Source organism: Chanodichthys erythropterus, chromosome 24 (assembly GCF_024489055.1).
Source record: "Chanodichthys erythropterus isolate Z2021 chromosome 24, ASM2448905v1, whole genome shotgun sequence".
Classification (NCBI taxonomy): Eukaryota; Metazoa; Chordata; class Actinopteri; order Cypriniformes; family Xenocyprididae; genus Chanodichthys; species Chanodichthys erythropterus.
This window is the reverse complement of record NC_090244.1, coordinates 30,247,952-30,362,050: the sequence shown is the minus strand read 5'-3', so window position 1 is coordinate 30,362,050 and position 114,099 is coordinate 30,247,952. Positions and strand designations below refer to the sequence as shown.

General features: G+C 43.0%; 7 protein-coding genes across 12 annotated transcripts; 3 read left to right on the top strand and 4 right to left on the bottom strand.

Moving 5' to 3' along the window:
* Positions 1 to 3,559: 3,559 nt before the first annotated feature.
* LOC137014873 (zinc finger C3H1 domain-containing protein) lies at positions 3,560 to 25,703 on the bottom strand. The gene is made up of 36 exons (XM_067379386.1): positions 25,172 to 25,703; positions 23,542 to 23,901; positions 23,382 to 23,458; positions 20,658 to 20,705; positions 20,157 to 20,445; positions 19,874 to 20,085; positions 19,671 to 19,791; positions 19,535 to 19,587; positions 19,242 to 19,439; positions 19,008 to 19,169; positions 18,788 to 18,925; positions 18,456 to 18,571; positions 18,108 to 18,233; positions 17,852 to 18,026; positions 17,589 to 17,699; positions 16,943 to 17,509; positions 16,759 to 16,868; positions 15,558 to 15,689; positions 15,369 to 15,490; positions 15,186 to 15,287; positions 14,983 to 15,105; positions 14,717 to 14,894; positions 14,306 to 14,492; positions 13,257 to 13,445; positions 12,209 to 12,428; positions 11,988 to 12,093; positions 11,718 to 11,916; positions 11,540 to 11,634; positions 10,773 to 10,880; positions 10,586 to 10,690; positions 8,922 to 9,087; positions 8,676 to 8,776; positions 8,283 to 8,384; positions 4,951 to 4,990; positions 4,610 to 4,672; positions 3,560 to 4,512 (listed from the first exon to the last, which is right to left on the bottom strand). The coding sequence occupies exons 1-36, from the start codon at positions 25,557 to 25,559 to the stop codon at positions 4,387 to 4,389; spliced, it is 5,715 nt and encodes a 1,904-aa protein (XP_067235487.1). The 5' UTR covers positions 25,560 to 25,703; the 3' UTR covers positions 3,560 to 4,386.
* A 495-nt stretch (positions 25,704 to 26,198) lies between these two features.
* On the top strand, positions 26,199 to 35,020 carry znf276 (zinc finger protein 276). 2 transcript variants are annotated; one of them, XM_067379392.1, is made up of 11 exons: positions 26,199 to 26,463; positions 28,572 to 28,842; positions 29,144 to 29,190; positions 29,265 to 29,528; positions 30,883 to 30,958; positions 31,034 to 31,117; positions 31,263 to 31,358; positions 31,472 to 31,547; positions 31,620 to 31,737; positions 31,900 to 31,999; positions 32,075 to 35,020. In XM_067379392.1, the coding sequence occupies exons 1-11, from the start codon at positions 26,385 to 26,387 to the stop codon at positions 32,340 to 32,342; spliced, it is 1,479 nt and encodes a 492-aa protein (XP_067235493.1). In that variant the 5' UTR covers positions 26,199 to 26,384; the 3' UTR covers positions 32,343 to 35,020. The 2 variants fall into 2 exon arrangements, with proteins under 2 accessions (XP_067235493.1, XP_067235492.1); XM_067379391.1 differs by having other exon boundaries at positions 26,200 to 26,463; positions 29,265 to 29,567; positions 32,075 to 35,019.
* LOC137014874 (Fanconi anemia group A protein) lies at positions 33,349 to 69,092 on the bottom strand. 4 transcript variants are annotated; one of them, XM_067379390.1, is made up of 42 exons: positions 68,751 to 69,092; positions 67,071 to 67,180; positions 66,921 to 67,002; positions 66,705 to 66,841; positions 66,527 to 66,622; positions 66,373 to 66,440; positions 66,177 to 66,283; positions 65,833 to 65,925; positions 65,643 to 65,697; positions 63,024 to 63,136; positions 62,781 to 62,857; positions 60,658 to 60,799; positions 60,454 to 60,587; positions 60,257 to 60,367; positions 60,080 to 60,175; positions 59,931 to 59,990; positions 59,674 to 59,756; positions 59,535 to 59,595; positions 59,304 to 59,353; positions 59,124 to 59,200; positions 57,412 to 57,507; positions 57,169 to 57,287; positions 56,507 to 56,577; positions 55,631 to 55,730; positions 55,374 to 55,558; positions 51,620 to 51,713; positions 51,356 to 51,529; positions 51,204 to 51,277; positions 50,588 to 50,716; positions 50,451 to 50,520; positions 49,954 to 50,111; positions 49,782 to 49,881; positions 49,633 to 49,692; positions 49,381 to 49,485; positions 38,664 to 38,779; positions 37,224 to 37,362; positions 37,089 to 37,151; positions 36,917 to 37,019; positions 36,733 to 36,808; positions 36,535 to 36,658; positions 36,375 to 36,458; positions 33,349 to 33,484 (listed from the first exon to the last, which is right to left on the bottom strand). In XM_067379390.1, the coding sequence occupies exons 1-42, from the start codon at positions 68,812 to 68,814 to the stop codon at positions 33,431 to 33,433; spliced, it is 4,110 nt and encodes a 1,369-aa protein (XP_067235491.1). In that variant the 5' UTR covers positions 68,815 to 69,092; the 3' UTR covers positions 33,349 to 33,430. The 4 variants fall into 4 exon arrangements, with proteins under 4 accessions (XP_067235491.1, XP_067235490.1, XP_067235488.1 ...); XM_067379389.1 differs by having other exon boundaries at positions 67,071 to 67,183; positions 68,751 to 69,091; XM_067379387.1 differs by having other exon boundaries at positions 36,917 to 37,151; positions 67,071 to 67,183; positions 68,751 to 69,090.
* A 3,617-nt stretch (positions 69,093 to 72,709) lies between these two features.
* On the bottom strand, positions 72,710 to 74,859 carry slc10a3 (solute carrier family 10 member 3). The gene has a single exon (XM_067379372.1). It carries the CDS (start codon positions 74,527 to 74,529, stop codon positions 73,153 to 73,155), a length of 1,377 nt encoding a protein of 458 aa, XP_067235473.1. The 5' UTR covers positions 74,530 to 74,859; the 3' UTR covers positions 72,710 to 73,152.
* Positions 74,860 to 78,024: 3,165 nt separating this feature from the next.
* chmp1a (charged multivesicular body protein 1A) lies at positions 78,025 to 82,036 on the bottom strand. The gene is made up of 7 exons (XM_067379229.1): positions 81,897 to 82,036; positions 81,675 to 81,694; positions 81,505 to 81,582; positions 81,217 to 81,363; positions 80,994 to 81,122; positions 80,732 to 80,925; positions 78,025 to 78,122 (listed from the first exon to the last, which is right to left on the bottom strand). The coding sequence occupies exons 1-7, from the start codon at positions 81,901 to 81,903 to the stop codon at positions 78,101 to 78,103; spliced, it is 597 nt and encodes a 198-aa protein (XP_067235330.1). The 5' UTR covers positions 81,904 to 82,036; the 3' UTR covers positions 78,025 to 78,100.
* Positions 82,037 to 83,025: 989 nt separating this feature from the next.
* pdhx (pyruvate dehydrogenase complex component X) lies at positions 83,026 to 92,675 on the top strand. Of its 2 annotated transcripts, none has more exons than XM_067379227.1 (11): positions 83,026 to 83,252; positions 84,149 to 84,235; positions 84,356 to 84,456; positions 84,568 to 84,734; positions 85,213 to 85,311; positions 87,480 to 87,642; positions 88,000 to 88,147; positions 88,453 to 88,511; positions 89,374 to 89,532; positions 90,116 to 90,180; positions 91,664 to 92,675. In XM_067379227.1, the coding sequence occupies exons 1-11, from the start codon at positions 83,081 to 83,083 to the stop codon at positions 91,911 to 91,913; spliced, it is 1,470 nt and encodes a 489-aa protein (XP_067235328.1). In that variant the 5' UTR covers positions 83,026 to 83,080; the 3' UTR covers positions 91,914 to 92,675. The 2 variants fall into 2 exon arrangements, with proteins under 2 accessions (XP_067235328.1, XP_067235329.1); XM_067379228.1 differs by having other exon boundaries at positions 84,152 to 84,235; positions 91,664 to 92,351.
* Positions 92,676 to 97,228: 4,553 nt separating this feature from the next.
* On the top strand, positions 97,229 to 111,857 carry LOC137015029 (CD44 antigen-like). The gene is made up of 8 exons (XM_067379675.1): positions 97,229 to 97,425; positions 103,105 to 103,273; positions 103,363 to 103,499; positions 103,581 to 103,661; positions 104,233 to 104,511; positions 109,918 to 109,977; positions 110,681 to 110,759; positions 111,352 to 111,857. Exons 1-8 carry the CDS (start codon positions 97,359 to 97,361, stop codon positions 111,533 to 111,535), a joined length of 1,056 nt encoding a protein of 351 aa, XP_067235776.1. The 5' UTR covers positions 97,229 to 97,358; the 3' UTR covers positions 111,536 to 111,857.
* Positions 111,858 to 114,099: the final 2,242 nt, after the last annotated feature.

Genomic DNA, 114,099 nt, shown 5'->3' with positions numbered 1-114,099 from the left:
CATCTTCAGCACATTCCTATACAAATGTACAGTCTAAAAAATGCTGGCTTAAAAACTAGATTTAGGTTGAACATGGACAAACCCAGCGATTGGGTTAAATGTTTGCCCAACCTGCTGGGTAGTTTTATTTAACTCAACTATTGTTTAAAATGATTGTACTGATGGCTTAAAATGAACCCAAAATAGGTTGGAAATGAACATTTATTAATTAATATATACATGTTTAATATGAATAATAATTAAACAATAAACATTTATTAAATTGCTTATTAATAAATGTTCACCTTTTGATTAATATTGTTGCCTCTAGTAATTATGTCTCTGATTTCTCTTCATCTGATCTCTTTATGGGGTTCATTTCAAGCCAACTTAGTTCGTTTTTAACCCAGCATTTTTTAAAGTGTATGTTTACAGTCAGTTTACAGCCTGATGATTCCTGCAGAACAAGGTACAAAATCACTTTCCAGAAAAATAATTTATTTTTTTATTTTATTGCATTTTCTGCTAAAATTCTCATTGCCGCAATACACCCACCTATGTCTGATTGCATGTTATGTTGTAATTTAAACAGCAGTACCATCAAAACGGCTACCAAGTAAGCAAATCTCTTTGTTTTTCTCCAGTTAAAAGTTACAGATTCTCTTGTTGACTGTGTAAATGACAGTATTGATTATCATCATTACCGATACAGGTAGTTTTTCACAATTATACAAAAACATTCAAGTTAAAAGTTTCTATGAAAATACACTTCATTCTTGTCAAATTATATATGCACATTGCTTAAAACTCACTAGTCATCATGGCATCTTCTCTATTATTATTACTACATCCCTCGTCCTCCACAACAGCGTTCTCACTTACCGCTACAGTTTAAGACAGAACTATTGCTTCAGTAATGAAAATTTAGTCATACAGACTATTGTGTTGAGCTAATAATTTAACTATTACCATTCCTTACTGCTAATATTTAGCTTTATTTCCTGTTTCACTGTAGAAAGTCAGCAAGTGACAAAGATATCTAGCGAAGGCAAGGTTGACAATATACTGAGAGAAAAAAAAACAGGTAAAATGGTAAAATCGAGAACACTCAATATTGTACAAAGAAGCAACATGAAAAGGAGATAAAACAGTGGTGGGGAAACTCAAAATGATATTACAGAAGAAAAAAAACAGCTTTATTGGAAAATACACCAACAGGTGAGGAAGGCGACGCACTTCAACATGTTCAAGAAGCAAATCAAGTTATTGAAAATCTTCAAGGAGAGCAAGAGAACAGCCATTCTCACCTCAGCAGGGAAATGACCCTCCCATCGACTCAAGTCCTCAAAGACACTACAGGACCAATGAAGACGTCACCCCAGAAACGAAGAACACTGCCAGAACTGAGCTCAAAGTTAAGCTACACAGAAGAGAAGCTTCACAACCTGAAGAAAAGACTGAGATGGTCATGGAGAGAAGAAGGTTATTGTCAACATGGAAGACTGGAAAGAGTTGTGATCAGAGAACATCAACCCTTATCTCCACTGAAATAATGGGAAATCTGGAGAAATTAAAAATATTCTTGCAAATCATCATTGCCTGAGAATCTCATGCACAAACCTTCCACTTCTGTAAACTTAAGCCATTTTGGATTGGCCAGCAAAGAGTGAACCAGCTTTGGGTCACAGAAACTTCATTCAATGACTGTCCTGCATTTCACACTTTATAAAGTTAGAGTTACTCCATGTAATCTGATTACATAATGCACCTTTCTTGTAACGAGTTACCCCCAATACTGGTCCTAATCCTGCCCCTAAAATCAGATGGAAATTATGATTTGAGGAGACCAAGCAACCCTACGAATAGAGTGACTAATATGTGAGTGATTGATAGGACCAGCATGGATTCATGTCCTAGAGATCACACAGTTTTCATTCTTTGGCTAAAGAAGAGAGAGACGAGACTGAAGTCTAGTGTGACTCCACCTGGAGCTGTAAAACACATCTACCATAGAGGAAGCTACACCCGCCACAGGAAGACATGGAGCGTAACCTCCTGCCGTGCTGCTCCCGCCGTCTCTACAAACAAGACCCAGAGTACCTGAGCTCAAGAAACAAAATAAATATCTGCAAGAACCGGTTTATAGTGCATTGCGTAAGGTTACGTTCTGAAGCGGCCAATCCAGTGAAATCAAACAGATCCAACACAAAACACTTGCTGGTTGCATAACTCTATTGTTCTGAGACTGTTCTCCTAACATCTCTCCTCAGGAGACGTGTCATCAAACTCTTCCTCTGGACTCTCACTCATGTCCATGTACGGCATTTCATCCTCGGATAGGAAACTCTTCCCACGCCGCAATCACCGATTTCCTGCTTCACTGCAGCGATGAGGCCTTGACAGCACCAGTCTGATGGTCACAAACCCAGCAGAAACTGAATCTGTGTGAATAATCACTTCCGTGCTGTCTTGCACCATAACATCTTTAAATGTGGAGTTTTTTTTGTGGATTTTGATGGATGTGAGATTTACCTCCAGTTGCCTGTATATACATTTTAATTCTATAATACATTTACTACATCTACACATATTATTGTTTTACTTATTTTTAAATACTTTATAAAAAGAACAAAGAACAAACTGCAATGCCAAGAATGGAGCAGCAGAAATCATTTCTGGAAGGACACAGCATCCGGAGTCAGGAAAACACTGCTGCGCGAACACCCGTCCCTTCCTTTATTAATCAGACACCAGATCCCCAAGGAACCATCTGAAGGTGTTGCGAGTTTCTCTGGACTTAAAAGAGTCTGTATAGAAATAACATCAGGGGCCAGTTGTTCAAAAAGTTTAATCTGGATCAGAATGATCTGCATTTGGAAATCCTGTATTTTGCTATTCAGGATCAGGTAATCAATCTTACTTTTGTACATGTTTTTCAAAGCAAAATTGTATTGGACCACACCTAATAAATGTGTATGTATATTACATGATTAAAATGTTTTTTTTTTTTTTTTTTTTTACCAGTTTTAAAGTTTTATTACATTTTTGTTCATGAATTCCACCCTTCTGATGGGATCAATATAATCCAGATTTTTTGGATCAAAAGGTATCCCAATCTTACTAACGTGTTTTGAACACCACAAACTGATGATTTGATCTAGATCAAAACCAAGATTGGATTTTGTGACCCAATCTGATTTTAGAATGCCTTTGAACAACCATTTTCAAGATTTAATCCAATCAGATCAGATTACTTTTGAACAACTGGCCCCAGATGTTCGGCATGCAATGTTTTGTTTGTTTTGGAGACAGAAATATGCCTCATTCAATCTGATAAAATAATTGTAGTTTTTGCCAGTATTTTAAAAAGGCAGCTATTTGGCTCAAATGTGATTGCTGAAAATAAATACTGGTAAATGGAGTAAATGAGCTTAAAAAGCTATTCTACATGCATTACATACACTTTTCCATTTGCTGTAAAGGTATACATTTCATCTTTGTTCATATGTAAAACACTGCTTGTATGAAAAGGCTTTATGCCGGAGCCACAATAAACACACAACACTGTATTTCTGTACAAAATAATTTAATAGAAACATTGTTCAATTATAAATTGAAAGAAAAAAACAGGTGTAAGATAATCATTCCTGCAGAATACGTTAATCAACGTGCGTGTGTGTGTGCATATACACGCACACACACACGCACAAACACATACAAACATGGATTTTTTTAATTTATGAAGAAACAGTATTACATGAACAGTTGAATGAGGTCTTTTGGCGCAGTCCATGACTACAGACATGGTGAGTGTCGGCGAGTTTTGGCAGTCTGTGGAGAAGTTTCCATCAATACACCGACACTGGTGAGCCAAACAGAATACTTCCAATAACAGCCATTTAATCCATGGTTGGAGGAGGAGTAGAAAAAAAAAAAAAAAATCAAAACAAAAGGAGGGAAAAAAAAAAAAAAAAAAAACACTTGGTGCTGAGCCCTTAAACTCTCCAACGGAGTTCATATTCACGAGACATGGTTGAGACACCATGAGAAAAAACCCAAACTGAAGTATTTTTAGAGGAAGGAGGCAAGCCACCTTTAAAAACAGTCACAGTCCGTCAACAACCATGACGCAACGTTAAAGAAAAATAAAAATCAAATTAAAAGTGTTAGTGTACAAATGGAACACGCAAATCAAAAACAACAGGTATCGTCAACAAATTTATACTTACGTACATGATGACAAAAGAGGCCCACATACTGGATTACTGGTAGCTCAGTGTCTCGACTGGACTCCTGCTCTTAATACTGAATACGAGTCTAATATATGAACCTGTGTCTGCGTATCTGTGGAAGTTTGGCTGGTCTAATGGAAGCATGTACTCTTGCTCTGGGAATGTGGTGTTCGTGTCACTCGGTTTGGCTCGGCTCTAACCCTAGCGGCTCATTTAGACTCACTCCCACCTCTTGGCACTTGTCAATTATTTTTTTCAGTGTGTCAGTTTTACCTCCTTCAGCCGCCTCAAAGAGCAAACACTGCAAAGACAGAGAGAGAAGAGCACATGTGAGCCAAACGTCCACAGCAAGAGAGACGCAAGCGAATGAGGTGTGGTGATTTGAGGCGGCTGTTTACATCTTTCCAGAGAGCAGCGGACAGGGGCAGTTTCTGGAGCGCTTGCTGATAGAGCCGCCGGACCTGCGGACGTGCGAATAAGAGCACAAACACACCAGAGCGGGAACACACGGTCAGTTCGGTCGGACACATGCACAGTGACAACAAACATTCAGACTGCTCAGACACAAAAGCACACTCCATTTGTCTTCATCACAGGTATGCCATTTAAACTCTTACATATTCGTGCACTGAGCATACCCTGCAGAAAGAACAATAGATTCAACAGAATGAAGCCATCAAAACTCCACAGACATTGGTCACTGTATGAGGAATGACCTGACCTCTGACCTCTCACTCACCTCTGCTCTTTGCCTTTGCTCCTTCTCAACCGCAATAGCTCTGGCAAGAAATATATCGACAGAGGACGTCAAACACTTCACCTCATTTCTGCTTCCAAATGAATGGACATCAAATTCACCATATCTCACTACAGAACTGAAGAACTGCATGCAGATGTATTTCAGCCTTGAGCAGAACTGTGTGCCTTTCTTTGGGCCTCAAGACTACAATCTTTGCATGTTCTGGATAAGACTGCTCTTAAAGAATTGCTCAAGTCAGTTCTGGCTGAGACTGTTCGTTGCAATGTAACCTCAGAGACTCTTGCTGCTCTATTACATACTCCATATGTACAGGGAAATACCCTTAAGCCGTGTTTCAACTGCAGGAACCAGGGTCTAAATAAAGTTCCAGGTAAAAATTCTCCCCTCAGAAAGTCCCTGCTCACGAGGTAGTACGTTTTTATGAGTTCATGAACTTTCGGGGGTGGGACTTGGGTGCTGAACATGCTGATTGGTTGACTCCATGCAGAATTTTATTTCAACCACCATTTTTAAAAGTCTGAGAAGTTGCTGGGAAAAAAGTTCCTGGGACAAATTGTTCCGGGTAATTTCAATTGTTAACGAGGCTTAAGACAATGTGATGAAGCACAGTGGGATACAGCATGAACGGAGCAAATGCCAAGACTATTACTGCACATTCCTAACTCCAGAAGCTGCGCGAAAACATGCTAGCTGTTAACCTGTTGGATTTAGGCTCGGCCTACATGGAGGAACAGCAGGCCATAGAATCAGTTAGTGCCGAGTTGTGCTTAGCACCAACCCCTCCGAAAAAGAATGAAGGTCTGTTCAGCAACATTTAACCCTGCTCCTGGAGGGCTGGAGTGCAGCTCCAACACACCTGAAGCAGCTCATCAAGATCTTCAGGATTACTGGGCTGCGCTCCAAATGGGATAAATCCGTCTCTGAAGGGCACTTCAGACTGAGAACAGTCATGGCGGTCATATATAAGGGTCATTCCAAAATGAAGTGCTCAACACTAGCCACTTCAAAAGGCCCTTCTGAATGAAGGACTGTGATGAGGGGAAACAGATGGACGCTTCACTCCCATGGTTCTTTGTGCAGGCAAGCAGCATAATAAACTGTGCAATGACAACGGCTTCCTTAATTGGCTTGGCAGTTTTTTTTTGTCCCCTACACCCTTCATCTCTTCGAAGCTCTCACTCTGGAGTATAAGCCCTTCGAAGGGATTAGGGCATAGGGGTGAGCCCTTCAGAATGGAATGCAGGGCTAGATCATAACAGACAGGATGTTAGAGCAGGACTGGAACTAAAGTCTGGAGCAGGAGCAGGGGTGGAGATTTAACCAATAAAAGGTAACGACCCCTCCAGCCGACTTGGTTGTGGTAGGGGTTAACTGCATGTGGCTTTACTGCATTTACTGAGGGAAATGTTTGGATGAGATTCATTAGAAGCTCACAGGCCACAAATTCTGCCTCAACAAATACATATTTTAAAGTTGAAAGCCATTAACTTGACTCCCTTTGATACAATTAAATTGTCTGAAAATTGCCTAGTGATAAACCTGTGGCAGCCATGCAAATCTCCTTCAGAGAGACCCCTTGACAAGTCAACATAGTAAGAGTATGAAAGTTGCAAACCAGTCTTCTGGTTTACAGCTAGCCCTCCACACCATTGAAACTGTAAACATCTTGTGTTTCAGGGCGTGAGGGCACTTGTTTCAGTCCCCTGAATTCCAGTAATGGGTGTAGGCAGGAGTTAAAATAGGATTTTGGAGGTGGGGGGACCCTAAAAACGGTCAAACCCCATCCATGTATGCAACTTAAACCATGCAAAATTGCTTCTGCACATCACCAGATTCAAATCAGAAACCAGCGAGAGGAGGAGAGTGTGATGTGAAAGTGTTTAGTCAGCAACTGCCTAAACAGAACCATAATTCTTAAAGGGATATATAGACAAGTTCTGAACCAATACCGGTACCGTTATTTGTTCAGTAAGCCTGAAGGCCTGTTCATACCAACACACATGTTTGGCATGAAAACCCTGTCCGATTTGTTTAGAATACATAAATAAAAAAATAAATAAAAGAAACAGCAGATGGGCTGAATGAAAATGCAAATTCACTCTCACAGCTGGTGCCACTTACAGAAAAGCAGAAATATCCTGTTTATTTTGGGACAAAGTGCTATGCAACTTTCTGTTTCTGACACTCCCTTCTGAAGAAGAGGAAAGTCAAACAGTATTTACATATTTTCAAACAACCGTTCAGAAAACCGTTTTTCAAAAAAAAAAAAAAAGTTATGTTTACAACACCAAAAACAAGCGAGCTGGTTCTGGTTGTTTAACGATATAGTCTGTTTGTGAGCGCCACAAAGTCATGGCTTTATGTAACAGCAGCAGCAGCTTTGGTTTTCTTCGTAGTGTGATGGAAAAGAGATTAGAACACCTCTCTGTAAATAAACCTGTTCCATGAAAGGTATGCGAATGTTCGTGACGATCTGAACAGATGCATTAACAGCCGTTTCTCACACCAAACATTTACGTTGTTTTGAACAGGTCTTTTCAGTCATAGCAGAAATGACCTAAGGTGGAATGTGAAGGGGGAACGCTCACAATAAGCAAAGAGGAGGACCCATGAGCTCCTGGTCCAAGAACTCATCAAGCTGAGGCCTATGGTCACCGGGAACAGCTCATAGTAGCCTTTGAGTCTCTAACTATATAAATTGACAGAAGTCTACTGGACCCAGGCCTCTTCCAAATGGCTGTGGGTGCAGGCTGAGCAAACAGGGCCAGAATGAGGCCTGATGAATGATTAAACCAGGAGTCGGGATTCTCAGGCACTGTGACATCAGAGCATTTGCTGCTCTGCCGATAACCTCGCTTAGCCATCTCAGCATGTCGGGCATGGTCAGTTGGGGTGTGTGAACCCATCAAACACATCTTCTGTTGGCAATGCAACAAATGCAACAAGAATGGCCACCTGAGAGACAGCGAAGACTAAGCTAACAGCAAGGGTGTGATTCAAAACACCACTGGGGTCCCGATCTTACGCTATTAGGAAGCCAGCCATGTGTGAATGTTTACACTCATGGGAACAGGTGGTGTGTCTTAAGGAGAATTCACATCATGTGACCTCATTGGTCTTTACCTGTACATATGGAATATATAATGTTGAAGGAAAGTCTCAATTTGATAGAAAACAGAACATTTGTCAAATTACTTTATCAAAACAAGCTATGCTAAAGAGGTGGAGAGCAACAGCAAAAACTTTAGAAAATCATCTCATTTGGACACAGAAGCATTTAAGCCAGATGTATTTGGAGCTCATGAACTTACATTTTCCAGATGGCCAGACAGGTTGGGACGCTACTGCACAACATTCTGCTTTGCAATTTAAAATGTTCAACATTGCCATCCTGCCATTCCTGATGCAGCAACCTACACAACGACAATTAACACTAAACTCGAGGACATTAAAGAAGCTGTGACTTGCATCCAGTGCCGCCTATTTACCAAGTTACAGAATAAAACAGTTCCCTAACATAGAGAGGACAGAGTTTAAAACTTTAGTAACCCTAACATAAGAAATATTTACACCGTACAGATGATAAAACAATAAGAAATGGTATCTGAGGAAAAGATCCTCATATATAATGGGAAATACTGGGACTTTTCACAAGCTTCAGGTCAGAAACCATCAGAATAAACCTAAGCAAGACTTATGATTACCTTATGGCCAATTCAGTATTGGTTGGCATGATATGCTGAAGTCTTTCCAGGACAAGGGAATGTTGGGATTGAGGGAAACATTCCAAACAGAAGGATATTACCTGCAATGCACACGGCACAAAACACAAACACACTACATCTACACTGTTCGTAATCAATAAAAAAAACAGAAAAATCCAAAAGAAACAGACTGATTTACAAGCTAAGAAAGATGAAGGACTAGTTTAAAGCTTCTCAATGACATACCTTGTTGTGGAAACTGAAGCTGCTCCAGTATTGTGAGGAGCTGAAGGGCAGGGTGAGTCTGGTTGGCACAGTCTCCAGACAGCGGTGCACCAGACCTGTGAACATCTTCAGCTCACGAACACTCGGCTGCAGCCCCAACATCTTACTGCTGGAGAAGGACAGATAGCTGGGGAGAAAGGACAAAGTGTTACGAGAGAAAAAAAACACCACGACTATCTGCACGCAGTGAGAATGAACACTCTGAAAAGGGTTTAATGTAGGGATGCACCGATATGGAAACTTTGGCCAAAACATAACCAATAATTCTTAATATTTGGAAGCCGATATATGCACTGATATTGAAATTTGGCAAATGCCGATAATTCTTTATATCTGGAAGCTGATAACTGATATATTGGCCGATAAATACAACAATATGGAAATTTGGCCGATACAGCTAACAGATTCTTCTTTATGTTTGGAAGCTGAAAACTGATATATTAAGCGATAAATGAACCGATATGGACATTTGGCCGATACAGCTAACCGATTATTCTTTATATTCGGGAGCCGATAACTGATATATTGGCCGATAAATGCAACAATATGGAATTTTGGCCGATACAGCTAACCGATTATTTGTTTATATTTGGAAGCTGAAAACCGATATATTAAGCGATAAATGAACCGATATGGACATTTGGCCGATACAGCTAACCGATAATTCTTTATATTCGGAAGCTGAAAACTGATATATTAAGCGATAAATGAACCGATATGGACATTTGGCCGATACAGCTAACCAATAATTCTTTATATTTGGGAGCCGATAACTGATATATTGGCCGATAAATGCAACAATATGGAAATTTGGCCGATACAGCTAAACGATTCTTCTTTATGTTTGGAAGCTGAAAACTGATATATTAAGCGATAAATGAACCGATATGGACATTTGGCCGATACAGCTAACCGATTATTCTTTATATTTGGGAGCCGATAACTGATATATTGGCCGATAAATGCAACAATATGGAAATTTGGCCGATACAGCTAACCGATTATTTGTTTATATTTGGAAGCTGAAAACTGATATATTAAGCGATAAATGAACCGATATGGACATTTGGCCGATACAGCTAACCGATTATTCTTTATATTTGGGAGCCGATAACTGATATATTGGCCGATAAATGCAACAATATGGAAATTTGGCCGATACAGCTAACCGATTATTTGTTTATATTTGGAAGCTGAAAACCGATATATTAAGCGATAAATGAACCGATATGGACATTTGGCTGATACAGCTAACCGATAATTCTTTATATTTGGGAGCCGATATACTGACAGATAAATCTGCAACCTGATAAACATTTTATTCATCTGCTTACAAAAAAGAAATACAGTAGGGACAACTACTTTCATTTTAAAACCTTAACTGCAGAAAACAAGTTCTTTTCTGAAAACCATTTACTAAATTGTTGCCTACATTGAACCAGTTAAAATTTCCTTAACTTTTAAAAATCAATTTTACATTCTAATGGCAAACAGCACAATTCTAATGTGAAAAACTTCCGCACCGCTGACATTATGTCTTCTCTCTAGCATAAACTGTTCTAAAGTGCACATGATCTGCTGATGCGTCACCGATACACGTCTAACAAACTATATACTTTACTTACTCCAGCCAGAGTGTGTGAATTAACTCCAACTTTGTAATAGTTCCCAAAGCTTTCTCAAACGCATCGATGGCCTCTCTCACACTGCCAAAGGTAGACTGCCAGAAACTGTTCAAAATCAAGAATCAGGGTTAGAAGAGGGTAAGTGTGGAGAGCAGAGCAGACAGACGCGGGCGGCAGCCGGACGCACCAGTGAAGGAAGTGCAGGTATGGCAGCTGATCAACCATCTCATGCTGAAGATGATCTTTGAGGGTTGGAGCTTTCAGCAAGTCTTGAGTTTGAACACCAAGAACATGGCTGAAATCAGAGACATCAGATCTTGAAACAAATACTGCATGTAAGAATGACACATGTCTGGTCACATGCCCTCGCACAGGACCAGAATGACCTGTTAGAGAAAATAGTGAAACTTATCCGAAGAACCGGATTTTGTACGTTTCTTCTGAATTTCCATGGTTTCTCCAGTCACTTGTAACTACTGGATAAGCATGTTTATAAATCATGTCATAGGCCGTACTCACAAAGAGCTGAACTGATTTAAAAACATAATTCTTGCCAAATTAAACATTTAAGAGAGTTAAACCATGAAAACAAGGTGAAAGAGAGCTGGATTTGGTACTCGCATGCCGTTTTCTGTGTGCATCGAGTTCTCTTTCAAGTCTTATTACGCTTTAATGCTTTAGAATCGCTTGAGTGTTTAAAGTGGCAAGACTTTTCATGGAAATGATAAACTTTCGTGACAGTGCAGCTTTGGCCCGATCGACCCATTGACAATTCCATCGACTGTCCCGAGCGTCTTTCAAACAGGCCCCGGGGCATCAGACAGTCCTTACTGTCGAGCCTTGGAGAAAAACTAGAAGAACCTGTTGACTGTCCCAGATGTGGAAAGCACAATTTAAATAAACCCTGCTCATGCTAGCACACATTGCAGACTGTGGTGTCAGTGAGAACATTACCGTAGTACATCTAGAGACTTCAGCTGATCTGGCACAGAATCACAGAAAGAGCGCATGAACTTGTCAAAGAGCTCTTCCAGAACACTGCATTTCCCCTGCACAAGACACAAACTCAGAAATGAGCATTAGGCCACCGTCACTGCGTTTCTGCACTGATCACAGGACGCTGTAGCCTCACCTGAGCGTGCAAACACCTGCTGAGCTGGTAGAATATACGAGCGCTGCTGGCGCTGTCAGAATGAGCGCGTGTCCACAGGGCCTCAGCTTTATCTGCCTGTCCCGAGGACACATGCACTTCACCGGTGATCTCCAGCAGGGGGCAGTAGAGCGGGCACACTGCCAGCAGACGCTCACACAGCGCAACAGCCTCCTGACATCTGAAAGCATGGCACTCACATGAGCAAAAGCACAGCACTTCAGAAAGCCTCATGATCGGAGCCGCATGTACCTGTCCAGCCGCCTGTAGAGATGAATGAGGTTTGAGTGAAGGGGGAAACAGGCCTGGATCTGCTCACTGGAGGGCAAGCGCTCATCTGTGCAGCGGCTCACAGCATCTACAGGAAACACACACATCACTGGCGTCAAACTCGCATGAACAATGAAAATGCTGAAATGAGACCTTTCATTATAGAAAGAGTCACCCATGATATGTAATATAACGGGGTTCACCTGTGAAGAGGCTGATGATGGTGTCAGCGGGCGTGCGGATGGCCGTTCTCCAGGGAATGAGGAACGCATCTGTGCACACCATTCTGGACGGGCTGGAGCTGGCAGGGTCATACAGAGAGGGCGGGAGACGGCAGAACTCAGTCAGGTAGATGTACGACAGCCACATCAGACAACGGTCCGCCACGGTCAAATGATCCGCAACACTTGAACCCAGAGCACTCTACAGAAACACAGAACAACCTCATTTAAACAATGGAGACCATCAGAAACCACTTGAATCTGTCTGTGATCAGAATCCGGTCGCATAAACTGCTTAGACTAGTCTTACAAGCCATCCAAAACCTTTTTTAATCCATTACATAAAAACTTAGATCTAATTTCAGTCTGAAAAGTAAGACTGATTAACTCTTTACTAACCACTAGATGGACAAACTAGTTTTTAAGACGGTCTTAACATAACATTAATATTTTGAATTTGATTTGATTTTTTACAATTTCAGTTTTCATTTTAACTTGAGTAATCTAGTAATGTTATGTGCTAATGTCATTTTTATTAGTTTTTAAGATATTTCTAAAATTATTTCTAATTTTTTTTTAAGTTTAAATTGAGTAAATTTAAGTTAACTAACATTTTATTTAAACTTTCAATTATCAACTTAATTTTTATATTTTGAATAGTTTTAGCTTGAGTTAACAATAACACTTTCATTTGTTAACATTAGTTTGAAGGCGTGTTCAGTAACTACATCAGTTAACATGAACAAACAATGAACGATTGTTTTTTTTATTAACAAACATCATCATTAATAAAGATTGTAAAATACATATTGTTCACAGTTAGCTCATAACTAATGTTAACAAATGAGATCTTATTGTAAAGTGGTACAGAGTGAACAACAACACTGGATCAGATATAATTCAGTCATTAAATAAACTAGAAATCAGCATTTATTTCACACAAATAGAGTGACCTTTATTTTGAAGTGCTAAACTGAAAGAGTGAAACCGTAGACTAGAAACTGAAAGTGAATCTCTGGCTGACGGAGACCTTGAGTATGTTGAGAGCGTTGTGCTGCCGCCCGGTGTGAACGCTGAGCTGAACCCTGAACAGCAGCGACTCCAGCAGCTGGAAGGAGCGCACGTCTGGCCTGAGGTCATGTGACGCCTCCAGCAGGTGAGAGATCAGACGGCCGCACACGAAATCTTTGCCCTCGAAGGCACTCTCCACGCTCATGTACTGAAAAAGACAAAACACAGCTCAAGCCTGTGGAAAACACCTGACCCGTGTTCATTCTGTCAGATATTTTTTTAAACAGTCTTTAGTTTTTCACATTTCCATCATCCTGAACAATGGTAGATATGATAATCATGATTATTTTGCTCAAAATTATTGTCATTTGAGGAATTTATTTGTATGTTTCATCAGAATAATTGCACTTTCATCCATAAGCACAAATCAAGAGAATGTCGACTCATATGCATGGTTTATTTGACCTCATCTAGTTTCCTGATTTATTATAGGCTGTTTATCATATAAATTTACACTCTACATCATTAATGAAACTGGTAAAACAAGAAACTTCTCTCAAATTAAAACTGGGCAATTCCTAACAGTAATTCCCATAATTGCAATTATAATATAATTGCAATTTTTCTATTAAATCAGCAGCATTTAGTAAGTGCATTTATTCAGTAACTAGAAGTCGCAGTAAACGGCTCGTGAAACAGACTGAATGATTGTGACTAAACCTAACCTACACTTTCATTTGAGCAGAATATCTCAAATGGAGGTCGCTGAACTCCAGCTAAAATCTTCATATTTTCAGATGTTTTTCTGCAGGGTAAAGAAAGCACTTGCACATGGTCACCAGACTGAGAAGATTAGGTAAACTGAGAAAAGCTCCAACTGGGGGATTTAAACTCTTGACATCTGGCAACCGCACACATGAAAGCTCATAGTAGAGGCTTGTACAACAGCAAAAAGTAAAAGTTTTTATTTTTTAAACTTCATACTACTTCATGGTCATGGAAAAAAAGGTTGATGAAGATTTTTTTCGTCATATGGTTTATTAAGGAAATGAGCACGAGTCGACTCACAGTCCACCAGACGTCGTAGTGTGGCGCGTGCTCCACGGCCATCTCGCACATCTCCTGGAGCTCCTCCCTGCTGCCCCGGCGCGAGAACAGCGTCAGGTAGTGACACCACACCTCGGCCTGCTCGCGGTTGTCCTCCAGCGCGCGGGACAGCGTGTTCAACGCCGCGTCCAGACACTCCGACACAGAGCTACGGACACACAGACAGGAGATGATGCTGCTGACAGAACTTATGCCTTCAGATCATACAACCACATTTACCTGAACTTCCTCTAAGAGCCACCGAAACAAAGACAGAAATACACCAGCTGCACAAGAACCTTAACTAAACGGTTATTTCATTGGGCTTATCTATATATATCCTGATACTATATATTCCCAATATAGTGTCCCAGTGTAAGCGTCAGCACTCACGTGTCCTTCTGATTGAGGTATTTGAAGGCCAGTTTGATCCACAGCTGCACGTCGTTGGGACTCTCCAGCACGCTGGTCTCCAGGTTACTGATGTCATCCGTCTCGCTGTCGAAGTACCGCTTGTCATCCTGCGTCACGCAGACATCGGCCCACGACCAGCGCTCCTGCACGCGCCCATCTGTCAGAGCGGATCAGACGTTACGCATTCACACCAGCCCTGAATTACAGCACAGTCATGTGATCATACGGCGTCAGGTGACTCTGACCGTGTCGGACAGGAACGGTGACGTCCACGCTGGTGTGATCTTCATCGTCCTGACTGGCAGTCTTTACTCTCTGAGCTTCAGGTCTCCACTTCCTCTGAGATTTACATGTGGTGAAGGGGGGAACTGACAGAAACACTCGACCATCAGTCGCAGAGCAAACTAAACCAACAAACACAGACGCCACATCAAATAAGAGCACTCACTGTGTTTCAGTCTCTCGTTGACTTTGCTCACGAGCAGAACGGCCTTCTGGTCCGTCCCCATCCGGTCCTTATTGGCCCCAAACAGCTTCTTGATGTATTTTTCTGTGAACAGGAGGGTCAGAGCTCATGATCTGCTGCTCTGTGCTGATCGTCCAGAGACGTCACGTGATGCGAGGCGGTTACCTGTGGCGCTGCTGATGTCACTGGTGCTGCTGGAGTCCGCGCAGCCAATCAGAGGCAGGCAGTAGGACAGGATGTCCTGAAACAGCTGGCTCTCTGTGAGGGTGCAGTTCCTCATGTGCTGCCTGAAACACACAGACGCTTCAGCCAAAGAGTCAAAACACAGTCAAAGCTTAAGCGGCGATGACGTACCACGCGCAGTCGTCGTCGTTACACGTGCCGGTGAGGTCGAAGCGGCAGAAACACTTCTTGGGCTCGATCACGTTGCTGTAGGAGAGCGAGCGGAGGGAGAGCTTCTCTTTGGTCCGGTAATACGGGCTGAACCTGAACGAGTGACAGGATTCAACTGTGTGAACGACCCACAGACTGACAGCTGGAAATACTACCAATGAGAGCGAAGACCAAAGTATGCTTCAGTTCTGATGCGAGCGCTTATCGTATGTGTACAGATGAACGCGCAGCCTCTCAAAGTATGTGAACAGGGTTCTGCAGGGTTTTTAAAATCAAATTTAAGACATTTTTTTAAAACCTGCACAATGGGCGGAGTAGAGAAACATCTATGGCAGTGGTTCCCAAACCTGTCCTGAAGGACCCCAGCATGTTGCCCTTATCTGACACTTCAGGTCTTGCAGTCTCTACTAATGAGCTGATGAGTTGAATCAGGTGTGAAAGATGAGAGAGACATCCAAAATGTGCAGTGCTGGGGGTCCACTATGGTAACATCTGTGGTAACATCCAAACCATAAAATGACGATTTAAAACAACTTTACGCTATATATCCGAATTGTTTAGATTTTTTGAATGCACATTAGCTTCCTGTCAATCCACCAGTTAACAATTATAAGACTACATGCATTCTGCGTAAAAATATGGGATGATTTTTTGCCATTGGTCTAAACAAAAAAAGAAATAATTTTATCTAACAATTCTAACTTTATCCCCTCGCAATTGCAACTTTTTTTTTTTTTTTTTTTTTTTACAATTGTGAGTTATAAAGACAAATGTGAGTTTTAGTCAGAATTGTTTGATATAAAGTCAGAATTGCGAGTTATAAAGTCAGAATTGAGAGATATAAAGTCAGAATTGTGAGATATAAAGTCAGAATTGAGAGATATAAAGTCAGAATTACCTTATTTTATTTTTTTATTTAGTGGCGGAAACAAGCTTCCATACTTAATACATTGCTATGCTATTGACAAAAAAAATTGTCAGCAAAAATTTGCCTATATTTTGCTCATTTGACCACACCTCACATTTATTTTTAAAAACATGTACTAGTTGGATGTGCACGTACTATGCTGATGAAGACGACATCTACGTCACACGTACCATACGCTCACCCTAGCGCATGCGTGAAAACCGAAGCATACTTTGAGCTGAAAGCGAGCCAAACCTGTATGATTTAAAGACTAGTAAAGGACTGTGATACGGTCCGAACGGTTCTGGTTTAGCCTCCACTCGGCTCTGATGAGCTGCCATCAGATCGAAGTCCACCTGCACGACCTGCACGAGACACACAATCAAAAAAAGAGAAAGAAACACTTTGGACTTGATTAAAACTAGCTTTGAGACAGTACCTTCGCAGGAGACTCGGCGTGGTCCGCGGTGTAGCGGAGCGAGTGCGTCTCTTCCTGCAGGAGCTCGGAGAGGCCGGCGCACTGCGTGTACCTCTGACGCAGGTCCTCCGCGTTCAGCCCCAGTAGCAGCTCTGGCAGACCGGCTGCGCCGCTAGACGCCGCTTTAGCGAGTTTGACTGGCATGGGTGAAGCAGCGGGCGTCTCCGGATGGCACAGTTTAGGTTTGGTGAAGGAGCCGGACTCTCGGAAGGAGCGGCGGCGGGTAGTAGGCGTCACCGCGGCAGGAATCTGCTGCTGCGGCTCGTCCTCCTCAGCCTCCACGTCCTCATTGGACAGGGTGAGTTTGTCCTGTGTCAGGTCGTGCAGCGAGGGCTGTGGTAACGGGTAGAGCGTGCCGGGCGTCTGCGGGGCGGCGGGTCGCGGCTCGGCTTGCCGTAACGCCTGGGCCTCTTTGAGCTTCTGAATCTTGAGGGCGTATTCAGACTCCAGCTGCTGCAGGCGCTTCTTCTGAGCGATGAGCTCCGCGTAATGAATGTCCAAGTGATCCACGCGCCGCACCTTCACTGGCTGCCGACAGAAACACAGACGTTACACACACACACTCGTTCACTGAATCAATAGTGCGCGTGAATTCTGCGGGTCTTACCGAGTAGATGGCGGCAGATGAACTGCGCTTCTGTGTGGCCTGAACCAGATCTCTCTTCAGCTTCACAGACTGCTGCTTCTTCAGGGCCACGCGGTGCTGAACTCTCTGAACCTGCGCGACAACAGCTGACGTTACGGCCAGAGGTCGATTTGGACTAGTGTGTGTGTGAATGTGAAGTCCATCATTATTCAGTAATAATAAACATAACAGGAAGTGGATTGTCCTGGGCCCTGTGAAGTTTGGCGAAGCAGGGTTCTACTCACCTGCTCCTGTAGTTTCTTCAGCAGGACTCTGTTGGCGCTCACAATCTTCTCTGACGCCAGCAGCTGCTCTTTGAGTTTCGTCACTTTGCCCTCGGCTACTTTCAGAGACTCTTTCTTCTTGATTTCCTGTTGCTGGAGCTGCTTCAGCAGAGCCTCGTCTTTACACAGCTGCGCTCTGCAGGGAAACATCAGCATGAGTGCGTCCTCACGTGTCAAACATGCAGAGATGGACTGGTGCGTGTGTGTGGATGCTCACCTGTGCTGACTGAACTTCTCCTGCAGATCCGCCACCCTTCCCATGATTTCCAGCTCCGAGTCTGAGCCCGCAGGAGACGGGACGCCCACCACGAACTCCAGCCGGCCCGATCTCTGCTTCTCCAGACTGCAGCACAGCACATGAGTGGTTAAAGAGGCCATATCATGCTCTTTTACAATGTCTTGATGTTGTTTTTGGGCTCTACTAGAACATGTTCTCATGATTGAATGTTCAAAAAACACATTTTATTTAAGATGAACATGGACAAAAAGAATAAAAGGTCCGTCAATGTGACCTGTAGAGTTAAAAGCTTCTGAATGCATGAAGAAACACATGTGACTGCAGCACCTGGCCATGTCGTCTCTGAGCAGCCGATACTCCATCTTCTTAACATCAGGAAGAGCTTCTGCACTCTTCACTGGGTTGTTCTCCTTCTCGGACACTGAATGTTTCGGCTTGGCTGCCTGAAAGCAAAATATGATTAAAAACTGGCCTAATTGACAAAACCCACGGTGCTGATGGGCTAATCTCTCAATCCGGTTTCAACTACAGGAAAACCTCATCTAACGTCACTGTAATCCTGCCTCTACAATAAAGGTCCTGCTTGCGACACACCGGCCAAACAGACATGACGATAATTAAAAACATCAAATATTGGATGAACATTAGTCTTCACGCACCTCTACGGTCCTCCGCGCTTCTTTAATCATGGACTCCAGGCCTCCGAACACACTCTGCTCGGGGCTGCAGCTCTCGCCGTCGGAGTCGCTGTCGTCAGACGCGTTCAGACGCACCACCACAGACTTGTGTCGAGGCAGCTGTAACCAACAGAAGGGAATAAGCTCAGAAAAGCCTGGATTCAAGCACTCTTTCCCTCTTCATCACAGCCGCGTCACTCACCACAAACGGGGCTTTGGGCGCGGGATGTCCCCGTACGAACTTGAGCGTTCGCGGGTGCGAGACGACCGTGTTGAGGCTGACGGCCGCGAGGTTGTTCCTGGGGCTGGGCTGAACCACGGCTCTGAGCGCAGGAGAGGGCGGCCCGCTGCTACTGGACGCGTCCTGTGGAGAGACGACAGCTCCGTCACACCTGACATCACACTCACCGCACGACGGAAACTCGACGCTGCGTACCTCTGCCTTCACGGCCCGCTTGTTGGCCAGCGATTTGAGCAGCTCTTCTCTCAGCAGCATCTCCTCTTCCTCTTCCTCATCAGCAAACGGCGGTTTCGGCGGCTGCTCCACTTCGTCGGGGGGCGGCAGTGGGGGCAGAGGTGGAGGAGGAGCCAGTCGCATGAACTCCATCTGCTGCAGATAATGCTGCGCCACACCCTGAGTCACAGGAAATCAGAGGACATTTACACTACAGGAATAAAGAAATTATGTGTCTGAAAAGAGGCGATGCCACCAGTAAGGGTTGAACATACCTGTCTGTGAGGTGTGGACTCCAGAGGAAACGCATCATGCGAAGGTGACATAGCTGTGAACAAACATTTACACTCATGGTTAGTCAGAATCGTGTTTCAGTGAATTCAGCTCGTGTCGCAGCACCGGAGCACGTACCTGGAGAGCTGGGCTCACTGTCCGTCTCCATCGCCACCTCGTCGTAGTTGTCATACTGGTAGAGGTTTCCTGACGTGTCCAGACTCTGCTTGGCCAGTTTTCGCTGATCTCCGTCTGAAGACTGTAAGAAAGCACAGGTCACATGAGCGTTAGACTCTGCAGAGCCCCGGATGACGGTGTCGTCGCGTGCGTGACCTTCTGACCTTGCTGCGCGAGCGATGTTTGGAGCCCACCAGCTTCATGAAGCGGTTGTACTGCTCGTCCTGATTGGACAGGTCTCTGATCTTGCGGATCTCGTCCTCCCTCTTCCGCCGCTCCTCCTCTTCCTCCTGCTTGTGCCTCTGCTCCTCCTGCTGCCGCTGCTGCTGCTGCAGTTTCCAGGTGCGCAGCTGCTGCTTCCTCCACGCCTGCTTGGCTGCAAACACACACACACACATCAAGCACTGCACCCTGACAGATGAGGAGTTCAGTGTGAAAGCGTCTTACTCAGGTGGGCCGGTTTCTTCGCTCTGGCCGCGGCGGCTTTGCTCTTGTCCGGAGTGGCTTTGGCAGCTCTCGCTCCCTCCTGCGATCTGCACAGGGCGTTTCCTCTGCCGCTCAGCTTGTTCCTGTCAGCCGGACCCTCGCTCTTGTCCTGGGACACTTTGACGGCTTTGGTGATCTTGTCCTTGCTCTCCTTCAGCACCTGCTGCTCCTTCTGCTGCCACTTCCTGCTGGCCGACTGCAGAGCCAAGAGACGCAGCTGCAGCTCCGACAGGTCGTCCTCGTCCTCCCTCTGCATCACCAGGGAAGACAAACGTCATTCTCTCCATTCTCAATGCGGCTCTGACTATTCGACCCTGTTACTCCAAATTATGTGAAACATTTTGAACCTCTGTTTGAGGCTCCGAACTTGTTTTTCTCCGCTCAATTTAATATTCATGTGTCTGTATATTGAGTGTGCTGCAGCTCTGTGTTTTATTAAGCTACAAATGTGGGAAAACACACCTTTTCTCTCCGTTCTGTCCTTCTGCTCACGCTGAGATGCGTTTTTGTCTGGTGTAAAATTGGATACAAATTGAAAAATGTGAAAACAAGCTGTAGTGTAGACTGTGAAAACGACGACGCATGTTTAGTCATGTGACGAATATCTATATTTATGTGCTATTCACAGTCACAGTGTTGCGTCAAAACATGAAGGCGGTTGTGTTTTAGACACATGGAGTGGCAGCCTGAGCGCAACAGTGAGTCGTGAGATATGTTGATTATATAATGTCAGAAGAATAGCGTGAGCCTCATTTATCAATCTAACGTAGAAACGAGTGCAGAAATCATCTAACGACAGGGTTCACGTGATTTATTAAAACATACATATGCTTGCAATCCTATTGTATGAATGATCGAACGTTGATAAATGTGGCGGCTGAAAACCATTGTCATTTAAATATCACGCCCCTAAAAATTCACGGTTTAGAAGCCTAGTTTACAACACGAAGAAACGTAACCTGGCCAGGAAGGGGAAGTAATCTCATGAAAGAGAAATTCATTTTACACCAACTAACCTGCAAAGAATTAAATTCATTTTTATGTATATTTAATGCCAGTATATAAAACAAAACATTCATAGGTCTATTGTAGTTCCCTTCACAACAAATCCTTTAAGTTTAACGGTATTCAGAACAGAACAAGAATGAAAAGAAGTTATAAAATTATATTAAACTATAAAATAAAACGTAAATTAGATAGTTATAGTGGCATTCATTAGCTGTAAACAACATCAGTCAAGTCAAGCTGACTTTTTTAGGCTAAAGCGAAACTGATGAGCTCACCTCTCTCATTTGGCAAGAATCCAAATATGTTTCTATATTTGCATGTAACATTTTGGTTGCTAAATAATTATTCAATATGTAAACAAGGCTTTGTACTTCACTAGTGTTCCAGTATCCACTTAAAACATCATCTTTATCATGCGCAAAAAATGTGTGCGGTTGAGCGCTGGGCATGCTGATTTACAGCGGACCATTTCATTTGAGCAGAGAAACTAATGTTTGTCTGACTGCATTTTAGTTTGATGATGAATAACTGTAAAATCAAGTTATAAATGCTTGAACTGATGTGTGACTGAGGTGCCTGCGCGATCACTTGCATTTAATAAAATAAAGATAAAGAAAGTTAGAGTGTCACAAAAACGAGCACCACAGTTTTCTCCTCTTTTGTTAATCTGTTAATTTAAGTGAAAAATATTTTGTGTAGTCCTATTTAGCTATTTTATTCCTTTTACATAGTTCATTTTGTTCAGTGTTTCTCGGTTGACATGAGCGCTGCACGGGTGTGTGTCATGTGACGATGTGTGAATCCTCATGTTCTGTTGTTTATGCTGCTATTTGCGAATGTGAAGCTAAACCCCCGAAAAAACAAAAACAAAAAACTTTGTGTTATTTTTAATGGATCACAAACACCCATCTATTTAAATTTAATTTTTTACGCTAACTTAAAAACTTGCGTACACAAGCGGAGACCTGACGTGAGATTTGATCGTAGCCACCACCCACGTCCAGATTGATAAATGCCAAGTTTTGCGTGGAAACGTCTCTATGCACCGTTTTCTGTCATACATTTGTTTCATAAATTATGCCCAGTGAGCTTTTATTCCCTTTTACACATGTGCAGTAAGATGATTTTAGCATTTTCTGATGTTTCAGTTGACGTGAAACTGTTGGAAAACATCTGTGTGGACTGATTTTAAATGCAAACACCATTTTCAAAAGCGTATTAAAGTTAATGACACATATTTATTACTTCTAAGAGTTTTGAAGGGTCACAAAACATTTCTAACAGATGTGTACAGGTAGCACATCAATGAAAACAACTATAGCACTCGTTATATTTATTATTCGGAGAAAAGTTGATATTTTTTTATTTTTCAGAGACATTCTGTTCTTCCCGTTAAAAAGCCAAGTTAGTTTTAACCTTTTCTCTGCATTATTCATGAGAATGCGCTCTTTTAATCCAATGACTGTGCTGTGTTATGCATGTGATCGCATTACAGCGCAGAATTCAAATGTCACGCTTCAGCGATGTTTGCATCCGGACCGGAGTTAGCCTGTTTCAGGTCTTTATCAACATATTTCACAAACTCTCCTGCTCCAAACAGAAACCAGCGCTGCATATTTCATCACGTCTTCTTCTGGGGAAATATATTTGTGCGAATAAGAACAATGATTCAGCTGATCATGAATATGACACACACAAGTCAATGATGTAGACCGGAAACAGAAGAACGGACAGAAAACTATGCCTTTTATTCTTCCTGTTAATCTGACGTATTGTTTGTTCAGAGACTACAGTGCTCGCAAACGTAACATAATATTATTAGACCTTGTAACTGCTCTTCCTCATCTTTTTCCTTCCTCATTTCAGTCGTTCATGACAGTTGCTTGTCGTTTGTAATGATGAAATCTGATATATTTTCCGAACTTGTTTTTCTCCGCTCATAATGTAATATTCATGTGTCTGTATACTGAGTGTGCTGCAGCTCTGTGTTTTATTAGTTTTCTTCCTACACTCCCACTTTTTTAATATTCGGTCGAGAATCCAGAAGAATATGGATCACATTAGTTGAGTTTGTTCAGTAAACAGACGTCAGTAACCTGCTCTCTGTCTGTGGTGTTGTCAGTGTGTGTTTGTGCACAGCAGTGTCACTTCTAGACAGTTTCAGCTCCTGTTTTGTACCTTGACTGGGCCGATCGGAGTCTCGTCACTCACAGCGGAGATGTTGAGGTCCGATTCACACTCCTCCTCCTTAACAGCTGAGAGGAAGCACAAGAAAAGGAGCTTCAATATAATATTCAGCAGAGGAACTGAGCTGTGAAATCATCAGGACAGCTGATACCATGATCTGGACTGGCGTCCCTCTCCGTCCCGTCCCCGTCTGGAGTCTGTGCGGGTCTGGTGTTGAGAGCGTCTCTTTCCGCGGGCGTCAGCAGCTTCTGCCGGAGCGGCTTGAGGTTGAACGCCTGAAACGCTTTCTTCTCCTCCTCCCTCGCGGCAGAGACGGGCTCCTCCGGCACGGCCGGCGCCGGCGGCTCCTCGTCCTCCTTCAGCGCCATCTGCTCCTCCTTCCGGATGCACTCCAGCTCCAGCTGGATCTGCTTGTACTTCAGGAGCAGGACCTCGAAGCTCTCGTCCGTGGCCTCGGCTTTCGGGACGCTGTTCATCGGCCTCCTCACCTGACATCTGCCGCCCGCTTTCTCTGAGGAGCAGCGGTTAAGAAGCACTCGCACCGCAGTGAGGTTAACCAATCACAGAAGAGCACATTTGCATATGGAAGTCTTAAAAACACAGTAGCAGAATCGACTGGCTGGACATAAGGAGATTGTTTAGACCAGTGGTTCCCAAACTTTTTAGCGTGGAGAACCCCCCGAGGGGATCACCATCCTTCTGCGTACCCCCTCTCTTCCACTTCCACTGCAGTCACACCTTTACCATTAAGGGACAATATTTGCCCCCTAAATTGATTTTCCAGTGCATATTTTTACCTTTATGAATAACTTTATAAAATAAATAATGTTTAAAAAATGCAATGATGGTAAAACTAAGTAAAACTTTTAAATATTAAACTAAAACCACCAGCAGGTGGCAGCAAGTCACTGTTTTTATGAGTGAGTCATCGAGTCATTCATTCAGTAACGAAGCAAGTGGCTGTGAATGAATCATTGAGTCACGATTCATTCAAAGCCACAGAATTTGTGTGTTGTAGTTCGGCTGTGGTTTTCGTTAAAACTATTATTTCATTGCAAAATAGAGTAAATACTTACAGTACTGTGTTTAAAATTTACGTTTTATTTTTTGACCTGTTGTATAATAATGTCACGTTTGCAGTCATGTGGATATTTGGGAACAATTGCATTCTTGCTCGTTATCGTCATTAACTACTCACACAAGGCATTTTTTTGTATCGGAGAAAGTTTGAGTCTTAAATCAAAATGAATACAATATCTGTGTCTATATTTGTTCATGCGAGTAAGTTTTAAATCCCCACTTTAAATAAGGTGCATTGTCGAGAACGACGGTAATTTAGCACAATTTAAGGCAGCAGATTCTGCACGCAATCTATCATATGCATGCTGCTTGTGTGGATACAGTCATTTTGACTGCAAATGATGAGGTAATTTGATTAAATGTACAGGATTTATGACATTTTGGCAGTAGAATTAAATGAACTACTCAGCATTTTGTTCGCGTACCCCCTTTTGTCACCTTTGGGAACCACTGGTTTAGACTAACAGCAGGAATATTAAAATTAAACAAAAGTGTAAACAATGAATGCATTTACAGTAGTCAAATGTTTATATCTTCATATCATGACAGCACATTATTGTGATACCGTGGTATGATGATTTCAGACTATTTCATAACACGGTATACCGTACCGCGATATTCCCAGTTTCATTACTATAGTACTTCACTTTCACTGCGGTAAAGCTCGCTATTCTCATGTGTTGTGGCTGATGTAAGGATACGTTTCCTGCCGGGCGAGTCGTTTCTACAGCTGTGGTTCTCCGGGAACCGCTCCGTCCAGTCTCGCGTCCAGTCTGGCGGTCGGTGCGCACGGTATCTGAAGCGGCCCAGCGCGCCGTGACTGCGCTCCCAGAAGCCGGAGCGCGGCGCCGAATCGAACGCCTGCCGGAGGCCGGAGGGGAAGGGCGGGTGAACGACTCTCAGCGGCACCGGGAGGTTGTTATTAAGTCCTGGTCCCGGTAAACGCGCTCTCTTGTTCATCGCGGGCCGGTTGGGTCGGGCGCGTCGCGGAGGCCGCGCGTTCTGCCTCTGCGGCTCGTCGTCGAAGATTTCCCCGTCCTCCAGCTCGCCCTCCTCTTTAGGAGACGCACAGCTCGCGTTGACCTCCATTACTGATCCTTCCGGAGGTTTCCACGCGTTTATTTATGATTCATGCTGATAACTAGGGTTCGGTTCGTCGCATCGCGTTAAAGGAAGCGTCAAACGCTCGACTAAGCAGCTTTCACCGGAACATCTCACTCACCCTGCTGCTCCACTTCCGAGTCTCGCGAGAGTTCACGCACTTCCCGCGGATGTGGGAGATTTCTCAGAAGTGTGGCAGTTTTGAGGTTTGTGAGGGCAAAGTGACGATAACGTGTTTGTTTTGGCAGTGAGACGCTGGAAAACATTGACTGGATTTATAATAGATCCTTCGTGTTTAGACAATGTTTTGCTAATATCCCCTCAAATAAAGAATACTACATTATTATTATTTATTTTTCATTATTCTTGAAAAATAAGGTTAGATAAAACTAACAAACATGACAACAACACACAATTTCTAAAACTAAAATCTAAAAGTTAATTTAAATGATTGATATTTGTATTAATAATAACAATAATAATAATTAATAAATATACATTAAATAATTCTGAATATCAGTTAAATAACGGTGCTGCAGTTCTCTTGGCGGCCGCGAGCGGTGCTGTGGCGCTGTTCCTGCACGGAGACGTCACATCCGCCTCTCCTGTTGACAGACAGCAGCAGAGCGCTTCCGGTCGTGTCATGCTCCGTCGTGTTTTCATGAAACATTGGATCATATCATGTGTGCGCGTTCATAAATGATATTTATTGAGGGCGAATCTTCATAACTCCCGCTTGCAGAGCGCGCGCCGCGAGCCGCCGATGAGATGATTGACGTGTGCCACTCATAACCAGAGCAAATACTGAAGAAGATGATGAAGAGGAGGAGCAGAGCGAGTAAACGCGCGAGGACTGATGCACGCGCAGCGGACTCACGTGACGCGGACACCGGTGAGATGATGATGTTATGACTGCGGTTTATCATTCACATGTTTCAGCAGCATTAATGGACATCTACACAACTGGACATCTAAATATATCATGTTAACTGATTGGAGGATGCAGTTTTGTCTCATTCTCACATCTGTGTGACAAAAATAGCATGACCCTCTCCTCATATCAAAACACATTACAGTCGCTGTTATTCTCAACTTCGACAGAATTTCATGGTACTAATTAATATTTTTGCCATAATTATAATCAATTTTTTCCCATTGAAAATACGATTCTAATTTTCTAGTTTATTAACTATTGTTTTCTTCTTTACTCTTCAATTAAAGCAGTATTTCATGTTAAAATAGAGACCATGCCTTTAAAATCAAGTTTTTTGAAGGTAGATTAGCGCCATCTGGTGGGAGTAAAAAAAGAAAAACATCTGTAATGACATGGTGTAACCACTAGATGTCTGTATAGACAAAGAGTTAGACGTTTTCTAGTGTTTTTAGGCATATACTTATGTTTTTAAGTAAAAGACTACTTTTTGTCAAGATTTACATTTTTATTAGTTTGAAATGTTAATTTGAAGTGTCAGTTTTTGCATTAATTTGACTACAGTCAAACCTGAACACGGAGATTTTGACATTAGAGCTGCACGATTCTGGATATAATGAGAATCACGATTTGTTGTTCGTTTCAAATAGAGATCATGATTCTCCCACGAATCTGAACAGACAACTAACATTATATATTAGAGGACAAAATATTAATTGCTGCAGTCTATTAAAAATATTTCATTTAATTATAAAAATGATTTTGAGTGAATGATTCAATGACTCACTCATAGCTACTTCACTGGATGAATCAGTGTTTGTGAACGAATCATTCAATGTCAAGTACATTTCTAACAGTCACTTGTCGCCACCTAGTGGCGCAACGATGTAATCAATAAAACAGTTATTTGAAGTGCCAAATTAGTTTTAAAAGGCGTTTTGATTGCTAACGTAGTGACTTCAGTGTTTATATCCGAACTATAAACCTTTATCTCAGTACTTCAGTGATCATCAGTGTATTTGTAACACAGAAATAACAATATTGTCTGGTTCACTATTACTTTCATCCGAAATCGATGTCATTAGAAATGAGATCACGTGGGTGTTTGAATCGAGATCGAGATCTTTTCACGATTAATCATGCAGCTCGACATCAAAATACAAGGTTTATGCTCATGCTCCACGTCTTATTTGCTGTTTTAAGTCTATCTCTGTGGCAGAATTACAGCGCCACATAATGGTCTGGCACGTATACTACATCGTTTTGAGTCGTTTCAGTGCTTTCGTGTGGACACATATTTTTTGCGACGAGGAAAAAAAAAAGATCGGTTTAGGGTAACCTCCTGCCTCTGTGTGAAAACTGGATTTGGCAACCCATCTGCTACTAGCAGTTTCTCTGTCGGTTAATCCATCAACTGTTTATTGATTGGTCAATTAACCTAACGATAAAACAAAGATAAATCTATCCAGTCTGATTCGTTTATTAACCCTGTGTTTAACTATTAAATATAAATAACCATAACTTATACTGTTTTTTTTTTTTTTTCTTTTTTTTTCCTTTCAATGTTTTATTCAAACATTTTCTCATTAAAAAATACCTGCTAAAAAACACCATAAATTAAACGACATTTATCAGCAATACAAATGTCTAAATCCAGTATATTGCTGATTATAATTGATAATTAATATTTCAGGTGTCAGTATTTCGTAAGGAAAAATCTCTATCAAATATACAAACTATACAAGAACCCTGTTACAAACACTGAAATGAACAGAAGATCCCCAAAGATTTCTAATACTTCAGATATAAAACAGTCAAATAAAGTTGAGACAAACATTTAAAAGCACATTTTCATAAAAACTTGATTTTTATTCAAATATACACACATAATTGACAGGTTAAGACTATTATTCGTTGCTCATTTAAAGTAATATTCTCCACCTGGTCGCATTTTTATTTAGTTTCAGTTGATTTAATTTCAAGTTGACCTCCAACAAGAACTATTTGATGAAGCTGAAAGTGTGTCTGGTTTGATGACGCTGACCTCTGACCTCTCTGTCCTCCCACAGGCCGGATGAGCACGGGCTTCTGTCGGCTGTGTCACGGGAAGTTCTCCACGCGGCGGCTGCGGCAGGCGTTCGCGCAGCTGCAGGACGAGTCGTGCGGCGTCTATCCGCTCTTCTGCTCCGACTTCCAGCAGCTCCTCGGGGTCCCTATGGAGCGAGATCCCGCCCTATCCCAGTTCATCTGCAACAGCTGCCACGCCCAGTTCTACAAGTGCCACAGCATCCTGCTGGACTTCAGGAACAGGGTCAACCTGACGCCCCTCGCCAGAGACAGGTGACTGCACTCACCAACGACCTAACGGGACAGTTCACCTAAAAATGCTCATTCTGTCATCATTTATGAAGAAGAAATTTAAAGAATGTCGGAAAACAAACAGTTGATGGACCCAAATACACAAAAATACTGTTGAAGTGAAAGGGTCACATCAACTGTTAATTCATTTTTGGGTGAACTATGCCTCAAAAAAACATCAAGATGTTTTGAATTGTGAAATTGTTCCCTATTATTTTCATATTCAAATTTTCATCACAATTTCGATGTCATGGTGACGGAACGATCCTGTGGTCTCCTTCAGGAGCAGCACCGAGCGCCCGTCCTCTCAGGAAGACATGGCTTTATTCCGTAAGTGTGTGTTCACAGACGTGTGCGAGTCGTTGCCGTGTGTCCTGTCGTCTCACTGCTCTTGTGTTGGCCAGGCTCACACATCACGTCAGACAGAAGCTGTCTGCACAGTCTGGTGTCGTGGACGCACAGTCACGCGGAGGGCTGCCGTTCCTGCCCCGACCTGCAGGAGGTGCTGGAGGGCCAGTGCAGAGGCGCTCTGAAGCTGGTGTGGGCATGTGTGGACGGTCACAGTTACGTGATGGACACCAGACCAACGGCCGAGACTCAACGTGACGACACGGCTAAAGCGAACAGCGAGCAGTGGAGAAGTAACAGCGTGCACACAGCGAGATCAGGTGAAGCCGCTGCGCCTCACAATCACAGCGGGACGCCAGGTGAGGCGCCGAAACACCTGTTCATAAAACAAACCGTTTAGTCTGAACAAAAGATTCAGATGAGCTGACTCTTCAAATGAGCGCAAAGACTCATGAAATGGTTATTGATTAATTTTTGGGTTTGTTTTTTGGGTGAAAAATATAAATTTCTTGATTTTAATCAATTCTCATTTTTACGAACCGATATTGATTCTTAAATCCCAAGAATCGATTAGTCTAGTCTGTTTTCAGTGGATGAATGAGCAGAATATGTAGCTCCTCCCCTCCAATAAATCACAATAATCTTTGTTACTTTTGATATGAAGCAAAGTCGCAGATTTCAAATGACGTCCATCTTATTATGAGATTCAAAGAATAAATACCATTTTGGGGCTGTTTAATGTGGCGTGACGGATCGCTTTAGCGCCTCAGTTAAAGAGAAGCATGTGATCATCCTCTCCTCCGCTTTAATACCAGTTACAGCGAAATAAACATGAACATCTGAAGGTATGTTAAAATATACAGTACAACTTACTGAAATCCGTATCATGTCTCGTGTAATCGCTCAATCAGTGCTTCAACCTCAATAAAACAGCTTCAATGTCACGTGACGTCACATTTACCTCAGAAAAACACATTCAGTGACCATAAACTCATTAGTCAGCTAGAAAGCAACGTTCTGATTAATATAGTTATGCACCGTTACATTTTCATTATCATTTTTAATGTTCTTTAATATTTAATGCATGTTTGAAGAAATCAGGTGTGATTTAAATGTTTATATATTAAAAAAAATGAATTGGAGTAGAAATATGATTATGTAATTCTAAACTTTATTTATTATAAAAACATCATTGAGTGTAATTTAAGTGTTTGTATATAAATAAGTTAATTTAACCTTCAATAATATTACAGTAGCACCAGCTGACTCTGTGTAGTTTACAGCATTAGTTGAGAGATTTTTTTTCCTCTAGAAAATTTGCCATGTACTGAAACTGAAATACTACATCCAAAATAAGCTGAATCGAAAGCATGTGAATAATAATCAAATCGAATAGTGAAAATTGTGTCAATACCCAGCCCTACTATCTGTCCAATTTGATAACTTTAACAATGAAAATAAACTCCATGCCTCTTTTGTATTAGTAAACTTTTACAGGAAGAACAGCAGCGGACCCAACATCGAGCCCTGTGGCACACCATATCTAACTTTAAATATATGACACTTTTACATTTACATAACTTGTTACTGGTCAAATAAATAAGTGCCTTTGAGGCTGCATAGGATCATGTGTTCAAAAAGACACAAAAATGCAGTATTTTCTGCATGTTTCAGACGCGCGGTCCTGTGAGGAGACGGCCGCTCCGCTGCTCATGGACGGAGACGATGCGGACAGTGACCTCTCAGACAGGTAAACGCAGATGCTCCTCAACAGCCCAAGAACACCCATGAGATCTGTTAGTGAAGCATGGGATTGTGTTTTCAGGAACATGTTGAGTGACGAGGAGTGTGAGGACAGGAGGAAGAGCGGCTCATCTGAAGACAGCTCCGATTTGAACCCTGACAAACGGTAAAACTTACACCAGCTCAGAGTTCAGCTGCTAAAACCCTCAAATGATCATGTGAGGTGAAGCACTCGCTCACTAGTGTGCACTGAATAAAGACCGATTAAAACAGGCAGAACTGAAATATCTCACACTCTTTCATTGTGTCAGTTCTTCAAAGAGGAAAGAGACCAAGACTCTGGAGCCCAAAGCCAGGAGGAAACCTGGACCAAAGCCTGGCTGGAAGAACAGCATCAAGGCAGAGCGGTAAAACGACGCTTAATATTGTTTCATTACACTGCGCTCTGGGATCCTTGATTGTGATTGGTCAGTTGGCACATTTTGTGTACAGATTCACACTGTAAATGTTTTTATCATAGAGAGGAGCTGCCCACCATCTACAAGTGTCCTCATCAGGGCTGCACGGCCGTGTACAGAGGAGCCGACGGCATGAAGGTACGGACGCTCACCTGAAGCACATGTCCACTGACCTTATGAGCTGATCTCACTGAATGTGTCCCGCTGCAGAAACACATCAAGGAGCATCACGAGGAGGTGCGGGAGAGACCCTGTCCACATCCCGGCTGCAACAAGGTCTTCATGATCGACAGATACCTGCAGAGACACGTCAAGCTCATTCACACAGGTAACAGCGCGCCATTCTGCCAGTGACAAAATCAGTAACAGGATGTTTGTGAAGAGCTGAAGGGATGTCATCGATAAATGCCATTGAAGTGTCACAGAAAAGAATATGATTTCCATCTTTTTTGTATATGAAGTTGTCTGTGTTTATGGCTCCCGTCCCCAGAGGTGAGGAACTACATCTGTGACCAGTGCGGCCAGACGTTCAAGCAGAGGAAACATCTGTCCGTTCATCAGATGCGTCACTCCGGAGCCAAACCGCTGCAGTGAGTATCAGCCGCTCAGAGGCTCTCCGCTGCATCACGTGTCATTCACCGTCGCCGTCTGTCTGTGTGTTTCAGGTGCGAGGTGTGTGGCTTCCAGTGCCGGCAGCGGGCGTCCCTCAAGTACCACATGACCAAGCACAAGGCCGAGGCCGACCTGGAGTTCGCCTGCGTGATATGCAGCAAGCGCTTCGAGAAGGCGCACAATCTGAACGTGCACATGTCTATGGTTCATCCTCTCATGCAGGGCGGCAGTGTTCCCGCGCCGCAGGATCCGGCTCAGACGGACCCGCGCCCACCTGACATCAGCTGTGTGCTGGACGGCCTGACGGACCACCCCGTATAGAGCGGATCCGGACACGACCTCTCTTCAGATGAGCGCGTGATCAGAGACGCATCCAGAAACGCTGGAACAGGCCTGTGAATGATCTCGAGCTCGTCACATGTGTGTAAATGTCCCGTCAGCACCTGCTCAGGGCTCTCTTCCAAACCACACTGAGCTGCTTTGTTAGGGTACCTTTTAAGTTAACAGGTTTGCTCACATCTGGCACAGATATAATGTTGTTTTTAAACACAAGATCTGATTTTTCCATATCCGTTCTGAGCCACTTCCAAATGTGGCTTTAAATCTGATACATATCCAATATCTGGACATCTGACCAACATCTAAACGCATGCATCCCATTCCCGTTGGAGTTACAAGCCTCTGCAAGGCGAGGGAAATGCATTTACCCACCAAGATGGCTCAATCAGATCTGGTGTGCCGTCAAAGAACCAGCTGACGTGAATGACATAAATCATTGCATATGCAGCTGTTTAGCGTGTCAGCTGAGAGCGACGGCCAGTGGAATCACTCTAGTTTGAGCAGGGATTCATGTAAACTGAAGAACACTGAGCCAAAGCCACACATGCAGCAAAACCTGTGGCAGGAAGTGAGCAGGTTTAGTGTTGGCCGGTTCACAGCGCTCACTATAAACGCTCCGTAATCTCAGGGTTTGATCCAGAGTTTGTGATTCACTTCTCTGCTGAACATGAGGAGACTATGCTCCTTAATTTTAAGAAGCTTTACATATTCTAAAATTTGATTTATATACATATTTTATTATATTAAAAAGTTGAATATTAACTTACAATATAATTGCTTGTGTGTAGCGCATTAAGGATATGAAATACATCTAGACAACTAGCAGCAAAAGCCGGGTGATGTCCGTCACTGTGAGCTGCTGTGGTCTGGAGCGGGAGGTGTGGTGGGCGTGGCTTCACTGCGTCACTGGCAGCTGATTGGTGGGTCTCTCTGCAGCAGCAGCTCACTGGAGTTTGGAGCAGAGCTCAGGACAGACAGCAGTGAGAGCTCATCATGGTTTATTGTTACTCTCAGTCAAACACAGTCCCGTCATAACATGAAGAATCCCATCCGGCACCGGTCGTCGTTTCTCATGTGAGCGCCGCTGATATCTCTGCGTCCAGCTGCTCGTATTCTGAGCACAGCTGTGGGAGAAACACACACATCAGGAACAAACACTCAGATCTGCACTGATTCATCATTAACCGTCACGTATGAAGCGGCTTGTTATAGGGTTTGTGTTTTAATGTGTCCATAATAAACAAATACATTCAGTTGTACGTGTTCAAAGGTTTCCAGCCACCTATCTTTATGAAAAATGTTTAATATGCACTGATTGCAAACACTTTGCTGGTTTTCTGCAGTTTTGCATGTCAAAGATATCAGAAATGATTTCTCCAGAAAGTCCCTTTCAAAGTTAATTCAAACACTTCCAAATGAGAGATGTTGGGCTAATGCATTACAAGTAACGCGAGTTACTTAATCAGATTACTTTTTTTCAAGTAACTAGTAAAGCAACACATTACTTTTAAATTTGCACCAAAATATCTGAGTTACTTTTTTAAATAAGTAATGCAATGTACTTTATTTACCCATGTACTGACTGGCAGCTCTCCTGTGCCCATGCTGAGAAATCGAGAGTAAGTGCAGAGGCGCTGTGTGAACATGATGGTTATTCTAGACTAAATGTGAGCGTACATTTACTCATTTGCTTCTTCTCCTGTGTCCTATTCTTCTGCAGTCCAGAATGGCAGCACAGCTGAAAGGTTTGTTTGAGCTGCATCCTCTACTGTACAGACGTGAATTTGCATTTCCTTCATTTCACTCTGGGTTTGAAAGGGCCTTTGCATTTACCAAAAATAACACTTTTTTTCTTATAAAAACAAATGGAAAAGTAACCAAGTAACGCAATTAGTAACATTTTTAATGACTCAAAAGTAACGCAACATTTCCATAAAAAGTAACTAAGTAATGCAATTACATTTTTAGGGAGTAACGCAATGTTGTAATGCATTACTTTGAAAAGTAACTGCGCCCCAAGCAAGCATCTAACAGCAGCTGTGGTGACTTTACCAACCAGCTCTTTCATTATCCGCCATATTGCAGTTTCTAAATTGCGCTGGTCAGTCCCAATACACACACACACATGCTCTTTGCACAACATATATCCAAAGTGTGCAAATGCCACAAGTGTCTAGAACCGTTCACCTGATGGGACACACTTAAAACAGTGTCGTACAAGTGCTTACAGAGCTTTATTTACACATTTAGATCTTCAATACTGCAAAACAATCTTCTAAAGGTCTGTTCAGTAATCAATGTTACTGGATGAAAATTTAAAGGGGTCCTTGATTATGATTTTGACTTTTAAACTTTAGTTAGTGTGTAATGTTGCTGTTTGATCATAAACATCTGTAAAGTTACGACGCTCAAAGTTCAATGCAAAGGAGATGTTATCTTTTACAGAAATCTCTGTTTAGGGACTACAACAAATGGCTGGTAGAAACTACAACAAGCTTCTTCCTGGGTTAGTGACATCACAAACCCCAAAATTTACAACAAAGGGGGCGGGGCCATGTTGGGCCGCTTTAGAGAAGAGGAAGAGTTGTTGTAGTAGAGTGTTGCTGACATGCCGTCATTTTACGCTGGACTGCTTCACAAACGAGGGTCAATTCAATGCTGAATTTGCACAAAAGATTAAAGGGATAGTTCACCCAAAAATGAAAATGTGATGTTTATCTGTTTACCCCCAGGGCATCCAAGATGTAGGTGACTTTGTTTCTTCAGTCGAACACAAATGATGATTTTTAACTCCAACCGTTGCCGTCTGTCAGTCATATAATGCATGTCAATGGGAACTTCATCTATAAGAGTCAAAAAACACGCACAGACAAATCCAAATGAAACCCTGCGGCTCGTGACGACACATTGATGTCCTAAGACACGAAACCGAGCAGTATATCATTTTTCACCTCTAATACACCACTATGTCCAACTGCCCTCCACATCTGGTGTGTGACGTCTGAAAACACGCTCTGATGACGGCAGTGATGTCTCGCGCTTTGCTTCAATGAGTGCGAGAGATCACCATCATCAGAGCGTGTTTTCAGACCTCACACACCAGATGTGGAGGGCAGTTGGACATAGTGGTGTATTAGAGGTGAAAAATGATATAAATACTGTTGGGTTTCTCACACAAACAAATCGTTTCGTGTCTTAGGACATCAGTGTGTCGTCATGAGCCGCAGGGTTTCATTTGGATTTGTCTGTGTGTGTTTTTTGACTCTTATAGATGAAGTTCCCATTGACATGCATTATACGACTGACAGACGGCAACGGTTGCAGTTAAAAATCATCATTTGTGTTCGACTGAAGAAACAAAGTCACCTACATCTTGGATGCCCTGGGGGTAAACAGATAAACATCACATTTTCATTTTTGGGTGAACTATCCCTTGAACATGACGGCACATGCTAGTGGATGAGTTGAATCAACTCCACAGCAACTACATCAATTTATCCACTAACCAGTCAGAAACGTCTAAAAGTTGTAACTTCTTCCTGAGTCTCTCCATCAGTGTCGACTCCGGTTTGAACAATGTAAGGCTGAACACTTTCCTCATTTTGGCTGCGTGAGATTCTCCAGCTTTGCTATTGTTGAGCTGTTAAAGCCCCGCCCTCTTCTGGAGCAGCAGCTCATTTGCATTTAAAGGGACACAAGTTGGCTCAAGTGGCCAAGACCATGAGTGTGGGCATTGAGACGGTCCCATAGTATTAAGAGTGAACCGACAGCTTCTCAATAACTAACCCAAGAAGAAGTGTTTTACCTGCAGGAATATGGACACTGGTGGTGTTTATGATGTGAGCTGCAGTACTTTATCTAGACACCTCCTGCCAACTAATAAAATAGTGTATAACTGCTCCATTACTGTAAATACTACTGTCTCTGAAACAAGATCGTCCAGCCAGGGTGAGTGACCTCAAGCATGAAGGAAAATCTTCAGTGGAATTATCAGAAGTGTGTGTGTGTGTGTACCTGTTTTCTCTGGCTGAGCGTCAGACAGTTGCGTGAGCTCAGAGAGATGCTGCTCATCAGAAGTCGCCGGGCCTCCAGCAGGACCTGAGACACACAGGACACACGTGAGACGTACAGACGACTGAACCTGTGAAGAGACGTCACAGGACGCTGGTCTGACCTGCTGCTGCGAGCCGTTCATGAAGAGCCGATTGAGATCCCTGTAGCAGACGGCAGCACTGTAGAGGAAGCCAGGAGACCGGATCGCTCGCTTCAGGACCTCTGACTCCACCGCAGTGAGAATGCTGGGAAATGAGCACAGAAAGCCGTCAGCAGATGCACACGAGCGTTAGACTGAAACATGAGCGCTTCCTCTCACCTGTAGAAGGCAAACGGCATCAGTCTGAGTATCTGAGGAGACGCCACATGTGACGTGAAATGAGACAGTCTGTGATCTATGAGAGAAGAAACCAACCAATCACAACAGACAAACAGCGTCAAGCTGTCTCATATTTGATTGTTATTTATTACTGTTTATTAAGGCTGACAGGACTTGTTCACACCTGATCCAGACTGATCAAACAGCCACAGCCAATCAGAGTCGTGCACGAGGTGAGTGAGGAGACAGACGCTCACGTCTCTGACACGCTTGACACACGCCACGGCCTGGAAACACACATCATCAGTGACGGTCCTGTTCCTGCTGAGGGCATGTGCCTGGGTTGTGTGAGATACCTGTTCGTTCAGGTGAGCAGAGATGAGCTCTATGACGCTGTAGAGAAACAGGAAAAGCGAAACCTACAGAAGACAAGAACAGCATCAGAACAGGAAGCTCTCTGTAGACCCGTGAGATCATGTGACTGAACTGACCTGTCTGTCTGTCTCGTCCAGCTGTCTGAGAACCCGTTTCAGAATCTCACTGTCTGATCCCCTCAGAGAACTGTGCAGAGATGCGGCCAGCAGCCATGATGGAGCCGGTGGTGCAGCGGACACCAGTCCCTGAACCAGCCTATACAAACACAAAGACGAATCAGAGCGGATCTTAAATCACATTTAAGGGTTTTTAAGACTCTTTTAAGCTCTTTAGCTAGTATGTACTATATAAAATAATAGCTGGGTACAATGTAAGTTTGTTGTGTTGATGTTGTGGTGGATCCATGCCGATAGTTGTTCTGGGTTGTGTATGTTGCTAGAGCTATTATGGAGAGGCTGGATTGGCTAAGAAGGGTCCTCTGTCATCATGCAGTACAAGAGCGGCCTCTAGAGGCAGAATCACTGATGCCTTGTGAGGCTGAGCGCTGTACGGAGAGCGCTGACACTTCAGAGGTGCATTTAAAACAGTGAAACGGTATGAATACAGAGCAGTACATTAGCCAGCGAAGATGCATATTTTAAGCTAGTGATGTGAGAAAGCAAACTGTTCATGCAGCCGATTAAATCATGTAAACAAATCAGAAACGCATCGGATTTCAGTTCTTTCTTATCAGCACTGCGGTACATATTTAGTTATTTTGATTAGATAATCATCAAGTGTTCTAAAATGAGAGACTATACATGTAATATACATTTATGTCATTTCAGTGCTCTCGCCTTTGCATAGATATTATTGTTCATTGTTAGTTTCTTAATTTCAACATTTACTAATACATCTTTAAAGTGTTACTTTTTGCTTCATTTTGAATGCATGTTTTTATTTACTTCATTATTTATTAATATAATTAATATGTAAATATTCATTTAATTTAGCACATTTTCATGGTCCTGTACTGTTATTTGTAATAAAGTTCAGCACTGTTTTACTTGGAGTGTTATGTTTGTTTTTATCCAGTATCCATTTAAAAAAAATTATCCGTGAATAATCAGTTATCAGCGAGTACGGTTCAACCTAGTTATCACTATCGGTAAAGTCCACTTTCGGTCGACCTCTAACTATAAAATGACTAAAAATTATGATTTAAACAACCATAGTTTCAGAAAGCTTCTTTTTGATCCACTGGTTGAATGAAGATGCAATAGATGGCACTTATGAAACAATAGAAATATAGCGGTTACCCTGGTTAGCTCTGTATACAACGCAGCTACACCGTTTAGAAATGCTACAAGTTCGCAGGTTTGATATAAACGGCGTCATAATTCATCAACAATAGATCATAAAAAATCGTCTGGCATAAATGTGCACTATTTATTGATTGTGAGCTACTCTGAAACGGTGAGTCAGTTGAATGCGTACTTTCACTTTGAAAAAGCTTTTGGAAGTTTATTAAAGACTCTCTGATTGGACACAGTAAGTTACGCAGATGTGTGTTTCACCGTGAGCTCCAGCTGTGACTGTCGTCCAGCATCTGCAGCTGTTGAGGCAGTGTGTCTCGTCTGGTCAAACGCTTCCACTGTGAGCTCAGTGCCGCAGACAGATGCCTCCACCAACGCTGCACAACACAGACACACACAGAGTCACGCTCAGACATCCAGACGCCTCACAGTCACGCACAGACATCCAGACGCCTCACAGACACACAGTCACGCTCAGACATCCAGACGCCTCACAGACACACAGTCACGCACAGACATCCAGACGCCTCACAGACACACAGTCACGCTCAGACATCCAGACGCCTCACAGACACACAGTCACGCTCAGACGTCCAGACGCCTCACAGACACACAGTCACGCTCAGACATCCAGACGCCTCACAGACACACAGTCACGCTCAGACATCCAGACGCCTCACAGACACACAGTCACGCTCAGACATCCAGACGCCTCACAGACACACAGTCACGCTCAGACATCCAGACGCCTCACAGACACACAGTCACGCTCAGACATCCAGATGCCTCACAGACACACAGTCACGCTCAGACATCCAGACGCCTCACAGACACACAGTCACGCTCAGACATCCAGACGCCTCACAGACACACAGTCACGCTCAGACATCCAGATGCCTCACAGACACAGTCACGCTCAGACGTCCAGACGCCTCACAGACACACAGTCACGCTCAGACATCCAGATGCCTCACAGACACAGTCACGCACAGACATCCAGACGCCTCACAGACACACAGTCACGCTCAGACATCCAGATGCCTCACAGACACAGTCACGCACAGACATCCAGACGCCTCACAGACACACAGTCACGCTCAGACATCCAGATGCCTCACAGACACAGTCACGCTCAGACATCCAGACGCCTCACAGACACACAGTCACGCTCAGACATCCAGACGCCTCACAGACACACAGTCACAGACGCCTCACAGACACACAGTCACGCTCAGACATCCAGACGCCTCACAGACACACAGTCACGCTCAGACATCCAGATGCCTCACAGACACACAGTCACGCTCAGACGTCCAGACACCTCACAGACACACAGTCACGCTCAGACATCCAGACGCCTCACAGACACACAGTCACGCTCAGACATCCAGACGCCTCACAGACACACAGTCACGCTCAGACATCCAGACGCCTCAGAGACACACAGTCACGCTCAGACGTCCAGACGCCTCACAGACACACAGTCACGCTCAGACGTCCAGACGCCTCACAGACACAGTCACGCTCAGACATCCAGACGCCTCACAGACACACAGTCACGCTCAGACATCCAGACGCCTCACAGACACACAGTCACGCTCAGACATCCAGATGCCTCACAGACACACAGTCACGCTCAGACATCCAGACGCCTCACAGACACACAGTCACGCTCAGACATCCAGACGCCTCACAGACACACAGTCACAGACGCCTCACAGACACACAGTCACGCTCAGACATCCAGACGCCTCACAGACACACAGTCACGCTCAGACATCCAGATGCCTCACAGACACACAGTCACGCTCAGACGTCCAGACGCCTCACAGACACACAGTCACGCTCAGACGTCCAGACGCCTCACAGACACACAGTCACGCTCAGACATCCAGACGCCTCACAGACACACAGTCACGCTCAGACATCCAGACGCCTCACAGACACACAGTCACGCTCAGACATCCAGACGCCTCACAGACACACAGTCACGCTCAGACATCCAGACGCCTCACAGACACACAGTCACGCTCAGACATCCAGACGCCTCACAGACACACAGTCACGCTCAGACATCCAGACGCCTCACAGACACACAGTCACGCTCAGACATCCAGACGCCTCACAGACACACAGTCACGCTCAGACATCCAGACGCCTCACAGACACACAGTCACGCTCAGACATCCAGAGGCCTCACAGACACACAGTCACGCTCAGACATCCAGACGCCTCACAGACACACAGTCACGCTCAGACATCCAGACGCCTCACAGACACACAGTCACGCTCAGACATCCAGACGCCTCACAGACACACAGTCACGCTCAGACATCCAGATGCCTCACAGACACACAGTCACGCTCAGACATCCAGACGCCTCACAGACACACAGTCACGCTCAGACATCCAGACGCCTCACAGACACACAGTCACGCTCAGACATCCAGACGCCTCACAGACACACAGTCACGCTCAGACATCCAGACGCCTCACAGACACACAGTCACGCTCAGACATCCAGACGCCTCACAGACACACAGTCACGCTCAGACATCCAGACGCCTCACAGACACACAGTCACGCTCAGACATCCAGACGCCTCACAGACACACAGTCACGCTCAGACATCCAGACGCCTCACAGACACACAGTCACGCACAGACATCCAGACGCCTCACAGACACACAGTCACGCTCAGACATCCAGACGCCTCACAGACACACAGTCACGCTCAGACATCCAGACGCCTCACAGACACACAGTCACGCTCAGACATCCAGATGCCTCACAGACACACAGTCACGCTCAGACATCCAGATGCCTCACAGACACACAGTCACGCACAGACATCCAGACGCCTCACAGACACACAGTCACGCTCAGACATCCAGACGCCTCACAGACACACAGTCACGCTCAGACATCCAGACGCCTCACAGACACACAGTCACGCTCAGACATCCAGACGCCTCACAGACACACAGTCACGCTCAGACATCCAGACGCCTCACAGACACACAGTCACGCTCAGACATCCAGACGCCTCACAGACACACAGTCACGCTCAGACGTCCAGACGCCTCACAGACACACAGTCACGCTCAGACATCCAGACGCCTCACAGACACACAGTCACGCTCAGACATCCAGACGCCTCACAGACACACAGTCACGCTCAGACATCCAGACGCCTCACAGACACACAGTCACGCTCAGACATCCAGACGCCTCACAGACACACAGTCACGCTCAGACATCCAGACGCCTCACAGACACACAGTCACGCTCAGACATCCAGACGCCTCACAGACACACAGTCACGCTCAGACATCCAGACGCCTCACAGACACACAGTCACGCTCAGACATCCAGACGCCTCACAGACACACAGTCACGCTCAGACATCCAGACGCCTCACAGACACACAGTCACGCTCAGACATCCAGACGCCTCACAGACACACAGTCACAGACGCCTCACAGACACAGTCACGCTCAGACATCCAGACGCCTCACAGACACACAGTCACAGACGCCTCACAGACACACAGTCACGCTCAGACATCCAGACGCCTCACAGACACACAGTCACGCTCAGACATCCAGACGCCTCACAGACACACAGTCACGCACAGACATCCAGACGCCTCACAGACACACAGTCACGCTCAGACATCCAGACGCCTCACAGACACACAGTCACGCTCAGACATCCAGATGCCTCACAGACACACAGTCACGCTCAGACATCCAGATGCCTCACAGACACACAGTCACGCACAGACATCCAGACGCCTCACAGACACACAGTCACGCTCAGACATCCAGACGCCTCACAGACACACAGTCACGCACAGACATCCAGATGCCTCACAGACACACAGTCACGCTCAGACATCCAGATGCCTCACAGACACACAGTCACGCACAGACATCCAGACGCCTCACAGACACACAGTCACGCTCAGACATCCAGACGCCTCACAGACACACAGTCACGCTCAGACATCCAGATGCCTCACAGACACACAGTCACGCTCAGACATCCAGACGCCTCACAGACACACAGTCACGCTCAGACATCCAGACGCCTCACAGACACACAGTCACGCTCAGACATCCAGACGCCTCACAGACACACAGTCACGCTCAGACATCCAGACGCCTCACAGACACACAGTCACGCACAGACATCCAGACGCCTCACAGACACACAGTCACGCACAGACATCCAGACGCCTCACAGACACACAGTCACGCTCAGACATCCAGACGCCTCACAGACACACAGTCACGCTCAGACATCCAGACGCCTCACAGACACACAGTCACGCTCAGACATCCAGACACCTCACAGACACACAGTCACGCTCAGACATCCAGACGCCTCACAGACACACAGTCACGCTCAGACATCCAGACGCCTCACAGACACACAGTCACGCACAGACATCCAGATGCCTCACAGACACACAGTCACGCTCAGACATCCAGACGCCTCACAGACACACAGTCACGCTCAGACATCCAGACGCCTCACAGACACACAGTCACGCTCAGACATCCAGACGCCTCACAGACACACAGTCACGCTCAGACATCCAGACGCCTCACAGACACACAGTCACGCTCAGACATCCAGACGCCTCACAGACACACAGTCACGCTCAGACATCCAGACGCCTCACAGACACACAGTCACGCTCAGACATCCAGACGCCTCACAGACACACAGTCACGCTCAGACATCCAGACGCCTCACAGACACACAGTCACGCTCAGACATCCAGACGCCTCACAGACACACAGTCACGCTCAGACATCCAGACGCCTCACAGACACACAGTCACGCTCAGACATCCAGACGCCTCACAGACACACAGTCACGCTCAGACATCCAGACGCCTCACAGACACACAGTCACGCTCAGACGTCCAGACGCCTCACAGACACACAGTCACGCTCAGACATCCAGACGCCTCACAGACACACAGTCACGCTCAGACATCCAGACGCCTCACAGACACACAGTCACGCTCAGACATCCAGACGCCTCACAGACACACAGTCACGCTCAGACATCCAGACGCCTCACAGACACACAGTCACGCTCAGACATCCAGACGCCTCACAGACACACAGTCACGCTCAGACATCCAGACGCCTCACAGACACACAGTCACGCTCAGACATCCAGACGCCTCACAGACACACAGTCACGCTCAGACATCCAGACGCCTCACAGACACACAGTCACGCTCAGACATCCAGACGCCTCACAGACACACAGTCACGCACAGACATCCAGACGCCTCACAGACACACAGTCACGCTCAGACATCCAGACGCCTCACAGACACACAGTCACGCACAGACATCCAGATGCCTCACAGACACACAGTCACGCTCAGACATCCAGACGCCTCACAGACACACAGTCACGCTCAGACATCCAGACGCCTCACAGACACACAGTCACGCTCAGACGTCCAGACGCCTCACAGACACACAGTCACGCTCAGACGTCCAGACGCCTCACAGACACACAGTCACGCACAGACATCCAGATGCCTAACAGACACACAGTCACGCACAGACATCCAGACGCCTCACAGACACACAGACGCCTCACAGACACACAGTCACGCTCAGACGTCCAGACGCCTCACAGACACACAGTCACGCACAGACATCCAGATGCCTCACAGACACACAGTCACGCTCAGACATCCAGACGCCTCAGAGACACACAGTCATGCTCAGACATCCAGACGCCTCACAGACACACAGTCACGCACAGACATCCAGATGCCTCACAGACACACAGTCACGCTCAGACATCCAGACGCCTCAGAGACACACAGTCATGCTCAGACATCCAGACACCTCACAGACACACAGTCACGCTCAGACGTCCAGACGCCTCACAGACACACAGTCACGCTCAGACGTCCAGACGCCTCACAGACACACAGTCACGCACAGACATCCAGATGCCTCACAGACACACAGTCACGCTCAGACATCCAGACGCCTCACAGACACACAGTCACGCTCAGACATCCAGACGCCTCACAGACACACAGTCACGCTCAGACGTCCAGACGCCTCACAGACACACAGTCACGCTCAGACGTCCAGACGCCTCACAGACAAACAGTCACGCACAGACATCCAGATGCCTAACAGACACACAGTCACGCACAGACATCCAGACGCCTCACAGACACACAGACGCCTCACAGACACACAGTCACGCTCAGACGTCCAGACGCCTCACAGACACACAGTCACGCACAGACATCCAGATGCCTCACAGACACACAGTCACGCTCAGACATCCAGACGCCTCAGAGACACACAGTCATGCTCAGACATCCAGACGCCTCACAGACACACAGTCACGCTCAGACATCCAGACGCCTCACAGACACACAGTCACGCTCAGACATCCAGATGCCTCACAGACACACAGTCACGCTCAGACGTCCAGACGCCTCAGAGACACACAGTCACGCTCAGACGTCCAGACGCCTCACAGACACACAGTCACGCACAGACATCCAGATGCCTCACAGACACACAGTCACGCTCAGACATCCAGACACCTCACAGACACACAGTCACGCTCAGACGTCCAGACGCCTCAGAGACACACAGTCACGCTCAGACGTCCAGATGCCTCACAGACACACAGTCACGCTCAGACATCCAGATGCCTCACAGACACACAGTCACGCTCAGACATCCAGATGCCTCACAGACACACAGTCACGCACAGACATCCAGACGCCTCACAGACACACAGTCACGCTCAGACATCCAGACGCCTCACAGACACACAGTCACGCACAGACATCCAGATGCCTCACAGACACACAGTCACGCTCAGACATCCAGACGCCTCACAGACACACAGTCACGCTCAGACATCCAGACGCCTCACAGACACACAGTCATGCTCAGACGTCCAGACGCCTCACAGACACACAGTCACGCTCAGACATCCAGATGCCTCACAGACACACAGTCACGCACAGACGTCCAGACGCCTCACAGACACACAGTCATGCTCAGACGTCCAGACGCCTCACAGACACACAGTCACTCTCAGACATCGAGATGCCTCACAGACACACAGTCACGCTCAGACATCCAGACGCCTCACAGACACACAGTCACGCTCAGACATCCAGACGCCTCACAGACACACAGTCACGCTCAGACATCCAGACGCCTCACAGACACACAGTCACGCACAGACATCCAGACGCCTCACAGACACACAGTCACGCTCAGACATCCAGACGCCTCACAGACACACAGTCACGCTCAGACATCCAGACGCCTCACAGACACAGTCACGCTCAGACATCCAGATGCCTCACAGACACACAGTCACGCTCAGACATCCAGATGCCTCACAGACACACAGTCACGCACAGACATCCAGACACCTCACAGACACACAGTCACGCTCAGACATCCAGACGCCTCACAGACACACAGTCACGCACAGACATCCAGATGCCTCACAGACACACAGTCACGCTCAGACATCCAGATGCCTCACAGACACACAGTCACGCACAGACATCCAGACGCCTCACAGACACACAGTCACGCTCAGACATCCAGATGCCTCACAGACACACAGTCACGCTCAGACATCCAGATGCCTCACAGACACACAGTCACGCACAGACATCCAGACGCCTCACAGACACACAGTCACGCTCAGACATCCAGACGCCTCACAGACACACAGTCACGCTCAGACGTCCAGACGCCTCACAGACACACAGTCACGCTCAGACATCCAGACGCCTCACAGACACACAGTCACGCTCAGACATCCAGACGCCTCACAGACACACAGTCACGCTCAGACGTCCAGACGCCTCACAGACACACAGTCACGCTCACACGTCCAGACGCCTCACAGACACACAGTCACGCACAGACATCCAGATGCCTCACAGACACACAGTCACGCACAGACATCCAGATGCCTCACAGACACACAGTCACGCTCAGACATCCAGACACCTCACAGACACACAGTCACGCTCAGACATCCAGACGCCTCAGAGACACACAGTCATGCTCAGACATCCAGACACCTCACAGACACACAGTCACGCTCAGACGTCCAGACGCCTCAGAGACACACAGTCACGCTCAGACATCCAGACGCCTCACAGACACACAGTCACGCACAGACATCCAGATGCCTCACAGACACACAGTCACGCTCAGACATCCAGACGCCTCACAGACACACAGTCACGCTCAGACATCCAGACGCCTCACAGACACACAGTCACGCTCAGACGTCCAGACGCCTCACAGACACACAGTCACGCACAGACATCCAGATGCCTCACAGACACACAGTCACGCACAGACATCCAGATGCCTCACAGACACACAGTCACGCTCAGACATCCAGACACCTCACAGACACACAGTCACGCTCAGACATCCAGACGCCTCAGAGACACACAGTCATGCTCAGACATCCAGACACCTCACAGACACACAGTCACGCTCAGACGTCCAGACGCCTCAGAGACACACAGTCACGCTCAGACGTCCAGACGCCTCACAGACACACAGTCACGCTCAGACATCCAGATGCCTCACAGACACACAGTCACGCTCAGACATCCAGATGCCTCACAGACACACAGTCACGCACAGACATCCAGATGCCTCACAGACACACAGTCACGCTCAGACATCCAGACACCTCACAGACACACAGTCACGCTCAGACGTCCAGACGCCTCAGAGACACACAGTCACGCTCAGACGTCCAGACGCCTCACAGACACACAGTCACGCTCAGACATCCAGACGCCTCACAGACACACAGTCACGCTCAGACGTCCAGACGCCTCACAGACACACAGTCACGCTCAGACATCCAGATGCCTCACAGACACACAGTCACGCTCAGACATCCAGACGCCTCACAGTCACGCTCAGACATCCAGACGCCTCACAGACACACAGTCACGCACAGACATCCAGACGCCTCACAGACACACAGTCACGCTCAGACATCCAGACGCCTCACAGACACACAGTCACGCACAGACATCCAGACGCCTCACAGACACACAGTCACGCTCAGACATCCAGACGCCTCACAGACACACAGTCACGCTCAGACGTCCAGACGCCTCACAGACACACAGTCACGCTCAGACATCCAGACGCCTCACAGACACACAGTCACGCTCAGACATCCAGACGCCTCACAGACACACAGTCACGCTCAGACATCCAGACGCCTCACAGACACACAGTCACGCTCAGACATCCAGACGCCTCACAGACACACAGTCACGCTCAGACATCCAGATGCCTCACAGACACACAGTCACGCTCAGACATCCAGACGCCTCACAGACACACAGTCACGCTCAGACATCCAGACGCCTCACAGACACACAGTCACGCTCAGACATCCAGATGCCTCACAGACACACAGTCACGCTCAGACATCCAGACGCCTCACAGACACAGTCACGCTCAGACATCCAGACGCCTCACAGACACACAGTCACGCTCAGACGTCCAGACGCCTCACAGACACACAGTCACGCTCAGACATCCAGATGCCTCACAGACACACAGTCACGCTCAGACATCCAGACGCCTCACAGACACACAGTCACAGACGCCTCACAGACACACAGTCACGCTCAGACATCCAGACGCCTCACAGACACACAGTCACAGACGCCTCACAGACACACAGTCACGCTCAGACATCCAGACGCCTCACAGACACACAGTCACGCTCAGACATCCAGACGCCTCACAGACACACAGTCACGCTCAGACATCTAGATGCCTCACAGACACACAGTCATGCTCAGACGTCCAGACGCCTCACAGACACACAGTCACGCTCAGACGTCCAGACGCCTCAGAGACACACAGTCACGCTCAGACGTCCAGACGCCTCAGAGACACACAGTCACGCTCAGACGTCCAGACGCCTCACAGACACACAGTCACGCACAGACATCCAGATGCCTCACAGACACACAGTCACGCTCAGACGTCCAGACGCCTCAGAGACACACAGTCACGCTCAGACGTCCAGACGCCTCACAGACACACAGTCACGCTCAGACATCCAGATGCCTCACAGACACACAGTCACGCTCAGACATCCAGACGCCTCACAGACACACAGTCACGCTCAGACGTCCAGACGCCTCACAGACACACAGTCACGCTCAGACGTCCAGACGCCTCAGAGACACACAGTCACGCTCAGACGTCCAGACGCCTCACAGACACACAGTCACGCACAGACATCCAGATGCCTCACAGACACACAGTCACGCTCAGACGTCCAGACGCCTCAGAGACACACAGTCACGCTCAGACGTCCAGACGCCTCACAGACACACAGTCACGCACAGACATCCAGATGCCTCACAGACACACAGTCACGCTCAGACGTCCAGACGCCTCAGAGACACACAGTCACGCTCAGACGTCCAGACGCCTCACAGACACACAGTCACGCTCAGACATCCAGATGCCTCACAGACACACAGTCACGCTCAGACATCCAGACGCCTCACAGACACACAGTCACGCTCAGACGTCCAGACGCCTCACAGACACACAGTCACGCTCAGACATCCAGACGCCTCACAGACACACAGTCACGCTCAGACATCCAGATGCCTCACAGACACACAGTCATGCTCAGACGTCCAGACGCCTCACAGACACACAGTCACGCTCAGACGTCCAGACACCTCACAGACACACAGTCACGCTCAGACATCCAGACGCCTCACAGACACACAGTCATGCTCAGACGTCCAGACGCCTCACAGACACACAGTCACGCTCAGACGTCCAGACACCTCACAGACACACAGTCACGCTCAGACGTCCAGATGCCTCACAGACAGAAGTGCTCTAAAGGACAGATGCTTTACCGCAGCAGACACCAGCAGAAGTGGACACTGAGCGCTGAACTCAGACAGACACGCGTTCACTGCGTCTGCAGGACCAGCACAGCTCACGCTGCCACTCATGACCGCCTGAAACACAACACACATCAGGGCCGAGATACGTTTTCACATCAATCTAGGCATAGCCTTATATTGCAAATATTTAGATTTGAATCATTTCAACGTGGTGCACAAGAAATTATGTAAGTGATGCCGTTTGTCCATAGAGTTACTTACTTTGAGGAAGTGAGTCGTGAGATTGAAAGACAGCAGACCAGCAGAACAACACGCCCTCCTCTGAGAGACAAACACAAATCACACATAACTCACACGCCTCAACATCACATCACATATCATGAGTGTTACGCTGAGGTGATGCTGGAGACCTGAACATGACTGATGTGTTCGATCATCCGATGGCAGTCCAGGGTTTTCCGGTCTGTTCTGACGCTCACCAGCAGGACAGCAGGAAGCAGCACAAGAACCCTGACAGACATGAACATCACCCATCATCACAGCACAGATCTCACAGATGTACATGTGTGTCAGGAGTCGTACCGGCTGGCGTTATGAAGCGTTTGCTGATATTTCAGCTCCTGTCCGATGCTGTCAGAGTCAGGGGCCACCGAGCACCTGCTGTCAATCAGGTCCCAGAGGAAGTGACCCGTCTCATCTGATGCGCAGTGCCGAGTAACCACTACTTCATACAGTAACGCCTACAGAGAGAGCAGATCCAGATGGATGATCTTCATGATTCAAATCCTTTTGGACACAGATGGCCTTATATAAACAGTACATGTGTCTCTGAAGAGTGAATGAGTGTACTTTGAGCTAATGTGTAGTTTTCATCATGTCTTATAACGACACAGTTACGTGACTCCTGCTATAAACAGCTTAGCCACATATTGCTCAACCTCAGAAACACAACAGCAACAGGAGGACAAGCACCATGTGGCATGTCTGGTTTGTGGCTTTAGCAATGTTTTTGCATAACAGAACCACTTCAAGGGCATCTGAGGTCAGAAATCTAGAGAATGAGTGAAATCGAGCGGCACCTGTAAGAGCGACAGCAGGTCAGGCAGACAGCTGTCTGTGTGTTCATGGGAACTGTCTCCTGTTCGTGACCTACAGAGACACACACACATTAGGTGAAGTACGACTGATCACTCTGAAACCCATGTGAGTCACTTACGCTGTGTGCTGGTCTAGAACAGCAGTGAGGATGTGACCACAGATCTGCGTCACGTCTCCTTCACATCCTCCATCATGTGTAGACATGTGCATATAATACTGTTCACACGCCCACTGCTCGTACTCCTGCCTGAATCAAACAAACACACACCACGCCTGCCTCAGACTGACATCCAGGATTAAAGGGCTTCACATCAACACGGCTCAGAAAAAAGTGTTCCCATCAACTATTTCTGCTACTATTATTTATTATATGCAAATAAAGGTTCCTAGACTTTCATTGTTTTCATACCAAATCTAATAAAAAATTACATCTGAAGTTTTGCTATACAGATGTTGCAGGGACCTAATTTGGTGTTCCCCATCAAAAATGACTGGTCTTCGAAAAAAAATTGCTGGTAATTGCCAAATCTTGGATTGTATTTTTTAAGCCACTTGTGTTATTTCAGTTAGCACAGGTTTTGCATTTCTTTTAGGAACTGACTGATTGTAGGAGGTGCATGAGCTCAGATCAATAAGGCCTACAATTAATCAGTTCCACAGAGAAAGACTAAACCTGTGTTATAGTACATCTGATTTCCCTGCTTGCCATGTGTTGTGGATGTGTACTGCTGTACCTCTCTGGATCTGTCAGTGCATCTTGGCTCCGTTGAACCTGAAGTTCAGCTGTGAGCCACTCAGAGAAAGAGAGCTGATGAAACAACGAGAATATAATCAGACCATCTCAGCACGTTCACCGTCACCTGAAAGCACGAGGCTCTGTAAGTACCTGATACTGAGGCAGTTTCTTCAGGGATCGGATCTGCGTGTTTCTCCACAGAGCCACAGCCGAGTCCTTCACTCGTCCAGTGAGATCAGAAACATCTGAGTAGGTATCAGACGCATCTTCATCGCTCATGTGCGCTCGGGTCTCTGGGACGAGTCTGGCCATCACATACTGAGCCTGAGAACACACATGGACATTAATATATCTTCAGTCTGAAGATCAGATAAGTGAGTGACAATCAACATTAACGCCTAACTGCTTTTGTACCTTTTTATAAAGTGTTTCTGGGATGAAGTTCTGCAGATCCTCTGACTGAGCGTTGGCTCTGCACAGCCCGTAAGACAGAACGGCCACACACAACCTGAAGATACACACAACACATACACATATAACCAGCCATCGGACCTCACCGACACAAGCACTACGCTAGGGATGCAAATCAGTACCCGGTAAACCCTTAAACAACAGAAATATTTTTAATCAGACACTATCAAGTTAAATGGTTAAAAAGTAATTCTTGTCATTTAAACTGAAATGATCTAATTGTTGTTGTAGATTTGAACTAGTTGACGTATTTTTATGAATGAGATCTGACCGCACACTCACTTGCAAATACTGTATTATCCAACCTATTTTATTATCCAACCAAAGATGTAAGTGAGTGTGTGGTCAGATCTCATTCAGATTGATTTATCCCTCTTGACCTGCACCTTGGACGGTGTGCGTTTGTCCTTTTGGTAATCTAGTTTTTATTTAACATATTTAACATGGATCAGGTATATGTCTCTATCTTTCAAGCTATTGCTAGGAAAAACAGCAAACAAAAACAAGCCCAAAATAAACCTTAAAACGTTTCAATGTTGTATTTTGCAAATAAGATCCAACCATCATGACTCACAACTGCCCACTTTATAAACTCCATAAAGTGGCTTGCTTTACGAGAAGATCCCAAACAACAAGCCCAGAGATGCTTATATATGTGGACATTTTATTTGAGAGCCGATAACTGATATATTAGCCAATAAATGCACCGATATGGAAATTTGGCAGATACCAATAATTCTTTATATTTGGAAACAGATAATTGATATATTGGCCAATAAATGCAACAATATGGAAATTTGTCCGATACAGCTAACCGATAATTCTTTATATTTGGAAGCTGAAAACTGATATATTAAGCGATAAATGAACCGATATGGACATTTGGCCGATACTGATAATTATTTATATTTGGAAGCCGATAACTGATATATTTAGCGATAAATGCAACAATATGGAAATTTTGCTGATACAGCTAACCGGTAATTCTTTATGTTTGGAAGCCGATAACTGATATATTGGCCGATAAATGCAACAATATGGAAATTTGTCAGATACAGCTAACCGATAATTATTTATGTTTGGAAGCCGATAACTGATATATTGAGCGATAAATGCAACAATATGGAAATTTGGCCGATACAGCTAACCGATAATTCTTTATATTTGGAAGCTGAAAACTGATATATTAAGCGATAAATGAACCGATATGGACATTTGGCCGATACTGATAATTATTTATATTTGGAAGCCAATAACTGATATATTTAGCGATAAATGCAACAATATGGAAATTTTGCTGATACAGCTAACCGGTAATTCTTTATGTTTGGAAGCCGATAACTGATATATTGGCCGATAAATGCAACAATATGGAAATTTGTCAGATACAGCTAACCGATAATTATTTATGTTTGGAAGCCGATAACTGATATATTGAGCGATAAATGCAACAATATGGAAATTTGGCCGATACAGCTAACCGATAATTCTTTATATTTGGAAGCTGAAAACTGATATATTAAGCGATAAATGAACCGATATGGACATTTGGCCGATACTGATAATTATTTATATTTGGAAGCCAATAACTGATATATTTAGCGATAAATGCAACAATATGGAAATTTTGCTGATACAGCTAACCGATAATTCTTTATGTTTGGAAGCCGATAACTGATATATTGGCCGATAAATGCAACAATATGGAATTTTGGCCGATACAGCTAACCGATAATTATTTATGTTTGGAAGCCGATAACTGATATATTGAGCGATAAATGCAACAATATGGAAACTTTGCTGATACAGCTAACCGATAATTCTTTATATTTGGAGGCCGATAAATGTACTGATATGGAAATTTGGCAGATACGATTTTTTTTTTTTTTTTTTTTCATTTAGAAGCCGATAACAGATATATTCGCTAAAAATGCACTGGTACGGAAATTTGGCAGATACAGCTAACCAAGTATTCTTTATATTTGGAAGCCGATAACTGATATATTGGGTAATAAATGAGCCGTTATGGAAATTTGGCTGATATCAATAATTATTTACATTTGGAAGCCGATAACTGATATATTGAGCGATAAATGCAACAATATGGAAATTTGGCCGATACAGCTTACCGATTATTCTTTATATTTGGAGGCCGATAAATGCACTGATGTGGAAATTTGGCAGATACAGGTTGTTTTTTTTTTGTTGTTTTTTTTTACATTTGGAAGCCAGTAACAGATATATTGGCTAAAAATGCACTGATACGGAAATTTGGCAGATACAGCTAACCGATTATTCTTTATATTTGGAAGCCGATAACTGATATATTGGGTACTAAATGAACCATTATGGAAATTTGGCTGATATCAATAATTCTTTACATTTGGAAGCCGATAACTGATATATTGAGCGAAAAATGCAACAATATGGAAATTTGGCAGATACAGCTAACCGATAATTCTTTATATTTGGAAGCCGATAACTGATATATCGGGTAATAAATGAGCCGTTATGGAAATTTGGCTGATATCAATAATTATTTACATTTGGAAGCCGATAACTGATATATTGAGCGATAAATACAACAATATGGAAATTTGGCCGATACAGCTAACCGATTATTCTTTATATTTGGAGGCCGATAAATGCACTGATATGGAAATTTGGCAGATACCGCTTATTTTATTTTATTTTTTTACATTTGGAAGCCGATAACAGATATATTCGCTAAAAATGCACTGATACGGAAATTTGGCAGATACAGCTAACCGAGTATTCTTTATATTTGGAAGCTAATAACTGATATATTGGGTAATAAATGAACCGTTATGGAAATTTGGCTGATATCAATAATTCTTTACATTTGGAAGCCGATAACTGATATATTGGACAAAAAATAAATTAACATGGAAATTTGGCAGATGGCATCAAAAATGTTTTATTTGGAAGTCAATAACTGATCTATTGGCCGATAAATGCACCGATATTGAAATTTGTCAGGCACAGCTAACCAATAATTCTTTATATTTGGAAGCTGACAACTGATATTTTGGCTGATAAATTCACTGATATGGAAAACTGACAGATACCAATAATTCTCTATATTTGGAAGCCAATAACTGATATATTGGGCAATAAATCTAAATCTTAATATACATTTTTTTCTGAGCTCAAAAACAAATAGCAAACAAATACAGTGGACAACCATTTTATTTTAAAACCTTAACTGCATAAAACAAGGAAACTGCAGGGAAACATCAAGATCTCTCTATTCCCAAAATCATTTACTAAATGTAGCCTACTTTAGCATGAACTCTTCTAAAGCACATGATCTGCTGATGCGTCTTCAATAAAAAACCCTAATGGCCAGCAGCGTGTTCAACCAGAGGAAATAATCCATCATTTATGAGCTTTAATAACCTAATTTTCTTAATGGACCAATAATACACTGATATATAATGCATTTCTAATGGGTAGCACTGTCAAAGATCAGTTTCAGGAGCCTGTCTTGTTCTGTACATGCATGTAATGATAATTTAGCCGATTCACTCCTCTGTCTGTTATCCCAGCACTCAGTGCTGGAAGATTCAATTTGTATTTGTTTTGTTAATATGTTAATCAAATTGATCTTATGTAGTCCTATTATCGGTCAGGAGCAGAATGGTGTTGAGTGTAGCTGATGTTTGAGGAGTCAGACCTGAGGCAGAGGGCCATGTGTGAGCGTGTGGAGCAGATCAGAGCCTCACAGACACACTGGGACACAGAGAGAGCGACCGCAGACGAGCCCGTCAGCTGCACCCGAGGACACGCGTGTCTGCAGTGATGCAGCTCCACCTGCAGCGCCGCCAAACCCAACACATGAGCGGCGCTCAGAGCCTCGGCCTACAACACACAGCGTTAGACACATGCACACGGAGATAATGATGAAACACACACAATGGACACAATGAATACCTGGTGCTGAAGCAGATCCCACAGTCTGTGTATCAGGGCTGAGACGAGCCATCTGTGACCCAACAGAACCTGCACAAAGACAGCGGGCCACGAACCCTGCCTGAGAACAACATCAACAACACCGTTATTTACTGGAAATGGATTTTAAAACATTTTTTGCACACAATTTTTACTTAACACTCAGAGGTCGGCGGTCACGCCGGCGATACCGCCTTGCTTTTTTTCATATCAGTGTGAAAGAGACTCAAAATACTCTGTCGATGTTGCACATACAATTAAGAGTTATACACCATTTGTCTTCTTTCATTTGTGTTCACTCAGAGTAAAAACTAAATGTTGTGCTTTTTGTAAAATAAAGAAAACTAACATGATGCGTGATCTGTCGTCTCCCTCTGAATGAAGTCCAATCTGATAGTTCTCAGAAAATGAACTGAACTTAGAACTTAGTGAATACTAATCACAAAAAAATGAGACTTATGTGTAAAGAAACGTTGAAATGTCAGGTTTTAAATCGTGTAAGTCAAATCGAAAACTGTTTATGTAATCTGTATGAAAGGAGAGCCATGTCAGAAATCCGTGATTCAGCTCATTATCCGCTAATGCGGCCACGCCCACGGAGCCAGCGCTATTCAGACGCAAATTCAGAGGCAATACATGCATTCATCGTCTCAATCGTGTATTTATTGTCTTGAAAAGTGTTTATCTGCATGTTATAGCCATGATTATAGTGATCTCTCTGGAAGCCTCTGTTAGTTCCTGGAATGTCACATGGTATGCCTCTAATGAGTCAATTGTGGACTAAATGTGCACAGAGCGCCCTCCGGCCTCCGGCTTAGAGGTTTTCGGTACAGGCAGATGATGACGTGTGTGTCGCACCTGTTTGGAGGGCTGATTCTGGAAGCATCCAGCAAACACAAACAGAAGCTCTGCAAGATCAGATTAGCGACCTGAAGGAAAAAGTGAGGCTTTAATAACACATCTATCATCTTTAATGTGAAATTAATCAGATGTGCAGCTCATTCAGAAAACATCCGCAGCCATCAGCTCATCTCATCATCGCTCAGTGATAACAAGCTTTAAAACACATCGGTCAGATTTGGATCTGCTCTGACAGTTTTTTATGATGAGTTTAAATCATCATTAACACATACTGTAACAGTGCGTAATGCATATATTGGCAACTGGAAGAAAGAGATGACTTTAATTGAGGTTTAATTTCATTGATTCACTCATTTCTACCTTTGATTTCCTGTGTTTGGGTCATTGACCTGTAGGACAATAAGAGCGTTTATTGTCTAGATGTTTGCACTGAATTTGTGCCAAACCTAATGACTGATAATGATCATAATGATTCAAAGAAGAAAGATAAGGAGAACAAGATGAGCACAGCTTTAGTCCAATTACACTGCAAAAGCTTCGCCTTTATTGATTAATGTGCATTTACTGCCACTTCTGGAGACTTCCGTCAACCGGCAACGAGCTGTGAATGATTTCTGAAGGATCTGCACACCGACAACAGCTTGAATCTGTGCTCATACGGCAGCGTGTGTTGAATCAGGCGAATCCACGTTCAGCGTGATGACATCACTTCCTGTCTCTTCATCAGGATGCATGTTCCTCAAAGTCAGAGAGATCCTGGACAGCTGAGCGCGAACATCTGGCACGACACGAGAGGGACAGCAGGCTTTGAGTGTGTTTACCGCTGCCAGTGATCAGTGTGTTGAGGTGTGTGTGTGTGTGTGTGTGTGTGTGTGTGTGTGTGTGTGTGTGTGTGTGTTTACCGCCGTCAGCGGTCCCGTCGGTCATCATTCTCTTCAGCTGAAGGAACTTCTCGCGCAGAATCATCTGGTGATCGTCCTCACTGCACTCACCCACACCTAACACACACACACACACACACACACACACACATATATATATACAACTTAATGACACACAACAAACCGCATGGCCTCTTCTCACTTCACACAAGTGTGTCTAACAACATGTCCTGAATCATGTCGAAGCGTTCTGACACTTTCACATACATGTCTTATGAAACTGTGACGAGTTACTCTGGTAAAACGAGTGATTCTTTAATAATGATGTTTAGAGTTACATAATCATATTTCTACTCCAATTCATTTTTTTTAAATAAACATTTAAATCGTGACTGTCATAAGTGATTTATTCAAACATGCATTAAATATTGAAGAACATTAAAAATGATAATGAATATGTAACGGTGCATAGCTATATTTATCAGAATGTTCACTTTTCTAGCTGACTAATGAGTTTATGGTCACTGAATGTGTTTTTCTGAGGTAAATGTGACGTCACGTGACATTGAAGCTGTTTTATTGAGGTTGAAGCACTGATTGAGCGATTACACGAGACATGATACGGATTTCAGTAAGTTGTACTGTATATTTTAACATACCTTCAGATGTTCATGTTTATTTCGCTGTAACTGGTATTAAAGCGGAGGAGAGGATGATCACATGCTTCTCTTTAACTGAGGCGCTAAAGCGATCTGTCACGCCACATTAAACAGCCCCAAAATGGTATTTATTCTTTGAATCTCATAATAAGATGGACGTCATTTGAAATCTGCGACTTTGCTTCATATCAAAAGTAACAACGATTATTGTGATTTATTGGATGGGAGGAGCTACATATTCTGCTCATTCATCAACTGAAAACAGACTAGACTAATCGATTCTTGGGATTTAAGAATCGATATCGGTTCGTAAAAATGAGAATCGATCAAAATCGAGAAATCTGTATTTTTTACCCAGCCCTAGTATAAAGTGCTGTAGAAATAAAGCTGACATGATAATAATGTTTACATTTTTTCAATTTTTACTTCTGTACTTAAAATAAAAAACAAATGGACTGTTTCTAAAGTAAAAACAATGTGATAATCACACCTAATAAAGCTACAGTCAGACCATCATGTAAAAATCTTAAAATGATACCTGTCGCCCTGTTTGATATTTACTCATTTTTATGGTTTCACACCATTTCCTTAAATATGAACCAAATATATGCTTTCGAGAGCACTTTACAACACGGTTCCATTAGATAACATTTATTACTTTATTAATCTATAATGTTGTGTTAATTTCAACATTTAACTAATACAGTACTGAAATCAAAAGTCACACCTGTTAGCATTATTGAATGGATCTGACGAACATGAACTAACAATGAACAGTTGTGTTTTTATTATCTAACATTAACAAAGATTAATAGATATCGGTACAAATGCATTGTTCTCTGTTAATCAATGCATTAACCAATGTTAACTAATACTGTAAAGTGTTCCCAAGACAAACGCTCAGTTGTTCTCTGTAATCTCAGCTGCTTGGTGTGACTGAAGCTGGGAATGTTTTGCAATGACAAAAACACTCATTTGCACACATATGTAGCACAAGTTATAATTTCTTTAAAACTATAATGATTATTTTTGTCTTTTAATCACGGAGGAGACGGACATGACGTGGTGAAGCACCTTGTTTCTGTCGGTACGTCTCTCTCTGACAGGAGTCTGTGTACGACGTGTAGAGGGCGGCCGGGATCTTATCTGCCCTACACATTTAAAACAAACAACAAAACCTTCATATAAAAACTATTTCAAAGAATTACACTGATTTACTTTGCATGCTCTTTACCACAACAGTGTGACACCTACTTCCTCAAGGCCTCAATGAAGGTCATTCTGGCATCTGACTTCACAGGAAGCTGCAATGAAGAAAAGCAGTTCAACATCAAGCAACTCCAGTGCCTTCCCAACATCACCTCCTGCGAGTGTTCAGACGTCTCCCTCAGAGAGCCTGAGTTAACCGGAGCTCACTGTGAGCGACGCTGGAGGTCATGTAGGGAAAACACCGGATATATCGAGACTCAGAGACGTGATACTGACCACACGCGGAGAGAGGAGAGCAGGCAGGAAACGGGACAGGAAATACGGCCTCCTAAAAATACTGAAGACATGGAAAACACCATCAGAATAGAGTTTCAGCAGTGCGAGTGTGTGTGTGTGTGTGTGTGTCTGACAGCACCTGGCCTCTATCACAGTCACTGGGATCTTATTGGTGCTCATGAAGAGAGTTACGGCCTTCTCCACATCCTGCTGCGCTGGACTCTGAAAACACATTGACAAAGTACAGCAGTTTAGTCCCGTCAACAGAGTCTGATTTTTTTACAATTTATTTAAATTATATTCCATTTCTAAAGACAACATTTCAGTTTCAAATCAAATTGATGATCTTTGTAAGAGGCAAACAGAAGCAGCATTCACACGGGACACATGACTTACTTCAGTCGCACCGGCGGAGCCGTTCACCACCTCAAAGATGCTCGTCTCCTCCAGCGACACCTGACACACACACACACACACACACTAGAGTCAGTCCCGCAGAAACACATCCGTTCACTCGGTGAAAGTCAGCAGGGACGCTCTCAGACCTTCAGATCTCTCAGGCGTGTCTTGGCTAGCGTGACGTACTCCTGCAGGAGAGAGCGATACTTTCCTCCGACGTACGGAGGATGCATGACATGAACCTGAAGACGACATCACAGTTTTTGACATTCAAGTACAGTAATTGGTACTTAGAGCGCAGAAACGCTGAGCGTGTGTCTGACCTTCAGATACTGTGGCGGTTCAAAAGGAACCAGATCTGACAGGAACTTCAGGAGAAACACCGTGGACTTCCTGCTTTTAGCGTGAAAGCTGCTAGATCCACCGAGAGACAACTGAAACGGAGAATCAGCGTTAAATTAAGAAAGCACAAGAACATGGGATGTCATTAATTTGAGAGCGTTTGGACACAATGACTGACTTTAAACCAGTCGCTGTAGGAGGGAAAGACGGCGGGTCCCTCGAGAGACGCCTGACGGGCCAGCAGGAACACTGTGATCATCTTCTCCAGGTCGTAGCCGTCGAACGCTGATCTCAGCAGCCTGGACAGCAGATCTGAGCACAGACAGAGGCATGTGTCATGACTCTCTCAGTGTTCATTCATCAGAGGATGAAGATCCTGTACCTGTGAGGAGGCTCTGCGTCTGCGAGTGATGGACCAGCAGATGAGACAGACACGAGAGGATGTGACGCCAGTTCACCTCATGAGTCTCCAAGACCTGCTGCAGCTGATTCAACACACACTCCACACTGAAGACCACACAGATCTGACACACACACACACACACACACACACACACATGTTTGTTTTTGTGAATTGTGGGGACTTTCCATAGACTTCAATGCATTTTACACTGAACAAACTGTACATTCTATCCCCCTACCCTGCCCCTACCCCTAAACCTAACCCTCACAGGAAACTGTGCAAACTTTTACTTTTTCACAAAAACTCATTCTATATGATTTATAAACCCATTTACATTGTGGGGACCGCTGGCTGGTCCCCACGATGTAGGTGAACTCAGGTTTATATTACATCATGGGGACATTTGGTCCCCACAATGTAATATAAACAAAAGCACACACACACACACACACACACAGGTGTTACTCTGGGTCAGATTAGGCAGGAAGAGAAGAGCTTCTTCATGACCATGGGCTGAATTCACTGAAGTTTTCTTCAGTTTCTCAATGAGCTCGTGAAGGTGAATGACACTTAATCAATAAGCTCAGGTTAACCCTCTGGAGTCTGAGGCTGATTTGGGGCCTGGAGAAGTTTTGACATGCTCTGACATTTGTGCTTTTTTCAGTTCTTCATAAACATATTAATGGAAAAAGTGTCATTACACTGTATTCAGCACAAACTAGGCTACTTAAGTCACTGAAATAAGGCCAAAAAAAGTATAGTAAATCTGTGTTCACAAGACTTTAGGGTATTGGAGGTTGTAGACTAGAGTTTTTGCTTCAAAATTATGTAAAAATTATGCTGCCTACTCCTTCATATAAAACAATATATTCATTTAGTTTTTGTAAGACACTTTTTGCCAAGAAACACAGTATGCGAGGAGGCGTGAATCACCACTGAAAATGGGCCATTCTCACCTGAGAAGACAAAAGAATTGGATAGTAATGAGCTGAAATGACTTGCATATTAATGAGGCATTTCAGTCAGGTAGGCTGTGAAAAAAAACCTTCTGTGATGTCTCAAGCTCATCATGATATATGAAACATACAGAAAAATATTATTACAATATAAAGTAATGGTTTTATATTATACTTTAAAATATAATGTATTTCTGTGATGCAAAGAGTCTGAATATAGGCTTTTAGTTTAAAAGCATGCACATTTGGAGAAATATTGGATTCTCATATGCTTATGTCAATTTTCTATACAGAGGAGATATATATATTTAATATTCACTGTCATTACTATGAGCGCTGGTGTTTTCAATTCATACTCGAAGTCAGAGGGCGCTCTCTGTGCATTTTTAGTCCACAAATTCATCTAAAAGAAGAAGAGGATATTCCATGAGTGGAGTTTCCAATTCATACTGCAGCCGGAGGGCGCTAAAGAAACAAAAACTCATCTAAAATTCATCCATAGAAGAAAAGTAAACAGGAACTAACTGTATGTCTTCTAGAGATCGCTAACCAGGACTTTTACATCCAGATAAACACTTTTCAAGACAATAAATACACGATTGAGACGATGAATGCATGTATTGCCTCTGAATTTGCGTCTGAATAGCGCTGGCTCCGTGGGCGTGGCCGCATTAGCGGATAATGAGCTGAATCACAGTCTTCTGACATGGCTCTCTTTTCATACAGATTACATAAACACAGAAGGTCTGTTTTCGATTTGACTTACATGATTTAAAACCTGACATCTTAATGTTTTTTTAGACATAAGTTTAATTTTTCTGTGATTAGTATTCACTAAGTTACAGTTCATTTTCTGAGAATTATCGGATTGGATTTCGTTCAGAGGGAGAGGAGAGATCACGCATCATGTTAGTTTTCTTTATTTAACAAAAAGCACAACATTTTGTTTTTACTTTGAGTGTATATAAATAAAAGAAGACATTCTATAGTTTCAATTGATATATTACTTATGTCTCTATGACAAAAAATGACGGAGTATTTGAAGTCTGTTTTGCTGCAATGTGAAAAAAACTGCAAAACGCGCCGGCGCGTTTTTAGACCTCAGAGTGTTAATAATGAGCTCAAAGTGCATTAAAAGTCATTTACCTTACGGAAGAGAGCCGTCAGTAAGGGAAGGGTTTTAGCAAAGGTCCATTCACTCTGTATAGCGATGGCATCTGACACTACACAAATCACAGTTACACAGCCTTTAAACCGCTATACAGACAATCACAAATCACACAAACCAGTGACTGTCTTCAGGAGTGAGTCATTGAAACACTCACTCAACTGATTCGTTTCTAAAACTCATACTGTAGCAAAACATGTGAAAACTCCCAGAAGTCTCACCTTTAAAGACGGGTTGGTGTGTAAGAACACGCATGAGCGAGTGTGTGAAGAAGCGCTGCAGTGTGTCTTCAGAAACACACACACCGAACACTGAGGCGTCGAACACCTGAACCCTAATCACAACAAACATGTAGATCCATTACAGAGATCACACGGGGGAAACACCAGCCAATACCTCTGAATAATGCAGGAGTCACTCCATCTCAATCCACCACAGCTTCCCAGAATGGATTATTGATTTTCAGAGATTAAATATTAATGCATCTGAAAGCAAAAGTTCGTATGGACGACCAACTCTGAAGTGGATGCAGATTTATTAGCAAAAAATTTATTAAATATTTATCGGTAACCAAAACTCCCAAAATGAAGAGAGTTTTTACTTATTAGTTAAATAAATTAAATCCTGGAAAAGTAAAGTTTGGGTTTTGAAACTTAGGATTTTTTTTTTTTTTTTTTTCACCACAAACTCCCAAGAAACTGGGAACATGGAACTTCAGAAATCAAGAGTTTCAGAGTTGCAGCACTGGAGCTCAGAAGAAGACAAATGTGACTCTTTCAAAAAGCGTAACATAATTGTGTTAAAGGATTAGTTCACTTTCAAATTAAAATTTCCTGATAATTTACTCACCCCCATGTAGGCATGTGACGGTATCAAATTTTCATGTTGCGATTAATTGATGAAGCTTTTATCACGGTATACGGTATTACCATGATATTAAAATAAGTTGCAAAACCATTTTTGTCATAGTTTAACAGGTTTAAGAACTCTTTTTGTAATAAAACAAAATCATCTCTGACTGAAATTTTCAAACAGATTAAAATCAAAAGAATTAGGCTATAAAGAACAACAGATAACACTTTACTCTATTTAATGCATTAACTAAGATTGAGCAATAGCTACATTTGTTACAGAAAGAGTTATTTTGTGTTCATGTTAGTTTAGAAACAAAACTGATCATTGTTAGTTTTATCTCAAGTTATTTTGATTTTAGTAATGTTATTGAATAGTAACTAAGAAATTAACATTAATTAATAATAATTAATACTTTAAAAATATTTTTATTGTCAGTTTAGTGATAATGAATTAACATGTTAACTAATGAAGCTGTATGTTCTCAAAGTTTTACTGAACAATAAATAATCAGAACATTTCTAATCATTAGGGCATGTTGTAGTCCAGATTAAAATATAAAAATGTTTAGGTTTGAAAATACATATCCTATTAAGTCTTTTTTAAGTATTCAGTATTTGGTGCTGTGATGAACAACACTGAGATTACAAAAAATGAATGACTGTTTGAAGCATTTTAAAAACTTCACTAGAGCAGTTACTTTGTTTGTGCGGTTTCCGTGGTAACCGCTGCACGCTGCTGTTCCATCAGCGCCCTCTGCTGTCAGAGAGTGAACGCGCACTTTCATTCAGCTCGTCTCCTTCACTGGTTCCGCCATGTGCTTCTCGTGCACGTTGGGATTGTTTACATCTGAGCGCGTGTCCTTTTGACACAGAATACAGCGGTGTTGTGCATTTTATACGATTGATGGGTAAAGTATTCTTAATTGTCTTATAAAAAAATAATAATTGGTAATAAATTATTATTTACGGTATTCTAAAGTGCCGACGATTACAAGATCGTGCATATTCATTATCGCGATTTATTGCATTACCGAATATCGGCACAAGTCTACCCCCATGTCATCCAAGTTCATGTCCTTCTTTCTTCAGTCCAAAAGAAATGAAGGTTTTTGATGAAAACATTCCAGGATTTTTCTCCTTATAGTGGACTTCAATGGACTCCAAACGGTTGAAGGTCAAAATTACAGTTTCAGTGCAGCTTTAAAGGGCTTTAAACGATTCCAGACTAAGAGTCTAATCTAGAGAAACCATCAGTCATTTTCTAAAAAAAATTACTTTAATCATAAATGCTCATCTTGAACTAACTCTCTTCTTCTTCTTCTCTATTTGAATTCCACCAGTGTAGACACTGCTAAAAGTATTACTGCCCTCCACAGGTCAAAGTTTGAACTACTTGTTATATACTTGCACTAGCATATTGTATATGACAATTTTGTTCAAACTTTAGTTCAAACTATTTCAGAGCTAGTTCAAGATGAACATTTATGGTTAAAATGTATATATTTTTTTTTTTTTTCTTTTTTAGAAAATGAGCGATGGTTTCTCTAGATGAGACTCTTATTCCTCGTCTGGGATCATGTAGAGCTCTTTGAAGCTGCACTGAAACTGACATTTGGACCTTCAACCCGTTGAACCCCAGTGAAGTCCACTATATGGAGAAAAATCCTGGAATGATTTCATCAAAAACCTTCATTTCTTTTCGACTGAAGGAAGAAAGACATGAACATCTTGGATGACATGGAGGAGAGTAAATTATCAGGAAAAGTGTATTTAAAAGTGGACTAATCCTTTAAAAACGAAAAACAAAAAGAAAAATACATTACTTTCGAAACATAGCCACACCCGAATTCTTAAAATATCTCAGCAACAAATTATAACGAAGATAAAAAAAACAGTTTGATTTGACATGGAATGAGCCGTAATCATTGATCACCTCCAATCCTCCGACCTTCACCTTCACTGAACTATTGCTGACTTGATATTTACCAGAGCGCAGCGGCTGACGCCTCAGAGCGTCTCTCACTCACTGAATCCAGCAGCCCTGAGCAGAAAACACATCATTACTATCATACAGCTCATAACAGGTGCAGGGAAAACCATTATACACTCATTGTTTTATAATATTCACTGAAAATATCACACACTACAGGACTCTACAGGACACAAACAGACTTACAGGACATCATGGCGTCCAGAACCGAGCCGCAGGTCTCAGAGAGTTTGTGACTGGAGTCTTCAAAGGCCCTCCGCACCAGGACACACACGACAGCTGAACACAACAACACAACCTCACTGCAGCTCGGCATGATGGGAAACACAACCAGCTGGTTTTGGACCTTTATTAATTAAACGTCACCCCTTTTATCTTTAGCAAGTACACAGTATTTTGTTTCCTATGTTGCTTTGCACTATTTTCAATAGTTACGGTTTATCTGTATATTTATATGCAGTGCTTTGGCATTTCTAATGATGAAGCACACTAAACAGGTGATGTGCGACGGAGAGGAGGAAACTTCTTACTGGAGAGAATCTGATGTTGCATGTGTTGCTCATCCGCTGCAGTAGTCATGGAAACACATAAAGCTTTGAGCTGATCCGTGATCCACGAGGTCACAGCTGCTGCATCTCTGAACACGACATCAGAAACATCACATGATCAGCCTGCGGAGTGACTGCCGGCCGCGCACACGTGTGTAGGTGATGTCATGACTGATACCTGTCCAGCATGAAGTCCAGCGTGAGGATGCTGTGTGTGTGCAGATGATACGTCAGCTCCAGCACAGGCTGTGTGAGCGCACAGAAAAACAGATTTAACCTCATTCATGTTACCACTGCATCTGCGACAGTAATGTCAACTTTTACACACACACCTGCAGCTTCCAGTATTCCTGCCAGAAGAGTTCAGGGCTGAATATCCCAGCAGACATCAGCGCTCGAGCGGACTTCACTAGCGCACACACGTCAGTCTGAGAATGATAAACATGAATGCATGAATATATCCATCAGGATCTCAAACGAGTGTATCAGACTGTCCTTCACACAACATACTCTCTGTTCTGCGCTCAGCAGCACACGATGTGTGTTAGTGTCCGTGATCAGATCCCGGATGTTTCCGGACAAAACTCTGACGGCCAGCAGCCCGACCGGAACCTGCATCTGCTCCGATCGCCTCCGCAGCTCGTCCTCTGATCAAGACAAGCATCACAAACACTGATGTTCACATCATGAAGCTCTGCTAGTGCGTGACGACTGAAGGCATCTCACCCAGAACAGACGTCTGGATGTCTGCGTTGAGCCGCATCGCTTCCCATCCGTCACAGCTGGCGTCTCGGGCCTCACCGTGTGACTGTGAATGACAGAATGAATCAGTTCTGTTGAACGATATTGGTGCGCCGGCGCCGGTCTCAGACTCACTGTGATCTCCAGCAGCAGCGCAGACGGGTTCTGGTGTCTAGTCAGCAGATCCACACAGGACTCCTGCAGCCGCTGCTCGTCTCCTCTGCGTCTCTTCAGAGATCTGTGCGCTGCTGGACAAACAAATCAACCAACAGTCACTTCACATTCACTCACTGCGTCGCTGAACGCGCTGGAGAAACAGCTGATGATCGTGATGATAACTACATGTGTGTCTGTGTAAATAAATACAGGGATATATGAAAACCCGTTTCTGACGCACGAGAAAACAAAATCAGGCATTGGTGAATCTTAGTGATTATCACATGACATGAGAATGAGATTAAAACATCAAAAATATGACTTTTGAGTTTCAACTTTTTAAATGTAATAATGCCAGTATATTATAATTTTGACTTTTCACCCATATATATGGCTTCGTATCCTATGTCATAATTTCAGCTTTTTAATGTAATAATCTCATAAACTCATAAATAAATATGCCTTTAATTGTCAACTTCTAATTTTATGTCACAGTCATTACTTTTTAATGTAATAACTATGAGTTAGTATGTCAACTTTTCATCCATAAATATGGCTTTGTATGTCATACTTTCGAGTTTTTAATTATATATTTTATATGATATTACATTTTTTTAATTTAATATCATAATTTCGGCTTTTCATCTAGTAAATATGACTTTATATGTCATAACTTTTACATTTATGTCAGTTATGAATTTTTAAATGTAAAAATTATGACTTAGTATGTCATAGTTTTCACTTGTCATCCCATAAATATGACTTTATATGTCATAACTTCAATTTGGTATATCATAATTTCAACTTTTCATCCATAAATATGGCTTTGTATGTCTTACCTTCGATTTTTTTAATGTAATATCATGATTTCATCTAGTAAATATCACCTATAACTATTACTTTTATGTAGTTATGACTTTTTTTATGTAATAATTATAAGTTAGTATATCATAATTGACATTTCATCTCATAAATATGGCTAATATGTAAATTTCAACTTTTTGTCCATAAATATGGCTTTGTATGTCGTACTTTCAACTTTTTAACGTAATATCATGACTTTTCATCTAGTAAATATGACTTTATATGTCATAACTTCAATTTGGTATATCATAATTTCAACTTTTCATCCATAAATATGGCTTTGTATGTCTTACCTTCGATTTTTTTAATGTAATATCATGATTTCATCTAGTAAATATCACCTATAACTATTACTTTTATGTAGTTATGACTTTTTTTATGTAATAATTATAAGTTAGTATATCATAATTTTGACATTTCATCTCATAAATATGGCTAATATGTAAATTTCAACTTTTTGTCCATAAATATGGCTTTGTATGTCGTACTTTCAACTTTTTAACGTAATATCATGACTTTTCATCTAGTAAATGACTTTATATGTCATAACCTTTACATTTATGTCAGTTATGACTTTTTTGACTTGTCATCCATAAATATGACTTTGTATGTCGTACTTTCGACTTTTTAATGTAATATCATGAATTTTCACCTAGTAAACCGAGTTTATATGTCATAACTTTTACATTTCTGTCAGTTATGTCGACTTTGATCTCATAAACATGAGTTCAGTGTGTCATAATGTCGACAGTTTGAGAGATGATGGTGGTTTATCGCCGGATGATCGTGTCTCACCGAGCAGAGCAGTGATGGAGCAGGAGTGTGTCGGCCGCTCCGTGTCTGATGTGGCGCTGAACATGCTGAGATAATCTCACTCGATCCCCGCGCAGTAACACTACACACTAAACACACACTAAACATACTCGAGTAGAGCAGACATGTTCCTCCTCTGACCCGCGCAAACCCGCGCGCTCGCGATAGAGCGGCCAGCAGCCAATAGCTATGAGCGCCTATGTCGTCAGCCAATCACAGGAGCCACAGAGCGAGCGTCACCACAGCGCCACAGAGTCCTGACGTTTACTTATATAATATAAAATAAAAAGTGTTCATAAGAGTTAATGCAGTCTCTCTGTGAAGCCAAACATACTGTTTCACTTCATATTGTTTACAATAATGGTCTACTTTTGGCTAGTACAGTATTGGGTAAAGTAACTTGTTTATATTATTATATAGATGTTATATTACCACAGCAAATATAGAATTATCACAACAAATGAAACCAAGTACTTTACTATAGTATGGTTCAAAAACACTTACTATAAATTACTATAGTATTTTTTAATTGGTAAGATGGGCTAAAATCACATTCATAAGACGGGCCAGTTGTATAAACACAGCCATAAAGTTCAGACAGTGTCTTAAAGGGTTAGTTCACCCAAAAATGAAAATAATGTCATTTATTATCATCCTCATGTCGTTCCACACCCGTAAGACATTCATTCATCTTCAGAACACAAATTAAGATATTTTTGATGAAATCCGATGGCTCAGTGAGGCCTGCATAACCAGCAATGCCATTTCCTCTCTCAAGATCCATTAATGTACTAAAAACATATTTAAATCAGTTCATGTGAGTACAGTGGTTCAATATTAATATTATAAAGCCACGAGAATATTTTTGGTGCGCCAAAAAAACAAACAGAATAAAATACTGACTTACTGGGGTAAGATGAGCCACTCCCTGTATCTTGGCACCCGCACCATTTTATTGTCATGTGATCATATATTTTAGAACCACCCATCATTTGTGCCAGACTGTGAAAAGGAGAAGTGGGGAGGAGTGGAAGTCGCTTGTTTACTTTAAAAACTGTTTTTGGCTTGTCAAAGTCAGATTTTAACATAACATGGCTGATTCATCAAAGCAAATCTGTCTAAAAATATTTATGATGCATATTGGTGATTTAGCAACGTATTAAACCATGCAAGTCATTTAGCTAAATATTACTCTGAGTTGGTAAGCTAGCTTTTCCTAAAATGGCAGCTATGGGGCAAAGTGAGCCAATGCTGTGGGGTAAATTGAGCCAGCGTTTTAATTTACCCCACCATAAGGCACTGAATTTAAGTTAAATGTGAAGTATAAACTGGTGTCATTTCAATGTAACATTACACAACTGGTTTAGTTTATCTTTATTTTCGAGTTTATTTGATAGGAATAATGTACAATTACACCAAATCCTTCTCTGATACGAACCAGAGGATGTTTAATCATATATATCTTTCTACCTGTAGTCTCTAACGGCCTAACATGGTCGACATTGCAGAAAAACTTCCTTTTGACTAAAATGTTTATTAGTTTCAGTGACATTTATTCATTCTAATTTAGTTTTTATTTAATTTTATTCAACAAACTCCCTGTTTAGTCTGTTTATGAGAAGGCTGAATCTTTGATGTTCAACATATTGTTTCAGAAATGCAAACAATTAAACATAATGAAATTTCAACTTCATTTGGTTGGTTTTATGTTGTTTAATTTAGCTTTAAAAAATAAATATTTGTAAAATATTTATACGCGAAATATTTGTAAAAGGACATTTGATTATTAAATTAGTTTTTAAAATAGGAACATAATCTTTAAAATTCCATAGATTTGATTCAGTTAGATGGTCAGTTTACACCCACCTTCTGACTCGGCTCAACTTACCCCCAACCTGGGGTAAATTGAGCCAGAGGAACACTTTTTTTTAAGAAGCCATATTTTTAAAGCCCTTTGTCATAGATGTATTCTGATCATTTAAAATGATAGGAAACATCCTGAAATTACTTTAAATATTTTCATTGTACTTCTTCCTCATTTTACCTTACCTTGAGGACCACATAAGGAAAAATGGCTCATCTTACCCCACTCTCCCCCTATTGTTGAAAAGTCTTTTTTTTTTTTTTTTTTTTTTTGGCACAAAATATATAATCATCACATAATAATATTAATATTGAACCACTGTACTCACATGAACTGATTTAAAATGGATCTTGAGAGAGGAAATGTCATTGCTGGCTATGCAGGCCTCACTGAGACATCGGATTTCATCAAAAATATCGCAATTTTCTTTCCGAAGATGAATGAAGGTCTTACAGGTGTGGAACGGCATGAGTAATTAATGACATTATTTTCATTTTTGGGCAAACTAACCCTTTAAGAACTAGTATGACCAATCAGCAGTTAGTTATGGGTAATCAGTCTTACTTTTTAATATCAAACCAGACCAATCTATGGTTTTATGTAACTGACCTAAAAAATTATGAACATTGGATGACTAAATTTTAGGCTAAGTGTGGTCTTAGTGGTTTATGCAACCTGCCCCAGGGGTTTTGAGTTCAAACCAGTTCTGATGAAATATTTATGTGCATTATTGTCATCACTTCAGAAAAACATCTCATGATGGATTTTTATATTGCCCTTGTGACGTGTGATGTTTGTACTGTGATCTACCCTTGTTTATCTGAAAATATATATATTCTTATTAAAATAAACAAATTAAACAAAGCTGTTTGTTCAAGCTTCACACACGTGTAATGCTGTTTATCATTAAAATAAGCAATCACAGTAAGCAGTCAGAAGAGCACTCAAACTCGTTTTAGACATGTTTGACACACTGCAAAACAAATGCATCCGTTAGGAACAAACAACAGCTGTTTATTTGCTGATGGCGTAATCCTGGAATCAGATCAATAGAAAACCCAATGCATCAGAGCGATATCACTGTAAACGAGCAGAAGAGCAAAAACCACTGGAGTAAAGATCAACCGCATGCAGAGCTGCAAGAGACCGTTCGTCCAAACATCAACACTCGCCCGCTGATCTTCTGAGGAACATCAGAGAAGATACATGAAGAACACTGTTTTTGTCCAGTCAATCAGTTCAAGCTGCACAAGGACATATAAAGGTAGAATATAAAAATAATCCTTACAACTCCAGCGCTTTAATCTACACCCAACCCTCATGTCTCTGTGGAGCTTGACACTTTGGACCCCATTGACTTTCACTGTATGGACAAAAACAGCTCAGACATCTCCTCTGTTCCACAGAAGAAAAGACACGAACATGAGTAAATGACGACACTGAACTATTCCTTCAAAGGAAGATGTTCGTCGTGTATTCAAACGAGAGGGCGATGATTCTCAAAGCCATTCGTAACACCTGAGGAAACATGTTTCAGTGGAGAACTCAGGGCAAGGGTTAACACCGATCGCTGTTCTGATGTTAACAAAAATACCTGGTTATACTTCATTTTACAGTGCCGTAGTTACATTGTAATTACTCAAATAAGTACTTACTATAGAGTTACAGTTTGGGTTAGAGTTTGGTTTAGGGTTAGTTACATGTAATTATGCATAATTTACTGTTATTACTAAATAAGTACATGTAGTAACATGGAACTACGGCACTGTAAAATGAAGTGTTACCAAATACTTTCATACAGACAGCATAATATAACACATTTTAGAAACGTGAAGTCTGTTTTTAAAAGACAAGTTCACTTTAAAGTGAAAATTAGCCCAAGCCGTACTCACCCTCAAGCCATCCATATGACTTTCTTCTTTCTGATGAACACAATCTGAGTAATATTAATAAATATACTGGCACTTCTGAGCTTGCGTCAGGATATTTATTAAAATAACTCTGATTGTGTTCATCAGAAAGAAGAAAGTCATATACACCTAGGATGGCTTGAGGGTGAGTACGGCTTGGGCTAATTTTCATCTGAAAGTGAACCAATCCTTTAACTCGCATAAGAAACATTTTTCAGGTGTGATTGACGAGAGCAACCCTTGACCTCTGCAGTCATGATCAAATACGTTTCAAGGCGCTAATACCAAAAGACACCGGTTTGTCTTGTCAAAAAGCATTTAATCACATGTCACCATTGCGCATGGTTCAATCACATGAACAATCGACAGCAACATCTTCTGTAAACAGGGTACAAACAAACCATCTGAATTACAAAATAACAAACAGCAAAATTACTTAGAAAAATATCTCATATATCTTCCATAAACACTGTCATTGTAATGCACGTAAGATTAAAATCTGATTAAAAAAGGCTGAAATTAACGAGCGAAGGCCTTTGGTTGAGATACGTCCGCAGACCGGGTCCGTTCTGGCAGTAATGTTTGGCAGCGATTGGCTTGGAGTTGGCGATCAGGCGACGGTTCGCGAGGCGGACGGCAGGCACAGGCGTCGGTGGGCGAAGTGCACGAGGACCAGCAGGAGCATCTCTGACGTGCTGCTGAGGGCCACGATGAAGGGCGCCTGCGAGGCGTAGTCCGCCTCGGCCCGCTGGAACGACAGCTGCATGACGGCCAGCGCCAGGAGACTGTTCTGCACGCCCACCTCGATACTGACCGTCTTCCTCTGCGGCACCGCCAGCCCCGCTAGCCGCGCCATTACGAACCCCAGCAGCAGCCCGAAGATGGGCACGGTCACGCCCGCCGCTACGATCGGGGCGCGCACGTTGGCCAGGATGGAGGAGCCCATCTGATAGGCCATGAAGATCCCTCCCACGATGAGCACGAAGCTGAAGGGGCGGATGAGGGCGAGCAGGACGCGGGTGACGGCGGGCAGCCGCAGCTTCACCAGCATGCCCAGCGAGATGGGGATGGCGATGAAGAGCAGCGTGCCGAGGATCTTGACGAAGGGCACGTGGAGAGCGGCGTGGACGCCCAGCAGCCAGCCGTAGAAGGCCGAGGACAGCGGCATGGCTGCGGTCGCGACCACGGTGGAGATGAGAGTCATGCTAATGGCCAGGGTGACGTCTCCGCCTAGCAGCAGGCTGTACAGGTACCCGCCGCCGCCGCCCGGAGCCGAGCAGGTGATGACCAGGCCCAGCGACAGCGCCTTGGGAAGCGCCGCCAGCCGGGACAGGCCGTATGCGTAGAGCGGCATTATGAGGAACTGTCCCACTACGCCCAGCAGCAATGGCACCGGCCTCTTGAGCAGAGCCGTCAACACCTCCACCTCCACCTTACAGCCGAACGCGCACTTGTTGATGAAGATCAGCGGCAGCAGCGCGAAGAGGATCGGGTTCTCCGAGAAGTGCGTCAGCCCGCCGGACTCCAGGAGCCGGGCGGCCGGGTCGTCAACGCTGCCCGCCGCCACCCTGATGGAGTAATCGCTCCGCTCCTCGATGAGAACCGGCTCCGAGTCGCTGTCCAGATCCAGCAGCTGGATGAGCAACGGAGCCGTTCCCGGAACCCCCGAGCGGATGCTGATTACGTAGCTGCTCGCGGCACCCGTCCGCCCGCCGTCCGTCACGTTGAGGATGGAGATGACGTCCGGGTCCAGAGACCTCACCCGAACCGTCTGTTTCAGGCTCTCGCGACCCTTCCGGCCTCCAGAGCTGCGATACCCGCTGGAAATCACGATCACGCCACGCGTTTTCTGCGGAAACTCAAACTCCCGTGAGGAGCCGTCGCCAATGTGAAGGTACTGAACCGGGTTCTGCTTCTGATCGAGATGATCCGGATCTTCTGCTCGAGCGATTAACAGCAGACAGCTCAACACGAGCACTGTCTTCATGTCTCCACCACACGCACCGCTGAAAGCCTCTCATACAATCATCAGTGGATATTTCTCCTCAGACTGACACGGACAACATATTAAATCCTCACAGATCTGGTCACGATCACAAAGATCCGATTCACGGTCATCTCATGACGGCTAACACCGGAATTCACTCGGAAATATCCAGCACGACGTTATTTCCGTGTATTAATATTTGTCATCCGTGAGTGTCCTCGTCATTTTTACTCGTTTCTGTCGCTTTATTTTACTCTCGTCATCTTGCTGGAGATTCCGGTCTGAGCAGCTCGAGCGGTTACTATGGGCGACTCCCTGTAGAAAAGAGAGAAGCGGAAGAATGGAAAACGCCGTTTAAAAGTGGGCGGGGTTTAGTGATGCGGACGCCGTCTCTGATTGGTCAGGTACGATTAGTTTACATAAAAACGTTAATTTTTTTACTTTTCGTTGCGTATTTACAATTCATTCGTCTGTTAACGTCATTATTCAATTGTCCAGACCGCAGCTAAAACGGTATGTAGACGGCGTTGGTCACGTGTCACCAGTTTCTTTATTCAACGCTGCAAGGATGGACCAATCACAGCGGTTTGTGATTACATTTCGAGGCGTTTTATTCGATCATTTCAGAGAGACTGCAGAAGCGGGTTTACATTTAAGTATCAGGTACCATTCCTTGAAACTGGCACATCTAAACAATCATAATTTCATTATACAAACATCTCCGGTGAAGAATAAACGTCCGTTCTCGTGTGAATGAGACTGAGGTAAGGAATGGGATTTCTGAGCAGCGCAGCGCCTCCTGCTGGAGTAAACTATGGACACCGACACCGGACCGAGTCCTTTCCGCCCAATAAATCTCCTCAGAAAACACGGAAACTCCGGCTCGTGATCCTACGGAAGCCGATCGTGGACTAACCTCAAAAACAATATTACCATAATACGCTTTAGGGATGTCGAAATATGCTGCGATGCTTCAGAATACTACAGAAATACTGTAGAAACCAAACTGAATGTATTTGCCGCCAGTCAGACACTGATATTTTTATTAACATTTTACTCTTTCAACACTCATGTATGATTGTGCAATCATTACTGTTGACATGCCTGTAAATCACTCATTTTTAATCGTCTTAAAGGTCAAAATTGCGCCACCTGTCTATTACTCACTTCTTGATTATTCATTTTAAAACGCATTTGATTTCAAGTCGAATATGTGTAGAACAGATTATATACACTGCCGTGCACTTATTTTTAGATTTATTTGAAATAAATTAATACTTTTATCCAACAAGGACAAATCAAAAGTGACTCTTCTTTATCATAACATTTCATATCATATTATTTAACAAACATTTTTCTTGAGTATCAAATCATCATATTAGAATGATTTCTGAAGGATCATGTGACACTGAAGACTGGAGTAATGTTGAGCTTTGATCACAGGAATAAATTACACTTTACTACATACATAAAAAAACAGCTGTTTTATACCATAATAATATTTAACTGTTTTTACAGTATTTTTGATCAAATAAATGCAGCTTTGATGAGTAGAAGAGGCTTCTTTATTTAACCCTTATAGGGTCTTTTTAGTCTTTGGGGTCTCCAGAGACTCCAGGCAACAAAATGTAATTTTGTAACAAAGTAATTGTTTTTAAAAAAACAAACAAAAAAAAAAAAACAAATGTAATTTTACTCTGTTTATTGCTTCATATTTGTGCAGTTTTTGGAGGATTTATCATATCTTTTAAATTTATATAAATAAACATTTTGTTGAGTAGGTTTGCATACAAAAACAGCTTTTTATGTAAAATTCACTTCCTAAAAGACCCACATTTCTAACTTTCATTCATGGGGATAACATGGATAATTTGACATGGTTTAGTGTAAGATTTTTGTCCATCTTTTGGAAAATGCAGTTTTACAAGTAAAAAATGATCACTTTATCCAGTAGATGGCAGCAGAGCTCCACTATTTGCTGTTTGACTGACTGAAAGACTCTTTTCACAAGTATTTTCAGCTGGATTCATATCTAAATATTATGAAACCACAATGATGACAATAAAAGCTACTTTTTGTAAAAGTTCAGTTATTTTGTAATGAAAAAATCATTTTTTCAATATTGTTACATTATGATGAGACCCCACTTAGAAAATGGACAAAATTCATCCTCAAAATCAACATTGAAAAACTTTTTTTTTCAGAACAAAAAAAAAATGCTAAACTTTTACAAAAAGTATCTTTTATTGTCATAATTGTGATTTAATAATATTTAGATAAAAATACAATTGAAAAAAACTTGTGAAAAGATGTCTTTCAGTCAGTCAGACAGCAAATAGTGGAGCTCTGCTGCCATCTACTGGATAAAGTGATAATTTCTTTACTTTTAAAACTGCATTTTCCAAAAGATGGGCAAAAATCTCACACTAAACCATGTCAAATTATCCATGTTATCTCCATGAATGAAAGTTAGAAATGTCGGTCTTTTATAAAGTTAATTTTACATAAAAAGTTGTTTTTGTATAAAAACCTAATTATATAAATTTTAAAAATATGATAAATCCTCCAAAAACTTCACAAATGTGGAGTAAAAACATTAATAAACAGAGTAAAATTACATTTGGTGTTTTTTTTTTTTTTTTGTTACAAAAAGACATTTTGTTGGCTGGGCTCTCTGGAGACCCAGAAGACCCTGAGTGTGCTTCCCAAACGAAGAGCGCACAAGAGTTAAAGAAAAGTGTGCAACTTCATCCACTGATGACAAAAACACAACAAACATTCAGAGAAGAAAGATCAGAAAGTTTATTTGCATTCAGTGAAACCTACAGTAACGGTAATAAAGCATATATGTGAACGAGAAAACCATCATCTGACAGATTCACCGCATGATTAACTACAACACCCATATCCCAAATAAAACTCTACATGTCATCTCAATTCATATCTTTCCCTAAATCAGGCTGTCAGGAGTGTTGTGCCGGATTCCTTCAGGATCAGACCGAGGGAATCTCATCATGATTTGTCGGATGATATCTAACGGTGGCACTGGAACATGCCAAATAAGATCCACTTCAGCACTGATGTTAGAATGACTTTATTTATTTACATGATGAACGCACAGGAGAAACCCAACTAACTCCAGAGGAAACACACCGCCAGGTTTTCCATTACAATAGGGAGTGTGTGTGTGTGTGTTTGGGCTGGACTCACACACTCCTGTAGTTTGACAGAGGCACTGAACGCAAGAAGCACCTACTGCACGTAAGGCATGAGAAAATAACATGACACGTTATGAGCAATAATCTTATGAGCAGATCAGGTTTAAATAAATATGCAAACCTAAACCAACAGTAAAGAGGAGGAGCGAGACCCAGCAGTTCCCCGACGGACAGCGGTGCGCGGAAACAGGGTTCCTGATTTCACTTGTCCAGAAAAAAAAACAGGGAAAGATGACTTGTACTCGTTTGATGAAGGAGAGACAGAGAAATGAAGTGCTTGTGTTCATCATAAACGACTGGGTTATAAAAATCAGCCTTCTGATAAAGTCCTCCGAGCAGATCTCTGAACGCCGTCAGTTACGTAAAGCCGCCAACCTGAAACAGACACAAGGACGTCAGTCACACACACTGAAACATCTGCGTCACAGTCACTGTCAACGCTGCGCTTCAGAGGACTGACGGTGAACCGCTTCAGCGTTACTGTAGCTGTCAAACGCTGAGGATGTGTTTATGAGCCCTGAACATCTGCGGCCTTTAGAAATCAGTCAGCTGTTTTTACAGAAACACAGAGACACGCAGCAGATGATTGAGTTTGTGTTTGTGAAGAAGAGCGAGTTGTTCTGGAGTGACGGGGCTGATTCTGTCGGTGCATTACGGTCTTATGACTTGTTCACGTGTCTGTCTGAGAACAGCGTCTGATTGGCTCACTCTAAACAGCACGTCATCACTTCCTGCGGAGACGTCTTGTGCTCTGAGCAGATAGAGCCGGACTGTACAGTGTGTTGAGAGAGACTGATCGAAACGTGTATTTGTCTGTTTTCTGACTGATTTTGGACTGCTCTCTCAATCTGTTCTCTTGGCTTTCTAAATCCTTTTGTAAATATAGTCTAATAAACCTGCAGAACTCATTTGATTTCACCGTATTAATATGTGCGTCTTAATTTCTTCCATTTCAAACAGTAACCCATCAAGCTTTTAATGTGTTTCCGGCAAATAAGAATCCGTTTGAAGTATAAATGAGTGAATCATTACTATCGGTCGCTCTTTACGTCCGTCTGCGGGTTCTGCACATAATTAACCAATAAAAAGTATTAAAAAGAGCTTGTGACTAAACCTCATTACTCCTTTAACTGTCCACCCATCTATATCATGAATCAAGTATCAGACACATCTCTGCTTGTTTGCAAGGCAATGGCAAACAAAGAAATGTTTTTTTGAATATGTACAGCATTTTCTTTACTCAAGAATCTCTATATTATATAAATATACTACACTATATGTATTTGAGGAGCAGAGAAGACTGTCTCAGTCTAGCATTTGTCCTCATTATCGCCATAAGGTCTTAAACAGCTTGTGTGAAGCACTTCATTAAAGGTGCAGTATGTAATATTTTCTGTCCACTAGAGGTCGCTAGAAGTCTATTCAAAACAAAGGCATAGCTTGATGACGCCGAGTTTAAACACAGAATCTTGGGACATGTGGTCTCCATCTCAACACATGGTGCAAAAAAATAGGGATAAGAGTCTGAAACTGAACGAGCAGCAGGACTTTTATTATGACACAGTCGCCGACGCCGCTTTTCCGGTCATGAGTGTGAGGAAACGCAGCTCTGTTTATCATATTAGATACATTTGAGAGTGTTGAAAATGGTGTTATAACGTTACTCTGTGCGTTCGCTCGGCGGCTGCTGTGAGACACTGTTACACACTGCAGTAAGATAGATCCATTTTACAATATCAGATTAAATGCTGGATGATTGTGTTGATAAATGACATGATATTCATTTTAAAACGTATTGTATGATGGAGAAAATGCTGTATTACTGTAACTAAAAATAAAGCTGCATCTGATTATGCTATGTTAGCTACTTCACAAAATAGTGTTTTTCTCTGAGGCATGGTGAAGCATGAGACTCGCAAAACATCAAGAAAATTAGATTTAAACAATAAGAGTAAAGGTGTTGAGCTAAATAACAATAATTAGTTTTCGGTCTATAAATATATCAAAACAGTTGTTCCCTTGTCTATTAAAACATGTAATATATTAAAGCGTCTTTGGTGTTTCCAAAATAAAAGCGTAAACCGAGGGTAACGCGGGTATGACGCCATTGACAGGCGACTCCTCACACGTCCCGGAGCTTTGGCTAAAATTGCCATTTTCTCACGATTTACAAATAGTTGGAAACATTTGGGATGTTGTAAGTACTCAAGTGAATAGAATATAACACTGGCCTAGTGGATTTTGAATATTTTACTGCAAAATTCTTACATATTGCACCTTTAACATAAGATTTCGACCAAATGACAGAAAAAAACTGAGCACACACATATAGCTACAGTAAACTTAAAGAGGACTATTATACCCCTTTCACAAGATGTAATATCAGTCTCTGGTGTCTCCAGAATGTGTGTGTGAAGTTTCAGCTCAAAATCCCCCACAAATCATTTATTATAGCTTGTCAAAATTGCCTCTATTTTGGTGTGAGCAAAAACACGCCGTTTTTGTGTGTGTCCCTTTAAATGCAAATGAGCTGCTGCTCCAGAAGAGGGCGGAGCTTTAACAGCTCAACAACAACAAAGCTGGAGAATCTCACGCAGCCAAAATGAGGAAAGTGTTCAGCCTTACATTGTTCAAACCGGAGTCGACACTGATGGAGAGACTCAGGAAGAAGTTACAACTTTTAGACGTTTCTGAATGGTTAGTGGATAAATTGATGTAGTTGCTGTGGAGTTGATTCAACTCATCCACTAGCATGTGCCGTCATGTTCATCTTTTGTGTTGAATTGACCCTCGTTTGGTGTAAAATGACGGCATGACAACAACACTCGACTACAACAACTCTTCCTCTTCTCTAAAGCAGCCCAACATGGCCCCGCCCCCTTTGTTGTGTGTTCTCGGGGGCGGGGTTTATGTTTTGATCTACAGCGCAGGCCTAGTTCCAGCTGATCTGATGTTCAGGTGACAGTGTTGTGTGTGTGCAGTACCGTCTGGACAGCTGGTCCTCTTTGTCCTGCACTCTCGCTGACGTCTCTCCCAGCGACGAGGCTCCCGCCGGCAGCTGGCTGAGCTGATCCTCCACCTCCAGGCCGCTCTCCTCGGCGATCTGCAGGATGAGGTCGTCCACCTGCTCCTGCGGCGTGGTCAGCGTGGTGGCCGAGCTCATGGAGTCCTCCATCACCTGCACACAGACGCTCTCAGTGACCGGCAGCACCACGGGTCAGGGGTCAGACACAGACGGACACTTACCGAGGTGTGGACGTCCAGATTCTGAACCTGCGTCTCAAACTTGTCCATGACGGCCGACACCTTCTGCAGGTCCATGGAGCCGAGAGCCTTATCCAGAGCTTTGGTCACCTGCGTCATGTTCTTCGCCACCTGTGGACAGGAAGCAGAACAAACCCTTACAGACGCTGATATCGAAGAAGAAGAGAAAGAGCGTAACAGCTGAGTGATACAGCGGCCGCCTCACCCCCTTCATGGTGACGGCCGTCTGGACCTTCGAGGCCACGGCGTCGACGCGGGACGCCATACGCAGCCAGTTCAGGCCCTCGTTCTTCTTGCGGATGGCGTTCTCGGCGTAAACCCGCGCACACTCCACATTCTTCTGCTGGAGAGCCTGGAGATTCACAGCAACACACCGCGAGACGTTTAAAATGTTCAGACGCATTAACGTACACTGATCTACATAATAAATCGCAGCGATGGAAAGTATGCCGATGACGTCACCCCGTCGGAGCAGTGACGTCAGCTGTCCTACCTTCTTGACTTTAGCCTGCTCTGATTTGGAGTCTTTCTCCGCCTTCTTAGCCAGTCGCTCCAGCTGCTTGGACGTGAACTGGAGGAAATGACACGATATAAAGCGCCAGTCAGAGAGCAGACAGACGTTAGCTTCATTACCGACAGAGAAATATATATTTATAAACTCACCTTTAGCTGGAAGAGAGTGTCTGTGTGAGAGAAACACACAATCATCAACACGACACGCCCTACATGATCACATTTACAGCAATAACACACGAATCTCTCGACATCAGCGCGATCAATAATCACATCAATCAGCGTCAGGAGATGACATCATTATTAGACACTTTAATACAGGATCAGGATTCGTTACAGGGATATTCAGGAATAACACGAGAGTGTTCCTACCGTCCATGATAATGTCACCCGGGGTTTCCTAAAGATTGATGGTTTATTCGCTGTTTTCCGCTCGCTGTGTTTGTTTATGTGTGTCTCCGCTCGAGCTTCTCTCTCTTTCTTCCGGGTTCAGCTGCGCAGCGTCATCATCACGTCATGAGCTCATCTTCTTCTTCTTCTGCTGCATCTTCGAAGTCACTTTACTGCCATCTTCTGGAGTTACTGTGGCATTATATTTTCCCTCACCTGAAACGGTTCAAGCATCCGCTCCTGACGCACATTCCACTACTTTTCTGCATTTAAAGGGTTAGTTCACCCACAAATGAAAATAATGTCATTAATTACTAACCCTCATGTCGTTCCATTAATCTTTTGTGTCGAATCATGATTCGGATCGCGTGTCAAACAACCAAACTGCTGAAATCACGTGACTTTGGCGCTCCGAACCACTGATTCGACACGCTGATTCCTAACGCTCAGAATCTTCCTGAAGCAGTGTTTTGAAATCGGCCATCACTAAATAAGTCGTTATTTTGTTTTATTTTTTGGCGCTCCAAAAATATTCTCGTGGCTTTATAATATTAATATTGAACCACTGTACTCACATGAACTGATTTAAATATGTTCTTAGTACATTAATGGATCTTGAGAGAGGAAATGTCATTGCTGGCTATGGAGGCCTCACTGAGCCATCGGATTTCATCAAAAATATCTTAATTTGTGTTCTGAACATGAATGAAGGTCTTATGGGTGTGGAATGATATCAAGGAGAGTAATTATTATTTTCATTTTTGGGTGAACAGCATCTACAGCTTCTCATAGACCCAGTATCTAATATTCAAAGCTCTGAAATTAAGCTGAAACGCTGAATGTATCGTCATCAGAGGGAAGTTATTCTGATTAACGTGAATTTAAATCAATAATGATGAAATCACTGCAATATTCCACAATATTGTCCTTTTTTTTTTTTAAATCACACCTATAGTAGGGTGAATTCAGGTTCATTGGGACACTTTTCCAGTTCATCTTAATGGCAAAAGTGTCCCAATCAACCTGAATTCATCCTTTATAATCATTCTATGTGAATAGAATGTGTTTGTCCTCCAGTCCGGTAGGGGCGCTGACGCGCTGCTGCACTCTGCGCTCCGCCGCCAGCCGAGAGAGACGCGGCGCTGCAGCGGCAGAAGGACACAGTAATGGCGGCCTCCATGAGACTCGGGCGGAGGGGCGTCTTCATCGCGCTCAGAGTAATAACACAACACAAGTTACCAGCTCAGATTAGGGTAGTAACGCAGGTGAAGCCTCAGTGGAGCGCGGGCTGGAGCGGAAGCGCGTTCAGACACTTGTTCCGGTCTCCGTCAGTATGCGGTGAGTGTCAGAAGGGCAGCAGAGTCTCAGACTCATATTCATTTATTAATAACACAACCGACATCATTTACCGTGTGTCTGTGCAGACAGCTGTCTCTGCAGTGATCAATGATAGCACTGACACTGAATGATTGACAGGTTCAGAATAAACACAAGACCTCATTAAATATGCTGTCAAAACTAATCAATCATTCGATCTCACATTAGTGAGTTTCATGATGCGCTTGTTATTATGTTTTATGACAAACAGACATTCGCAAAGCTCGAGATTCACCACATTCAGACAATCAGCTGTGTTTTTGTCATGTTTCTGTAATGAAATCTGATATAGGAGATATAATAAGTGTTGTTGAGCACACAGAGACACAGCATATATTAACATATAACCTCATTCAGATCATGTCATCATGAGGTTAGTTCAGGTTAAACTTTAATCAGATGATTGTGACATGATCAATATTTGCTGTACTGCAGAAGCGCTCACATTTATAATGTCATTTTGAATGGATTTGATGCCCTTTTCATTATAAACCTGATCAAAATGACCATAAAACAGAGACGAGAAATGGAAAGCACAACATTTTAGGCTCAAATAAAGCAGGACTAGTGAAAGAAGGCGTGATGTCACGCGTCACATGAAAAGTGATTCGATCATTATGATCAGATCAGTAGTGCTTTGCTGTGTCATTTCTAAAAACATAGATTATTACTTCATTATACTCTGAACAGTGTGATGTGAATCACATGCTCCCAGAGTAATGATTATTTGACGTGTTATAACAATCTTCCTCCATGTTGGCATTGAACAGAACCGTCCGTCTCTATGATGTAATATTAACCCTCTCCTCTCCATGAATTCAGCTTTATGTGGGTGTGTGATGCTGCTGTGTGTCCAGCAGGTGTCGCTCCTCTGAAGGTGGAGATGCCGGCGCTCTCGCCCACCATGGAGGAGGGAAACATTGTCAAGTGGCTGAAGAAGGAAGGTGAGAGCTGGATCGTGTTAAGGGAGTTTTCCTGGCGGTCAGCGCTGTGGTCTCAGATTTCAGGTGTGACTACTGTAATAATGTGTTGGGCAGCTGACGGATGTGTGTGTGTTCGAGCAGGTGAAGAAGTGGCCGCGGGTGACGCTCTCTGTGAGATCGAGACTGATAAAGCAGTGGTGGTGTTGGAGTCCAGTGACGACGGCGTCCTTGCGAAAATACTGGTGAGTGCTTTACTCGACTGGCTCAACAACACGCCGGTCGTCACGTGTTCATCATGTACTATTGGGGAAAGCTTGGGTGAGGCACAAATGAACGAATGCTAACTGTCTCAGGTGCAGGAGGGCAGTCGAGGGGTGCGTCTGGGGACTCTCATCGCTCTGATGGTCGCTGAAGGTGAAGACTGGAAACAGGTGGAGATTCCTGTCGCACCCGCTGTAGCTCCGCCCACTGCTGCTGGCCCCGCCCCTCCTCCGGCTCCCGTCGCTGCAGCGCTCAAACAGTCAGTTTCTGCCGAACTAAGTGTGGTTTGAGTGTGTTTATGCGCAGAACATGACATTAATGTTCACATGAGCATGAAGAGATCTTCCTGTTTCTGAATGATCACTATTACAATTGATGGAAAGATGACAGTTTAAATTAATTAAATGTATTCTTGAAGGGATGGTTCACCCAAAAATGATAATTTCATGTTAGAGTGGGTATTAAATTATAAATGTAATCTCTAGAAACACCATATTACACCATTTTAGCTTGATTTAAAATACATACTGTGTGACTGAAACAGTGACGTCACAGAATAGAAACTAAAATAAAAATCGGCGCGTAACGCCGTCACGTCTGGTGAGAACAAAACCTCTGATTAACACAGAAAAGACGCTGGGAAACCGCAGGTGTCAGAAGCCAATGAAAGAGTAGTCCTAGTGTCACATGACAGTGACGTGATGTATGATGTCATGTTCATTTGTGATTTTGAACAGGGTGCGCTTGAGTCCTGCTGCCAGACACATTTTGGACACGCATGGTTTGGATCCTCATCTGGCGAAAGCCACAGGGCCCCGCGGCCTCATCACTAAAGAGTGAGTCTCACACACAACCACACTGTCTCATTAGTAACACATTGCCATGGCAACACTGCCTCCCTCATCTGGGTGTCCATAGAGACGAAGAAACTGACACCTATTAATAGCTCAGATCCACTGAAGATCTGAAGATGGCAGTGACCGACACGGCGGACCGTTATATTAGAGTATGCTTATATTATAAGGGCGATCGTCGTCATCATTATCATTATATATATCCACTCAATGAGAATTTGATTGGTCCATCAGCCTAGGTTTCTTTTGTCAAAAATGCCACTCTTCACCCGCTCTCTGACACACATCTGTGTTCCCTAAAGACGCTGATTAAATAACAGGGTACTTAAATGTAGTTGAAAAGAACATCTTGCAGCATAATTTTGGTCAAAACAACCATATTTAATGCAATTTCACTTGAATTTTGACCCTGCACATTCCTCAATCACATTCACACATCACATGACTTACTGCAGGGCTATTGAGGCCACGCCCCCTGTGCATCCTCCAGTCCATAACATGCACATTATACAGAAATAACAGTAATATAGTGAAACATAACTACAATTTAAAATAATGGTTTTCTATTGTGATATACATAAAACTATAATTTTCAGCATCATTACTCCAGTCTTCAGTGTCACATGATCCTTCAGAAATCATTCTAACATGATGATTTATGTTGGAAAGAGATGTGCTGCTGAATATTATATATAACCTGTGATTCTTTGATGAATAAAAAATTAAAGAACAGCGTTTATTTAAAATAGAAATCTTTTGTAACAATATACACTACTGTTCAAAATTGTGGGGTCAGTATTTTTCTTTCTTTTCTTTTCTTTTTTTTTTTTTTTTTTGAAAGAAATGAATACTTTTATTCAGCAAGGATGTGTGATATTAAAGTGATATTGTTAGAAAATGTTTCTATTTTGAACAAATTTTGTTCTTTTTAACTTTATATTAATCCGTGAATCCTGAAAATAGAATCACAGGTTCCATTCAGCAGCACGACTGTTTCCAACATTGATAATAACTGAGCATCAAATCAGCATATCAGAATGATTTCTGAAGGATCATGTGACACTGAAATTAATAACACACAACAATTGCTGCAATAAAAATATATTTATTTTACATATTTACTAAATTGGAATTAATTGAATGTGAAAAATAAATAACTGTTATTTCATGTTATGACCAAATGTTTATATTTGTTTTTATATGATATATTTTATATAAATATTATAAATTTAGAGAAATTCCCCCAAATTTCCAATAAATTCCTGTAAATTCCCATGAATTCCTGTTAAGTTTCCAAATTGGAATATTTCCAAAATTCCCCAGATTAAGTTCCCGTGGAAAGTTTCCGCCCCTAATAAGGCCTGATAAATTAGGATTTCTTGGTATTTCATTGATTGCATCAAAAATATATTTTCATTCAATTTAAAACTTGATTTAAAATAATTTATTCTAAATTTACAATAATTTGTAGGAACAGCTGAATCACACTCTTGTTGGCCTTATGAACATGTTAAGATGAAATGTTGTGGCGTATGTACAGCTGGATCGGAGTATTAAAGCTGTTCATGTGTTGGATCTGGTTTTGAGGATCCCCCTCTTGGCTTTGCGTGAGGATCGTTCTGTGTGCGTCTTTAGTGAGCGTCATGTTTGCTGAGCGCGACGAAAGGATGGGGTGTGTGGAATGCCCTTATATGGACATGGTGTGGGCGTGTTTTATGTAAATGACTAATCTCAGGCATGTGTCTGCTCGTTTAAATACTCTGAATCCATCAAGATTAAGAACGAATTCATGTGCGTTTGCACTTGATGTTGTGAATGAGGTCGTAATGTTTAGTGAGAAGTTTTCCTGCACGTATAAATATGAATAATCCACACAATTATTCGTGAATGTGTGTGCTGTTGGTCATGTGAAGAATAAAACTTGGACGTTTTAATGAAATATAATGAATAAAACTAGGCTTTTTTATCCATCAAACTGGAGACGTCTATTATTTCTCTTGAGCAGTGAAGTCACATGTTCAGGGCTTGCATGTTTCGAGGCGTCTCTGACGTTGAACAGGTGATGCTGTAGTCACGTCTGCTCAGTCGGTACATCATTCCAGTGATCAGCTTTGCTTCATTTCTGTGCTTGAATGGGTGTGTTCCTCCAGAGATGCTCTGAACCTGCTGAATCGGGCTGATAAAGGGCGTCCTGCACCTCCAGCAGCTGCCGTTCCTCCTCCTGTCCCGGTCGCGGCGGCTCCGCCCTCTGCCCCGGCCACGGGCCGCCCCACATACCCCCCCGTCTCTGTGCCTGGGAAACCTGGGCTGCCGGTGAGCCGATAATCCTCGCTCTGCACCACACCCTTCTCTAGGAGGCCATTACATGACGCAGCGTTAAGATGAACGCGATGACACACCTGCAAAGAAGTTCTCCGTAAACGAAACGAGCCTCAGCCAGCTGACAAAAAGTAACGCAATGTGATTAGTTATTTTTTTAGAGAGTAACACAATATTGTAACGTTTTACTTTTAAATACAACATTCCCCAGACAGTTGACCGCATATATATCCCTGTGAACTTCCTGAACTCTTCGTGTCAGCCCATGTAATAATGTTGAGCAGCGGGTCAGCTTGAGATGTGTCGGTGTGAATGTTCAGACCCATCAGAGAGGACGTGTTGTGTTTTCAGGGCACGTTCACGGATATAACGGCCTCAAACGTGAGGAGAGTCATCGCTCAGAGACTAACACAGTCCAAGAGCACCATCCCGCACGCGTACGCTTCAGTCGACTGTGACCTCGGCGCCGTCATCAAGCTCAGAAAACAGCTGGCGGCAGGTGAGAAGAGCCTTTCCCTTCACTCCAGAATACCAGCAGAGTTAGCTGCTTGTGCCTCTAGTGTAAACACATGGTCTAAACGCAGTCCAGTGTTTGACCTAATTGTGGATTAAGAGACAATTACAATAGTTTGGGCTACACTGGTCACAATTATCAAAGAAACATGATTTGACACGGTTTATGCCTGTATATTCATAAAGACCCAGTGATAATTACAGCTGTAGATGAATGATGCCGTTATTGACCAGGACGTTGAGTGTGAAGTTTGTCACGTTCACATGTGTTGTGTGTGTTTGTGTGTTTAGAGAACATCAAGGTGTCGGTCAATGACTTCATCATCAAAGCTGCTGCCGTCTCACTCAGAGTAAGTCAGCACATATTCACTTCACGCGTATATTTGTGTTTGAAAACGATAAATCACAGTACTATATCAAGTCATTCATTCAGAATGTTGTTCATTTAAGCTTGTTTATGCAAATAAAATCATGATATAATTCATTTTAATGGCCATGGTACGACTTAAATGGCTCCTTTTCCCCATTAAACGACTCATTCAGGATAAATGTGCATAAATCATCTAAATCACACTTCAGGAACTTGTTCTCATTAGATGTTATGTTAGTGTGCCATAATCTCAAGATTATTTACATTCACATTTTCATAAACCAGCCAGGTTAATATATTCAGAATATTTGAGTAACGTAGTGAAAGAGTTATAAACTTTTGTATTTGCATGGTTTGTTTGCATTTGGAGGCTTTTACGATTTACCATTAATCACACCTAACATTATCAAGGCCTTCATCAGACATCATGACGCACATCCTGTTTTCTCTCAACTCCTTTACATTCGTTCATTTAACACTTTTAGCTCATTTAAGACTCAAGGATTGTGTGGAAACTCAACAAAATGGGAATTTTTACATATTTTTGTGTGTTTTTGTCCGTTCAAGTGCGGCTTTCTGCGCGCTCGTTTCAGGTGTTTGTTCACAGACGCGCACCAGATCTGTTTGTGCCTCTTATCATGCTTGAATGGTTTATTAGCACTTGTGTGATCTTATACTGTAGCGCAGTTTGACGGATGCTGCATTAATTGCGTGCGTTCATTTTGACAGCCCAAATACATATACACACATCCCGCTGAATTTCCTCTGATCAGATGCTTGCAGTAGTTTTCCCGTGTCACAGCGTGTGTTAGTAATGTCTGTGATGTGCTGCTGTCCTGCAGGAGATGCCAGAGGTCAATGTCATGTGGTCAGCTGACGGGCCGCAGCCTCTCGACTTCATCCACATCTCAGTCGCCGTGGCAACGCCGCGTGGCCTCATGACCCCCATCATCAAAGACGCTGCGAGCAAAGGGCTGCAGGAGATTGCTGCCACCGCAAAGGTTACGATCTTTAGCTTTAATAGAGTGCGTGTGGACGCTGACGGACAGCTACCGGTCCATCAGAGAGTGTGAAGATGGTTATGTAACCATGGGTTCATCCGAAGGCCCGATATACTCATGGAGAAGTGCTCCATTTAGGGGAAAACAGACGTTTGAAATGTCTTTACAGTGATAAACTGTGAGCGAACATCCCGGCAGTGCACACATTTTGATGCATATGACAATAACACAAACATTGCAAAAATGAGATCAAGACTCCTGTCACATTGTGTTTGTTTACACAGCACTTTATAAATGGATTGTCTTCATGTTTAATGCCATAAAGCTGCTGCTTTAAAGCAGTGTCAGCGTCTCTCCAGTGTGTTCATGTTTCGCGTCTGAACAGAAGAAATGAACCAGAGGGGCCTCAGAGCCACACCCACTCATTACATCATCACAACGCTGGCCAATGGCAGTTCAGAGGCGTTTACGAAAAACTAAATTAATTTAGTTAATATTTCGTTAATATCTGGGCCTTGAGACGTTGTTGTTTATTGATTGTTTATTTGAATTCATAGCATATTAAACATGGTCTCTCCTTCAGGCTCTGGCACAGAAAGCGCGGGATGGGAAACTGTTACCGGAGGAGTATCAGGGAGGCTCGTTCAGGTGACTGTCCTGTTTATTGTTTTGATTTATACTCAGAATTGAGACTTGTGTTTAAAATGATTATAAATGGTCTCTTGTTCACTCATTCTCTACTCTTATATAGTGAACTGGACATGGTGTACTATATAGGGTTTCAGTCAGTAAATACACTCCGTGTGTATCTGTGTAGGCGCTCGGTGAAAAGCGTCAAAGGTTTCTATTTACAACATGTTTTTGAAGCGTTGATCATTGTAGCCAATCACAGACACGTCTGTTGAGTGCGTGAACACAATGTTCAATGTTTCAGAATCCACTCAAAATGCTGTTCATCACATTTTTTAAATTTCAGTACCGACCTGGTATTGAAGTCAGTACTTTTGTCAGCCCTACATTGGGGTGATCAGTAGATCAGTATTATTACAGAAATGCTGAAGTTTAAATTCTGAGTTTAATTCAGTATCTTTGCTGGACTGTGACGCAAATCAAGTGCTGTTGGCTATTTAAATAAAGCAGAAGCTCCTCAGTATGATTTAATGACACAGAAATACAATGACACAGAAGGAAATTACGCTCATCCAGACAATTCCTGGGACTTCAGTCCGCGTCTCGACTACAGCAGTTGTGAATCATGCTCCGAACATCACATTTGTGCTTCCATTCAAATTCAGGTGATTTGGGCATAAATGTTGCACTTTTAGTGCATTTTATAAAGGGATAGTTCACCCAAAAATGAAAATGTGATGTTTATCCAAGATGTAGGTGACTTTGTTTCTTCAGTAGAACACAAATGATGATTTTTAACTCCAACCGTTGCTGTCTGTCAGTCGTATAATGCAAGTCAATGGGAACTTCATCTATAAGAGTCAAAAAACACGCACAGACAAATCCAAATGAAACCCTGTGGCTCGTGACGACACACTGATGTCCTAAGACACAAAACGATCCGTTTGTGTGAGAAACCCAACAGTATTTATATAATTTTTTACCTCTAATACACCACTATGTCCAACTGCGTTCATCACTTGGTTAGTAATGTCTCGCACATATACTTTAATGAGCGTCAGACATCACTGCCGTTGTCAGAGCTCGATCAGACCTCACTAAACGAGTGCCGAATGCAGTTGGACATAGTGGTGTATTAGAGGTGAAAAATGATATAAATACTGTTGGGTTTCTCACACAAACAAATCGTTTCGTGTCTTAGGACATCAGTGTGTCGTCACGAGCCACAGGGTTTCATTTGGATTTGTCTGTGCGTGTTTTTTGACTCTTATAGTCCAAGTTCCCATTGACATGCATTATACGACTGACAGACTGCAACGGTTGGAGTTAAAAATCATCATTTGTGTTCTACTGAAGAAACAAAGTCACCTACATCTTGGATGCCCCGGGGGTAAGCAGATAAACATCACATTTTCATTTAATTTTTTGGGTTCTAAAGTTCTCCAGCTCTTAATTTTTACCTGTGTATCAGTGACTAAAATGGCTTGTTTGTTGGTTTCAGTATCTCTAACCTGGGCATGTTTGGCATCAGCGAGTTCAGCGCTGTGATCAATCCTCCTCAAGCCTGCATCTTAGCCGTGGGCGGCACCAGGGCCGAGCTACGGCTGACCGACGGCCTCCTCCAGACACAGCAGCTCATGACCGTGACTTTGTCTAGTGACGGACGCCTCGTGGACGACGAACTCGCCTCGCGCTTTCTGGAGAAGTTTCGCTCAAACCTCGAGCAGCCTCAGCGTGCGAGTCTGCCGTAGACGGAGGAAGAGCGGCGGGACTGAATGCACTCTGGAGTTATGGGCCTTCTCTTATAGTTACTATTTATTCATTAAGATGTACATAGAGATGTACATAGAGAGAAACACTAGGTCAATTAATAATGTCATTTGTGGTGCATCTCCTGCCATAAACAGACTGGAACCTTCTCGTTATTTTCGTCGTGCCTCAGTAGTGAGAAGCGCTTGGTACTGGGTGAACGTGAATCCACCGTAAATCAAACGTCAATGTTTAAGCACCTTTATAACATACAGACAATATCTGATAGCTTACAGTAAGTATCAAATCATCAAAGGCATTAAATCATGCTAGGAACCTGTCTGTTTTTTTTGTTTTTGGATTACCAAATAGTCCAATAAACTCCTGTCTTCTGCTGCACTGAATCAGAGTCATCTGTGCTGTGAAAGTGTGTGTGGGTGGGTCTTTTCACACCCTTGTCTGCGCTCTTCTCGCCTTCTCAGAGGGGTTTTCCAGAAAGCCTCATCAGCTTTATCTACAGTGCTTCATAAAATACAGATCCCTCCAGAGCAGCTTCATAGTAATAAACAGGAAAATAACAGAATCAATGATGCAAACTTCGAATACGAGACAAATGCATCTTTTCATTGCATTTACACTATGACCAGCAGGTGTCACCACTTTGAAACAGTGAATCATTTTGCAAAGCAATTGCTTAAAAGTTTGAAAAGCTTAGTTCCTCCCATCACTAGTGAATAGACATGTATAAATGCTGTAGAAGATCTGTGCAGGTGGAGCTGGGGAGGTGGAGGGGTTCAGAGGAGCTCTCGCAGCCTACAGCAAACACTGAACCAGACTATTACATGTTGATCTCGTTTGCTGCAGGATCAGCAGAGACACAACTGTCATAACATTAATGTTTCTCTTTGTGAGGTTCGGTTTGGAGTATCTAAAATAGATAGAGATGGCAGAGATGAAGAATATACATCATAGATTGTTATGGAAGTCTGGCATTTTGTTACATTACCCAGTGCCAGTTTGGAAGATGTGATCTATACTATAACCCGAGCTCAGGAAAGATGCCACTCCCTACTGGCCTCACTGCACTGACAAGAAAATGCTCCAAAAATGATGACTAAACAGGTCAAGATGGAGTTATGTGTGGAAAGTGTGGGCTGCACTGAAAAAGAAGAGTCTTGTTGCTTTTTACTTCAATCATTGATTTGGTTTGACTATTTTCCAGTTGAATTTGTGTCAAGTTTCTGACACTTCCACATGTGATTTCCAAATGAAATATAGCAGCACAAGAGGAAATGGAATGTTAATAAAGCGTTTTAATGTTTTTTTGTAACACTAAGCCCTTTGCACTACTTTTCAGAGAGTGAAAATGCATTACAAATGTGTAATATTAAAATATATAATGTAACCTAAAAAGTAAATGACGAAACCCTAAAAAGGTCAAAGGTCAGGTTTCGAGAATTAATGTTGGAAAAAGATTTTAGTCTTAAATGTATGTCAAATTTAATGTCATTTATTTTTTCTAGCTGTGATTTAATAATTAGCCCCATAGAGGGTTAATGTGGCGCACTAACAGATCGGAGTGAGGCCATAGAGCGGAAATCATTTAGTCAGGCTCGGTCTGGCTTCTTTGGAATCTCCATAATCTCTATAAATATCCTTTGTAAAAATGTTGCAATTTCTGGTTTCAAAACAGACTTACAGTGCCGAAGAAGCTTCCTGTTGCCACATTTTCATTTCTCTGACCTCGGGCTTGACCCCCAGTCAGCGCAACGTTTAATGTCACTGACAGCCTCTGTTCCATTGAGACACTTGTTATCAGTCGCCTTTCACAAGACGAGCAGAAGCTTTAGAAATCCAGTGTGTGGTGTTTTATGTCAGAGAATAAAAAGTGAGAATACCTTGAGTATGTGTTCACCACAAGCCTTATTTCAGGCAAAAAGCTCATTGACGAAACCGGAAGTGTTCATTTGCAGCTTGTTTCCGGTTTTGGCCCACAGAAATACATCATCCCTGCAGCGCTCTGTGTGCTAAAATAAACTCTCTCTCACTCAAGGTGTGCTTCAGCAGCGATGAGCGGAACACATGCTAGCAATTTAGACGAAATTTAGTGTATTTGTGGCAAAATTTGGCGTTTATTCAAAATGAGCCAATCTGCTATCATTTCAATCTCTAACGTTATTTAGTAGTTCAGACACTTCTTCAATGCTTATCGAAGCAGCAGAAGACACCAGGCAGGTTTAAATGGCGCAGGCGCGTGTTGCTATTCTGAGGCGCCGTGAAGTCAATGGCGCAGTATTTTTTGTGTTATTTAAAGGGTGCGTTAGTAATATTCGAAATATTAAAAATAAAAGGATTACAATGTAAAAGATTATTGTGTGCATAAAGATAAAAATGCCTACATGTCATAATGGATAGTCATTGCATGTATCAGAATTGCCTATTTGCAGTAATGACGAATGAAATTGGCCAATCGTGGCAATACACACGTGTTTAAACTCACTCATCAGTGTCTATATTCTGCCATGGCGCGAGCACATGGCTTTTAAAGGGAATGGGAGGTGAGGCTCTGATTGGTTTATTGCACGTTACGCCCAAAACACACCCATGACTCAGTAAGAGACTAGGGACAACCCTTTTAGACCATACACCGGCACGCCGGCCATTTTTTCCATTGTTAAACTAGCAAAAGTGCATTCTGTTATTTTAGATGAAAAAATTGAAATTTAATGACAAATATTTTAGTTTGTTGACAGCATGTTAAGCTGTGTGTGAAATGAATGTTTAAAGAAATAAAATCTGGATTTACACACACTGATGCGGACAGTGATAGTCCTACATGTAATTGTGCAACACGAGTTTTGTGAAGAGTTTCATGTGTAGGCAGGTCATATTCATCTGTGTTCACGCACTGTGTTTGTGTTGAAGAGCGAGACGTGACAGAAACCTGCAGGTTAGGTGGAATAACTGAATCAGATCAATGTGTGAATCTAAATATCACTGGAGATGTACGTGTGTTATTTAGAGATACTTTCCTACATGTGTTTCATTAGCACCTTCTGAGCTGGTGCTTGCTTATATTTTTGTGTTACTATGGTGTTGCAAAACTGCAACCACTTCCTGTTTTTTCTTTTTTCTTTTTTCCAGTTCAGTCTGACTTTGTAAAACCACAGTTCTCTAGAACCGTTCGTAAGGTGTTTAATAATTATCATCCTTGTTTCAGCTCAATTTTATCATATACCCGACTCTGAATAGCACTAGCATTATTTAAAGAATGATTCTGAATTTATACAGTATGATAGTGTTATAAATCTGAACCTGTTGCTCACTGATAATAATCATAGCTCACATTCATATTTAGACATGGTGTCTTGTAACTACAGAAATAGGACGTTCATTTCAACATTTTCTGAAAGCTTTCAGGTGTCATCTGTGCTGTGTTAGTTCCTGTGTGCCCCGGTTGCCCTTTTGTGTGCTCACTTGTTTCCATAACAACCCATAGTGTTCACCTGTGTCTGGTTTATCTCCATCATTCGCTCTATGAAACGCTCCGTTCAGTTCAGGCCTGTGTCTGGTGTCTTCAGCGCTTAAGGTGGGTTCTGCTAGTCTACATTGTGTCATCTAATAAAGTCTGACTGCTGTGCGTACATAGATCCTGCCTTTATAGGAACCAACCCGTGACGTTCTCAAAAACGTTCTGTCAAGGTTCTCTCAACGTTCTTCCAGTAACATTAATAGGACTTTTGTTCAAAGTTATCTGCTCTTTAATAATGTTCTCACAACTTTAGCACAAAAATCATTCATCATTCGTAATTCATCATATTTAACAAGCAATACAGCGATTTTTTAAAGAATAGTTGAGTTAAATAAAACTACCCAGCAGGTCAGGCAAACATTTAAAAACAACCCAAGTTGGGTTGAAAATGGACTAACCCAGTGGTTGGGTTAAATGTTTGCCTGACCTGCTGGGTAGTTTTATTTAACTATTCATTAAAAATTGCTGTATTGTTTGCTTAAAATATATGTTATAAATTAACATTTATAAATGTTCAATACATAAAAATGTATTATTAAGTTTAATGAATAACAATTAAACAATAAACATGTATTAAATTGCTTATTAATAAATGTTCAGCTTTTGATTATTATTATTGCCTCTAGTAATTATGTGTCTGATTTTTAATTTCCAATATATTTTGGGTTCATTTTAAGCCAGACAGTCATTTTTAAACAATAGTTAAATAAAACATTTAAACATTTAACCCAACTGCTGGGTTTGTCCATTTCCAACCCAACTTGGGTTGTTTTTAACCCAGCATTTTATTAGTGATGGAATGTTTTTCAAAAAAAAAAAAATGTCAAAATGGAATGTTTTGAACGTTCATAGAACATTCAGAAATAACGTTTTCATAACTTAATAGGACGTTCTAAGAACATATCTTACTAGCGGTCAGTATATTTTTAAAATCATAAGTCAATGCAATATGTATAAATGCTGTAAAAATATTCTGCTCATTTTTAGTCAGCTAATGCATGAACATACAGGGGACAGTTTAACAAATGTGAGGTGAATAAAGAGTAAAGTGTGGACTTATCTTTACTGAATCAGATTTTTTATTTATTTTTTATGTACATTTGTTTTTGTTTATAGCTCGTATCACCATAGCAATCATAACAGTATCAACAGCAACTGCTCTGTTCAGGAAGTGAGAGGAGAAGATGTGAAGTACGTTCTGATGATGTCTTGTTTACTCAGTGTCATAACAACATGATGACCAACAACACACCAGCAGTAATGTAACACTGTACTATATTCAAAACTCTTCATGTAAATACATGTAAAAACTGCTTCTGTTTTTCATGAGATGTGAGATGACGAGAAACAGCTAAAACTGCTTCGTCTGTTCATGATGTAGCTTCACTATTGCTTTCCTGTTATGAATCTTTATCCGAAAGCTCATTTCAGTTGTATCTCATGTAATTCATGTTGGTAACGACTGCTTCTCATACTGACTGAAAAGAAAATTCACTGTAACATATTGAAGAGTTTGAGGACAATGCAACAAATCTTAATCATCACTAACTAGGCTTAATTTTCTTGATGTATTTATAGACATGTGACCTGGATATGTTCTTTTTTTGTGAGATAAATGGGATCAGTGTGTAAGCTGAGAGTAGTTTGAAAGTACTTGGACATTCAGTTTACCAAAATGAATCAGGAATCATGGCAGTCAGTGTTGTGCAGATAAACATTCACTCTCTGAACACACTGAAGGACAGAGAGAGAGAGAGAGCGGTTGAGGGAGGAGTAGAAGGGAGTGTTCAAACACACACTACCCTTTCCTCTCATCTCTATTAGAGCCGACACTGAAACCTCACCTCACAATACTCCAAACTTACAGTGAACTCTATCCCAGCTCTCTTCTGCAGCAACCTCATCGGTCATCAGGATGTGGATGGTGCTGCTGGGACTCGTGTCTGGATTACTGGCCTCCTCCGGATCAGAGGCGTCCACAGGTGAGAAAACCCGTCAGAGGGATCATGTCTTTGTGTATTATTGACTATGAATGGAGCAGCGCTGCTGCCTGTGTGTGTGTGAATACAGTTAAACTCACTCCTGAAGAGAACAGGATATGCAGCTGAAAACTTCAGCATCTCAAGAGCGAACCAGCAGAGAGCCAGAGGAGTTTAGACTGTTTAAAACCCATTTCATGCGAGAGAAATGTAATGGTGTGGGATGAGTAATGTTGTTTCCAGATTATTCCTCACTTGAAGTCTTTGAGCATCTCTTTGTGTTGTACCGCATATGCAGGAAATGAAAGCTCACACCCCCCAAAAAACAGTTTTCGCAAGACTCGGCGGTTACTGTGGTAACATTTTGTTCTAAAGTTTGTCACTAGTTCTTGAAAACTTTTGACACTTGACTTGCCAAATGTAAGTTGGATGGATAAATCTGTGCTTTGCTGCTGCGCTGTATTGTGTTATAACATTGATGTCTTTTTCACCTCTTACACCACCTCTGAGGTTCTTTGTGCCTGAAATACCAATAAATGCCTAAATGGAGAACAGAATGAAACTAGTCAATGCCACAGTCAGCCACTAAACCATCTCTGATTTACTTTGATCTCTGTCACTTTGAGTGGAGTTGTTGACGTGTTTTATGTTAAATCTCAGCATGAAAGAAGTGTGTTTGTGTTGAGGGAATGCTGAGAAACTCTTTGTTGGTTGGAGAGACATGCTACTGGGCAGCTGTAAATTTCAGCATTTCAAAAGAAATCCAGCGAGAGTTTCAACGGTATCAAAAGTCAACAAAACGCCTCTCCAGACTTTTCCTCCTGTTAGCGTCTCTGTGTGTAGTGGAGCTTGTTCTCAGCCCATCAAACGATTATCCATCTCTCTACAGCCCGAATCTTTTCAAAACAGTGTGAAGACGTCTGGGCATCAAGGTTATGAGTTTCTGCAGTTTTGGTGTTGGGATTTGGTCCCATTCTTGCCTGATACAGGTTTCCAGCTGCTGAAGAGTTTGTGGTCGTCTTTGACGTATTTTTCTTTATCGGTGAAAGATCTGGACTGCAGGCAGGCCAATTCAGCACCTGGACTCTTCTACGACGAAGTCATGTTGTTGTAATAGTTTCAGTATGTGGTTTTGCATTGTCCTGCTGAAAAACACAAGGCCTTCCCTGAAATAGATGTCTGTAGGGGAGCATATGTTGCTCTAAAACACGGCAGCGTTTCTGGACCATGTTCACATATGGCTTCCTTTTTGCATGATAGTGCTTTAGTTGGCATCTGCAGATGGCACGGCGGATTGTTTACCGACACTGGTTTCTGGAAGTATTCCTGGGCCCGTTTAGTAATGTCATTGACAAAATCATGCCGATGAGTGATGCAGTGTCGTCTGAGGGCCTGAAGGCCATGGGCATCTAATAAAGGTCTTCGGCCTTGTCCCTTACGCACAGAGATTTCTCCAGATTTGCAAAGCATTTGTAATTTGACATTGAGGAACATTGTTTTTAAAGTATTCCACAATCTTTTTACGCACTCTTTCACAGCTCTTTATTATTATAAAGATTATTATAGCTTATGCCTATATAAGATGAATGACATAAAAATAGATTTTTATCCAAAGTGACGTTCAGTGCATTTAAGGAAAAACATTTTTGCCAGCATGTGTTTCTTGGGAATTACAATGTACAACTAGTTGTAAACAACTAAAAACTAATTTTTCATCTGATAAATGAGGCAATGTGATCGATCACAAATGTAATTATGTTATTAAAAAGTAACTGCAATCTAATAATGCACATTTTAAAATGTGTAGTCCATTTTGTAATCCATAACTACCCAACACTCAGAGCTGAGTGGATTGCTTATGAATTGTAATCAGTTACTGCAATGTAAAGACAGTAAATACTTCAGAATACTAACACTAATGTACCTGTTAGTGTTTGCTGATAAAAACAAAACCACATCTTATGATTTTAAAACATATTTACTTAAAATTATGTACATTTAGAAAACAGCAACATTACAAAAACAAATATTGAAAAACATGAAATTCACAGCAATATCACTGCTACATCAAATATGTCATCATATATTGTTGTTATTATTATTATTATTATTTAATATATATTTAATCTATATTTCTCCCTCACCACCGGAAAAACTTGAAGAATCACAAACGTATATAATTTGACAGGTTTATTATGAAAAAAATATAAATGTTTAAAAAAAATGAAAAATTAGGTGAATCAATGAATTGAGAACAACTTACTGCCATTGTGTAAATAATATGTAATCATGTAATCCATAAAAAAGTAACTGTAGTCTAATTACAAGTATTTTAAAAAGTAGTTTACTCTAATTACAAGTACTTGGTTACTTGGATCTGATTACATAATCCAGATTTCATGTAATCCGTTACTACCCAGCTCTGCCAACACTGTACGATGCAGCTGTAACATGCATGCTCTGTTTTGGTTTAGTTTCATTGTGTTTTGGTTCTATTTTCCCTGTTCTGGTTTGCCTGTGTTACATTCTTTGGTGGAAATTAGTTCTGTGCAGCTGTTTCTGTTCAGTTGATTCTTCTGGCTAGTATTTAAGTCCTCAGTTTCCTTTGTCTCACTGTCCAGTATTGTTTTGTATTGGTTATTTCCTCAACATCTTCCCTGTGATTATACTATGTTCCTAGTGGAATTTACTATTAAAGACCACTTTTGTTATCCTTTGTGATTGTGCGTTTACTACAGCCTACACAGAACCTGTGTGTGTGTGTGTGTGAGATTCATTGTTTAATATAAAATGTCATGATTATGTTCTGTTTAGCTAGTTCCTGTTGTGTCAGTGTGAGTTCTCGTTAGTTTCTATGATTACAGATTAATTCATCTTTGTAGTTCCCGTGTAGTTCCCTCATTTATTAAATCTATATATACTCCCTGTACTCTTCTGTTCAGTCCTTTGTCGGTTATTGTCTCGTATAATGTTATACATTTCCAGTACAGTCTATTTTGAAGTGTTATCTGTTGTTTGTATTACTTAAAACTCAACACAACCTGACATAAACAGGGTCTGGCACTATTTGTTCCACAAATGTTCCCAAACATTAAACACAATTATACTAATGTTGGCCACTTTCAATTGTGCTGTAAAATGTTGTATTTTATGAATGTATTGCCGTATTGCCATGAACCATGTCATTGGCACTTTTCCTGAGGTTGTCTCTGAAATGCAATTAGCAACATGCAGAATACTGTGATATGGTCAATTACAGTATTAAACACATCTGGACACAGCTTTTAATGTAACTCATTCAAAAAAAAAAAAAAAAAAAGAATAAAGATGACATTTTCTTGATAACATGTTTTCTTATACAGAATCTGCAATCATCTCTTGAAAGGTGAAATCATAAGAGAGAGCCAGCAGAGACATTCTATGACATTTACAGTGATAGCAAAGTTCAGCCAAGACCCCACAAACCAGAAAGGTTTTCTGTAGGTTTTCTGCATTGAGCTGATCTGATGGGTGTGAGAGTGGGCCACTTCCTGTGACATGGTCAACCTCAACTCTTATCTGCCAAGCTCTATAGAGAGTATACTATAACCAACACTCAATAAGGGAGCATATAGCACTGATTTAAACCCCAATCTGACAATTTTGGAGGGCAACGGGTTAGATAATGGGCCGCTTCTTGTGGCTTAGTCCACTTCAGATCTCACTTGCCAAGCTTTATACTCATAAAGATATCTACACAGGAGCATATCCTGCTTTAATCCACAGTTGATGAATTGTGTAGGGCGACAGATGAGAGAGTGGGCCTTGGCCTTAGAATTTCCAACACGCAATGCGTTCGGCCGGTCTTGCGGCTGTCAGTGCAGAAACGAAAGCTGCTGATCTCCGCATGTTTTTCCGTCATCGTTGGTGTGTTCATATGTAAATTTCGTGAGCTAATTTGTCCATTAAATCAAAAGATCTGTAAAAAGCCATACATTTACCCACCCATAGACCCTCCCCTTAAAGTAATCCGGACAGAAGTGATTGAAAATGGACAAAATAGACAGATTAAAATACCAGGTGTAAACGGGTATGTCTTCATCATCCACTTGTGATCCGATCAATCAAAACGCATCTTAATACCAGGTGGAAACAAGGCCTAAAAGTCACAATCTAATACTGCTCTCACTCCCCCTTTTCTGTTTTTAAAAGGCGTACTGAAGTTGTACATCACCTTCAGCTTAATGCACTGGAGGGGTTAAAAATAACAGAATGGAACACTTACAGTGATGAAAGTCCTAATAACCTATGCGGGGAACTGATGGGAAAGGGAATGCCTAAGTGAGTAGACCCACAAATGATCATTTGAATAAACTTCCTGAAGGCAGCATACTGTGTTCTCACCTCTCTGAACTTCACCATCATCTCAACGACAGTCCTGAAAAGTCCAGAGGGTGAGACGGCGGCATTAAAGAGGAAGTTCTTCTTAATGGAGTCACTCTCCTTAATGTCTGACAGATTCAGCTACAAATTTCTCTCAATTGCCACCATTGCAGCCATTGAGTAGCCGAAGGCACAGGCCATCTTCTTGGTGGTGCAGATGGCTAAATCTGTGGCCGTGCAGCATTTCTTAACTGCCTCAGGAGGCAACCCCTCACCCTGGTCCATGTCTTTATGTTACTGGCATGGTGTGCTGGCCCCCACCGGCCACGATGGAAGGCAAGACGGGAGCCTTCAGTGAGGATGCCGACCCAGGGGAGAGATACCCAGTGAGGTTCCCTTCTACCCAGGGAATCCTCACATACGCCTGAATAATTTAAATGTGCTGAGGTAACTACATTTCTCCACAAGTCTGACACCTCAGTGTGCATGTCTATTATATAGATTTTATAGATTATAAAATCATTATAAAGCGTGGACATGGAGATGCACACGATCTGGATTGCTACTTTTTGCTCGTCATTATTTCTTCTCTCTCTCTCTCTCACTTTTTTTTTGCAAAACACACACACACTTCACAGACAGCACACAGACAAAGCGGCTTCCTGAAGACAACAAAGGTGATGATGTGTAATGCAAGCACTCTTTTATACTGTCAGCCAGTGAGATTGGCACGATTTCACACATGCTTCAGTCACTGGGTTCCATCAGTCTGGTCACAGGAGTCCAGTTAATAAGATAACTTGCAAAATTATCTTCCAAAACAACAGTTAGTATTTTAAGCTATGCTAAGCTTCCTTACATTGGGGTTCTATTAGTTCCTCATTATTCCATGCATTTATAGTTTTATAATTTGTCATGTGTTGGTTTTTGTTTTAGTGTTTAAACTGTTGTGCTTTATTTGTTTTCTGGAATGTCTTCATCTTTTTTTGTTTGAATAAATCAGCCTGCGATGAGATCCATGTCTTACTCCATCCACCCCGCACCGTAACCCAGATTAATGTGAAGTGTTATTAATTGTTCCCGAAGCTCTTGACCTTTCTGCAGGTCTCTTTCTGTGTTGTCAACTCTATTTCCCTCTTTAAGATTTAAGATTTTTTTATGCTCAAAACTGAAATCAAATCTCTAAACCTTTGTCCTCTATTACTGTTTTGTTTCTCTTACTTTGTCTGGTATGCTTTTTAGAAATTCTCATGTTCTAGAATGGCACAATATAAATATAATTAATTTATTTATATTATTTCTGCCCTGTTTGTCTTTCAGCGGTGAGCGCCCGGAGCTGCAGCTATATTGGAGTGTTTCATGTACAAGGGAGAAATCGCTATAGTCTGACGTTTGAGATGGCCAAGAGCTTGTGTGAAGAGTTATCATCTTCATTAGCCACTATGGAGCAGGTGGAGGTAGCCTATAACAACGGACTACAGACATGCAGGTCAGACATTCAACTGAACATCAGCAACTGACTTCATCAATCATGCAGGATCATCATCAACTTCAGGTCCACCTGTATTTTCTCTGCAGGTATGGCTGGGTAAACAGCACAGAGCTGGTGATTCTCCGTCACAAGGCAAATAAACTCTGCGCTGGCAACCAAACCGGCATCATCATGAAGATTCAAGATGGAAAGAAATATGACGCCTTCTGTTACGATGATACAGGTCTGATTTGTGTAACATGGTGTCTGTTTTAGTCAACTCATGATCAACTGTCTTTTTAACAAAACCTTACACTTTAAACAGATTTGTCAGTGAAGGCCTGTGCAGCTGAGATCCCTGAGATTTTAAATAAAACAGATGTCAGCCCTGTCACAGCATCTACAGGTATAAATATAAATTTTACATTTATGCATTTTGAAGACACTTTTATCTGAAAGAGCCTGTTAACTGTAAGTGTGCCGGTAACAGAACAGTAATTTATTACCCTTTTCCCCTATCACATGTTTTAGTAATAATCAGAAATGGTATCATTAGAAAGCTTTAACACTCAAAATTCATCCTGAGAAAACTGTATTGTTTGTTGACATATAGTTGCAAAGTTTCTTGTAGTTAGTTGAATCCATAGAAATAAGGTGTTACTGTTGTTCATTTTGGCATAATTTTAATAAAGTGATAACCTGCAGTACTTTTCTGGCATACTATAAAGCATCTTAACATTGACAAAACATTAAGCAACAGTAAACATGAAAAAATAAAAATATAAAAAAGTCAATATTTGAGTAGGTTATGTCATTTGTTTGTGATGTTGTGTATTTACTGTGTCTAAATAAATGCAAATATCTGTTAAATTGCTTACTGACAGCAGGTTGAAAAGTTTTTTAAAGAAGGTCAATTTCTCCACTCAATCAAAGTTTGGTGTGCATATACAAACTTCTGCGTAATTGTCATTTCACAGCGGTCACAACAGTCCAACAAGACACTGGAGAGGATGATAATGTAACTTTAACGTCTGAGGTGTTGAGAGATTCAACAGTGTCTACTCCAGATCTCTGGACACAAACCAGTGCTACAGTGAGCCCAGTGGAGCACAATGAGACCGATTACGATCAGACAGACGATACAAACTATACCGAGCATACAGAGGAGTCCACAACCTCACAACCAACTACACACACCACAGAGCTGGCAATGAGCGAGAGAACGTCCAGTCATGAAACACCAGCCAATAAAACAGGTGACATTTCATTATAGGAATATTAGCCAAATCTCAGTTCATCTCTAATGTTTGACAAAAGGTTAATAAGTAATATAATGTTTTATCCTGCCATATCTGGGTTGTATCTACACTTAAAAATAAAGGTTCTTTATTGACATTGATGGTTCCATGAAGAACCTTTAACATCTATGGAACCACTACAGGTTCCCTTTCGTGGGAACTGTCGACGCTGCGTGGTAACGCATTGGGAACCTTCTGCGTGATGTCGTCACTGAAGCACTCATGTATCTAACCAATCGCGTAGCGAGACGTCAGAGACGGGTGACGTCACGGACCAGGAAACTATAAAGCATACCCAGATGCAGAGCACGCTAGCTTCTGTGTCTTCAACAAAGCGCTCTATGTTATCTTGTCTGTCTTATTTGGTGTTGTTTGTCCCGTATCATTACACTATCTCTTTGTCTGAGGACAAGAGTTGCACAAACACACACACATATATATATATATATATATATATATAAATAAGACAATTATAATGGCGGAGGAAAAACGTTTCAGGAAGTGTGTGCATCCCTGCCCCAGATTCATTCCTGACGGGGACACACACGATACCCCGCGGGTGGGGTCCTGCTGCTGCTGAGGCGCAGCGCCGGCTGCTGTCGCGGGGTTCGCAGATGGAGCTGGCGGAGGGGGTTGAGACGGGCCCAGCCTTATCTCGCCCTTTACCCGCTAGCCCCAGTGTCTCTTCTCAGGCGGCTGAAGCACGCGTTGCTGTTTCTTCCCCCCGGAGAGAGGCATCGGCGCTTCACCTCTCTTCCTCCGAGGAGGTTGATGTGGTGAGCGTCGAGACTGGGGAAGAGGACCCGCCATCCTCTTCCCCAGCATATGAGGAGCTCCTGGAGGTAGTGACCAGGGCTGTTGCCAAGTTAAAAATTGACTGGCCAGCAGAGCGGGCAGAACCGAAACCAAAAAGCAAGCTAGATGAGCGCTTTCTGCCCGCTCGGTCGCTACCCCAGTGTCGGGGTTTGCCGTTTTTCACGGACCTCCACACCGAGGTGTCGAGGTCGTGGAAAAGGCCCGTGCAGCATCGTGTATTCAGCCCCCAAACGTCTGTATATAGCAATATAGTGGGGTTGAAACGGCACGGTTATGCGGCGATGCCCCGGGTTGAAGAGACGCTTGCGGGCTATCTCTCGCCCGGGTCGGCATTGTCACTAAAAGCCCCGACGTTGCCCACCAAGCCCTTAAGAACAACATCAAGCTTGGTGGGCAAAGCATACACGGCAGCAGGTCAGGCGGCGGCATGTCTACACACCATGTCGCTGCTTCAGGCATATCAAGCAGACCTACTGGGGGAGATTGATGAGAGCGGGGAGGCCACTTATGATTGTATTCAAGAGATCAGGATGGCAACTGATCTCGCTCTCCGTGCCACCAAAGAGACGGCCAAAGAAATCGGCCGGTCTATGGCAGCCTTGGTGGCTACGGAGAGACATTTGTGGCTGAACCTCTCGGACATAAGGAAGCGAGACAAAGCTGCCCTTATGGACGCGCCGCTGTCCCCTGCGGGCCTCTTCGGCGACGCTGTAAATACAGTCGTCGAGAGGTTCCAGGAGGCGAAAAAACAATCAGCGGCGTTCCAGAGGTTCATCCCCCGCCGCTCTATCCCCCCCGAGGCTGCTGAGCGGGAGCAGCCTCGGCCGTCCACGAGCTCCTCAGTGCACCACAGAGCGCAACAGAAAGTGAGCGTTGCCACTCGAGCTCTCCCACAAACAGCTTGGGGACCAAGGGCAAAACGGACCTGCGGGCCGTTATTATCGCCAGGAAGGCTTCAAAGCGGTCCTGACATCTGTGGGTCAGGACCCAATGAGGGTGGTCCCCTCTGGAGGAAGCCGGGAAAAAATACATCTAAATCCCCCTGGCACCCTCAGGGGGACAGTCCGTCAACCCTGCCACCCAGTGTGCGTCAGGGCACGGCGGTCCCCGCCGGTCCTTCGAGGAGGGCCGGCCACTTGATTCGGTTTTCTGCCGGCGCGCCGTGTCAGATTACCGAGCCAAGTGCTCAAAAAACACCAGAGACCAATCTCGAGAGACTGGTTCCCTTAGTAGATTTTTTGGCAGAGTGGAAACTACTTCCAAATATATCAAATTGGGTGCTGCTCATGATAGAAAAGGGTTACAGAATACAGTTCGGGTCTCGCCCGCCCATATTCAACGGGGTCCTTCCCACAGTGGTGACCCCCGAGCAGTCTCTGGTGATGGAACAAGAGGTTATGACACTCTTGCAAAAAGGAGCTATAGAAAGGGTCCCTCCTCCCAGCAAGCTGTCAGGCTTCTACAGCCATTACTTCATTGTTCCAAAGAAGGATGGAGGACTACGTCCTATCATAGATTTACGCGTGTTAAATCGCTCAATCCAGAAGCTCAAGTTCAAGATGCTTACACTCAAACAGATTATCCCACAGATCAGGTCCGAGGACTGGTTTGTGGCGATAGACCTGAAAGATGCATACTTTCATGTGTCCATCCATCCTTCTCACAGGAAGTTCCTCAGGTTTGCTTTCGGGGGCGAAGCTTACCAGTACAAGGTTCTTCCGTTTGGCCTATCGTTATCACCCCGCACATTCACGAAGTGCGTGGATGCGGCTCTGGCCCCGCTGAGGCTTCAGGGCATCCACGTACTGAATTACATCGACGATTGGTTGATTCTAGCTCAATCAGAGCAACTGGCAGTCCAGCATCGAGATGTTGTTCTGCGTCACATGGAGAGGCTTGGGCTGAGGCTCAACGCAAAAAAGAGTGTGCTAGTTCCGGTTCAAACTATCACTTATCTGGGGGTAGTCTGGGACTCCACCACGATGCGGGCACATCTTTCTCCCGCTCGGGTGAGTGCCATTCTTATGGCTATGAAAAGGGTGAAGTTAGGCCAGTCACTCACTGTAAAACAGTTCCAGAGGCTGTTGGGTCTGATGGCAGCTGCGTCCAACGTGATACCTTTTGGCCTCCTGCTCATGAGACCCTTACAGTGGTGGCTCAGGACCAGGGGATTCTCCCCGAGGGGAAATCCTTTTCGCATGATCAAAGTCTCACGACGATGCCTTCGTGCTCTGGTCATGTGGAAAGATCCCTGGTGGTGGGGACTTCTGGTCGTCGCGTAATGCTTACGACAGATGCTTCCCTCACGGGCTGGGGGGCGATCATGAGTGGCCGTCCAGCTCAGGGCTCATGGGAGGTCCATCAGCTCTCCTGGCACATAAATCGGCTGGAGATGATGGCGGTGTTTCTGGCATTAAAACACTTTCTCCCAGACCTGAGAGGCCATCATGTGTTGGTCCGCACGGACAACACTGCTGTGGTCGCCTATATAAATCATCAGGGGGGTTTGCGGTCTCGCCAACTTTATTACTTGGCCCGTCAGATCCTCCTGTGGGCCCAAGGGAAGCTGCTCTCCCTGAGAGCAGCTTACATCCCAGGGCGCCAAAATATGGGATCAGACGCCCTGTCGAGGCAGGGCCCGAGGCCCGGGGAGTGGAGACTTCACCCAGAAGTGGTGGATCTCCTATGGAAAAATTTCGGTCGAGCAGAAGTCGACCTATTTGCTTCGGGAGAGTCAACCCAGTGTCCACTCTGGTACTCCCTCACCCATCCAGCACCTCTGGGGCTGGATGCCATGGTACAGACGTGGCCGAGGCGGCGTCTGTATGCATTTCCCCCGATCGCCTTGCTCCCGGGAGTTCTGGAGAAAGTACGCCGGGAGGGGGTCAGCCTAATACTGGTGGCTCCCTTTTGGCCAACCAGAATATGGTTCTCGGACCTAGTGTCCCTACTAGACGGCTCCCCAATGGAGCTTCCCCTCAGACAGGACCTCCTGTCACCAGAATTATGGAAACTATGGGCCTGGCCTCTGAGGGGGCCAGGTTCGTAGATGCTGGTCTCCCAACCGAGGTTGTGGAGACCATATTAAACTCCAGAGCTCCCGCCACGAGGAAGCTTTATTTATACAAGTGGAATCTGTTCTCTGCCTGGTGCAGACGTATTAATGTGGACCCTGTCCACGCCTCTATTAGCCACGTGCTTACATTTCTCCAAGAAAAGTTCTCGGAGCGCCTATCCCCTTCACCGTTAAAGGTTTACGTTGCGGCTATATCTGCCTTTCATATTCCCCTTGTAGGTGGCCTTTCGGTGGGTCGAGACCCCCTGGTCACTCGCTTCCTCTGTGGCACACTGAGGTTGAGGCCTCCAGTGCGCACAAGGGTTCCGGCCTGGGACCTGGCCGTGGTTTTACAAGGGTTGGCCGAGGCGACTCTAAAGACTATTTTTCTACTTGCTATTACTTCTCTGAAAAGGATAGGAGATTTACAAGCACTGTCAGTTGCTCCCTCATACCTTGAATTTGCTCCAGGAATGGTGAAAGCATTCCTGCATCCTAGACCGGGCTATGTCCCTAAGGTCCCTACCCACGTTCCAGGTCCCATTGTGCTCCAGGCTTTCTGCCCTCCTCCTTTTAAATCTTCGGATCAGGAAAAACTAAATCTGCTCTGCCCTGTGAGGGCCTTGGATACTTACGTCCACAGAGCTGCCCTGTGGCGTAAGACTGATCAGCTTTTTGTCTGTTATGGGTCCCCTAAAAAAGGGGGCCCTGCATCTAAGCAGAGGATGAGCAAGTGGGTGGTCGAGGCCATCACACTTGCATATGATGCGGCCGGACAGCCTTCTCCTCTGAATGTCCGTGCCCATTCTACGCGGGGTATGGCGGCATCAAAAGCCTTGATGTCAGGTGTCTCCATCGGTGACATTTGTGACGCGGCTGGCTGGTCATGTCAGCACACGTTTGTAAGGTTTTATAACCTTGATGTCGGCTCCACTCCGGGGTCATCAGTTCTACCAAGATAACCTGTCAAGTATTTGCCGCTACGGCACAGTAGGGAACGAGACGCTGCGTCTCTTGCCGTACCCCCTGCATACTTGCGAGCATTTGTCTCAGACTTATCCAGCGTGCTCTGCATCCGGGTATGCTTTATAGTTTCCTGGTCCGTGACGTCACCCGTCTCTGACGTCTCGCTACGCGATTGGTTAGATACATGAGTGCTTCAGTGACGACATCACGCAGAAGGTTCCCAATGCGTTACCACGCAGCGTCTCGTTCCCTACTCAGGGAACCAGGGTTACATCTGTAACCTGAGACGTTTTTTATAGTGGAAAAAGGTTCTTTAGATTATTAAAATGTTCTTCACACTAAGAAAAGGTGGTTCTTAAGAACTGACCACTGGAAGGTTCTCTGGGGAACCTAAAATGGTTCTTCTATGGCATCACTATGAAAACCCCCTTTCAGAACCTTTATTTTTAAGAATTGTTACAGGATATGACTTCTGAAATCTCATTTGAACTGTTGATGTCTGTGTGCTTCTGTCTTTGTTACTCCAGATCCAGGAGATGTCAACCCAAACAACAGGTCTTCGGGATCAGATCCGGTCGGATCATCAGGTTAGAAAGCCTCTTTTATAATATAAATCATATCCAAATCAATTTTATTTATTTTGAGACTACTATTTACATTTACAAGCCTGGATTGACAATATTCTGACAAATTTACACCAGGGTGGGAATTATGAGGGAGATTCTTTAACTCCAGTGCTGGGGGGGCATTGTCCTGCAGACTTTTGCACCAATCCCAAATTGCAAGCAGTTCTGAAGGCCTGGATTAGCTTGTTTCAGTGTGTTCAGTTAGGTTAGATCAGGATTGAGGTCTGATCCTCATCCCTAAAGGATTCTTAAAGTGAATGGTTGTGGCATTTTCAGTCTTAATACTACACATTTTAACAATTTTGTCTGAATTAACACCTGAAAAGCTCTATATTATTGACACAAGCGGGTTTAGTAATGCATGCATTAACAGAACACATTCCTAGTCAAGAAGATATAATATGAATTGCTATGAATACATTTGCAATACAATGCCTTGGACTTTTATGACTGAAACCAGACCAAAGAGCATCTTCTGTTATGTCCAAGTTACTTTCCTCACATATTTGAGGATCCTCAAAAGGGAAAAGCATGGAAATATATATTTTGTAGGCTGTCGTCTCATTGCTCAAATGTTATTTGCACTCTGACTTACACAACTGTGCTGAAATGATTTTATCAGTTTGTTTGAAATAACATTTTATTTGTTATAATCCTTTTACAGACTGGCTGGTCATTTTATTGGCAATTTTGGCAGTTATTCTCATTCTGCTTCTCTGTGTTTTTGTAGCAAAACGAAAAAGGTATGTCTTTTGTAATGCAGATATTACAAATAAATATATATATTAAAATATTATAGATATGTTAAAATACTACATGTCTGTCACAATATTGTAATATTTGTGTTTCGTGTGCAAGTGTGAATCTTAAGAGTGTGTGTAGAACATTTGAGCGCTCATATCTTAGTCTTTAAGTCACCGACTGGATTTAGAAACTGTACTCATATACGGCACCATTAACACTAACATAATAATATCATTGTTGTCATCTTGATGAAAATATACACCTTCCCTTTGGAGGGAAGGGTGGTGGACTCCTGAATGTAATGAACTGTGCTATACACTAAATAGCATTTTGATGTTGTATTGGTGTTAGTGTTGATATTTTTCAGACCTAGGACAGTTTTTCTTGCACTTAGGCCCTGTCCCAAATGGCACACTTCATGTGCACTTGGGGTCTTGTGGACTTACAATGGTAGCCACATGTGCATGTCCCTTAGAAGAATGTAGGGTGTCCAATGGGTCATTTTAGGTTTCAGGTTTACCGCTAGGGCTTAGGGTTATGTTAACAGTGTTATTGGGTTTCACTGAATATGCGTATTTTATTTACCCTCAGATGGTGTGGCAAGAAACAGACTCTGATTATCACAAAAAAGAGCAGCAGTGCAGAAAAAGGTGCACCGGCGTCAGTCACTCGGGAGCAGGAGATGGTCACGCTCGTCAACAATGAAAAGATCATGAGCAGCAACTCAGAGCTTGTCAACATCAATCTGGATGAGCCAACAGAGAAAAGGTTCTAAAACATGACCAGAGAAAGTGATATAGCAACAAAAACATTAAATGGGAATCATTGAGACTGAGATTTGAAGTAAATCAAAAGGAGGTGAAGGATTTAAGGATCAAATCTGAGTTCATGAGAACAGCCTGCTGTATTTGTGTGTGTGTGTGCGTGTGTGTATTCATTTTATATTTCAGTATTAGTGATTTTTAATTTTACACTAGTATAAGTATGTGGAAAGTAATTTTTCCAGTGGCTTTGCTTGGTATAATAACACTGGTGAGATCAGTGCTTGTCAGATGAAAGACGCAACTAAGATTGTTCAATAAACTAAGTTGTTTCCATCACTTGGTCTCCTGCTTTCTGCTTCTCCCTGCCTCTTCTGCAAACCCAAGATAAGACAGAGTTAACATGACAATGTGTTGACTCTGAATATATATTTTCTGACTGAGAGAGAGAGAAGTCTTGTAAAGTCCTCCAGGTGTGACGATTGAAGCCAAAAACACTGCCAGCATCTCTAGGAAGTTTATATGGCAATCAATATGGGCTCCCATTGCCTATCAAAGAGGCGTCCGTTGGGATCATCGTGCAGCGACAGTCCCCTCTTAACCAAACGCCCTGGGAAAAGAACTTGGACCTCGTCCCAGAAAGCAAGGTATGAAAACCTCTGCGCGCAACCTTGATCCTGTGATGGGAAAGCCAAGATACCCCTTGACCACTGATCCACCACCAACACTGCCTCATACGAAGCAGGCCACAGTGAGAGAGGCAAATGACTTGCCAACCAAAGAAGTGACCCTGCAGGTTTGGAGGGCAGTAAGATGGCTTGAGATGGGCAGCGAGAGATTCCTCAAACGCTGGCATCACTACATAACCCTGCTCCACTGTCTAATCTATGGTGGCGAAGTCAGCGCAACAGGATTAGTTAGTCTCACTGAAAAGGGCTGCTTCCAGGACCTCAAAACCTCTTGGTGGAGGTCTTAGAGGAAAGGCATGAGTCTACTGGATGGATGAGAACTGTGGCCGGCCAGAAAATGATCATCAAATTTAAAATGGAACTAGGGGGGTCACGATATACCAGTATTGATGATAAACGTGAAATTTAAAAAAAAGAAATATAAAATTAATTAAGTTAATGTTAATTAAGCTGTCGGAATATACCGTTATTGGCGATAAATGTAATATTTCAAATGAATAGTTCACATATGATAATATGGCATGTAAATAATCCAGTGCCAGCATCTGGTTGACATCCTAACGTTCAGTAGGTGGCAGTGTTGCAACTTAGCGTTACATCCTTTACATATAAGTTAAAAAAAGCCTGAACATAATCATCGGTCCATTGGTTGTATTTTTTAAACTCCATTGTTGATTCGAATATCAAGTATCTCTAAAGTCAGGAAAACACCAAGCCAAAACTGACGAACTAGTGGCAACAAAAGCAGACCGCGGGGTTGGCTCACGTCAGCAGTGTCTGGGACCAAAATTGGCCTGACACACCAAACCGCCGCTCGACAGCCGACGGCCAAGTAGCACGTCCGTTTTGTGCTTGCTTAAGACGAAATGCCTTTCCGTACCAGCAGGGGGCAGTAGCTGAACAGCTAATCAGAATGATCAGATGGCCCAACGGACCGACAAACTTCGACGCTGATTCAACATGTCGAATTGGCCGGAAAAAAAACGGCGAGGACCAACTTCAGCCGACAGTGCGGAACACACTGAGAAAACTTAGTCGGTCAATGAACAAAAACTTCCTGACTGCCGACCGTCGGCTTGGTGTGTTCCTGCCTTTACTCCACGCTCCGCAACATACTTTTAAAAACGGTGGTTGAAATAAAATTCTGCGTGGAGTCAACCAATCAAAATGCTGCTTTAACTCAACCAGTCAGCATGTTCAGCGCCCAAGTCCCATCCCTGAAAGTTCCTGAACTTTGAAAAAACACAATCTTGGAAACAGGGACTATCTGAGGGGGAAATTTTTACCCGGAACTTCATTTAGACCCTGGTCCCTGCGGTCAAACAGAGTACCACCCCAAAGTCCCTAGTTCCTGGTGAAAGTTCCTGTGGTGGAAACATGGCTTAAGTTGATGAGTTGATTTCAGGCTTTTGGGTTTGTGGGCTTCAGCCCTTTTTCAAAATGAATCAAAAGTGGTGATTCACATTTTTCAAAAGTGGCCCCCTCAAACAAATATCAATGATAATATTGTGGACAATAAAACAAAATAAAACTATAATTAAAATGACAATATGTAGGCTACAAAACTGAAGTAGCCTAAATTATCGTTTATTATCTCGTTTATCTGTCAGTCTGAGGTGTCGTTGTCATAACGCTTTGCTATGGGTTGCATGTGTCTTGCTTCGGACTTGATGGACGGGGTCTGCAGCACTTTCAAAAGGGTTTTTGAGGGTTGACCGTAACAAAAGTTATGTGTTTTAACGAAACAAAGTGAAAACATAAATGTAGGTATTCCACAGTCTGCTTAGGAACCTATGCTCTCCAGCAGAATTATGTAGAGCAGAATTACATGGACAGACAAATTTACATTTATGAAGCGACCTGAATCTGCGTCTTTGAAGCAATGAATG

What these genes read in the sequence shown, in the direction of transcription:
- LOC137014873 (XM_067379386.1), bottom strand. Translation starts at nt 25,559, where the DNA reads ATGGAGGTCAACGCGAGCTGTGCGTCTCCTAAAGAGGAGGGCGAGCTG. An exon ending in CTAGTCTTTAAATCATACAG is followed by an intron (nt 15,690 to 16,758) that starts GTTTGGCTCGCT and finishes TCACTCGTTCAG; the next exon opens with GTTCAGCCCGTATTACCGGA. An exon ending in CACCGTTCCTGTCCGACACG is followed by an intron (nt 14,895 to 14,982) that starts GTCAGAGTCACC and finishes CCGCTCTGACAG; the next exon opens with ATGGGCGCGTGCAGGAGCGC.
- znf276 (XM_067379391.1), top strand. Translation starts at nt 26,385, where the DNA reads ATGATGAAGAGGAGGAGCAGAGCGAGTAAACGCGCGAGGACTGATGCA. An exon ending in GACAGTGACCTCTCAGACAG is followed by an intron (nt 30,959 to 31,033) that starts GTAAACGCAGAT and finishes TTGTGTTTTCAG; the next exon opens with GAACATGTTGAGTGACGAGG. An exon ending in TCCGGAGCCAAACCGCTGCA is followed by an intron (nt 32,000 to 32,074) that starts GTGAGTATCAGC and finishes TGTGTGTTTCAG; the next exon opens with GTGCGAGGTGTGTGGCTTCC.
- LOC137014874 (XM_067379387.1), bottom strand. Translation starts at nt 68,814, where the DNA reads ATGTTCAGCGCCACATCAGACACGGAGCGGCCGACACACTCCTGCTCC. An exon ending in AGGAATACTGGAAGCTGCAG is followed by an intron (nt 66,441 to 66,526) that starts GTGTGTGTGTAA and finishes GCGCTCACACAG; the next exon opens with CCTGTGCTGGAGCTGACGTA. An exon ending in TTCATTGAGGCCTTGAGGAA is followed by an intron (nt 59,201 to 59,303) that starts GTAGGTGTCACA and finishes TTAAATGTGTAG; the next exon opens with GGCAGATAAGATCCCGGCCG.
- slc10a3 (XM_067379372.1), bottom strand. Translation starts at nt 74,529, where the DNA reads ATGAAGACAGTGCTCGTGTTGAGCTGTCTGCTGTTAATCGCTCGAGCA.
- chmp1a (XM_067379229.1), bottom strand. An exon ending in ACACTCTCTTCCAGCTAAAG is followed by an intron (nt 81,583 to 81,674) that starts GTGAGTTTATAA and finishes CATTTCCTCCAG; the next exon opens with TTCACGTCCAAGCAGCTGGA. An exon ending in CGGCCGTCACCATGAAGGGG is followed by an intron (nt 81,123 to 81,216) that starts GTGAGGCGGCCG and finishes TCCTGTCCACAG; the next exon opens with GTGGCGAAGAACATGACGCA.
- pdhx (XM_067379227.1), top strand. Translation starts at nt 83,081, where the DNA reads ATGGCGGCCTCCATGAGACTCGGGCGGAGGGGCGTCTTCATCGCGCTC. An exon ending in CCGGTCTCCGTCAGTATGCG is followed by an intron (nt 83,253 to 84,148) that starts GTGAGTGTCAGA and finishes CTGTGTGTCCAG; the next exon opens with CAGGTGTCGCTCCTCTGAAG. An exon ending in CAGAAAACAGCTGGCGGCAG is followed by an intron (nt 88,148 to 88,452) that starts GTGAGAAGAGCC and finishes TTGTGTGTTTAG; the next exon opens with AGAACATCAAGGTGTCGGTC.
- LOC137015029 (XM_067379675.1), top strand. Translation starts at nt 97,359, where the DNA reads ATGTGGATGGTGCTGCTGGGACTCGTGTCTGGATTACTGGCCTCCTCC. An exon ending in CGGATCAGAGGCGTCCACAG is followed by an intron (nt 97,426 to 103,104) that starts GTGAGAAAACCC and finishes TTTGTCTTTCAG; the next exon opens with CGGTGAGCGCCCGGAGCTGC. An exon ending in AGATCCGGTCGGATCATCAG is followed by an intron (nt 109,978 to 110,680) that starts GTTAGAAAGCCT and finishes ATCCTTTTACAG; the next exon opens with ACTGGCTGGTCATTTTATTG.